This window comes from Emys orbicularis, chromosome 2 (genome assembly GCF_028017835.1).
Source record: "Emys orbicularis isolate rEmyOrb1 chromosome 2, rEmyOrb1.hap1, whole genome shotgun sequence".
Taxonomy (NCBI): domain Eukaryota; kingdom Metazoa; phylum Chordata; order Testudines; family Emydidae; genus Emys; species Emys orbicularis.
In genome coordinates this window covers 130,716,061-130,858,900 of record NC_088684.1, presented here as the reverse complement: position 1 = coordinate 130,858,900, position 142,840 = coordinate 130,716,061, and the positions used below count along the sequence as shown (strand labels likewise).

The following is a 142,840-nucleotide window of genomic DNA, read 5'->3' as shown; positions in this document are numbered from 1 at the left end:
ATGGCCAGGGGCGGCAAGCTGCGGGGGGCGGCCTGCCAGTCGCCGTGAGAGTGGCAGGCAGGCGGCTTTCGGCGGCGCGCCTGCGGGAGGTCCGCCGGTCCCGTGGCTTTGGCGGCAATTCGGCGGCGGGTACGCCGAAGGCACGGGACCGGCGGACCTCCTGCAGGCATGCCGCCGAAAGCCACCTGACTGCTGTGCTTGGGGCGGCAAAATACATAGAGCCGCCCCTGGGAGTGGCGATTTGCTGCTCTTAGACATCTTGGGCAGTTGTCCACCCCCAAACGCCCTCAGCTGGCAGTCTCAGCGGAGAGTTCCTGCAGCCTGAGCTTCCATCTCACTCCCCAAGGTGGTCCGTCAAGGTCAGGCACCGGCAGCGCGGTGGAGAAGCTGGCACCGCTCTTGCCTGGATAAATGGAGGAATTCACTCTCCGGGGCTGCCAAACCAGCGCTTTTCACTTTAAATTAAACTCACTCTGAGAAGGGAGTTCTGCGGTGATTGCAGTTGCTTTGAGCTTTCTGACTGGTGTAAATTATCCAGTTAGATAAAGGTGCTCGAAGCAGGAAATCATACACGAGTGTTGAAGCCTTTCCCCTCACACCGATTGGCTAGTGCTGGCTATACCGTAAGAGGAATAACTTGTTCCTCTCATGTACTCTGCATCCCAGACATGCCTGTAGCAATCATTATAGTGGGTGTCGGGAAGACGGGGCCAAAGTGTTAAACTCAGTCATCTTCATTTGAAAAAGCCATCCTCTGGAGCCCTCTAGTGGTTATTGCTTCTAACGTTCCCAATAGATACTTAATTTTTTAAGCTACTTTTCAGTGTATGGGGAACAAACAGGAAGAACTAGAAATACTAGTGAATAATAACAATTACAACATAATTGGCTTTACAGAAACTTGGTGCGATAATTCATATGTCTGGTGTATTGGTATAGAAGGGCATAGGTGCTGACTCCGTGGGTGCTCTGGGGTTGGAGCACCCATGGGGAATAAATGGTGGGTGCTGAGCACCCACCAGCAACCCCACTACCAGCTTCCCCCACCCCCTCAGCACCTCCTGCCCATTGGCGGGCCCCGCGGATCAGTGCTTCCACCTCCCGCCCGCCGCGAACAGGGAGGAGCAAGGATGTGGCGCTCGGGGGAGGGGGTGGAACTGGGTGGGAAGAGGCGGGGCAGGGTGGGGCGGGAAGAGGCGGGGCAGGGTGGGGCTTTGGGGGAAGGGGTGGAGTGGGGGCGAAGCCAGGGGTCAAGCACCCCCCAGCACTTTGAAAAATTGGCGCCTGTGGGGATACAGCTTGTTCAGGAAGGACAGGCAGGGAAAAAATGGAGGAGATATTGTTTTGTATATCAAAGATGTAAACTCTTGACCTGAGGTTGAGATAGGAGTGGGATGCAGACCTGCTGAAAGGGTAAAAGACAAGGGTGATATCATGGTAGATGTCTTCTATAGACCACCTAACCAGGAAGCAAAGGTGGTTGGGGCTTTTTTTTTTAAACTGTCAAAATAATCCAAAACACAGGATTTGGTGGTGATGAGGGAATTCAACTGCCCAGACCTCTGATGGGAAAATAATACAGCAGGGCCCAGATTATCCAACAAGTTTGTGCAATGTATTGGAGACAGCAGTTAAGGGAGATGCTGTTCTAGATTAGATTCTGATAAACAGGGAGGAACTGGTTGAGAATTTGAAGGCAGCAAGGGTGAAATGATCATGCAATGAGAAGAGTTCATGATTCTAAGGAATGGTAGGAGGGGAAACAATGGACTTGAAGAAGGCAGACGTTAGCAAACTCATAGAATTGGTAGGTAAGTTTCCATGGGAAGCAAGTCTAAGGTGATACGTAAAAGTCAACGTGGATTTGTCAAGAACAAATCTTGTCAAGCCAGCCTAATATCCTTCTTTGACAGGGTAACAAGCCTTGTGGCTGGAGGGGCGGGAGGAGCAGTAGATGTGGTATATCTTGACTTTAGTAAAGCTTTTGATACTGCCTCACATGACCTTCTCATAAACAAACTAGAGAAATATAGCCTAGACGAACCTACTATAAGGTTGGTACGCAACTGGTTTGAAAAGCACACTGAGAGAGTAGTCGGTTCAGAGATTCAAAATCAAGCTGGAAAGACATGTCGAGTGGGGTCCCACAGGGATCTGTCCTTGGTCTGGTTCTATTCAATATCTTCATAAATGTTTGGTTAATGGCATAGAGTACACTCAAAAGGTTTGTGGATGATACCAAGCTGGAAGGGGTTGCAAGCACTTTGTAGGACAGGATTAGAATTCAAAATGATTTGGACAAACTGGAGAACTGGTCTGAAATAAACAGGATGAAATTCAGTAAGGACAAATGCAAAGTACTACACGTAGGAAGTAATAATCAACTGCACAAAAACAAAATTGAAAATGACTGCTTAGGAAGGAGTACTGAAGAAAAGGATCTGTGGGTTATAGTGGATCACAAATTAAACACGAGTCAACAATATAATACAGTTGCTGGGATGTATTAGCAAGAACATTGTAAGCAAGACACAAGAAGTAATTCTTCCACTCTACTGAGCACTGATAAGGCCTCAAGTAGAGTATTGTGTCCAGTTCAGGAAAGAAGTGGACAAACTGAAGAATGTCCAGAGGAGAGCAACAACAATTATTAGAGCTCTAGAAAACATGATCTACGAGGAATGATGGAAAGAAATGGGTTTATTTAGTCTGGAAAGAGAAGATTGAGCAGCGGGGAAGACATGATCATAGTCTTCAAGTACATAAAAGGTTGTTACAAAGCAGAGGATGATAAATTGTTCTCCTTATCCACTGAGGATAGGACAAGAAGCAATGGGCTTAAATTGCAGCAAGGGAGGTTTAGGTTGGACATTAGGAAAAACCTCCTAACTGTCAGGGTAGTTAAGCACTGGAATAAATTGCCTAGGGAGGCTGTGGAATCTCCGTCATTGTAGATTTTTAAGAGCAGGTTAGACAAACACCTGTCAGGGATGGTCTAGATAATACTTAGTCCTGCCTCAGTGCAGGGGACTGGATTAGATGACCTCTCGAGGTCTCTTACAGTCCTACATTTCTGTGATTCCTCCATCTTTCACGACAAAGCCCATGTTACCAGTAGCTTATCCAATGTGGACTGGATTTGCAGGATGCTGGTAAGAACAACAGGACTGATGAAGCTGTTCAAGAATTATTCCCTTTCCAAGATGAACCAAAACACAGCAAAGACCTCAATCTACTCCTAGCCTGTTGGACTCTTCTAGCGCCTTCTTGCCTTCTGCCCAGCAAACAGTGGCAGAATGTTTCCATACATTACTGAATGACGTGTCACATCCCTGCTGAGCGGTATAGGAGAGATACAGAGGGGTCATTTCACCCACATCTGGGGTGGGTCACAGCAGTTGTTTAATGTCAACATCACACAGCAGCTCAGGGCAGGAAGTGAGGATTGCTGGGGGTAAATTAGCAATGCATCTGAGCTGGAATTTTTCCATGCCATTGGGACTGATATCCCTGCTCTTACACAATAGAAAATGGGATCTTCATGACAGCAGGTGGGCAGGACCTTAGTTTTACATCTCTGAAAGCACCAAGGCAGGGCACAGCCTCACAGGGCAGAGTGCTCCTTGCTGAATCACCAAAACATTGTTCTTCTTGCAGCTCCTAGGAGTTCTTTTGAGGTCTCCCATCCAAGCAGTGACCCAGCCCAACCTCATCTACCGTGTAAGAGTATCAGAACACACGGTAATTTCACTGCAGGCTATGAACCAATGGCCATCTCTCGTTTCCTGACTTTTTAGCCTTTCCCTCCCTTAAGTCATTTCTCTTTATTCCCCTGATTTTCTTTGTCTTATTCCTTCTCCCCTTTCTGCTTGCAGAATGTTTTCCATGAGATACATTTGTGGTCTTTTTTTCCATCTTTATTCCTGTTTCCTAGTAGCCTTCTGAATCTTTCCATTACTCACTCTTTCCTAGGTCCATGCTGCTTATCTAGACTAGGCAGATTGTCAGTGAAAGAACTATATTAAGCCTTTCCTTAAATTTTCTCTCTACCATCTGTAGGTGAGTGGCAGACAGGAGTTATCCAACATTCATCTCTTTGGTGTCGCAACAGAAGTCAGGAAATTTTGTTATGAAACCTTCTACGTAACTGTCTATCCAGTGCTTTCTATAGCACCTGTCACTGGAATAGCTTTTTCCTCCTGTGAATAATTCTCTTCTAAGACCATTCCCAAAGGTTTGCTTTTTTTACAATGGAGCAATAAAGACCATGTTTATTTACATGCTTTTAATAAATGATTCTACTATGATAAAGGTACCCATTTTAAAACAGAAAAAAACCCCGCCTGATGATAAATAAAGGAACATGGCACAAAATCCAGCCTTGTCCTGTTTGTTCTGTGAAGCCCCTCACCCACTGTAAAGTAAATATATCCTCACACAACTGTTTAAATGGAATGGTTTGAATGTACACCTCTACCCCGATATAACGTGACCCGATATAACACAAATTGGGATATAACGCGGTAAAGCAGTGCTCCGGGGGACGGGGCTGTGCACTCTGGCAGATCAAAGCAAGTTTGATATAACGCGCTTTCACCTATAACGCGGTAAGATTTTTTGGCTCCCGAGGACAGCGTTATATAGGGGTAGAGGTGTATTGTGCACCTTGGGTGATTTATGTAATAACCAGTTATGGACGAATATTTTTTTCATAGATTCTAGGACTGGAAGGGACCTCGAGAGGTCATCGAGTCTAGTCCCCTGCCCTCATGGCAGGACCAAATACTGTCTTGATCTAAAGCATCTCCGATCCCCTCGGTGCTATAACCTGCTGTGTCCTGAGTTTCACCTTTGGCCATATGTTGGTTCTCTGTTCTTTCGGTTCTATATCTGAAACTGGCAAGTCAGTACTATCAAAAGCCATTATCGGAGCCAAGCACTGGCCAGGGAACAGAGTCCAAATCTGGTCTGCAACTGTCTGAGAACTGAGTTTAGGAGTCTCACCCAGTGTTCCCTCTAATTTTTCCCACTCATGTGCAGAATTAATTTTCTTATGTGCACCAATAGGGAGGTGATGTGTGTCACATCACCTCCCTGTTGGTGCACATAACAAAATTCATGTGGTGGGGGTGGGGCAGAGGATTGAGGTGCGGAGGGGGGGGGGGGAGTGAGGGCTCCGGGGGGGGGGCAGGGATGGGGGGCTTAGGGATGGGGCAGAGGTTTGGGGTGCAGGGGGGTGAGGGCTCTGACTGGTGGTGCAGGGGCCGGGGTTGAGGGTTTGGGGTGCAGGCTGCCCGGGGGCTACGGCGTGGAGAGAGGACTCCCCCCAGCTCTCTCTCCCTGCAGCAGCACCTGGGCTGGGAGGGGGAGAGGTGCCTCTCCCCGGGCCGCAGCATATCCATGCCCAGGGCTGGGTTGGGGCCAGGGGAGGGGCGTCTCTTCCCCCAGCCGGGGCAAGTCCAGGGCAGGTCCGTGCTGGGGCCGGTGGGGAGAGGCGCAGCAGGTCCGTGCTGGGATCAGCAGGGAGAGGCACCTCTCCCCGCCGCAGCCCTGAGCCCCTGCGCGGAGCTTAGTAGGCAGCTGCGCAGCCGTGCAGCTTAGGGGGAACTTAGGTCTCACCTCTGCAGCTGTCATAAATCTACTGAACGCCATGGACTAGTACATTGGCACCACACTTACAATTGGCAGTCTCAGCTGTGGGGTCATCGGGGCTCAGCTAATGGGTCCTTTCAGGTCCCTACTGATCTGAATGGCAGAGCAGTTGGAGGAAGCCTGCCTGGTGAACGTGCGGCCAGTGCTGGCAGCTCCTACGCCAACAATCCTCCCAGAATCAAAGCAACCTGTCGCTGATTTCTCATGTGCTCTCCCCATTCAGCCCTGCTGCTCAGATGAAGGACTCCTTTCATCAGCATTTAAATGACAGCAGCTCAGCTCTGACCTCGTGTCAGGTCTCTGGTTTGACTGCATGGTACCCAAATCCCCTGCACCTACTGGGAAAATCAGAGACTTTTGTTCCCCATTATCCACAGATAACAGCATCACCATAGCAACAGCTGTGCTGGCATCTGGGCTGCACCAGCACCTGCAGGTGGGTGGGGTTGGGCAGAGGATCAGATGCAGTGTCCAGTATCCCTCCGGAGCTCAGAAATCCCAAGTCAGCCCCCCACAATCCTGAGATAAAATGCTGGGGGTCTGTTTGTTTACCTCCTGCTGTTGGAGCCATCAGGGGTCATGTTTTCAGGTTTCTCTCTGCAACCAGGAAGGCTAGAAACGTACTTCATTTTTTAAAGGAAGGCTGACGTTCTCGTGTTCTCCCTGTGAATTTGGGGGCTGGGGCTGCTAGGAAAATGCCTACTCTCAGGAGACTCCTGGGAGCTGGCAACACTGACATCTCAGATAAGGAAATGGGGAAAGACCCTTCTCGGGATTTTGTGAAACAACAGCGCACGTTTTGAGGCCTCTTGGCCAGGCTCCCATCTACAGAGAGCTTCACTTTGTGTGCTTGGAGCTCTCCAGGGTAAGGGACAACTCATCAGTTTAGGGCCAGGGAAATGTCACCGTACCGGACCTCCCGCCCAGGTTACTGGGCCAGTTCGGTGCACTGGAGAAGCCCCTTCCTGTTCCTGACCGAGGGGGCTGCGGTGAAAGCAATCTCTAAGCCCAACCACTTGCCCTTGAACGCTCTGGGCTCTTGATGGGCAAGCGAGGGAAGAGGCCGGCACCCCACTGTATCTGCCCTGATCTGGAGGGGCCGGCTCTAGTGTGAGAGAGGAATTCCCTCCGGCCTGGGCCTCTGCACCCAGACCACCAGCAAAAGGGCCCTGCAGTGCTGCCAGCAGCATTTCGTGAGTTGCTGACGTTTTTGTTTTGTCCTCACTAGAGCTGAACTTCTGTGAAAAGTGCAGAGTGAATCCAGGGAAACCTGGCATGGGTGAACAGCCCCTGGCTGAAGAGTGGTGAGTGTGGGGCCAGGGCTGCCACGTGAACTGTGTCTGTCCATCCTTGGCATGGAGAGGCCATAGGAAATACGCTCACACGCTGGCATCGCCCTCAGATCGGAGACTGGGCACATTGTGTGAATGGGGCCATTGACTGAGGATAAAGCCGCTGTCTGTGTGGGCAGCCTGGCTGCACATAGAGGAGGAAACATCTGAGCTCAGTAGCAGGGATTTCATTAGCAAGGCTCGGTCTCTGGGGTGTGCTGCTGCTACTGAGGCAAAACATCTTCCTGGAGAGCCAGGCTATCGTGGGGTGGAGCTGGAGCTAATGCTGGTGTAGAGCACCAAGGTAAGGTCTTTGCACCATTGAAATCCCGCTTAGGCCCTCAGCATAGGGTTTAAGTGTCACATGGCCCTTCTATACAGGAATGAGCTTCACCCGTAGTGAACTGCCCCCATGAGGTTCTGGAGTTCACCCCAGCTCTGTGCACACCCCGGTTACGCCTACGCAGTGAACTGCAGCCCACGGCAGCACGTCTCGGGGCTCGCACTGTGGCACGAAACGTAACTGTGGGGATGTTTGGACTCTGAAGCCTAGTGACAGGGCTGAGCTTCAGAGCCCAAGCCGTCACGTCTACACAGTTGATTTTAGTGCTATTGTGCAAGCCCCACAAGCCTGCGTGTGTCAGCCCAGGTTCTGGGATTCGCTGCCGCGGGCTGTGGAGACGTACCCACCCCAGTCTCCCTGCTCTGCTTAGGCACATTTTCCAGGGCAGAGCAGAGCCTTTTCAGTTGTCTAAACTGGTAATTTTCTGAACCGGACTCCTAAGAGTTAACTTTGATCATGTAACTTCTTGTGCAGGAGAAGTTCCTAAAGTTCCCTGACCCAAACCATGGGCTCTGGGATTGTTCAGCCTTTGTGCAGAAAACCAGGAGGTTTATATAGTTGTTTATTGGTAATTAAGTGTATTATATAAAGTGGAGTTTCTGCAATTGCCAGTTGGGCATTAATCACAGCTGGAGAAAATTCAGTACAATGGAACCAATTAACTGAAGGCTGCAAAGGAACAGAACTGTTAAAATGAAATTGTTCTCCGTCAGCTGAACAGCTGAAGGAGAAAAAGGAAAATCTGATGACAAGTACAAATGATGGCTATGGACCACTGGCCATGTGTGCACCAGAAACTAATCCACTGACGACTTACAGTGCATCTCCTGAAAAAGATCAAAACAAGACGTACACCTTCCTAGAGCTGGCACACCGGAACCAAAATACATATTCCAGACACGCTCCTTTCTCCAACCCAGGGCATCTCGGGTTAAACTATGACAAACACTGGTCATGCTGTGTCGGCTTTTAGACTTGCATTTCCAGCTGCCTTCCTGGAGGAAGACGACTGCAGCAATCAGGAAAATGCAGCAGTTGCTGAAGGAAATAATGTCCTGTGGCCTGACCCTTGCTCCATGAGTAACCTTATTCATTCACGCAGCCCCACTGAGCACAGCAGAGTGTCTGCTTCAATGAGGGCTACCTTTGGCCATGCAGGTTTGCAGGGCTAGATCCACAGGCTGGAAATGTGGCAAAGCGGTGTGTGCATTACACATTGCACGGTGAGGTACCTGCTCCTGACTAGGGAGCAGGGGCTGTTGAAGAAATGATATGATGATGATGATTATTTTACTGTCCTGCACAGAGTGTTCATAGGCTGCCAGCTGCGGAAGGATTTGAGGAATGCAAAGCTCTGGAGCCTGATTCTTGAGTGTGGCACTGCTGGAGGGAACTGGGAGGATCACCCCAGTGTAAGGAAGGGGGTTCCCCGGCCTGTGTTGAGTCTCTGGAGAGGCTCTTACCCATCACTATCTCTGAAGAAAGGAGTGTGGGCATAGCTTTCCTCAGATGCCAGAAAATATCATCATGCCACTATATCAACCCATGGTACGCCCTCCCCTGGAATATTGCCTGCAGTTCTGGTCGACCCAACTCAGAAAAAATGTATTAGAATTGGAAAAAGTACAGAGAAGGGCAACAAAAATTATTAGGGAATGGAACAGCTTCTGTATGAGGAGAGATGAAAAAGACTGGGGCTGTTCAACTTAGAAAAGAGATGACTAAGGGGGGGGAGGATATGATAGAGGTCCATAAAATCATAGATGGTTTGGAGAAAGAGAAGAAGGAAGTGTTATTTACCCCTTCACCTAACACAAGAACCAGGGGTCACCCAATGAAATTAACAGGCAGCAGGTTTAAAACAAACACAAGGAAGTACTACACCCAACACATAGTCAACCTGTGGAACTCATTGCCAGGGGATGTTGTGAAGGCCAAAAGTATAACTGGGTTCAAAAAAGAATTAGATACGTTCCTGGAGGATAGGTCCATCAATGGAAATAAGCCAAGAAGGTCAGGAACACAACCCCACACTCTGGGTGTCCCTAAACCTCTGACTGCAAGAAGCTGGGACTGCACAATAGGGGATGGATCACCTGATAATTGCCCTGTTCTGTTCATTCCCTCTGAAGCATCTGGCACCTGCCACTATCGGAAGACAGGACACTGGGCTAGATGGATCATCGGTCTGACCCAGTATAGCCGTTCTTTATGTCATTTTTGGCGACTGGCATCCTGCATAACCAAGAGACTATTTTAACACATGCCAGGGGACCTGTCTGGGGTGGGAGCAGTGTGAGTGTTATTCCACCTTTGCATGCAGCCCCCCAGGACCCGTTGTCTGTGCTGTGTGCTCCTTGGCAGTAGCTGGAGCTTTGGCCCCTATTTGTAACAGGCTTTATTTCGTGTTTGTAAAATTCAGCGATGGATTTGCTCCCCCAACAGTCCAGGAGCCTTAACCTGGAGCCTTGCCCACTGCCCAGGGTCCAACTGAGGGTCCTATTTGGGGTTGGGAAGGAATTTTCTTCCAGGTCAGATTGGCAGAGACCCTGGGAGTTTTTCACCTTCCTCTGCAGCACGGAGCACGAGGCACCTGTAGGTTTAAACTAGTGTAAATGATGGATTCTCTGTAACTTGACGTCTTTAAATAATGATTTGAGGTATTCAGTTACTCAGCCAGAGTTTATGGGTCTACTACAGGGGTGGGTGGACAAGGTTGTGTGGCCTGCGACATGCACGAGGTCAGACTAGATGATCATGAATGGTCCCTTGTGATCTTAGGGTCTATGAGTCTTTGAGCAGCCACCTCCAGGGAAGAGAAAAGACCCATTCTCCATGCTCCATTCCTTGGCTTCGCTGCTATCACTGTGTAGTGGAATGTTAAACTGTACTGTACTGTTCAGCCACTAGGTGGTGCTCTGTGTAAAATACCTTATTTTAGCTCACCTCAGTTTAAAAGAAAAGAGGTGGACAAATTGGAGAGAGTCCAGAGAACAGCAGCAAAAATAAGAGGTTTAGAAAACGTGACCCGTGAAGAAAGGTTGAAAGAACTGAACATGTTTAGTCTAGAGAAGAGAGAGGTTTTTCGGGGGGGGGGATGAAAATCTTCAAATGTGTAAAAAAGTTATCAAGAGGACGGTGATCAATTGTTCTCCATGTTCACTGAGGGTAGGACAAGAAATAATTGTTATAGTTTGCAGCAAAGGAGATTTAAGTTGGATATTAGGAACATCTTTCTAACTAAGGATAATTAAGCAGTGAAACAGGTTACCGAGGGAGGTTGTGGAATCCCTGTCAGATTAGACAGACACCTGTCAGGGATGGTCTAGGTTTACTTGGTCCTGCCTCAGTGCCGGGATGGCCTCTGGAGGTCCCTTCCAGCCCTACGTTTCTATGATTCTATGAAAACAGAGAAACTTTTCCTGCTAGAAAAGCCAGAGCAAGGTACAAATTTAGAGATGATTTCCGAGTCTTTTGGTATGTGCAGCTGCTGTCACAGAACAAGGGATTCATGCCCTGCATTGTGCGCTCTCCACTTCCTTCCCGAAAGCAGCTAGAATGGAGTCTGCACAAATGCTGCAAAACCAGTGATCAACAGGGACACAAAATTTGCTGGAGTAGTAAGAGGCTGGATGATCCTGCAAGCAAAAGGATTGCAGGTGCGTTGAGATGGGAAAGATAGGCTTGTGACCCTGAGCAGGTTAATAAGGTCACTAGTGACATTTCAGGGGAGACTGGCTGGCTGGTGAAGAGACATTGAGCCTTTTCACCTCCGAATTACTGGTCCCAATCCAAATTCATCACAGTCTGAATGCTGTTCGGCAGCCAGTCGGTGGATGCACTCCTGCTCCATCACCCAGCCACCACCATAACCATTGGAAAGATCAGATGGGGCCATCGTCATGGTCTCTTTTGGCCTGCAAATCTGTGCATGAAGAACTGGAACTAAGTAGTCCCACTGTTGGTAGACTTAGCAGAGGGGCTGATGGCTGAATGGGCTATGGAGACCATTTCCCTCTTGCCTGCAGAGACGGGATCCTTCTTGTTTAGGGTAGAGCGGTGTGAATGAAGCTGCTTTGCTGATGCCCATGCGGCACCTGTGTCAAGACAGAGATGCTCTCCAAGGCATTCGGGCTGTCGCCTTTCTCACTTGCAAAATACAAAAGGGAAAAATGCATTTTGCTTATTTAGTTGGAGCAGTGATGTGTTGGGTTTTTAAACATAACCCACTGTAGAACGAGGGGAGCAAGCTGAGGCTGGGAAGAGGACTGAGAGGGGCTTCCTCCCACAAGTACTGCCGTCCAGAAGTAGCATCTCAAAAGCACTTGGAAACCAGGCAGGAGCACAAAATGCAGGACAGACTCTAAAATAACCCTCCCTCTGGAGCCACTGATCTGCACAGTCATCTCTGAACATGCTCCAGATGTAGGGATTCATTTGCAATTCGTGAACGCTGCTTCTGGAGCTCACCGTGTGCTGACAGGAGTTTGCAAGGCTGCCCCTTTGGAGACTGGTGTTAACTGGTGTTGAGCACTTTAAAGAAAGGTCTCAGGAAGGGATAGGGCAGAGCCAGCCAAGTCTGGTTAAAGTACATGATAACAGGATGCAAGCTGCATGCATTGACGTTCAGTTCAGACTGACCTTTAAAACGAAACAGGTCGGTCCGTGAAATATTTATGCTTTTCTGCCTCCATTAAAGCGGACACCAAACGATAGCCTTGCAGACACTGATGTAGTAGCAGCGACGTTGTAATTACATTTTCAGTGACCAGATTGCACAGGGCACCTGGGGGGGCAATGGAGCTCTCAGTGTTCCTAATGTGGAAGGAACACATAAGAGTTGTTCTAACAGTAATTGGCGAAGCAAAGCGCCGAGTGAGGAGGCTGTGAACAGAGAGAGCCAGGGAGCTGAGCTTTAAATAGATGGATATTAAACCTCCGCAGAGCTTTGCTGCTGTGTGGAAACAGCCTCTGGTTTTTATACTTTCATTTAAAAGTAATAATAAAGCTAGCCAGGAGAGTCATTTGTTTGCGAGACCCAGCAGGGCCCAGGAACTGCTGAATCAGAGTGACTATGATCAGAATCTTCTGCCCTGCATTGCCAGGGGCTCTGGTACATCACAAAGCCGACAGGACACTTCACGGCTCATTCTCACATAAGAACAGAAGGCTCTGGCCTTGGCTACACTGGTGCTGTACAGCGCTGCAACTTGCTGCGCTCAGGGGTGTGAATAGCAGCGCTGCAAGCTATTCCCCTCGGAGAGGTGGAGTACATACAGTGCTGCAAGAGCGCTTTCGCAGCGCTGGCGGCACGACTACACTCGCGCTTCACAGCGCTGCTGCGGCAGTGCTGGGAAGTCCTGAGTGTAGCCAAGGCCTCAGGCACAGTCTGAGGACAGTGCTGACCTCTGCTTCAGTCCTGAAGATCTTCCCTTCAGAAAATAGTGAGGGACAAACTCCGGAGGGCAGGTCACCGTGGGACCTTGGATGGTGTGATGCGGGAGTGTGTCTATGAAGTGGGGAGCTCCAGATGGAGGCACTGAGTGAGCCCGGGTGCAGACTTGGGCTGCGTAATCCTAGGCTATACAGCACTACCCTCTTTCTAATGCTGCCATGTGTTTGTACAGCGCCTAGCACACTGAGGCCCTTGTCCAGGAGCTTACTGCATTACAGTGAATACAATCACTGATGCTGCTGGATGGGCAGGCCAGGCACAGGCTGCAAACTGCCTGTGCCCCCTCGGATCTCGTCATGGGCTCAGTGGCTTGTGGAAGACACCTTTTAAACCGGCAGATTCGCTCTTCTCTTTGCTCTGGGGAATCACACCTGCTGATGGTGCTGAGCAACATTCGGCAGTTGGTGATGCATGTCAAAATCCGGTTTCCTCCAAGCTGTGTGCTCTTTCACTTGGGTGTTGCTCTGTGTATGCCAGCATTATTGACAGGCTGGGTTGGTTTGGTTTTTTTTCTTAATTGTCTATCATAAATAAATGGCAAGTGGATGCTGACTCTGCTCTTAAACCATCCCTGGTATCTTCACGCCCTCAGGCACTGCATGTACAAAGCTTGTCCACCTGCCTGACGTCTCTTACAGTGCCTCTGAAGCATTACAGTTTGGTTTCACCACCCCCATCCCTGCCTGCTTCCTCTCCTGTGGATGACGAGAGACTCCTTTCTTGGCAGTACTGATTGTGCAGCCTTCACAATTGAAGGATGCTGTTAATTTCCTCCTTCTGATTGGCTCACGTGTCTCTGATCCCCGTCCAACAAGTGGAGGTTTATAGAAATTTGCTGAGCCAGATACTTCCTCTTTGCAGCAGAGATGGACTTGTGTTCCTACTGCCGACAGCCCGGCCATCTTTACTTCTTCATTGTTTGCATTGTCATTTTTCTCAGCAGAGCCACTGGCAAAATCCGAGTTGCCATGTTCTATTTTTAAATGCAGCAATGCAGTCACACTAGCTAGGTCCTTGGGTAAACAGTGATTCAGGGGAGGCAGTGTTCAGATTATAGTGTGCAGCAATACAGGACTACTAATGCAACATCATCACATCTCTCAAAATCAGCTTCTGTAAAGATCTTCCCCCAAAACCAGTTTGTACTCTGCAGCCCAGAAGTGCACACACTGCAGGGGAAAACTGATTCTGATGCCGATTACAACCAGCCAGCAGGGAGGATGGTATTGTCATTAAAGCCTAGTGCTTGGAGTCAGGATGCTTAGGTTCTATTCTTGAGTCTGCCAGTGATTTCCTGTGTGACCTTGAACAAGTCACTTAACTCCTCTGGTATGTCTACACTCAGGCAGCATGCGGAGTACAGACACTGCACGCTCAGCTAGCAAGGCTATAAATAGCTGTGTAGATGGGGAGCCACATAGGGTGACCAGACAGCAAGTGTGAAAAATCAGGACAGGGGGTGGGGGGTAATAGGAACCTATATAAGGAAAAACACCCCAAAATCGGGACTGTCCCTATAAAATTGGGACAGCTGGCCACAGCTTAGGCCAGGCGAGTGCCCTACACACCTGAACCCGCAGGGTACGTACCCTACACGGCTCTCTACACATCCAAGCAGCGCCTCCCACTCTACCCTGCAATTATTAGCAGTGGAATGTCCCACTGCCTCAGCTTTCCCTGTGGCCTGTAGTAGCACAGGTAGTGCCTGTACACTACACACCGCCCCATGTGCCGCTGGAGCATCAGTTTCCTCATCTGTGAAGAGAGGATAATTACACAGTCCTACATCACAGGAGTGTTGGGAGGGTAAATTTCGTAGGGCTCAAGTGTCCCATGGGAGGCTGTGTGGCCCAGTGGACAGGGCACTGGACTGGGAGTCAGGAGACCTGGTTCTATTTCTGGCCCTGCTGCATGACCTTGAACAAGTTCCTTCACCTCTGTTCCCCCGCCCATCCTTTGCCTGTCTTGTATATTTAGAGTATAAACTCTTCAGGGCAGGGACAGTCTTTTACTCTATATTCGCAGAGTGCCTAGCACAATGGGGCTGCATTAGGGACGTTATTTGACAGTTCTGCACAATGGGGATTCCAGCACCTTCCTTTGAACATCTGATGCTGGCCAGCGTTAGAGACAGTCACTAGACTAGACAGACCACTGGTCTGATTTGGTATCACCTATGCTGTGGTATCTGGTATTCCTATGCTCATGTGAAAGCATTCCTAACTATTGCAATTAGCTGCTAATTTACAGAATAGCTGCACGCTATCTGTGATCCTGGCCTGTCACATGCAGACTGTTCAAGGCCAGTATTACTTCTGTGCATTGCACTGAGCTGAGTTTCACAGCTTTTGTTCCAATTGTCATCCCTTTGCCCGAAATGTTTCTGGAAGTGGGGGGGGGGGGGGGGGGGGGAAGAAGGTGGATGAGTCAACTCTGAAACACAAACCTTTCCTCCAAGGTAATGCAAAGATTTCGCCCCGCAGCTTGGATCTTCATCTGCAAACATTCTGCTCTGGAAGGCTGAGATTGTCCTAGCAGCAATTGACTCAAAGCTGATAATGCCAGCATTTGTAACAAACCTGCTGCCAAATTCCTGTGCATTCCACCCTGGCACTTTGTGAATCTGGGAGGTGTCGGGAACCTGGTCCACCTCTCGCTGATGTGTGGGAAGTAATGAACTCAGGACAGTCGGTCTAAGCTCTGATGATTCTTAGAGCCCGATCCCACTTTATGGCAAGATTCCCAAGGGACTGCTTCAGAGGCATTTGTTTATGGAGAGTTATCACCTGGCTAGTGTTTACTGGCTCAGCTTATTTTCGCAAGGAATTTGGTCACATCCCAAGGCGAGGCTGAGATCTCTTTAAAAACACCTTTATTTAATAAATAAATGGTTTGCCCTGGGAAGGCTCCTCCAGGGAGGTTTTAAAAGCCTCAAATATCAACCCAAGCTAATGGAGCCAGAATTTCCCTGGAAAGTGTCTAGGGCAGGGGTTTGCCCCAGTTACTGTTCAGATACCACTGCCTAGCTCCCTGCTCTACCCACATGCTGGTGACCTTTCGGGTGGAGTGAGGACAGTCTGCTTTCTGAAGAGCTGGTACAGTGCATGCTTGTGGTTTGGATAGTAAGACCACGAGGCTGTTCCTTCTGCATGGGCAGAGCACAGAACCTTAGAAATAGCCCGTGGCCAATATACCCTTTTCTCTTTGTTTGGCCAACAGGTGCAGGCCTGGGGCTGTGCTCAGGCATATGGCTGAGGGTCAGCACCCCATGTAAGCTTGCAAGCCCAGAGACGGCTGCCAGGCTGACCTCGCCTCTACTACTATTCCCAATGACTAGGCATGCACAAGGGGGGAGACAGTATCTGTCTGGGGGCTGGCAAGAGGGCGGGGGGATTAATTCTGCTCTTCAGATATCAAAGACATCTTCACCTCTTTTAAGTGGGCCACTCTAACACTCCTGCGCAGCAGAACCGTGTTTTCTTTGGCATGTCGGAGAGACGCAGGGCCTGCTGAGGACCTACGCCCGCTGAGGATCTCTAGTTGTTATGTTGCTGTGGAAGCATATCCACAATTCAATTTCCACACTGCTCAGAGGTGGTTAAAATGCCAGTCGGGTCTCAAAAAACCAGGGAGGTCCCACATTGGAGCAGGACATGCAGCCACAGTGGCTGTACCAGGCCCAGAGGTCTGTGCTGCCTCTGGGATGGGAAACCTCATGCCCTGCAGAAGGTGGGGCGTGGGGACTCCTGTCCGGGAGAGTGGCCTCCTGAAAGTCAGGTGTGCTGTTTGTCCACAGTGTCTATGGGTCTGGGGAGAGGAGGAAACTCCCTTGCCCACGAGTGCACCGTGTTTGCTGTGTTGGCAGTTATTGGCAGGGTCTCTTGGCTCATCGAGTCCCTCCTGCTGCATCGTGGCAGGATACAGATACTGCCCGGGGCTGAGTCCCCTGACCCAGGCTGGTGTAAATGAGGCATACTTCAGCGGAGTTAGACTGGTGCGAGTGAGAGGAGAGTCCCGCTCCTTGGGACCAATCCTCCTCTGCCTCTGTGCACTCAGTCTACACACCATTGCAACATGGGTGTCAAATGCTATCAGAGCGGAACGGTCGCATTTTACACCCCACGCGTGGTGCGAGGCCAGGGGGAATTGGGCCCCTGGTGTTCAGCCAGGCTCTAGGAGCGGCGTGCGGGAGACATTCAGAAGCAGTCACATGCTTGTGGTCGGCATTACCCTATCTCTGCAGGACTGTAGCGGTCCCCCCGTGGGCAGTGCCCGTGTGAATTGCTCTGAGCAGCAGCCCCTAAGCAGCAAACATGCCGCATGGTGAAAAGAGAACCGGGAAGCCCAGCTGCTCCCCCACTCCCGTCAGAAATGCAGAGGAGCTGATGTTTAACCAGTCAGCCAGCTCACTTCAGAAACGCCCGCTCGACAAGAAGGCAAGAGAAACCCCAGTGAAAGCAGAAGGGAAAGCGGGGGGGGGGGGGCGCCGCGGGAATGAAAGTTCATCTCAACGACAGCATGAAAAAATACAAGGCAGCTCCATCGGGTGCAGCATCTTTGTGTCTGACCCCCCTGGGTACCAAGATAAATAGAGCCACTGTGAGAGGAGCCTGAGATTCCTCGAAGTGCACTGGGAGGAAGGGGGGTCTCTGTGTGCAGCTATAATTTACCTGGAAGAGCTGGGGTCCTAAGGAGATCTGTGCTATAGCGAGCGAGAGGGAGGATAAATAGTGACCGAATCCAAGGCAGTGATTACTCACTCCCAGAGCGGATGCTCTGTTGCTATGGCATGGGTGGGGGGAGTTACTTTGAATTCGCCTCTCCCCTTGGTGTTTTTAACTTAGCAAGCCTGAAGTCTGCTCGCTTCACCCCGCAAATCGGTCACAACCAGTCTCCAAGCAGCAGGGGAAATAAGCTTCCCGTGCGACAAGGATGGGAGGCGCAGAGCCAGGCGCCCTCCCTGCCAGCGAGAGTAGTACAGTCCGAGGGGGAGGCTCTTTGGAGAATGTACAGTCTGTGATCTGGCAGCCAGCTGATTCTAGCATTCAGGGGGCTTAGATGGAGCGAAGACGGCTGAGGTGGAGGAGCAGGTTCTGCTGACAAGGGTTTGTGCAGCGCCTTGGAAATCTGGGACAAATCGCTCCTTTCTGTTGCCATTGTTTGGAAGTGCAAGTCAGCACCGCTGTTTAAGTTTCGGCGACAGGAGCGTGCAGCATCTGGAAGAGTCTCCGCAGCTCTGCAGGCAGCCTGCCCCAGAGGAAGCTGCCGAGAGCGGGGATCCGATGGTTCACTTTTAACCACATCCGTGCCTCAGCTAGAAATATTTACAGGCATTTGTCACCGTTTCCCTCCATTTTGAAAAGAATCCCCTGGCAGCCGGAGCTGGGAAAACTGCTCTCATGGCGTTTAGCCCCTGGCAGATCCTCTCCCCAGTCCAGTGGGCCAAGTGGACGTGGTCTGCTGTGCGAGGGGGGGGTGCTGGAGACGGTGAGGATGGTGGGGTAGAGCGAGAGATAGAGGAGGACGACTCGCAGGCAGAGACCAAATCATTGAGTTTCAGGCAAGTATGCAGCATCCCTGCTTTGCTAGGACTCAGCCTTTGAACTTGTCACAGTCCCATTAATCTCCAGTCCCCGCTGACTTGCACGTGTAATGGCATTCAGAGCACGATGCATCCTTCCAGGGACAAAATGCTCTGCTGTGGCTCGGTGAAGTCCCATGTACTGCGTCTGCCCTGCTTGTCAGCTTCTCCCTTAAGAGCTTGTTGGCTATTCAGTGCATTGAATGTTCATCATTTGCATCTGCCTTTGCTAATTCTGCCCCTCCCTTCAGCTCCCTAGACGGTGTGTAGTGTTAGCGTTATTAATTCCCAGCCCCCTGGGACCTGCGCTCCTTTTCGGAAACGTTCAGCTTCGTGGATTTCAGGCACCCTTTTTAGTCCCACAGAGATGCAGCAATCGTAGGGGAAGGGAGTTGTGGCAGAGCAGTCCGGCAGGCCCCAGCAGCTGCTCTGACATGGTGCTCTCTGGTCTCAGTGCAAATGCTAGCAGACATGAAACACACAGGTAAAGGCTTGTTTTCTGAACTTCCCAACATCCAGAGCAGCTGAAGCTTTAGAGGAAGGGGCTCCAATCGGAGGTGCCATGTCCCAGGGGTCACTGACCCATGCTGAGATAGCCAGTGTGTGTTTTCACATAAAAACAATCTGTGCGCAAGGTACCAAAGTGTAATGGTGCTATGTGACTAATCTCTGATAGATGGGCATCTGGGGGAGGGAGGCTGGAAGGGAAGTTTCAAGGGGAATTGACTGTAACATGGTTTCACCTCCTCTACCTTTTCCATTGGTTACCATGATGTGCTGGGAATGAATCACTCCAGCCACGGGATGTCATCTGCAGATCGGTTGATTTGTTGTTCCGCCTGGGAGCTGGAATCCAGTCTGGTTGGATATTTAGGGAACATATGCGAAGCATTTCGGAGCTAGCCTTGAAAGTGGTAATTCTTCATTCTTTTCCCCTCCTTGGCAGCTCGGATTCCGAAGGCAATTTTGAGACCCCTGAAGCAGAAACCCCAATCCGGTCACCTGTAAAGGAGATCTGTGACCCATCACTGGGATTGGATGCAGCCGAGGCCAGGACCCAAGGTAAAGAGATGCCATGAATCTTCTGGTCTCATTTTATTCTGCTTTGGATGCAGAAAAGGGGTTGGGGCTGGGGAGGGGAAGTTGTTCTCTTGAATAATGCTTGCCAGGTGTTTGCAGTTCCTGGGCTGGATAGTTTAAATTCAGATGCTCCAGGCTATGCACCTGCTGCAAAGGGCCATTTTAAGTTGAGTGAAATGTTGATTTATTGAACAGGTTTGAGGGGCGAAGGGCTGCACTGACATGTGACAGAGTCAGTTCGATTTCCCAGCTCCTGCCCTCGTGGTGCGCAATTATAATCAGGCTGTTTTGCAATAGTTGGTCACACCCACCCGCTACCCCGGAGCAGAGATAAAGAGCAAGCGGGAATGTGGCAATATGGCGAAGATGTCTATAGATCCGGTTTTGTGAGTTACCCCGAGGAGCTGAGGCTTTTTCCCATGGCACAATGGAGAGCACAGCATGCAGCCAGAAGCTGTTCAGTCTAATGGAAGGGAGCAAAGGGTATTTTCAGACTCTTCTTTTTCAAAGTGCCCTCCCTAACATCTTCCTGAAAACCCCGCCTGGGTAAATATGTCTCTTGTTGGCTCGGAGAGTCACTTGATAGTCAGCTGATTGATGGGTGCCATACAGCAGGCAGGCCCTTTGCCGTTTGCAATGGCACAACTCCGCCCCCTTTCACAGTAGTTGATGCGATGTTTCATCCCTCAACCCTTCCTCATTACCGTCTGCAGCTGAGATTTTGTTGCATGGGGAAAGGGGATTTTATAATCTCAGTGACACGGTGCAGAGATGAACAGAAATTGACCTCTGGATACCCGGGACTGATTGAGTCACAAATTAAGTGGATTTGGGTGTCTCACTTTAGTTGCTCCTGGGCATTTGTCCAGGTAACAGAAGCACAGCTGGACAATCTGACATGATAGCCTGTGCATTGTAAGCCCAGATCTAGAATAACAGGTGACGGCTGAGGTGTATTGGCAGAGCTGGGGTGGGGTGTGGGGAATTAACACTGAAATAGAAGGGGCTCCGACCGACCAGCATTGAAGGGCTTTGGCAGAGCTGTACAAGGAATCTCACGCTGTGCGGATGGTATTGCGTATAAACTGTGTGCAGAAGTAGTCAGAATCCACTGCTGTGACAGGAAACTGTAGGTTGAATATACTGCAAAAGAGTAACAGCCATGTTAGTTCTGAATGCCAGGAATCCTATCTGAATTTACCTCTGTTCAAATGCTGGCCCTAAAAGGGGTTGGAATGTGCATACCTCTCATGCACTAACGGTTTTTAATAGTTTTAGTTCTCCCCAGTATGGTCGCTGTTAAAATTTTAGAAACTTAAAATCTCTGATCCTCATTGTTTAAAAAACAGCCAGTGAGAGCTGCAGAGAACCAAGGGCTTCCTTGCCCAGTCAGGTTCTCCTGTCTCTATGGCTGCTATCAACCAGGATCCCATGATACAATGGTATCATAACTGCATCTCATTCCAGTGATCTGCTCTCTCCCACACACTACCACCCTGCACTACTGGGTGCTAGCCAGCCCTTCACACTCCCGGATCGAATTTCTAAGTGGAAATCAGGGTTAATGCCTCCGTGAGACTTGGTGCTGTTGTCAAATCCCATGTCTACATCTGCTTCTTGTTGCAATGTGGTGGCTTTGTAAACCATGTGAAAGGCTATCTGTGAAAAGGATTCAGTGGGACCTTCCCCACACACCCCACTCATCCATCCAATCTGCAGAGCAGGTGATTGAATCATATCAGAACATGGTGACTTGTAGACCTCCAAGGCCATATGTAGGAGGGTAGGAACGGCCCAGTGCAGTGTCTCTGGGTGAGAGGGTAGCTGGGGACATGGTGTACATTGGGACTAGCCACTCTCACTGGGCACGTAGTGCTGGCTTGGTGACCTGATCTAGTCTCTGCCCTCCCTCACCCAACAGGGACTCATTGCCCTGGTGTTTAGCTCACAGGCGTTTGCTGATTGCTGGGTTTGTAATTCACCTTCCTTGAGCTGCAGCTGGTTACCTCTGCTCCATTAGGTGGTTGTTTCAGGCAATGGGGCGCTGTGACTGGTGGAAACATTCTAGGCTGTGACTCCGTCGAGCTCAAGAGTTGGAGCTGCTCCTTATTGTGATGTTCCCTGTACTCCGGCCCACCATCGGACCCCAGTACCCAGTGAATGCAGTCAGCGCTGGGGTCAGCAGCCAGGCCTTTTCAGTGGAGGGGCCATCCATCATTAGTGACCCTGGTCTCCTGTTATTGCTGGGGCAGAGACCCTAGTGCTAGTCCAGCTAGACTGGCAGCAGGTGCTGTTTGTTTGCCTCAGTGGAGAGGTCCGCGCATTCTTACTGCCAAGGGCTAGCAGCGCAATCCTTTGCTTTTTAGAAAAGCCGGAGGTTACTCCGTTTGTAGGCTGATGTTCTGGGGCGCAGAGGGTGGGATTTCTCAGGAGATTTTCTTTTGCAAGGTTTCTGATCATCTCTGCAAAGACTCTGGCTCAAGGAAGCACATTGCACAAGGCCTCAGGGAGACACTTAAACATTTTAAATGTCTCAGAGAACAGCATTTTGCAACTGATTTTCCTGGGAAGCACTATTCCTAAAAACCACTGCCCGGGCCAAAATTCAGTGCACAAATGAACTGGCTCCTCATGGTATCCCGGACAAAGGCTGCAGTGTTCCTGGGCTGTACTGCAGGGCATGGGGCTGGGGCTGCTGAGAAGGGAGGGTAACCAGTTGCACTGTCTAGGAAGTGTTGTATTTATGCTCCCATTCACTGACCGCTAAATGTCCAGGGCGAGCTACAGACCGGTGCTGCTGCTGGTAAACAGGAGGGGTTTTGCCACTGTCTGCTAGAGCCAGCTCCTCATGGGCATGCGCGGCAAATTGCATGAGTGGCACATGGACCGAGGTCTTGTTGGAAGGTCACCTCGTACGGATGGCTCCTGGTGAGCTTGTCCCTTTCCGATAGACCACATCCCCAGGGCAGGATGCTGGGGAACTGATTTAGGACAAATGTAGTCTCTGTTGGGTTCAGCTGCTGCCAGCTGTGTCTGCCTCAGGCTCTAGATGAAATAGATCCATTAGAAAACACGAACCACACCAGGATACACAAACCCAACTCCAACCACGTGGACTTGGGTCTCTGGAGCTCTTGGCCAGGGAGCAATTTGGAACTGCTGATGGAGTGAGGCAGGCACAGGCCTGCGGTAGTTCACGGCAGTGGTAGCAGTCACCATCTCTGTCCGGATAAGCTCTTAGTATCACATTGAACATCTCAGTTGAAAAACAGTCAGGTAGGAGGCTCAATCCATTGCCCTCCAGCCAAGTTTCTTGAAACGATGGAGTGAGGTCACTCATGATGCATATACTATGCTCGGAAGGCTTCCTGGGATATAAGGCTACTGGACCTTAGCTAATGCATACATTAAACCCTCCTCATAACAATGCATCTTGGTTCCCCGGGAGGTTGGGAGGGCAGTGTACTTAGCACAGTCTGCACGCGAGCTGCCTGGCGCTCAAGAGCTGCGGTAGCTGTCATTGATACAATAATCAGGAGTCAATCCAGTTTAATGACTGCTTATCAGTGTTTAAACAACAGAGGTATCAGGGACAGTGAGATCAGGGTGCCAGGAGTGTTTGGGAAATGGCTGCTGTCCGAAGGCTTCATGCACAGACATGCCACAGCCGTTCCCAGTGCTCAGATGGGTTAGTGGGACTAGAAACTCATTTATCCACATAAAATTGTGATATCATCAGTATGTAGAAACAAAATTAGGTTACGAAACCTGTAAGGACAAAAGCACTGAATGGGGGAGGCCTGTTGCACAGACAGTCCAACTAGGGATAGATACACTGCACCCTGCATTGTCAAAGTCAGAGATACAGAACATCCCACTCATCTGTCAGGGCAGGCCACTGGCTCATTCTCTCTTCCCACACAAAATCTTCTTAACTCTTTTCCTTTATCATCCAGGACTATAGAGACCCTAATTCTGCCCTATTCTCTCTAAAGACACTTCCTTCTTCTCTCCTACAGAGTTAGTTTTCACAAGGAATACAGCAGAAGGACTCAAAACAGATCCTGGATTGTAGCAGCTCTCACCAGCGTTTACTTCTGTTACCCGTGATTCAGGCTCATGTTATACTGTATATTAACAGCATTATCACTGGTTGGTTTGTAAAGCACCATTCACAAGTATCCTAATGCTTAACAGCAAAATTGACTTAAAACAGACCAGTGTCTGTTAAACAACAGTGAAAAACCAGCAGAGAAAAGTCTAGCTTTAAAAGTATGAGCTGAGTCTGCAGTCCAAATATCCTGGGCTTGCTCAGTGTCTGAGCCCTGCCAAAGAAGAGGGACATGTGTGACACATGGAGCACACAAAGAATGAGTCAAATGTAAAGGCTATAGATAGTAAAGGGTTGTTCTCCTAGGCACTTGGCATGCAGGGCTGTGGGGAATCATTGCTGGTTCATTTGGCTGGAATGTGTAGAATAAAAAGGGAACAAGGTCTTTGCAGCATGTTGCTGCTGCCAGTTTTTATTGACTCATTTGGAAATGTCAGAGGATGGGGGTTTTGGGGCTGTGCTTGGGTTAGTCAGTAGTTGCATTTCATTCTCTAGACTAGCGAGTACTGTTGTTATTGTACGTGTGTATAAGGTGGCCACCACTGCAGTCCCCTCTATGTACGTTCTGTTCAAGGGAGTATAAAATAGGGAACCTGCTCACCAGTTCCATCCTGCAAACCAATTACCCTGACAGGACCAGCGCTGCGGCCTTGCTAGGCATGTGCACAGCATTCATCACCCCCACAGCCGATCCTTTACATCGGCGTCTCCCAACGACCGGTCTGTGGACTGGCACCGGTCTCTCTGACACCCTTTAGGAAGGCAGCCAGCGGGTCCCTGGTATCAAAAAGCTGGGGAAACCCTGCTTTACAAAATGCTTTACAGTTCTATCTCCCCTTCCATCGGGGGGGGGGGAGAAGGGGGGCTCAAAGTGCTTTGCCAAACCCCAATGCATTAAGCCTCACTGCCCCAGTGAGCATAGGTGCTGGAAGTAGGGGTGCTGGGGGTGCAGCAGCACCCCCCAGCTTGAAGTGGTTTCCATCACACACAGGGTTTACAGTTTGGTTCAATGGCTCTGAGCACCCCCACTGTACAAACTGTTCCAGCCCTTATGCCCGTGAGCTGGGGAGTATCAGGGGCTGCGTTTTGCAGATGGTGAAGCTGAGGCTCCGAGAGTGGAAGTGAATTGCCAGAAGTCACGGAGGAAGTCAGTGGCAGAACTGGAGATAAACCGCAGTGGTTTGTACCAGTGCAATGAGGACATGGTATGGTTTCACGTCAGAATGGCAGCATTCTGCCACCAGTTTCCAAGGTGCAGGGCAGTGGAGAGTCCGGCCCCACATCTCCTGGATTTCAGCTCTGTGCCTCAATCCCAAGACTAGCCTTTCTCCCTAGCCGTGGGTCTGACTGCCGCAGGAGGGCGGGTGAAAAGCCTGAACAAAATGATTCATCTTCCCTTGCAATGTGAAAGTGACCAGGCCTGCGGTGGATTCCAGAGCCACAGAGAATGGCTCACAGACTGCATGGCCTGTTCCCACAATGGGGCTGCGGGGCATGGCCATGTCTCTGACGTGCTGTACAGAAGAGTTAGGGTGCCCTTTTCATGATCAAAGGAGCCAGTGAAGAAGTCAGTAAGAAGAGTTGCCCCAAAGGAGTCGTGATCTGGCTGCATTCAGCGGGTCAGTGTGCGCTGCCGCCTGGCTCGGGTTGGGAGCAGCCTGTCAATCGTAAAATTGTTTCCTTCCAAGTCACTTTAGAGCGTTTGGTAGAGTTTAAATACAAACCAGCACTACGCAGTCAGGCTGGTGAAGCAGCTGGGCTTTGAGGAGCATCGGCTGAGTGTGCCGCACTTGGACTCTTCTGCCATGCACACGGGAGGGAAGGGGAGCTTGGTGGTCTTTGCACAGCCTGCACGCACATTCTCCAAACATGACTCACGCAGCAGCAGCGTGGGGGTGGCTGTGTGGCAGGAGAGACTCTCTTTGGAATGTAAATGCACACACAGGCCTCTGAGTAAGGAGCAGAGCAGCACATGCCAGGGCAGTGCTGGAAAGCATTCCCAAAAGGAATAGCTTGCATTTACTGCAGCAATTGGGATGGCTCATTCCCAGGCTAGCTGGAGGGATAGATGGACTGCCAGGAACGTGCGTCTGCTGCTGCAGTGACTCTTCTCCAGAGTGCAGGGAAGGCCCTGTGGGTCACTTGCATTTTGCATCCTGTGTCATTGTTCCTGAAAAACGCGCCGCTGATGGGCGAGCACGTTGGAGTCAAAGGAAATGCAGGGAGGAGGCAGAGCAGCTGCCAGGTTGGGGGAGGAGGGCTCTCTGGCTGGGCTGTCCACTGGGTAGGCAGATTAGGCTGCAGTGCATTTGCATAGTGGCTAGTAAAGCCAGAGGGATGAATTTGGCCCAGTTTGCATAGCCGGGTATGAAGTGTTGGGAGACTTGTTTTTTATTCTTCCCTCCCAACCCAGATAAAGTCAGTGGAAGCAGAATAGAGAAATTGGCTGGTGCTGGGAGCTTAGCAGAGGGCTCTTGTACTGAGCAGTGCCTGGATCGGGTCTGCTGGGCTTTGTTGTTGTTGGAACATCTCATTTCAAAACTCTTTAGACTAAGCCTCTCCCCCGGCCTCTGACTGATTCCCTGCGGAGGGTGGGCCCTGGGGAGGGAGGAGGGTGGGCTCTGGCCATGAACTGGCTACACAGGGGAATTTGAACTATGCAGCCAACACCCTGCTGAATAGTAAGCCTGTATGCATCCTGTCCAGGGGAGCACGCCATGGAGAATGGCCTTCCCGATGGCTCATGGCAGCAAAACACCCCCACGCTTGAGATAATGTTGCCATTTGACACTTGTGGAGAGGGGCCCACTAGGCTCAAGGAGGGGCATTTTCAAACTCCCTGTCCTTACACAGTGCTTCTTTAGGGTGACCAGATGTTCCGATTTTATAGGGACAGTCCCGATATTTGGGTCTTTTTCTTATATAGGCTCCTATTACCCCCCACCCTCTGTCCCGATTTTTCACACTTGCTGTCTGGTAACCCTAGTGCTGTTTGGGTGAGCAATGTTACCCATCCTGGCCTCCTCCCAGCTACAGGTCTTTGGGGATAAGCCAGCACCCCCCTGGAGCGGTTTGGGTGGGCCTAGGATCCACCAGGGGGCTGTGTACAGCCTGGCCGTGAAGTGGGAAAACCGATGGCGTGTAAAATAATCCTATCACGTAACCAGCACGGAGCCTCACACCCCCTCAGACACACCGTGGAGAGAAGCAGTGAGAGTCAAAGCTGCTGTGAGAGTGGGCAAGTTCTGAAGGGCCAGAGCCCTACTGTGCCTTTCCAGGCCTCACACAGCTGAGGGGGGATGTACTGTGTGTACAAGGATCGTCTGCTGCCTTACCGCTGTCCCCTGCTTGGTATTAACAAGGTAGCCAGACCCCGGAGCTGGAATCCAGGATTACCTCAGAGGCGGGGTGGCATGCGCATTCGGGGAATGTGAAGAGGGGATTTCTACTGCAGAGATAAGAACGAGGAGTACTTGTGGCACCTTAGAGATTAACAAGTTTATTTGAGCATAAGCTTTCGTGGGCTAAAACCCACTTCATCGGATGCATGCAGTGGAAAATACAGTAGGAATATATATATATATATATATATATATACAGAGAACATGAAAAAATGGGTGTTGCCATACCAACTATAACGAGACTAATCAATTAAGGTGGGCTATTATCAGCAGGAGAAAAAATCTTTTGTAGTGATAATCAGGATGGCCCATTTCCAACAGTTGACAAGAAGGTGTGAGTAACAGTAGGGGGGGGGGAATAAATATGGGGAAATAGTTTTACTTGGTGTAATGACCCATCCACTCCCTGCCTTTATTCAAGCCTAATTTAATGGTGTCCAGTTTGCAAATTAATTCCAATTCAGCAGTTTCTCATTGGAGTCTGTTTTTGAAGTTTTTTTGTTGCAGTATTGCAACTTTTAGGTCTGTAATTGAGTGACCAGGGAGGTTGAAGTGTTTTCCGACTGGTTTTTGAATAAGAGATAAGGGGGCTCTTTACTGCCCCACTGGCTTTTCTCTCTTACATAGGCTGTTCCCCAGACCCAGCAGTGCATCCCCAGTTGCCCCGCAGGTGCTGGGGGCTCTGCCCCCAGCCCTGCATTTGTTTGTTTTTGCAGTTTTTAGATTTTAGTGACCGCTGTCCCTCCCATCAAGTTAAGACAGTCCTCCACCCAAATGATCAGTGCCTTGCGGTGATCATCTCTTGCCATTTGGAATTTGCTGCAAGCCCGTCAGCGTCCCGAATGCACACTTCCTGTTTCCAGTATAACCCAGCTCCCCAGGTGCTTGGGGAAAAGGTGGGCTCTGCCACAGCCTGAAGGGTTAGCAAGTCTGGGCTCTGGCGGGCATCAGGAGGGAGCAAATTACAAAATCGAAGTGCCTTCCCAGAAGAGTCAGTTCACCAGTATTTCCCATGAGGGAGCACCAGCCAATCTCAAAATCCAAGCTCAAAATGATGGTAACCAAAGTGTTGTTCATACGCAGAGCCCAAACCCGCGTGCGACTCTCACACAGGGGTGTGGGTCACAGCAGAGGTCAGAGAGCCAACCTCCATGGAGATGGAGTAGCTTGTTCTTTTATTTACCCAAGGTAGATGAATTTAGACTGATTTAAGTTTATGCCTGTCAGACGTTGGCTACAAGGAGAATGCACCGCCCCGGGGTATAAAATGTGGCTGTCCTGTGTCCCTTTAATTTTAGGGTCAGATCTTCCCTTAGGAACAGGTACCACAGCAGTAGCCTGAAACACTACATCATAGAACAGGCCTAGTAAAGTACTGTGGACTTTGTTAAGAAGGGTTAGTTTTCCTGTTAACGAGTGGGAGGAAGACCCTCTCCAGTGCTGGCTTGGAGAGCTACACAGTCACGGCTTCACAAAGGTCCTGTCGTCAGGGCCGGCTCTAGGATTTTTGCCGCCCAAGGCAAAAACAATTTTGCCCCCCCCCCCCCCCCGTTTTTTAATTACCCCACCCCCGGCCCCGCCCCAACTCCGCCCCTTCCCCAAATCCCCAGCCCTGCCTCCTCCCCCCAGGCTCTCAAGCCTAGGAGGGAGAGCAGCAGCGCGCGAAACAACTGTTTGAGAGCCTGGGAGGGAGGGGGAGACTCCGAGTGGCCGCGGCGTGCGAAACAACTGTTTCGCGCGCCGCGGCCGCTCGGGATCTCCCCCTCCCTCCCAGGTTTGAGAGCCTGGGAGGGAGGGGGAGACTCCGAGTGGCTGCGGCGCGGGCGCCGCTTCTCCCCCTCCCTCCCAGGCTCTCAGGCCTGGGAGGGAGGGGGAGCAGCGGCACGCAAAACGGCTGTTTCGCGCGCCGTGGCCGCTCGGGATCTCCCCCTCCCTCCCAGGTTTGAGAGCCTGGGAGGGAGGGGGAGACTCCGAGTGGCCACGGCGTGGGCGCCGCTTGTCCCCCTCCCTCCCAGGCTCTCAAGTCTGGGAGGGAGGGGGAGCAGCGGCGCGCGAGCGGCAGCGGAGGTGAGCCAGGGCGGCCGGGGCACATTTTTAGGGGCGGCATTCTGGTGCCGGACATGCCGCCCCTAAAAATGTGCCGCCCCAAGCACCAGCTTGTTTTGCTGGTGCCTAGAGCCGGCCCTGCCTGTTGTTGTGGTTGTGTTTGGTAATGTATTTCACAAGGGCAGGAAGGTAGTTTCTAGCGGAGGACATTCCCTCCCCAGCCTGGGGTGCAGACAGTCCTTCATGCTTCATTTCCATGGCTTTTAGCATATAGAGGATCAATTATGCAGATCAGAAGCCACCAGCTGAGTCAGGCTTGGTTCAGCATCCTGGATTAGTGCAGGAATGTGGATATTTCTCTGCTCCATGTTTACCTTCCTTTGCTGATCCATAGTGCACTCAGGAGCCAGAAAATATGGAACAGCCACAGACTCACTTTGATAGACATAAAGTCCTTACGAAGATGAGTGCTTTGGTGTTTAGCAGGCCAGATGGGCTGTCCTGCCTACCATAATTCATATTCCCCTTGTGAAGTGTATTAACATTTGCATTATTTCAGACATGATGCTGTACTGCTTACACTGGCTGGCCAGAGACAGAATCACGGACCGTGGTACTGGCTTCACAGGACTAGCACTGCGCCTTGAAGTCTCCCGTGCTATTACAGATTTTCAAACAAGCTCTGCACACCACAGCCAAGGACAGATTTTTTCAGAGGCATCCAGGGGGGTTGCCAGAGGGGTTACAATGGGAGATGAGCACTTAAAACTCTGGCTTCAATTATGGGTGCTGAGTACTGGGAAATCTGGCCAAATGCCCCTTGCCAAAATGCAAGAGGCATGCAGAAGAGTTGAGGATGGGCTTTCATTACTGCAGGCATTTCCCCCTCCCTTCCCAGCCCAGCTCACAGCTGTACCGTCCCTTCCGCATCTAGACACTTGACAGCTGTCGTTTTCAAGGTGTCTGAGCAGATGAGGATCCCCTGAAAGAGAAGAAAAGGTTAAAAAGTCAAGGATTTAGGAAGACGAACGGAGGGAGGGAACTGCAGTAGTTGTGGCCGGCAGTGATGAAGTCATGGGTCAGGATCCGGGATTAAGGCTCTCAGATAGCATAGTGTTGAGCACGATATGAACACGTAGACAGGATTTCTGCAGAGGGGGCTTGCTGCCATGAGAATGAGATTAAGCAACATTCCAGGGATGGGAAGAGAAAGAATCTTATAGAAAAACTCAGAGATATTCCTGGGTTGGTTGGTTGTGAGTAGGGTGACCAGATGTCCTGATTTTATAGGGACAGTCCTGATTTTTGGGTCTTTTTTTTTGTATAGGCTCCTATTACCCCTCACCCCCGTCCCGATTTTTCACATTTGCTGTCTGGTCACCCTATTTGTGAGCTAAATCTATCATTTTGAACACACCCTCCGTTCTTTTAACAGACCCTGATTTTTGTATTTTTTCCCCTCAAGCATATATGCTTGTCTGCTTTCACTGCACTGTGGCGTCTCACATTTATACATCTCAGTGATGTGAGCCATGCATTTTGTGTAAATGAAAGAGAACCGGTGGCATGGGGCTTCTATAGCTAGACCAGATGTTTAAAATACTAACCGGAGAACCTACTGACTGGTCATGTGTCTCCTTTGCTGATTCAGACACACAGCATTTTAATGTTTGCAAAAACTGTCTTCAGATAATCGCCTTCCCCAGTACCTGACTTGTGAGGGGACCGCTCTGTGTTTCTGAGCTTACAGCCAGTTCCCAGGGAGATGACTATCAGGAAGATAGAGAATCCTTCAAAGGGAAATGGGAACATAAAATAAATGACAGCAAGTGAAAGGTTAAGACAGTTCAGCTTGGCGTGGCTTCCTGGTTTGGATCGGCGCTGCTTCCAGAAGGGGCACAGAACCACCACACTGACGTCAGGAGCGTTATGCAACAGGAGGGCTCTTTGGTGGCTGATGAGCCCCCAAGTGGTTGCTGTGCTTGTCAGGATTAATAAGACAGTTTGTGGAGAGCAAACGCAGGGATGTCAGAAGCGAGCAGAGCCGCTGTCAAACAAACTCGTGCGCCGCGGGGCTCAGCATACGAGTCCTTAGGAAACCTTTAGACGTTTACTGTGCGCCTGATCCAGCCACCCTTACTCGAGGCGGGTGCTGCCTTACCTAAACGAGCATCCCCCTTGCTGGTGTCACTATGACAAATTCAGACCTCCTCATGCCTTTTCCGTGTGCTGGAGTGGGTGGGGGAGTTGCATAGCACCGCTCACCCTGCAGGAAGGTATGTGTCGTGGTTACACACTGGTCATTGCTGGAGATTAGAGACCTACAGACAAAGGGATTTTCCTTGGGCTGCATCATGTTCAGAGCTTCCCTGTAAGTTTGCAGGATACTTTTAAGCGTGGCCGTAGAGCCGAGAGGACTGGAATCCATGGGAGTTAAAGTTGGGCCCATCATCTCAAAGGCTCAGCCCTGTCTGCTGTGAACAGCGCCTTCGCCTGCAGGAATGCTGAAATGCAGGCAAGGTGCGGGAGGTAATATCTTTTATTGGACCAACCTCTGCTGGCGAGAGAGAGACAAGCTTTCGGGCTCGCACTGAGCTCTTCTTCAGGCCTGGGAAACTCACTCCGAATGTCGCAGCTGAATATCGTGAGACCAACCCAGCACGGACGTTACACTGTGCTTCTGTGGGCTGGGCACGCGCAGACTGCACTGCAAACACTGACTTTAGGGTGCTCTCTTTCCTCTGGCTGCTTTTTGTTTTTGTTTTATTGGGTTTGGTTTTTTGCCTAAAATCTGCATTCACCCAACAAAGGCTGCCGTAGAGGAGAGAGACCAGGTTGTGGCTTTCAAAGGGGCGTAGGGAATTGGGTACCTAACGCATTTATTGCTCGAAGTGGAACTGTACAAAGGTAAATAACTGTGTACCATACACTACCTGCAGTTAACCTCCCTCCCCTCCCCCCCAGTGAAGTATGGACACCCACATGTGCACTCGCAGTCAGATCGCCATAGCACCGTTCATCTCTGCACAGCTGCCCCTGCAACCCAAGCTGCAGCCTGTAATTTGTCCTTTAAACACTGGGACTACTTTTCTTTACACTGAAGCCACTCGACAGCTTTTTGGCAATGTAATGGGGCCTTCAAGTGGATATAATTGAACACTGGCGCGGTGTAACCAGCCTCTGTGTAAACGCAAGCGAATCCCACGGACTTGGGTGAAATGGTGCTTAGGCAGAAGGCGGTGTAGTACTATACCATACTCCTCTTCCATTGACAGGACACTTCCTCTCATTGGGATGGGAAGTAAAGAAGTGGCGAAAGGCATGGAGCTTATGAGACGGCTGCTGGCAGCATTGTTAACTGGCTGTGTCCAAATGGCAAATTACATAGCTGCTCCTACTGGTGTTCTTTTGAACAAGCCACTTCATGCGTGTCAAGCTAGGGCCATGGAATAACAGTGTGGTAGTTTGTAGCAGGACTTGAAAAAATTCCCTGTCACATATTAGCTCAATGACAAAATAGAACTAAGGTAGTTGAAAAATATCTATATTGCCACTTATCCCTAGAGACCTGCCCCTTTTGCCGCTGTCTGTGAAATAAAGTAAAATTATGTTATTTCAAATGAACTTCTAGGTTGTTTTCTCAAGTTGTGGTTGCTTTAGACTGATTTGGCTTTTTAACTTCCCATTGCAGTGGGCAATAATGCGTTTTGTTGTTTTTATTCTGCATTTGCAACCTAGATTTTATACTTGGGAGTCACAATAAACACTATGTGATCAGTCCTAGCTAGGGGTTAGGTTCTCTGCAACTCAGATTTGTTAATTTTCCAATCAAGTTGCAACACGCATCTTTCTTCTTGGGCATTAGGGTGATAGTAGGTCATAGGGAGAGGACGTTATAGGTTTGTTGGTAGGTGAGTAGCTCTGGTCTGTGTGGGCATTCTCTCTCATGGTGACCTTCAGATTCTGGATTGTGTACTTTAAATTCTACAGAACATATCTGCAGCTGGGGATAAATTATAAATCTAAATAAATACATTGATCTTTGTGTCTATGAATCTTGGAGCAGCTTTGAGAAGAGGAAAATCGTAGGGAAGCCAATCCATAACTCATTCAGTTGATGTCTAGGTGCAGAATATGCTAGAATGCTGTAGAGCAGGCATGGTTTTAATAGCTGCTTTTATCTATTTTAGAATTACGTGAAGATGATGAACACCTGGTAGCTGAAATTTCAGAGACATATGTACCCCAGAAGCACTCCGAGGATGAAGTGCAATCGCCTCTTGCAGTTCTTCAAGCCGACAAGAATTCTAAAGCAGAAACTGACTGCAAACTTGATGAAGATTCATCAGTGACACAAGTTGCACCAGAAACGGAGCCGCCTTTGGATATTTCTTCAGCACTCACAAAAGAAACCGATTCTCCATCTTCAGTAGTGTCGGCTCCAGACCAGACTTTACCATCCAATGTACCCACAGCTACCCAAGAGTGGGTGATGTCAGAAGAAGACATGGTGGTCACTCTTGAAGGGTTGGCTGATGCTGAGCCAAAGGCTGAAACTTTTGCCCTGGAGTCAGTGCCAAGCAAGAGCAAGCTCAAGAAAGTGAAACCATCTTCTCTTAGGAAGAAAACAGCTGGAGAGACCCCAGAAACGGAAGCAGCCACGGAGGGCATCCCTGTCCCCAAAGCATCTTACCAGTTCAATCCAGCTGAGTATGATGAGAAAATAAACCCCTTTGTGATGGGAGGTTCCAAAATACAGAACTCTCCTGCAGCTCAGCAAACCTTCATGGCTTCAAACAGCGACACCAATGATTCCGGGGTGGAGTTGGATGAGGAGTCCCGGAGCCATGCTCTGAAGCTGGAATTTGATTTTACGGATGGGGTGGAGAATGGAGAGGTCAAGAAAGCCGTGCCAAAGAAAATTGGCAGGAAACCTGCCAGCAAACTAACTCCTAAACGACAAAGAGAAGCTGCTAATAAACCTATGAGTGCTGATGGCCTGGAAAAGGCTCCAGCAGAGGTGCCTCTCCCCAAAGTCTTGTACCCGGTGGATCCCAGTCAGTGGGACGACCCTAACTTCAACCCTTTTGGCAGCAGCTCGAACTTGCAGAACTCCCCACCCCTCCCAAAGGCTTCCTATCATTTTGACCCCAACAACTTTGACACAGTGGATCCTTTTAAACCCACCAAGAGCTTAGCCAGCACAGCTGCTGACTCCTGCCCCACAGCTGATAACAATCTCAATGAAATTCTGGAGTCTCAGACCCTGGAGGTTCAGGGCGAGGAGCTGACGATAGGCAAAGCCTCTCCGAAGAAGGCCAAGTCGCGCTTGATAACGTGAGTGATGCCGCGTGCTGGGTTGGCTGCTCTCTGGGGGTCAGGCAGCTGGAGGTTTGCTTTGTGGGATGGCAGCCTGCTTGTTTGTTTCCCAGATGCCTTGGGAGTAATTGCAGCAATACTCCTGTTTCCTGCCCCGTTGTTCTCATCCAAGCTAGTCTTGCTGGTGAATGAGCTGCAAGACAGACAACTATGGCAGGCAGCCAGATTCTGCAGTGTCACTATATTTTGTTCCTGCCCTGCTGTATTTGCACACAGGTCGCTATATCTTTTTTTTTTTTTCTCATCCAGTGGTTCTTCATGAATTGACAGGATGAGCAAGCCAAATACACTCAGCAATGCGTGTGTTAGTCATAAGAGCCAAGTAGCCTAGTGTCTCTTAGTGGGACCTGGTTGTAAGAAATCACCTGAGATCCTGGTGTGTTAGAGAGAACAGGTGGTTGAGATTCCAGTGTATGAAGTTTAAAATCCCCTGCTGTTAAATGGTTTATTCAAAACAAATCCTTAATGTGAGGGTTGGGCAGGAGGGGGCTTTCCAACTGCTGGTGCACCGCGGGCTCTGTGGTTCTTCCACTCAACACAAATGGATGTCTCTTTCATCACATATTGCTGAAACGGTTTTCAGGTCGTCCTGGAACTTCCTCTTTCATAGCTAATGAAGAGAAGTACGGTTAAACAGTCAGGCTATTTGTTCTGTCGGCTGTATCACATCTGCCCAGACGGCATGCAGTTTGCCTTCCCCTGCAGGACTATTTTGGTACACGTACATGTGGGATTCTTTAAATACATATTTAGTTCTTAAAGCATGCTATTTAAAATGGTCATGTAAGTACTGAGGTTTCACAGTGCCAACTGGGAATGCAGGCTGATTGTATCCACTCTCTGGGAGTGCATATGTCACTGTAAGCCTTTCACCCGTTGTATCTCAGGTTTCTTCCGAGCAGGGACTGTGCCTTATTGATGTCTCCAGGTGACTTGAGTCCCAGAGTTTGAAGTTGCAACATACAAAACACCAGAAACAAAATGTCACAATACAGTTTAATCTTTTGATATAACCCCAATATGTAGTTTGTGAACAGGTAGGAAGGCAGAAAGGATTGTTATTTCGCACTAAAGATTGTTATTTCGCACTAGAGAGTCATTTCGCACTAAATATTTGGGCCTTTTTCTTGTAATTATTAACTGACATTCACCTGGCCAAAGGGGCAGGTGGAACCAGCAGAAAAAGGAGAGGCAGGAAACAGGTTAAATGGGGAAGTTTGGGAAGCACACAGTTTGTGCTTGAATTGACATTAAAAATGAAACAAGCCACCATTCTGCTCACAGGTTGTCTAGGTGAAATTTTAATGAGGGGGGAAACCTGGAGGATGGATTTTAACTGAGAGAGAATGGAGAAAACCTGGCAAACCTGAATGAACTGGTCTCTCTGACATCTTTCAGAAATATCTTGCAAGGAATCTATATGGATCTGTTTAAACCCCAGCGCTCCTCTGTGTTTGACTCTGAAGTGGTTAAGAATTAGCAGACAATGGAATATCACTTAAAGTTTTCAGGTTCCATCTCTTCTTTATTTAGGAGCAGAGTAAGCTGTTCCAGGCCCCTGGGGTTTTGGATTTTTGCATGAATGTTCATTTCTTCTCCAATAATAATAAACACTGAATTGGACTGTCTCCTATCTGCATGCTCCTCCCCAAGAAAGAGAACTGTGCAACTCGTTACATTTATTCAAATGAGAGATAATATCCAGGTCGTTTCACATGCTTTTTTTTCTCTCCATCTGTCTGTCTCTCTTTCCTGTCTATTATTTGATGCATCAGGACTACTGAACAAGTGAAATTTCTCTGTTTTCTGTTGTAAGTACTCTCTTCTGTTTTCTTTATTTGTTTCTAGTGTTTATTAGCATTCTCCAACCCCTCTTCTCTCCATGGCATGCAGGCTCCTTCCTACCTTTTGAGTTCCGTTGTCTGACTCGTGTTCACCTCTCTCAGACCTTATTTCATCAGACAGCTTAGCCTTGTGATGGACTGTGTGCAAAGAAATGAGAAAGGGAGACGGCAGTGGTACTGTAGGTGTGTGTCTGTGCTTGCTCCCATGGCATGTCAACTTCCAGTGTGTTTTGATGACATAGAAGTGTATGAAATCAATGTGTTGGTTAGGCCAGAGGTTCTCAATCTTTCCAGACAAGTGTACCCCTTTCAGGAGGCTGATTTTGCGTACCCCAAGGCTCACCTCACTTAAAAACAAAATCGTACATAAAAAACAAGTGTCACAGTGCACTATTACTGCAATGTTGCTTATTTTCTCATTTATACCATGTAATTATAAAATAGATCAATTGGAATATAAATATTGTACTTATGTTTCAGCGTATAGTATATAGAGCAGTATAAACAAGTCATTGTCTGTATGAAATTTTAATTTGTACTGACTTTTCTAGTGCTTTTTATGTAGCCTGTTGTAAAACTAGGGAAATATCTAGATGAGTTGATGTACCCCCCGAGGTATGCGTACCCCTGGTTGAGAACCACTGGGTTAGGGGGATCTTCTGGATCCATACATTGTAGAGACAAATGTTGTTTTTGTCCTTCAGGTGATTCTCTCCCCTGGGGGGATGTCTCCCCACCTGACTAGCCTTTGTAAAGTAGTGAGGCAGGCAGCGTATACTGAAGGAATGGCTCCAAGGGCAGGAGACTGAATAGGATGATGGACAGAACGTCTTGAAATAGCTTCACAGAGGCTTTGCCGAGCCCAGGGACTCAAAAACCACAGAATCATAGAATCTCAGGGTTGGAAGGGACCTCAGGAGGTCATCTAGTCCAACCCCCTGCTCAAAGCAGGACCAATCCCCAACTAAATCATCCCAGCCAGGGTTTTGTCAAGCCTAAGGCTAGGTCTACACTACCCGCCTGAATCGGCGGGTAGAAATCGACCTCTCGGGGATCGATTTATCGCGTCCCATCGGGACGCAACAATCGATCCCCGAATCGACGCTCTTACTCCACCAGCGAAGGTGGGAGTAAGCGCCGTTGACGGGAAGCCGCAGAGGTCGATTTTGCCACCGTCCCTACAGCGGGGTAAGTCGGCTGCGATACGTCGAATTCAGCTACGCTATTCGCGTAGCTGAATTTGCGTATCTTAAATCGACCCCCCCCTGTAGTGAAGACGTAGCCTAAGTTTCTTTTTCATAACTTCCTGTGGTAATGTCTTTAGGGCTTGGGGAGGGTTTACCTGGCTCAGTACAGATCTCCTGCACAATAAAATAAACCACAATCTAGTGCAAAGAATAGCAATCTTCAACAAGGGAAGTATTAGCATTATGTATTTACTACTACTGGCCCTATCCAGTGATTGGCAAGGCAGGGTGGAGACCGAATGCTCTCAGTGCACAGATTAATGTTAGTTACTTGTACTGCAGTACCACCTAGAGCCCAGACACGATCAGGGCTCTGTTGTGCTAGCTGCTGCACAGACACATTGTAAGAGACAGTCCCCGCCTCCGAGATTTTACCATCTAAATAGACGGGACAGACAAAGGGTAACAGGAGAAACAGAAAACACAAGTAACTGAAAGTCGTACAGCAGGTCGGTGGCAGAGCCAGGGATAAGGCCCAGGTTTCCTGCCTGCCAGGCCAGTGCCCTGTCTCGTTATCTTAGGGTTCGGTTAGAACATCAGGCAGCCTGTTCAGGAGCCAGCCGTGATGAATGACATCCCACACTGTCAGAGGAACGTGCCCCGAAGAGTCTGAGCGAGCTAGCTGGCATTTGGGCCCAGGCTTGCTGCGAGAGGGGAGAGAATCCTGCCTTTGATGGTCTCAAACATTGACGGCACAAAACCATTCTGCTGGTTAGTTCTGCTTAGTGACTGGTCAGGGGCAGCTGTCTGCACTCCTCGTTTTCAGCTCTCACCTTGGGGCGACACCTTTTTGATTGTCTACTTATTTGAACTGAGCCCCTAAAGCCTGCTTAGAGCAGCCGGTTAGACTGAAACATGCTGGGGTATTGTCCCTCACCTGGCTAAGCCTCATCTGGACCCATCACAAAACTTTACAATAGTAAACCAGCGTGCGCCACCCAGCATGCATCAGCCCCCTACAGTAACACACCCGTGCGCTCAGCCTGCATGTGTGATCAGCCTGACCATAACAAACTAGCCACGTACGCCACAGCACTTTGCATGAGCACCCCGGCCACAATGGACCAGTGAAATATTGCATGTTCTTGTAGGAAAGTATTTCCCCCCAGCTGTGTTTTCCCCGGTGTTGTTGCTGTGGAAGTTCTGCACTTTCCCCCGTGCTTTCCTGTAGTAAGGAGGAGAGCAGCAGAGATCGTCTGACACCAGGTTCTAGGGACCTTTTACTCTCCTGGAACAGGTGGACTCATCTTACTTGTGACTGTCTAACGCCACCCATCACCCACTCTGGAGAGCAGCAGAGGCGATAAGATTCATGTAGGTTATGCTGGTAGATTTAGGGAAATTCAGAACTAGCTGGAACGGGGGACTTACCAGTAGTTTATTTACATTATGTTACCCCATTTGTGCCTTTATTCTCTGCGTAGTTCTCAGCTGGGGATGGGTCAGTTACAGTATGTACAATACTGAACAATATTCAGCAAAACTGAATGCAAATGTTGGCATTTGCCTTCAGACTGAAAACTGACCAGCCTTTCTGTACTATTGGTGTTTTGTTTTTTAATCAGGACTAGGGATCTTCCTATTGTACATATTTTTAGGAATCCATTTACCAGGCATTTTCCTGAGCTGAATACAACCTTCTTTGCTTTAGTTTGAGTCCTAAGTACTGGCACCCAATACGCTGTAGAAAGAGGGTATTTCATGGCCTGCATTCCCTAGTTTGTGTAGTCCCATATCCCTGTTGACTCTGGTAGCCTCAGGGTTTGCTGATTGAAAGCCCTGGAGGTTACTGAAGCAGGTCACTTTATATTCATGCTCCAGGATTAGAACAATAGCAGAAGAGCACAAATGTGTCTAGCAGAGAGAAGCAAAACTCAGCTGGCTAGTGGGATGTGCGTAATAGCAACCTATGGCTGACAGCAGCTTAGCCTGGTTCTTCTCCTTCCCCCGAGCTTGTGGATAGCGTACCAGGGGATAGGGTACTCTGATCAGACTGGCTACCAGATGGTATGAGAACCCTCTCCCCAGCGAGTCGCATGGTGGCCCTCTTCTGTACCTAAGGAGAGAGCTATCTGCCAAGCCCCATTGGACCTGAGATTCAACTGTGTTAGAACCTTATGAAGAAAAGTGAAGTTGAGTGGGGTTTTGAGGCAGACACAGATGTGAATGTTAGCCTCCAAATCAGGTTCCCTCATGGGCCAGCATATGATGGATTTAATTGTGCTCTAGTGGGGCACTAGTGATCCCTGCATGGAGCGTGTGCATGATGGAAAATGGGCAGAGGCACGAAAACAGAACAGGGCGATTTGAGAGTGAACTGAGGGGAGGAGAAGGGGATTATTATGGAGTAGGGCCTCAATGCAAATCTTTTCATACTTCACCATTGCAAAATTGCTGGTAAGGAGCATTGAGAAAACAGGAGGCAATGAGCCTTCCTATAAATGTCTGTAATGGACCCTCACAAGATCTGTCTTCAGGAGCGGTGCCAGGGTTTTTGCCGCCCTAGGCGGCAGTGCTCCTCCTCAGAGCGGCGGGGGTCCTTCTGCTCTGCGTCTTCGGGGCGCTTCGGCGGCGGGTCCCAGAGCGAGTGAAGGACCCGCCACCGAAGCGCCCCGAAGACGCAGAGCAGAAGGACCCCCACCACCGAATTGCCACCGGGGACGGCGAAATGCCGCCCCCCAAATCCTGCTGCCCTAGGCGACCACCTAGGGTCACCTAGTGGAAGCACCGGCCCTGTCTGTCTTAAGCTCAGCAAATGTTTGTCCTCTGGGGAACCAAAAACCAAGGTCTGGAACAGTAGGTTGCTAACTGAGGCAGTGAGGTGGTGGTGAAACTTTGCTCCCTGCCAAGATGGTGAAACGTGACTTCCTGTGCTGTGTGAGAGAGATGAATGCACTTGTGCATGTTATCCTGTTGCAAGGCAGGTGTCTCCATTTCCTCTTGTGCCCCAGAGACTCCTGCCTCCACATCCCTTGGTGCATGCTCCGGGTCCATGGGACACGGCCAGTCTGTTTTGCCAAATGCCAGAATGAGGATAGTGCCTCTCAGCCCTGCATGCTTGACTGCGCAGTTCAGAGAGCCTGTGTTATTTTCTGCTGGATCCGGCCCTTGGAGCTGGGTGCTGTCTGCTAGATCTGTTTAGCACATTGGTTGAAATGAATCGACACGGAGTCCAAGGAAAAACAGACTCTTAACCCAAGCAAAGCTCAATACAGGGCCTAAAGCAAGGATGCAACCTGGTGGGAAAGTGAAGCCACACTCGCTGATTGTGGCTATGAGTGTAGATTGGGCAGAATGCTGCTACCCAGCTCCTCAATGGGCTGACAACTGGGAACATGTACCAAGCTACCATACCCCACCCCCGTGCTATGGTCTCTCCACTGGTTCCTGGTCTGCTTCCAGAGTTAATTCAAGGCCTGGGCCATCAGTGTGTTAGGACCCAGATATGCCTATAACCACATCTCCATCCAGGACTTACTATGGACAGTGCAGCTTGCAAAACCCAGGACTAAATGCCTGAGAGCTGGAGATGGAGCATTCTCATTTGAGGGGATCCATGTCTGGAATGAGCCACAAGAATCGCTCAGAGTCACCCTGAGCTTAGCCTTCTTTAGGGCATGCTGCAGCACGCTCCTCTTTGAGACGTCGTTTTCACCGTCACTGGATAGATCATTAAAATACAAAGGAATGAAATGAGTCTGCCCTTCAAACCAAGCAGAGTGCACTACGACCAGGGAAGGGAGAAGAGCAGAAGACCCCATAAAGTCTGTCCGGGCCTGGCTGTGAAGATCTGACTTGCTAGGAAAGGCACGGTTACTATGGAGATGAGCGCTCTGCGGAGCTGCAAGGTAGATAGAACAGAGTAACGCACGGCTTCAGGAGACATGCACTGGTGCTTGTGGAAGGCCAACATGCATGTTAAACCCCTGGATAATATCTCCAGATAAAGCTTTAGAGATTCAGGGCAATGACCTAGTAAGAGAAACCTTTCTTACCAAGCTTATTGTTGGTTGTAATCCTCTCCATCAGCAGGCAAGAGCTGACTGGAGATGCTTCCTCTGGGCTTTACCTTTGCAGAGGAATAAATATTCTGAAGAAAACAACGTTGGTTGGTTGGTGGGTTGGGTTGGGTTGTTTTTTTGTTTTGTTTTAAGAACTTGCTTTGCCATAATATTTTCCTAATGAGTGCTTGGGCCTGTCCCATCAGCAGAGTGCAGTGCTACGCTGGGGCTGCCCTTCATTTGCTTCAGTCTCTCTCTGCACATGCTTCTCCTTCCACCTGTCCTCCTCCCGGTGAGAACAGCAAAGCTGGGTCTGAATCTGTCTTTTTCTTGTTGCAGGAGTGGCTGCAAGGTGAAGAAATATGAGATGCAATCCCTGGTCCTGGATGTTTGCACTGAGGTACATTTAAGCAAATGGCACTTACCTGTGTTCTTCGGAGGCCAGCAGGTGCTTGTGTGTGGGAAGTGAGCATGTTGAGAAGGAGGAGGACTTGCAATCCTGATTCGGGGCTGTCTTTCCTGATACTGTTCTGATGTAGTGGGGACATAATCATGAGAAGAGCTTGGAGGGTTTAGCTTTAAACTGATATTTACCTGTAACAACCCAGAACCAGCCAGCAGATGTCCCGGAAAACACTAGTTTGCACTACATCCCCCTTCTCCAATGAAAATCTCCCTCTACATCGCCAAATCCTGGGTTCTGGGAGGAGATGAACAACATGAGGAGGAGCTGGAAGAATCCATGATGGAGATGTTTTATGTGCAACTATCCGATAATCCTTCCCCTCCCTTCCCTGCTAAGTTTTTCGGCCAATAAATGAACCCATGGTCTCTACATTTCTTTGTCGTTCATAGGAGGGAACCAGGGCAATGCCTTGAAAGTGTCTATAACAGGGTTTAAAAGAGAACTGAATAAATTCATGGAGGTTAAGTCCATTAATAGCTATTAGCCAGGATGGGTAAGGAAAGGTGTCCCTAGCCTCTGATTGTCAGAGGATGGAGATGGATGGCAGGAGAGAGAGCACCTGATCATTACTTGTTAGGTTCACTCCCTCTGGGGTACCTGGCATTGGCCACTGTCAGTAGACAGGATATTGGGCTGGATGGACCTTTGGTCTGACCCAGTACGGCCGTTCTTATGTTCTTATGCCCCCTGTCCATTTCTGGGGCAGTGGTGAGATGCCAAGTTTTGTGATCACACAGCTTAATGGATTTTGTCCATTCCTTTCTGCCATGTGTTTCTCTCTTCCAAAACCTTCCTGAGATGCCGTAGAAGCGGCTTGCCCACTTGATGAGTTTTCTTTTGTTTTCCATTAGCTGTTCTGATGACGCATTAGCCTGATCCCTATGGATTAGTTTAGCCCTGCTGAATTGCCTGCCTTGATCCCACAGGATGAAGGAGCATTGATCTCAAAAATCCCAGATGTTGCAAACTGTGATGGCCATGCTACTGATGAAGAGAAGCTGGCGTCTACATCCTCCAGTCAGAAACCATCCGGGCCAGAGGTGAAAGGTGAGCCAGAAGACGACCTGGAGTACTTTGAATGTTCCAATGTTCCCGTGTCTACCATAAATCATGCGTTTTCATCCTCAGAAGCAGGTATGGAAGCATATCTCTATTTATCTCTCTCTCTAACTCTATAGACATATACAGCATGTAGACTCAGAAATCCAAGTGACCTCTAAAATAACCTCTAACAGCAAACAGCCATGTGAGCAGCAGCATCCCGCATCTTATTTACATTAATTGGGCAGGAAGCTACAGTATATTCTAGTTAAAGGCTCAAATTGTTCATCTGTATTATTTACATTACGAAAAATCAGTGATTGTAGGTTGTTTTTATATAGGCCCTTTTTAATTTAGTGCTGTACAGAAGCTCACGGCATTACATTAGAAAGTTCATCTCCATCGCCACTGACTGAAACTGGCTCAGACAATGGATGTACAGAATAAATCCAGGATCACAAACTGTCCCCTCTCTCACAACGCTAGTTCTCCTGCTGCCTTGCTGCTGCTGCAAAGTCCCCATCTAAGCCATGAATCTGTTCTGTCATGTGAATCCAATGGGGTGAAGTGGGGCCAACCTTTTATCAAGCTGCAAACCGGCTTGTGCTCTTTCAGAACAATCAAATGTGAATCAAAAATCAATTCCTGTGGGTGCTCTACTGCTTTTTTGACACCTGCCCAGTGTGAGTGTGGGGAGACTGAGAGTTGGTAATGTGTGGATCTACTAGATCATGTAGATCTGCATATTAAAGAGTCGTATAAATGAAAACTGTTCTGGATACGTGCCTGTAAGGACATTTGGATTTGCTAAGCAAGGTCTGTAGAAACGTTGTGGCGGTATTTTGTCTTCTATTGAATTTGCAGCTCCAGCCAATCCATTTTGAAATAATTAAAAGTCAGCAAGGGTGATGTTAAATCAATGTCAAAGTTACAGGTGAGAACGGCAAAAACTGCCACACTGAAAATTTGCAGCCATCTCCTGGCCAGTTTTGTTTCTTACACATTAATCATTTCTCCTGAAATGTGAGAAATAGCTGTAATAGTCTCTGTGGGCATATTTCCTGGAGGAGAGAATTCTTACTTCTCTCTACATGGGAGGTCACCGTTGATAATTAACTGAGCCACAAGTTGAGTATTCCAGGGAAATAAAGGTTTCGTGGTTTAAGGAGAAAAACTTTTATTTCACATATTTGTTCCTGTAGACTCACAGGGCCTGATTCCCCAGCGCCTTGCTCCTTGGGTAGCCATGTGTCACAGTGCAAAACTTCCGTCTTTCCCATCATTCTGATTTGGTCACATTCTGCACTCACTTTCCACTGAGGGAAGAGATTGGCCACGATGCAGGGCAATGCAGAATCAGGCCTATTGAAAATCTAGACAATAAAAAATAACAATAGACCAAGTGGAGAAAATGAACCAGAATTTGTAGCAGTGGAGAGTGGGCCCTTTCACTTCCTGCTTTCCGTCATAATTGTATTCTGATGATACATATGCTTTTGCCAGTCACATTCACAGAGCACCACAGTGTAATTTAGGAACACAGGGTTCATAAATTATATACTGGAGTCATGTAGAGTTGCAGGATATCCACAGACATCAGTTATTGGAGGAGACAGCTTTTATCTACTCTCTTCTGCTGCTGGTGAGAATAGAAAGGGACACATGAACCACTCTCTTGACAGATCATCGGGGCCAGTTGGTGTGAGGCTTATATTTGTGTTATTCAGAGTGGGGGGAACAGCTGTTGCTTGTCACCACCTGCAATATCAACAGCCTTTCATCCCAAATGATCCCTCCACTTTACAGAGACTATATATGTGTGAGTCATTGCAACCATCACTGAAATGCAGACACCTCTGAGGTGGAACGCAGCACCAGTAATTAACCCTATGGAATGAGTTTACCAAGGGTAATGGTGGATTCTCTATCACTGGCATTTCTAAATCTAGACTGGATGTTTTTCTAAAAGCTGCTCTAGTTAGGAATGAATTCCGGGCCGTCCTATGGCCTGTGTTATACAGGAACTCAGATTGGAGGGGCACAATGGGCTTCTCTGGCCGTAGAATATACGAACCTGTTTGGTAACACACAGGGAATGAAGGATCTTGCGCCCAATCACTATTCAGCCTCACATTTGTTGCCGGTGGTTGTGCAAATCCAGATTGTGGAGCTGGAGAGTGGGGGAAAGATGGGGGAGGATCCTGTGCACACGCCAAACTGAGTGTGGCTCTGGAAAGGTCAGTGGCTGTGGTCAAGACTGCTCAGAGGCAGCACCCTGGAGGACTGAAATTGCCCTTCCTCCTCTTGGTGTGTGACGATGTCTCCAAGTGGCAGCAGCAGCAGGGGAGAGTATGGGGGGCAGAGGCATGGTGGGCACCTCCCGCCCTCCTCTAGGAAACCAACCAGCATTGCTACTCTAAGTGGTGATGGAGAAAAGGGGCCATCAGGGCAGCGTCTTGTCAAGGACACAGGTGGGGAAAAACCCTACCCTTAAATGCTTATTTGGACAGAGCTGGCTTTGAGGCCAAAGCACAGTGAGAGGACGTGTGCCTTGGGGCACGGGAAGTCAGAGGAAACCCATGAACACACACCAGAGGCAAAATTTGTTCACGGCCGGTCCCAACTCCCAACTGCTCTATGTCTTTTTCAAATGTCCTACAGTCTCCCTACATTTACCAACAGTATGTTGCAGATGGGGGTAAATTCGAAACTTGGGAGGTCCACTGAAAATACCTTTTCACTGCCAAGGTCAGGAGCCAACAGCCGAGGGGAGTGATGTGAATGGCACTTGTCAAGGACAAAGGCACATTGTGGCATGGCCACAAAAGCGTTGTTCCCCCCTTTGCTCTGAGTGCAGCAGAAGGGAAGCCCTGCAGGGTGGGTATCGCAGGCCCACCGCTTTGCTGCCACTCTTGTTCTTGGGTGCCCCTGTGGGGAGCGGGCCAGTGATTTTCATTTGGAGGGGAAGAGTCCTTACTCCCTTGATTGAACTTGCGTGGATCCCTTTATCCTCACGCCCATCAAGCAGATGGACACCAGCCCTATACAGAGATGCCAAGGGCTGGCTGTCCTTAAGAGCGAGGGTCAAGGCCAAAGAGAGACACTTTCCAGGAAGTGTGCTAGGTCATTGCTTAAGACAGGGACTCTTATCTTTGCTCCTTGGTGACATCCAATAGTCCAGGTGTTTAACCCAACCAGCACTTAATAGTTTTAAAATGTACACTGCTAAATATTGCATAGGAAACGCTTCATTGTCCTAAGCAACAGAGAGTCCGGTGGCACCTTTAAGACTAACAGATGTATTGGAGCATAAGCTTTCGTGGGTGAATACCCACTTCATCAATACCTTGCGTCTGACGAAGTGGGTATTCACCCACGAAAGCTTATGCTCCAATACATCTGTTAGTCTTAAAGGTGCCACAGGACTCTCTGTTGCTTTTTACAGATCCAGACTAACACGGCTACCCCTCTGATACTTCATTGTCCTAATTCACACTAAAGGCTAGGGCACGTGAGAATTTTATATGCAGTGCAAACTAGTGGATTTTAATCAAAACGATTGTTTGGAAGAAAAACTTGGGTGGTTGGAGATCACCGAGGATGTGAATTTGCTCAGTGCAGTTTAAATTTGGAACTGTATTTTGCAGAACCCGCAAACTTTTGATCAAGTCCTCCTCGTTTTTTGGGCAAATTCATATTTTTTTTGACAGTCCAATATTCACACAAACAACCCCCCCTTCCCCCGTGTAGCCTCCTCTGTCCTTTCTCACACGTATCGCACAAGGGCCTGTAGTCTCCATGGTTACTGCAGTACACAAGCTTGGGAAGCATCTTTCCAAGCTTACTGTTGTCTCTTGCAGTGCCTGAGTAAAAATAATTTAAATCTCTATATTTTTACTTAAAATGAGTGTGATAAGCTCAGGAGTGTGTGTGTGAGAGTGAGAGCGCGTGCTAGGGAGTGAGTCTCACACCCAATGAATGAGACTTGCACCACCTTGCCTCCCACAGGACCTCTCTACAGATTGGCCTGCAAAGGATGCTGAATGAGTGAAGCAGCTCATCCCTTCTAAGCTCCATCACGTGATGGGTTTCCCCTTAACTCTGATCTCCTTTGTGCCCATCCATTACTCCTGTCTTGAGCCCCGGGGCAGCAAAACCTCTGTGCCTGCCCCAGAGCTCTCAGGGTGGGCAGTTGCCACCTATGCTGCACGTCACCTTATCCTGTAGGGTCTATTAATTCTAATAATATCTTCGAACCATCCCTGACAGGAACCAGTTGGACAAACACCTTCCAGGATAGATAACACTTGGTCCTGCCTCAGTGCAGGGGACTGGACTAGATGACCTATCGAGCTCCCTTCCAGCCCTACAATTCTGTGATTCTATGTTACATTGATATGACACTTCCCAAGCCAAAGGATCCCAAAGAATACCCCAAAGTTTACAGAGTACATGGATAATGACCGTGACTGTAGACACTCAAGTAAATCCTGTTAGAAAACAGGAAAAGCTCGAGCTCTCATCTTCATGTGCATTTGTACAGCACCTAGCGCAGCTTATCTGGGGAGTTGTATGGCCCCCTCACCACAGTATCTGAGCACCTCCTGGTCATTAATGGCTTGTATCCCCACAGCTCGAATGCGGTAGGGAGGTATCATTCATCCCCATTGTACGGATGGGGAACTGAGGCACAGGATAGATTTGATTTGCCCAAGGTGAGGAGCTGGACTTGGGTCTCCTGAGTTTCAGTCCAGCAGCCTCACCCCTAGCCCATCATTCCTGCTCTGGGCTCTGATCCTCCCTGGGGTCCCTATTCAATGTCAGTATGGTTTGGCACCCCTACCTACACAGAGCTGCTGCATTGTCTTCCGCATACTTTGCCAGCTCCTTTGGAAAGCAGGTGCTGGTATCATAGAATCATAGAATATCAGGGTTGGAAGGGACCTCAGGAGTCATCTAGTCCAACCCCCTGCTCAAAGCAGGACCAATCCCCAACTAAATCACCCCAGCCAGGGCTTTGTCAAACCTGACCTTAAAAACCTAAAAAAATCTGCTCCTTTGCTGCTGTCAGGGTTCCCCCCTGGGTGGGCATGTCCCTGTGTGTGAGGAAAACAGGCCATGTGCTGACCCAAAATAAAACTGTCCATCTGTGTAAGGACAGGAACCCCACAGAGCCTGGAATCTTGAGCCTCGGGGAACTGGAAGAGATGGCCTTAAACTCTTCTATTCCAGCAAGTCTCTTTGCTGGGGTGACAGTCATGCTCTCAACGCGGCTGTAATGCCTTGTGCCCTGTGTTTTAGGGTTCGAAAAAGAGACATCCAAACAGAAGGAGAAGGATGGGCCCAGCGGCACCCTGGTAAGTGCAGCTTCACCTTTACTCTGACCTCCTGTGGCTTCTCCTGTGCCAGTGACACACACCCCACCCCCACCCCCCGTGAAACACCGTGATTCACTACGGGCCTGATTCTTCAGCCCTTACTCACATTCCTTGACTTGAACAGGGCTGTTTGCATGAGTAAGAAGTGCTCTTTGTGAGTAAGAGCTGGCCTCTGCCAGCATATTGAGACACTTGCAGGCACAGTGAAAAGGGGGAGACTATGCTGAATATACTAAGTGATCGCCCCAAATCCCTGCTCTCTGACTGCTAATATCCCACATTCCCTGATACAGGCCTGACTCCTCCAGGGCGCTGCAGAAATGGCCAAGTGGCCTCTGGATCAGCCTCACAGTGGTGGGCAGTCTTTCTGAAAGCACCTCAGGAGAAAGCTGCTTTGGGAGCTAATGTATTTAAAATTGTGAACTGGGGATTTAACCAATCCTGATTTCACAGCAGCCCCTGAAGTGCACTCTAGAGAGAGGCCTTCCTTCTGTGCGTGCAGCCCAAAGCTTTGTCCAGGCAGGCAGATGGGATGGTGCTGGAATAGGCTGATGGGCAGGGAAAGGCAGGGGCACATGAACTGTCGGCAGAGGGGACGTTACTTTGTACACCCAGGAGTCCCATGGGGAATCAGGACAGGTGGGAGTGTGTGAGCCACACGTGGTCAGGAGTGAGTGATGGACAAGTGGATGTTTGTGATCCCCAGAGTCAGATGGGCAGTGGAGACATACGCAGATGCTGTCGGAGCATTTTTAAGATGCCCAGATATGAAGCTTTACAGCCTGAATGAAGTGGAAGAGGAGAAGTTGGGGGATAGAGCCCAGACCAGTGACAAGTGTCTTGTCCCCATCACGTGGCATCCTGTGGCAGCCGCTGGTGAAAAGCAGGCAGTGCAGCCCGATAGCCGCAGTAACTCTCCCCAGAGACAGACGGTGGCTGTGAGGTGCTGGCAGTGACAGCTGCTGCGTTTGCCTGCAGACCGTCTCTGTGTCCTTGCCAGCTGCCTTCCCATTGCCATGTGCTTGGGGAAATTGGCATGTGGTATCATGCTCTTGTGGACTCTGTGTAATCCCCTTGCAACATGAATTGGATTCATGTGGCAAGAGACTCTTTTGAAAGCTGGTGGGACGCTGCCAGCCGTGCCCCTCAACGCACAGCAAGTCTGCTGTCCCCATGGGCTGCATGCACGGCTCCCTCTGCTGGGCGATGCATGGCGCTGAATGGTCGTGGGTAGCGTGCCGCTGCAGTGTCTGCTGATGGGGATGGGAGAAGAGAGAAACAGAAAACACAGACTGGTGGAGTGAATAAAAATCCGGTGCCTCTCTGGAACCAATCACAGTGAATAGCGATGGGGAAGTGAGCTCTCACACCCTATAGGAAAGGGCCCCAAATTCTGCTTCTGGAAGCCAGCTTGATCGCTCCCTCCCTACAACCAGGATGGTGTCCACTGAGGAGGAGATAAAACAGCCCTGGTGATCGAGAGAGCACTGCTGCTGCCAGTGCAACTCCGTGTACTCCCATCAGTCGCTCTGTGTCCTGCTATCTCAGCCTCGTGCACTGCTGGGAGCCAGGCAGCAGTGTCGGAGCAGCTATGACCGGTGTGTAGATAAAATCCCTTCCCTACTGTGACAGAGCTGTGGGCAAGGGGACATGCTACGCCAGCTCAGCTCCACGCGGCTGGAACAGCTAAGAGAGGAAGGTGGCAGGCAGATGACAATGAGATTAACACCAGCAGCCAGCTCAGCTTCCCTGGGACAGATTTCACTACCCTAAGCCTCCCAAGGACATTAGTAAAGCAAACCAAGGGAAAAGTACTTGCTTTCTGTGGGGATTCCCAGCTCAGGTCTCCAGAGCCCTGCAGCTGTTCTAACGGTTCAGTGTAATGCATTAGTTGCTACAGGGAGGCTCTGGGGTGGACATGGGCATGCAGGGCTCAGGGGGGTATTGGGCCACATTAGAGGGAGACCCTCTGCTCAGTCAGACAAGTCATGGTCAGTGTCCAGGGCAGTTTGTTTCTTCCTTGGAACTGGGAGCTTGGCAGGAAGTGGGAGCGGCTGATTTGGGAAGCGGGAAACATGGGGGATTGTTACTTGCCGAGTGCTCAGGAGTATGTGCCCTAGTGTAGGGTGTCATCGGGGAGTCTTCAAGCTATGCCCAGAGCTGTTACTCCCAAGGAGCTCCTCTCTTGGTGCACTGCGTGGCCATGGGCAGGGGTTGCATTAAAGAGATTTTTCCAATTGCACCAGCTTGGGGTCTCAGAGCATTTGTGCTGAGAGCAGCCGACGCTCCCATTACTTCGCTGTGTTCACTCACCTGCCGCTGTGCTGCCTAAGAAGAACTTTCACCCTCACTAACCAAACAAAATTCTGCATCTGGCTTGGGACTGAAAAACACTAGAACTCACTGCTCAGAGAAAGGGTGTTTTTCATTTACAGAACGCTGCACAAACTTTGACTAGCTCCTCGATATAATGCTTCTCTGTTTGTGGCCTGTGGCCAAGCAGATCACTGGGAAGGGAGTGTAGCTGGGATTAGTGGCATAAAATTCAGAAAGGGACATTTTAGGAGACTAGCTATCAGGAAAGATTTTCTAACAGTGAGATCTGTCAGGCTGTGGAGGAATCTCCCAGGAGAAGGGATTGGAGATATTTAAAGCTAGATTGGCTGCAACAGTGGAGAATAAACCCCTCGGGGGTGCAGTATATGAGGCCTTTTCTAAATGATTTTAGTGTTGTGATTTCCTTGCAGATTCAAGTAAGAGGAGATGGGTTCTGAGTGGAGAAGTCACAAGGTAGAGCACCTGTGACTTTGCTCATTAGTAAGAGTAGCAGGGGAAATCTGTGAAAGGTGCATTGATATCCAGATCAGGGTATTAGACTGTGAAGTTCTCCCGGGCAGGAGAGACTCTTGGTTTTCATGGGGTGTGTCCCGGATGAGGCTGCTTTGAGTAGTTGGTCAGAGAATATGCAGCAAGCGTTCCAGAGAACACAGACTGCAATGGCCCTATCTGATGACCTCCTGCTCTAAGGAAGTGTGTTAAATACCCCGCTGGACCAGTTGCTCCAAGAGGAGGTTGCTGCTGCAGCACATGCTAATACAGAGGGAAGGGGACGGTGATCTGTCTCCAATCAGGGAGGCAATGATTGGAGCCTGTCTGCACAGGGGTGTTAGCTAGATGGCTGCTCTGCGGAGACAGATAATCAACACTGCTCCCTGCATGAAGGCTGTCTGACCCTACAACCACTTGTGAAGCCCAGCAAAATAACCCAGGCTGTGCAAACCTCTATACAACTGCTTCCAGCTGTAGCAAATCCCCCATTAAATGGGAGGTGACTGGCACAGGATCCGCTGTCCCCTGCAGGCCCTGACATAGGCTGCTGCAATTAACAACACTTAGCAAAGCTCACGTGCCTGGAGCTGTTTTAAATCGGTAGCAGCACGGGGCATGTAGCAAAGGGAGTGTGATGATATTGTGGGATCTGGCTCTGGCAATATCTTCATTAGAAACTGTCTGATATAGGTCCTGGGAAATGGGTTTTCTACCATTTCTACGTTTGGTTTAAATCTAGCATCCTATTCAGGACTCAAAGTTTATTGGATTTCTAAAGGGTGGTAGCCTAGAGACAGAGGCCAGGCTGACCTGGAAGGGACTCAAATCTTTGCCCATCAGATGCATTAGCAAGAGACTTCCCTTAGGGCCTGTTTTCGCTTCACTGTGCACACATCCTGTGAGCTCCTGCTCTTCCTAGAGCATGCATCAAACCCCTCACTCTGCAATGGAAGCGTGTGCCCGTATGCCAGTCTGACAGCTGCATTTTCAAGTGACTTTGGAGGGAACCACTCATCCAGCCTCAACAGACAATGGGACCTGAAGGGGACTGGGCATGACCGGAATGATAGGGTTTGTACCTAGACCGGACACTGCACTGTTTCCTTCCCACAATGGAGACAGGCCTCTGAATTTTCAGTGTACAAATACAGGATGGGTGAAGGAAGGACTTTAGAATGTGGAGACATACCCCAAATACGGGCAGTTGGGCAGAAAAGCTGCAGATCGAATGTATCATTGAGCAGTAATTCTTGTCACCGCAGGGCGATTCTGGACTGTGCTCAAAGGACAAAGCCCCTGGGGCCATGACGACCGGAGCGAGTGGAAGTGAAAGTCCTCTGGAAAGCATTTGCCTCAGTGAATCTGACAAAACAGCCGTGCTCACTTTAATAAGAGAAGAGGTAATGGTGACTCAGCACTGTCGGGGCTGGTGCCTGCTCAGGGCAGCAAAACGTGTACACCCAGAGCAGGAATTCATCTCAGCCTGTGTGTGTGAAGCAGCCAACACCATGGGGCCCTGATCTCCATTGGGGCCTCTAGGGACTACCACACACTAATAATATAACCTCTGCTCCCCACTGGTGTCACATCACAGGTGTATCCAGGATGTGGGAACTAGCCTCCCAGAGAGGCAGAGATGCTCTGGGGGGGGTGACATTCTCAGCGGACACGGTGGGGCAGGGGATGGAGTTTAAGGCTAGAAGGTAACAGTAGATTTAGTCTGACCTCTATAGTAAAGGCCATTACAATTTCACCCCATTACTCTATATTGAGCCCAAAATCTTGTGTCTGGCTGAAGTACACTTTCCAGAAAGGCATCCAGTCTGGATTTTAAATCATCAAGTGCTGGAGAATCTTTGTAGTTTGCAATCTTTCTGTTCCTCTTGGGTACCCTCCTACTGCTTGGCCAGCAATTCTCCTAGCCTGCAGAAGGTGCCTGCAAAGAAGATAGCAGCAGATCCCCCCACTCTCACACTTCCATCGTCTTGTGGCAAAAGCGAGACTCCAAAAGGGGAGAGTATCAGATGGGTAGCCGTGTTAGTCTGGATCTGTAGAAAGCAACAAAGAGTCCTGTGGCACCTTATAGACTAACAGACATATTGGGCTCGTCTGACGAAGTGGGTATTCCCCACGAAAGCTTATGCTCCGATACGTCCCTTAGTCTATAAGGTGCCACAGGACTCTTTGTTGCTTTTTACAAAAGGGGAGAGTTTTATAGCCATGAATTTATCTAAGATCTGCACAGGTCCCTTACTGTAAAACCCCAGCTGAGCACCTGTGTTGATGTGCAGTGGCAGGCTTTGGGGCAATCATCTCCTCATGCCTCAAGCTTGCCACTTAACATTTATTTTTCAAGTGGCATAAGCATGTAATTTTCAGCAGAAATGCTTCATAAACGTTTGTAATTAGAGGCTCCGAACATTTTGAGCCAGCACTCGAATCTAGATTAAATCTTTGCCCATTGCTGGTAATCTTCTAAAGAGCTGTCTTCAGCTAATATCAAAATGTTCGGGTTTTGCATTGCTAGTGATTGGATTTAATGTCTCTGACTATCCTCTACAACATTCCCAATTCACAGTCTGAAGCTGAGCTTTGGGTGTAGGGATCCACCTCCTGGAAGACAGCCCTTGTATGCCTGGAGGTGGAGAGTTAGAGTTTGCATTTTGTTTCCTTTACCATGTAGATAATCACTAAGGAGATCGAAGCAAATGAATGGAAGAAAAAATATGAAGAGAGCCGACAAGAAGTCTTGGAAATGAGGTAAAAATCTGAGCTCTCAGGTGTTTACCCCCCAACGTTATCCGTTAGCATTTCCACACAGAGCTACAGATCAAATCATGCCTGACTCTTGGACTTTCCATGCAGCCACTGGGGTATATTGAAGCAAAGCTGTTGATTTTGGGGTGCTGAATTGCTTGGTACTGAAAAGCTACTCATGCGTCTCTTCTTTTGTGACTCTTGTGGTTTAGTTCACCCTGGTGGTAATAAGATATCATGGATAGCCATGCTCAGGATGGAACATGTTACAAGCCGTGAGCGCATCATGCTCAGACTGTAACAAGTCTGTCATGTTCTTTGTGGCAAGAGTAAAATCCTATTAACTGTGCATGCCTGAGAGCCCAGGGGAAGGCCAGGTCAGCTGGATGGCAGATATTACTGGAGAAAAGAGGAGGTGATTGAGAGGAATCAGAACTATAATCTAGACTGTTTCAGTGACTATACATATAGTTTCAGACTGTGCACACAGGCTGCCTCTGGAACTGGCTGGTGTCATTTTGTTTCCCAAAGCCTTAAGAAGTGGGCTTGGCAACAACATACCAGCTGCAGTTTGCCAGCAACAGAGCTTCACAGATACAAACAAACCCCCAGACTGTGTGTAAATGTCCCCTGTCCCCTTTCGTTCTAGGAAAATCGTGGCTGAATATGAAAAGACCATTGCCCAGATGATAGGTAAGATCTCTCTGGGTGGCAGCCGTCACTAGCGTTAGGAAGTTGGTGGCCTCGGGATGGCTTGTGGGATGCTGATCACAGTAACAACACAGAGAAAAATGGACCCAGTTTCATCTGCTTCCCCTAGTTCAGTGCCCATCTGCTGTTACAACCAGGACTGGCCTCCATAAGGAGCATGAAGCAGAATCCCTTACTCCCACTCCACCAGCTGCCCTGACCAGCTTCTCTCCGTCCTGACAAATGACCGTTAGGTTTTCTAAGTTGGAGGTTCCACGTGTTCCCATAGCCCTGAGGTTCCTCTCCGTGAGACACCTCCCTCTCCCCCCCCGCACCCCGGCTTTCCACCGTGACGATGTATCGTCCAGTCAAGGTGGGCTGACAGAGGCTCCCCTGGAAGAGCCATCAGCAACATCCAAAGTTGGCCAGGTGAGGACCACTGCAGTGACGGTAGCTGTGCTTTCATCCCTGCTTGCTCCTGAGAGCCCCTCGCGCTTGGAATCCAAGCCAGGGCTGTCATGGGGCAATTTGGAGCGATAACCCCCAGGCCGTTGCTGCAGCAGTCTCCATTTCAGAAAAAGAGAGTTTTGATGTAAATATAATTTACTTCTAATTCACAGAAGATGAACAGAGGACAAACATGGCCTCCCAGAAGAGTCTGCAGCAGCTCACGATGGAAAAGGAACAGGCCCTGGCAGACCTGAACTCCGTAGAAAGGTCCCTGTCGGATCTGTTTCGGAGATACGAGAACCTGAAGGGCATTCTGGAAGGGTTTAAGAAGGTCCATTACTCTCTTGGGAGACTTGCTTTCCTCTTCCTTGTTGTACCTCCTGTGCTGCCTGTGTGATGTCCTGTCCAATGGTTTCTGGTTAAGGGGTTATAGAAGCACACAGGCTATTATTGTTTCTTGTCCAATACTGTTCTGGTCGTCCTATGTCCCCAATGCCACTTTGAATCAATGTTCCTCGGTAGAGTTGGGCAAATAACAGATTTCTCAATACACTGGCAAGGCCAAGATTTTGGGGCAGGGGGGTGGGGTGGGGGACAGAATTGTTTTGGGTCAAACTGAAAATGAAATTTGTTGAAATTTTCAGCAAATCAGAAAGTAAAAAAAATTAATTTCAGGGTGACCAGAATGTTTTGTTTTGATATGGAGCATTTTTAATAATAAAATTAAAGGACATTTCTAAGCTAAAAGTCATTTCAAATAAAAACATCAGGATGGTTTATTTTTAAAAAGTTGAAATTAAATGTTTAATTTTTTTCAGATTTTTTTTTCATTTGAAACAATCTGGCAAAATTGATACAAATTTGCAAATTGTTTTAATGTCGCCAAATCTTCATTTTTCACCAAAAACAAGTCAAAAAATTGCCCAGCTCTACTCCTTGCCCTCGTCGAAGGATGTTTCCGGTGCTTGCGTTTATATGTCAGCATTGGGATGAATAAGCAGGGTACCTGTCTGGGTTGTAAATGTCACAGGAAGCCAGTGATAAGAGCTGCTGGAGCTGATCGCAGCAGGGAGCCTGTTCCTCTTTATAGATTTTACGGTCGCGTTCTCCCTGTACTCTGTGAACAATAGACATCAGAAGTAGCAGAGGGATCCAAGCAAAGGGCTGGAGCAAAGGCAAGGTATTATAAAAACATTATCAGAGTGGTGTAAAAAGGCCATAGCATAAATGAGCAATCTGTCGGAAGAATAAAAAATACTTCAAAAGTTGTGAACCTCAATTTCCATCTGGGTGTCAGTTTTGTAGTTCGTATCAGCACAGTGTGACATGCTCAACTCCATTTCAAATTAGTCACCATTGTTTTGCAATTTTTATCTTCCAGAATGAAGAAGCTTTGAAAAAATGTGCTCAGGATTACTTAGCCCGGGTCAAACAGGAAGAGCAGCGGTATCAAGCCCTGAAAATCCATGCAGAAGAAAAATTAGACAAGTAAGAATCCCAGATGTGGGCTCTGCGGAATGCAGGCTGAGTCTGGAACTTTGGGAGAAACAAGAATGAGCTTTGATTTCAGTCTTTCAACCAGGTTTATAAATAAAAAATTAGATTCATACCAGAGTCTTTGAAAGAATCTGTAACCTTGAGAAGGGTCCTGCTCATTGTTTAGAGGAATTTGAACTCCTGCAGGGTAAAGCAATCTGTATAACAGAGTTTGCAAAATGAAATCTACCATTCTATATCATTTGTGCTTTTATAGCGAGGTGGCTGGATGATAACTGTATAATATTTGAGATTGTGAGTTAAGAATGGTTATAAAGCTGCTGGTTATTTACAATATTATTAGCAATTCTTTTGATGAGATACCATTACTACTTAAAGTGTCATCAAGGGGCAGCACATGCTGACTGGCTTTCCCAAAGTCCTGAGGCAGAGAATATCAGGGACACTGGGGCCTCTTGTTCTAAAAGTGGAAAGGCAGAGAAACCCTACCCATCACTCAGGGCTTGGCTACATGAGAAAATTGCACTGGGTTTGACTTAAGAATCATAGACTCATAGACTTTAAGGTCAGAAGGGACCATTATAATCGTCTAGTCTGACCTCCTACACAACGCAGGCCACAGAATCTCACCCACCCAATCCTGTAAAAACCCCTAACCTATGTCTGAGCTATTGAAGTCCTCAAATCATGGTTTAAAGACTTCAAGGTGCAGAGACTCATTCAGCAAGTGACCCGTGCCCCACACTGCAGAGGAAGGCGAAAAACCCCCAGGGCCTCTGCCAATCTGCCCTGGAGGAAAATTCCTTCCCGACCCCAAATATGGCGATCAGCTAAACCCTGAGCATGTGGGCAAGACTCACCAGCCAGACACCCAGGAAAGAATTATCTGTAGTAACTCAGATCCCACCCCATCTAACATCCTATCACAGGCCATTGGGCATATTTACCGCTAATAGTCAAAGACCAATTAATTGCCAAAAGTAGGCTATTCCATCATACCATCCCCCCCCATAAACTTATCGAGCTTAGTCTTGAAGCCAGATATGTCTTTTGCCCCCACTGCTCCCCTTGGAAGGCTGTTCCAGAACTTCACCTCACTCCTCGGATGGTTAGAAACCTTTGTCTAATTTCAAGTCTAAACTTCCTGATGGCCAGTTTATATCCATTTGTTCTTGTGTCCACATTGGTACTGAGCTTAAATAATTCCTCTCCTTCCCTGGTATTTATCCCTCTGATATATTTATAGAGAGCAATCATATCTCCCCTCAGCCTTCTTTTGGTTAGGCTAAACAAGCCAAGCTCTTTGAGTCTACTTTCATAAGACAGGTTTTCCATTCCTCAGATCATCCTAGTAGCCCTTCTCTGTACCTGTTCCAGTTTGAATTCATCCTCCTTAAACATGGGAGACCAGAACTGCCCACAGTATTCCAGATGAGGTCTCACCAGTGTCTTATATAATGGTACTTACACCTCCTTATCTCTACTGGAAATACCTCACCTGAGGCATCCCAAGACTGCATTAGCTTTTTTCACGTCCATATCACATTGGCGGCTCATAGTCATCCTGTGATCAACCAATACTCCGAGGTCCTTCTCCTCCTCTGTTACTTCCAACTGATGCGTCCCCAGCTTATAACAAAAATTCTTGTTAGTAATCCCTAAATGCATGACCTTGCACTTTTCACTATTAAATTTCATCCTATTACTATTACTCCAGTTTACAAAGTCATCCAGATCTTCCTGTATGATATCCCGGTCCTTCTCTGTATTGGCAATACCTCCCAGCTTTGTGTCATCCGCAACCTTTATTAGCACATTCCCACTTTTTGTGCCAAGGTCAGTAATAAAAAGATTAAATAAAATTGGTCCCATAACCAATCCCTGAGGAACTCCACTAGTAACCTCCCTCCAGCCTGACAGTTCACCTTTCAGTATGACCCGTTGTAGTCTCCCCTTTAACCAGTTCCTTATCCACCTTTCAATTTTCATATTGATCCCCATCTTTTCCAATTTAACTAATAATTCCCCATGTGGAACCGTATCAAATGCCTTACTGAAATAGAGATAAATTAGATCCACTGCATTTCCTTTGTCTAAAAAATCTGTTACCTTCTCAAAGAAGGAGATCAGGTTGGTTTGACACGATCTACCTTTTGTAAAACCATGTTGTATTTTGTCCCAATTACCATTGACCTCAATGTTCTTAACTACTTTCTCCTTCAAAATTTTTTCCAAGACCTTGCATACTACAGATGTCAAACTAACAGGCCTGTAGTTACCCAGATCACATTTTTCCTTTCTTAAAAATAGGAACTATGTTAGCAATTCTCCAGTCATATGCTACAACCCCTGAGTTTACAGATTCATTAAAAATTCTTGCTAATGGGCTTGTGATTTCATGTGCCAGTTCCTTTAGTATTCTTGGATGAAGATTATTTGGGCCCCTCGATTTTAGTCCCATTAAGCTGTTCGAGTTTGGCTTCTACCTCGGATGTGGTAATACCTACCTCCATATCCTCATTCCCATTTGTCATCCTACCATTATCCCTAAGCTCCTCATTAGCCTCATTAAAGACTGAGGCAAAGTATTTGTTTAGATATTGGGCCATGCCTAGATTATCCTAAACCTCCACTCCATCCTCAGTGTTTAGCGGTCCCACTTCTTCTTTCTTTGTTTTCTTCTTATTTATATGGCTATAGAACCTTTTACTATTAGTTTTAATTCCCTCCCCTCTACATGGCTTTTGGCCTTTCTCACTTTATCCCTGCATGTTCTGACCTCAATAAGGTAGCTTTCCTTGCTGGTCACTCCCATCTTCCACTCCTTGTAGGCTTTCTGCTTTTTCTTAATCACCTCTCTGAGATGCTTGCTCATCCAACTTGGTCTACAATTCCTGCCTATGAATTTTTTCCCCTTTCTTGGGATGCAGGCTTCTGATAGTTTCTGCAACTTTGACTTGAAGTAATTCCAGGCCTCCTCTGCCTTTAGATTCACAAGTTCTTCAGTCCAATCCACTTCCCTAACTAATTTCCTTAATTTTTTCAAGTTAGCCCTTTTGAATCAAAAACCCTAGTCACTGATCTATTTTTGTTTATCCTTCCATTTAGTTTGAACTGAATTAGCTCATGAAGGTGTGAATTTAAACTGATGTAGTTAAACCAGTCAAACCCCTGTGTCGACAGTCTGATTTTGGTATAAGGAGCTTATTTTTGTTCATCTTAAACTTGTTGCAGTTGACTTAAGCTACCCCAAGAAAAGCTGCTCTGAAACTGAAAGCAGCGTGTCCACGCAGGTTTGCCCCATCTTAAATAAACCAGTTTAAAAGCCAGTTTAAGTTACACCATTGCAACTTCCCCATGTAGACACAGCCTCAGAATCTATTGCTCATAAACATGGAGGAGAACTGGAGCCAGCACAGCAAGTGCAGCTGTTACTGGCTGCTTTAACAGGTGACTTTATCCTTTGCTCTGTTAGGCGTTTAGATAACTGTACGCTGTGGCACTGTGTAATGTTACTGTGTTGGGCTGTGGCCCATGTGATAAATATTCTCTCTCACTCTGTGTGTCTCTCTCTCTCTCTCTCTCTAAACCCCCACGTAGAGCCAATGAAGAAATTGCACAGGTGCGCACAAAAGCAAAAGCTGAGAGTGCAGCTCTCCATGCTGGGCTGCGCAAAGAGCAGATGAAGGTGGAATCACTGGAGAGAGCCCTCCAACAGAAGGTAAAGGCCCTTCGGCCACCGCCCCCATCTGGATCCTGAAGTGGTGTTTGTTTAGCTATTGATTTCAGTGGAAACAGTTGCCATTAAAGTGTCTCCTACTGATCTTGGGATCATTTCTCAGATCACAGCTGACATGAGAGGGAGGGTCTCAGAAAAGCTAGCCTGAAGCCAGGCAGAGTGAGGAGGGGAGGAATATAAATTCTGTTCTTTAAATCTCTGCCCGTTATCCACTTACCATCACACTGAAATATTGGTGTGGCTATTGGGAACAGCTGCATTTCAAGCTGCACCGTCCACTTGGGGACATGAAATCCATGATAAATGATACCAGGGTGTCTCCATGCGGCTGTTAAACCCCCACACACCATGGAATGTGTGTCCCAGCTGATCCTCGCCTTGAGTTGTATCAGGACTGTGCTCCTAGACAGGGACCTGGGCTGGTGGGCAGTTATACGGAGCTGGAGAGCGATAGTTTGTGATTAGGATCCCCCAGGATCAGCCTAGACAGCAGATCCTGCAGGACTAGCTTGGAATGCAGATCCCTGGCATCGTTCTAGGGAGATCTCTTGGAGATCAGGGCAGATAGCGAGTCTCTTTTTCTACATGCTTCTCTGCCATTCACTCGGCTGGCACATGCCAGAGTGCCTGCATACTACAAGGATAGCTGCTTTGAAATGCAATGAATGGTGTTACAAAGGGATTAGTAGCCATAATCCTGTTTGCAGAAGTGAATGCCCTGAACTACAGTGCCAACTGCAGAGCAATCTCATTGGCCCCCGCTCGCCATGCGATAGAGCCCCAGTCCCTGCAGAGGGTCAGTAGTGGAAGCAGATTGGCTCTGCTCCCCCCCCCCCCAGGGGCCATGCCTTTCCTTTTATGATGATGATGATGATGATTTATTTGTATTACCAGTGGGGAAAGGGGCTGGAATTGGTCACTCACTGGTTACCCGTGGCCATTAGGGAACTTCATCTCTTCATCTCCATGTGACCGTTTGTCTTTCAGAACCAAGAAATTGAAGAGTTGACCAAGATCTGTGACGAGCTGATTGCAAAGATGGGAAAGACTGACTGAGCCTCGCCACCTTTTGTCCAACACTCTGCACTTGGCTGCTTTTTTTGTAACGTTGCGCACCTTGCCTTAGTCTCCAGGAATAATCTCCCCTGAGCAGAGAAAAGCACATGCGCACAGCTGCCTGCCCCACTTGACTGCAGGATCCCATCACCCCAGAGGCAAAGCTGGCGTCCCAAAGGGTTCTAGTCTGATCGTTTCAGAGGGTTTGCAGCCCCAGGTTTTTAGGGCTTCGCTCAGTTTCTCCCTAATCCAGCAGGACATGTGCATTTCTTTTGGTGTCATCAGCAGCCACATGCCCACCCCTACAGACAGCACCTCAGTCAGGCCTGCGGACACTTTCTGGGGTCCCTTCCTGGCAGCTAGAGAGCTGGTTTGAGTTGTACCCATATGAGAGCTGGGATTTTTATTGGTTACATCTATCGAGCACCTAACCAGTTGGCATTTTCCGCCTAAAAACAATGGGGAGGTCCCAGCTGTGATGCTAAGCCCACACCCAGGTGCCGAGAGCTGACAGTGCAATACTGGTACCTTGAGAAAGGAAGGCACTGTGGGGTCTCAGTAGAAGTGTCTGGGATAGGGAGGTAATGATGTTAAAATCGGGGGCATCTAACAGGAAACACCCCCCCCCCACACACACACACACGGTGTCCACAGCATGCGATTTTGATTAACTGGTTAATCCTACAGCTGAACTGGTTTGCCTGAAAGTGGTTTGATTCATTTCTGATAGGCTGATCCAAGTGTATATTCATGTAACATGTCGTAGCAAGTCCTGATCCCATGCCCTGCCAGCAGCTAGGGCGGGAAGCCGAAGTGTCTCTCTGGGTATGTCTACACTGCACTCTGAGGTGTGATTGCAGCTCAGGCTGACATACCTGCGCTAGCATGGGTAACAATAGCAATGTAGATGCAGCAGCATAGGCTTCAGCAATGCATGTAGGTACCCAGGGTCCCTGGCATTTTTGTACTGCGCATCTACATTGCTGCCTTTAGCCAGGCTAGCGCACGTGTTTCAGCCTGAGCTGCAGTCACACCTCAGATTGCAGTGCAGAGGTACCCTTGGTCAGTGCACTTTATTGTCCTTGCACTAGGGCTCTCTGTTCTCTCTCATCAGCCTTGGTGGGTCCTTCCTCACAGCTGGATCTTCCATCCAGACAGATGTGCGTGCATATTTGGTTACCTACTTTGTACATCTCCTCTTGGGGTGGTACCACTTGCCCTGTGCTGCCCTCTAGCACCATCATTTCCTGGCATTGATTAGTAGTATTTTAATAGTAATTCAAAATATGCAAAGCAAAGCTCTTTGGTATTGGTTCAAAATGCTGCTGTGAGATTAGAGGAGTGACCGCTCCCTCTGGGGACTGCAGAAAGAAGGGAGCAGGCCCTAATTTGTGCATATGGTGAATGTCCTAAAATCCTTTTCTCCAAGTCAATACAGAATGCCATTTGAAATTATGCAAAATGCTCTGGACCGTGTCTTGCTCTCAGAAATGCCTTTGCAGTTTTACAAGTACTAAAAGAACCAGAAACTAGTACAAGCAAAGTCAGCTGCAAACAGCTGTTAAATAAACTTGCAGGTACAAATGGGCAGGAAGCCGAATCATACTAGCTATGCAAGCAAACCACTCAGTGGAACTGTAGTGTGGATTTTCCCTTTATTTGGACCAAGCCAATTTCATGCAGAATTGCTGAAGCACCTTTCATACTGCAGTAGAGACCCAGAAGTTCTGCAGGGTGACATATATTTAAATGTATGTAGATTGTTTTTGTACCATACTTGGAATGCTGTTGCATGAGCCAACATTAGCAATGAGTTTTACCTGTCTGCGCATTGGCAATGCTTTCCCACCCTGCAGAGTTGCATCTGGTCTCATCCATATGGCATTCACTAGGGTGCAGTACCCCTAGCCTGACAGCAGTGATGCTCACAAGCTGTATGAACTGTTCTGTCCATGCTAATTTCTCTTGGTCAGGGACTTATGCTTTGGAACCATTTGTCTGAGGTTTTGTACAAAGCAGTCCTGCCCTTCAGACAGAGAAATGTAACTCCAGAACAAAACATGGGCTGTGCTAGGCAACAGCTGGGGTGGCAGTGGATCCGATTTTAAAGTCCTGAGTGGATAGTGGTGAAGTATCAAACCAGGGAAGGATTTGCTGTTTTGGAACTGAGCCCTAGCTAGTGGCGGATGTAAAAGTTTAGCAAGCCTTTTGGCTGCTAACGTTTCATACCAAAATCAAACTCTTCTATTTTCTGGTTCCTAACATGGACCATGCAGAGCACACGTCTGTTCTAAAATATACGTTATGAAATGTATTCTGTAGGGAGACGATTATTATACATTGAACAAGACCAAGATGGTGACACCCTGCCCCTAGCACATGACTAGCTAATGGGACTAGTTTAGCATGCCTCCTTTGAAAGTAGTGTCCTGCTGTGCACTGGAGAAGGTCCCTCCGAAATTAGCCCAGGGGTAGTTCCCTTGATGGGATATGGACCCCCAGCGTTTTTGTGACTATTGAGCTCTCTGTGGTGGCAGGAAAGGAAACCCCCCATTCCTGTACTGTTCCCCCGGGCGCAGTAGTTACACAGCCCTCAAGCATGTTGGTAAGAAAGCTTGTATCAGATGATCTACAGAGGGAGACGGGCAACCTCTGTCCAGGCAGTAAGTGAGCGAACCACAGACAAAGGAGAGCATGGGGCCACGAGGCTGCTCTTCCTGTCAACCTCAGTGATCAGGTTACACCAGAGGTAGCCAAATCCGGATGACCAGATGCTTTAGAACGGATGCCAGAATCTTTTAATTTGTTTATGATCATCATTATTGTTATTTTTTTAAATTATTTTCTCTGAAGTCTAGACCTTGACTATACCTTAACCAAGAAATTTTGGACCTTGACAAAAAATAATTGATTGCCCTGGGTTATACCATAGTTTGAGTGTGGTCAGACTGAAGTAGGAGCATTCTCTTTAGCTCACTCGTTTCCAGAACGCACCTAAACCGTGTTGTGATTCTTGAATAATAACGACTCTTTCTTGGCAGGTGTTAGCTAGATGTTACTGCAAGTGGACAATGGCAAATAGATGAATCAAAGGTGAGCCCCCGAAGGAAAGAAGCCAAACATTGAGATACAGCTCTGAACCTCTGGGGTCTGCAGATTTGGGCTAGAAACCTTGTTGAAAGCAACCATTCTGTGGGAGGAGCTCGGCATCTCCACGTCCAGCCCCAGCAGGGATGGGTAAAAAGTAGAGGGAAAAAAGTTGTGAGAGGGAGGAGAGTTATCAAGTTTTTTTCAGATCCCAGAAGAAGTTATTTGTTGTTTTGGGTTAGTTTTGAGTTGGGGGCAAATTTCAGGTTGTTTCTGATTTTATCGGGATCCATTTAACTCTCCCCTAATAACAATGGGCAAGATTCCAGCACGAGGTCCATGCACCACTCATGTCGCACATGATTTTGGTGAGACTTGAGTGGTACCTAGTCTTGGCACTAGTCCTCTGCACAGGTGTGAATTTCACCCAATGTGCTCAAAATGTTGAGTTGTAACTAAAGCCGTTCATAGATTGTAAAAGAGTAGCCAGGATCCCGGGCTGACCTGCTCTCTGCAAACAGTGTCCATGTTGTAGCAGAGTTTAGATAGTAACCAAATGGCATTGAAAACCTGCCTGGCAGCTCCAGAACCAAATCTGAGTTTTTGTAAAACATTATTCTACTGCCCCATGAGAAAAGCGTATGAATAAACAAGAGTTTGCCACAGAACTGAGAAGAGCTTTCTTAATAAAGCGTGTTTAATAAGACCCCCTTTTATGGTTGAGTCACATCACAGGTTCTCCTCATCCCCCAAAAAACCCACATAAGAAAGTGTAAATGATGTCCATTAGATCCACTCTTTCTTTGTTATGAATAGTTGTTTGATGTGATCTCTGCCCTCAGATACACTGCCCCATATTATGCCACTCATGTTCACTTCCACCTGTGTTAAGAGAAGCGAAATTAGATTTCTGAACAAACATAGTTGCATTTGCTATCTTACTGGGGCCATAAGGGACTAAAACAAAAGCAGGAAAGGTTTGCTTATTGAGGGCTAAAGTCTGGAGATCCAGCGCAGCGCATTAGGGTGCCGGGAGACTGATTCCTCAAATCTTAGCATGTTTTGAGGTAGCTGTCTCTCTGTGAGTTTTTTTTCCATTGCTCTGAGATGATGCGTCCTTGCAGAGAGGTTTTGATAAACTCCAGAGAACACAGCTCTATAAAATACAGTCATGAGTCTCAGCATCTGTACAGAACTGCAGCTTGCAAATTACAAAGTAAATCTTTAACAAACCTCCCTCTCCTCCAAAGGTAAGAGAACTGAAATGCAAGACAGTTCTGCAGAGAGCTCCTTCCTCCCCCTCAGTAGTAATCTGATTTGAGAGCATTTTCCCATTTGTATCTGTTCCCCAGAGTCCAGTGATTGCACTTTCACAGTCTGTATCATCTGAGTGTTCCATTTCTGTGCCTCTCAGCATGCCGTTAGAATTTGGGCAAATGAGATTCCTAAGGAATGATTTATTAACTATAATATGGTTATAGTTACATATATAATGGTTATAGTTATATATAATGGAAGATGTATGGAACTTTAAATCAGTGAGACTGTTTTATCTTGTATGCTGCTTTATAGTGTACAGACCCAGAAGCAAAGCTTTGGTATAGACTGGCTCATCATCTGTAGATCCTTCTATTCAGGTCTGTAAAGATGCCACTTCATCTTTTGCCATTCAGTAGCATTTTCAGGAAGATCTGAAACTTGCTGCTGTTCCTTTACAGAGAGATAATGGCAATACTCAAGCTTTGCTGAGTAATTTTTACAAGTGTCTTGTGAACACAAAACTCCTTCCCTAATGAACAAGCCAAGATGTATCGCTAATACCCGGAAACTAGCAAATGGCCATGCACCAAGTTCAAAGCATGATCTCTCTCTTTTTTCCAGTAGAATTGCACCATCCCTTTTAACTGTCAAAGTTGCCTGCCTGTAAAATTATTAATGTTGCCGTCTACAAGTGTACATTTGCAATAGATCTTGTCTGCAGTAAAGTGCCAATTAATGACCATCCTGACTGCAAATCTGTTTCCACTGCATCCCTCGTGCAGTCTCTTCCCTCCCAGAGGCAGGAAGAAGAACTCTTTGCATTGACTACTATCAGGATTGCTTTGTACAGTGTATGTAACTGCCATCTGCATAAATTTTATATGTACAATAATTTCCCTTTTATATGTCAGGTAAATATTTGTAAGAGTTATACTCACACAAATGAGATTATAATAATGATTACTAATATATTTTTTCCATGTTTCATTGCCTGAATAAAAACTGTATTTACCATTCTTGGATGCTTTTCCTGTATTAGTTTATTGTATGTGTATTGAGGACCTGATTCTGACCCATTTACACAGGGTCAGGTGTCACTCCATCGATTTCAATGCAGTTACTCCTCCGTTACACCAGTGCAAGTGTGATCAGAATCAAATCCTGAGACTGGCTTGTATGGACTCTAAAATGCACCCAAAATTAATTTTAAAAATGATTAATTTCCAGTGCCCTCAGGTCACGTGCTTTATAGTTTCATACTAATTTGAGGGGATGTTCCCTGTATTTTGTGGGTTTACATGGTGACAGACTTTGGGCGGGCTGGCTGCAGAAGGGTGAATAGAGGGTTGTGGTCATAGATCAGGAGACAGGATTCAGTTCTAATCCCAGCTCTGACACCAATTCTCTTGATGGCCTCAGGTAAAACCTCTCCTCTCTTTAGCTTCTCCATCTGTAAAAAGGCAGATATTTCCCAGCCTGACCACGGGGTCGTGAAGGACAAGGAAGCATCGCACAATGTAAATGCTCAGTGTTAATATTCATCACTGATAATCCTCAGGCTGGGAGAGTTTCGAAGTAAATGGAGGTAGAGGATTTGGGAATGGGAGAACTGTGTCCAGGCTGAGCTCCATCAAATGGGAGGAGGCGGGTTCCTTTTTTAGCACTGTCGATCAGCTTAATCAGCGTTTTAAAAATCCACTGCAACGTCAGCGTTTTCCAGCAGCTGAGAAGCATTCTATACACAAAAACGAGTGGGACATTGTGCTGTGCCCCAGCAGGTTGCTTCCACGCTGTATTTCCAGCAGCTCAGTTCACCTTGCCAGGACACAGCTCTCTAAGGGAAGAAGGACATTTCAGTACTGTGTGCAATTGCCAAACTACCCAATGCCCTGCCATTCTGAGTCGTATACCCCCGTCTCCCCCATCTGACAAATAACTGGACCCTTTGCACTAGACTTTCCCAGATTGGAAACAAGTCTGTGTAGTTGCTGGAGCTGGGTAGTAAATCTCATATGTGCAGCCAGAGCAATGGGAAGGTGCATGTTAAATGGGTTTAATGATCATTGATACTTTTCCTCTCTGTGTGAGGATCTCAGAATGCAAGAGTATGGCAGTGTCACTGTTCCCCCTTTTCTTTGAACAGGTGGGAAAATTGAGACACAGACATTATTTGAGTTTGGCCAAGGTCACAGTGGTACAGGATTAGCTTGTGAGTATTCTGTCTCAGAATTGCCTGCATGAACCACTAGACAATGCTGCGTGTCTCTGAGTGTGTTATTCCAACCCTTGATCCAGGGGTAACCCCGATAAAGTTAGGGAACCTAGATTTCAGTTCCTGCCTGTGGGATTGTTTTTCATTGTGATTATAAGAAGTGATTTGGAGAGAGACCTCGCTCATCTGAATGAGCCTGTTTTCACCCAATACCTCTTCACTCAAAGGAGAAGTATCTGAATTGTGCTTTCTAGAGATTAGAGGGGACAGGGACGGGGTACTCATCCAAGCCAGGCATACCATTATCATTTATTTTTTGTATAGTGCTACCTGTACTAGACATTCTACTGACGGGCACAAAGACAAAGTTTCTTCCCTAAGGAGCTTACGTCTAAATTGATGGAAGAATATTGTGGTCAGGTGCTTTGCTAAAACCGAGGTCCCTCCAAAGCCACCCGTGGTACATTAAGTAAGTCATTGACTGTTCCTGATTTATTCTTTCACAGGATAAAAAATCCTTGAAAACTAAGTTATGCCTTGAGATGCCCAGAGTACAGCCTACAGTCAACCCTCCCCTGTATGCAGGTCTGGCAGTGCCCTTGGATTCTGCCTCCTGTCCTATGTGGCTAAGAAGGTATTAACCACAGATTGTGCACTAAGTATGTTATCCTTGGACAGCTGAGCCCATCACTCTGGTAGATTACTTGGAAGACCTTACTACAAACCAGAAATTGTCCTGAACATTCCAGAGACTCCAGGAAATGTCTGCTATGAAGACCCTCCTGGCACTGGTCATCTTCATGTCCCTGGCAGCAGAAAGTAAGTGCCATGTAGTGGAAATTGATGGTAGAAGAAACAGCTCTTGGCATAACTCTGCACTGCTTGTTAGCTGCCAGCTTATCTGTCTGTCTTGTGCCCTGTTATTTCATCTCTATAGAGTGTAATACCTCACCTATCGGACAGTGCGTTCCTTCCCCAGCAGAGAATTCACTTTCGTTCAGAGGAAAGTGCCTTCTCTTTTGGAGAGACCTCAAAGAGAAATAACCTCCCTTCACACTTTCCTCTTCAGGATGTTTGAAATGCAAGCGTAAAATCCACTTTGCACCATATGGAAACTCCAGAACTAGCTTCTCCCAAGAGAGATGGCTAGTTCCTTGTGTTTTGGAGATCTGGATCATCCAAGTTGTTCCCTGATGAGGGTGATGTTTTCATTGCTAGGATGTTGGTTGCAAGTTTAAAACTTCGCTCTTTGGTATCGTTCCTTTGAAAAGCTACTTTGAAGCAGGGAGGCAGAGAAGCTGTTTTGCTGCTGAAGGTGCCATGCCATGGTGTACAGTGCATTGTTATATAGACTTACGGGTCCTATAGTCTAGTGCAGCGTTATGACTTGCTTCTCGGCAAAACCAAAGGCAACCGGTCTAGAAGGGTACGACGAGCTATTAGACAATCTCGCAGAACGGACTCTGGCGGTTTTTATTCATTCACTAGAGGCTGTTCTGCACCATTTCCAGGGATGTTTTCTCCTCCCAGCAGGAAAGGCCCCTGTCGAGAGTTCTCTCTTCCTGCCAGCTCCCTTCCCATTCAGGCAGTGATGGCGGGGAGTCATCTGCCCACTTCTCCGATGGAGGATTGGAAGCCTCATTCTGCTTCCCCAGACTGGGCTAGCAGTCATCTCGGTGGGCTAGGAGAACCTCTACGTTGACATCCTGGGGAGATACAATTAGATACTCAGAAACCAAGGAGCTGTTTGGTTTGCGAGCGGGTGACACCTTAAAACAATGAGGCAAGAGCCTCTGTAAACGTACCCAGATTCACACCGCAGTGTTCAGAAGGGATGGCTGGAACTACAGATGGAAACTTGTTACTGCCGTAACGGTCGTTCGTGTTGTGCACTAAGTTGTAGAGATATTGTGATTTGCAATGGCTGATATTTTAAAATGTTCTCCTCTCTCTCACAGACAGGTGAGAGTTAGATCTCTGTGCAGTATGTGGGACCAGCATAGAATGATGCCTATACCGGGGGGGCGGGAGGGGAGTATCCATCTGTTCATATACTGGGAGGTGGGGGTGAGGAGGCAGGATACAGACAGGTGCACATGCCGGGGGAGGGGAGGGCAGTGCATATACGGGGGCCAGGATACAGCCAGGTGCACTGGCCAGGGGCATATCCATGTCTATAAGGCCAAATCCTGATGTCCATACTCAATATTGACCCCGTCTTTACACAAGCCACGCTCCCACTGACTACGGAATCTCTCCCCGACAGAGAGGGTGCACATGTTGCCATTTCACAGGAGGGTGGCACCACCAATCCTCCAAGTGGTTCCATGCAGAACAGTTGGGTTTTTAGGACTCACCCACACTGCACTGGCACTACAGAGAATGAGCCAGGGCTTTATGAATTGGACTATACTGTTTCTTGGAAAGAATGGCTAGTGTTTACTGTCATTTGGCCCCATTACGGTCCCATTTCCCTTCCTTTGAGGTGAACCTCGTAACACAGCAGCAGCAGCAACAACAGAATAGGCAGCCAAGATTATTCAAACCCAGCTGCTCTCCCAGTGGTATCCAGAGCTCTTTTTCTGGCCACGAGAGGGCTCTGTTCAGCTGAGAACGTGGGTACTGACATGAGGCACAGCCGACCACATAAATGATATCTCGGTAGGGATGGTTCAATATCAAACACCCGTAGATACCAAGGTTTAGACACAAATGAGATTCTCTAGTTTTTGTTGAGGTTTTTGGTCTGCAGGTGTTGTAAACCAGTGTGGTGCTTTAAAGTCTCTTGTTGTCCTCAAGTGACACAAACATGTTAGCACCTTCTCAGCAGGTCTGTGTGAGCAGGTGATGCTCTGCAATCACACAGTTTCTCTCTCAGGGAAAGAAGTGGGTCAAATAGCTACTATTGACATTATCGGCCCAGATAAATGGAGCCCCAAGCCAGCCAATAATTGGCTATTTTCCTCATCTGTCGCCTCATCAACTCTCCAGGCCCTCTTCATAACGAAATAGAAAGACCACTGTTGTGCCTTGCCTCTTAATGTCATGTCTTCTGTTTACTTTGTATGTTAACCCTGTGTTTAATCCCTTCCTGTACAGCACACTGGGATGCAGCTTATAGGCAAGGTGCTACGTGCGACAGAGCTTCATTCATTCAAATGCACAACATATCCAATGTGCATGCCGTATGTCCTAATGCAAGCATGTCCGTGGTTGGGCCAACCCTGAGGTTATGGATTTAAGCTCCAAACACACTGCTGTGTGCACAGCTGGCAGGAGCTGAGAATACTCTGGAGGTGGAGGTTAGCGCTCCTGTGGGGGTGTGAGGTGAGAGAAGCTGCAACTGGAGCACCACCGATTGCTGGGTGAAGCACTGAGGGACTTTGTTCCTATCTCCAAAGCAGAGAGCCTCAAACCATGGCATGTCCTACTCTAGCACAAGGCTTTCTTCTCAGGTCTTTGGGGAAGGCACTATGTAAAAGCCTGAGAGTGATGCGTGGGAGGATTGTCCCAGGAGCTCATAGAGATGTGTTAGAGTAATGGACAGGTCTCCCCCGTGTCGGAGTCCATGTTGACATGCTTATATACTAACAGGCTGGATTTACCCATATCTTCAGGCTCCTGAGTAGTCTGTGTGGCATTTGGGCCTTTCCCATAGCATGCCACTTGCATTGGAAACCAGAACTGCCTTAGTGTCCCCTGCTAAGTCGTTTCTTACAGCTATTACTCTCCTATGAGAACAGCAGAGGCCACGGCAACATCACAGCAGTTCTTGTGCCGTGATTTTCCTGGTAAAACTGCTGGTTGCAAGGGTGTCTGTGCTGTTCAGGACTGTATAGTATCAGAGGGATAGCCGTGTTAGTCTGGATCTGTAAAAGCAGCAAAGAGTCCTGTGGCAACTTATAGACTAACAGACGTATTGGAGCATGAGCTTTCGTGGGTGAATACCCACTTGGTCGGATACAGGTTTGTATAGTGTGCCTGTTGCCGTGGTATCTGAAAACTCCACCATAAACAGTTGCATCAGAGCGGAATTTGGCACAAAAGGCCACAGAGCGTTATAGATGGTTATTTTAATTGGTTTTTTAATTAAAATGTTCTTTTTGGTGATTTGTAAGATTAAGGGAATAGGGGAAAGAGTAATGTCAGGAAGATTTTGCAGAACAAGAACTGGGAAGGAACGGAGGGTCCGATTTAGCTTTGGTCTCATCAGCTTGAGTCACTTCTGGAAGATTTTGAATATATTTTGCATGTGTGAGAGAGACTTGGCTCTGATCTAGAGCTGTCCACCCACAATGCTCAAAGCACTCCCCCTCGCACACACAGGGGAAAGTGAGGCACAGAGAGAGGTGAAGTGACATGCTCAAGGTCACTCACTGACAGAGCCAGGATTAAAATCCACATCTCCTGACTCCCAGGCCAGGCCCTTACCCACCGGACCACACGGCCTGTGCATTAATAGTGCTATAAATGATCTTTCGTACTTTCTCCTGTTTACTGCTTCCTGAGAGCAGCACCTTTGATAGGTTCTGCAAAGGAAAGTTACAGTTAATTAGCCCAAGCACCAGTCAGGTGTTTCTTCCCAATCAATCACTGATTGACAGAATTAAGCCCGTCACATAGCAGAGAGAATTGTCTTTACTATGGGCCCAGTTTTGTGTGATAACGAGGTTACCGCATAAATTCACTGTGGTGGGAGACAATCAAATCAAATCATAGAATTATAGGGCTGGAAGGGCCCTCACGAGGGCATCAAATCCAGCCCCAGTGCTGGGGATTCTACCACCTCCCTTGGAAGCCTGTCCCAGAAAGTAACTCCCCTGAGAGTTAGAAAGTTTTCCCTAACATCTAAACTCAGTCGCCTTTGCTGCAGAATAAGCCCATTACTTCTTGTCCTACCTTCAGTGGACATGAGAACAATTGATCACTGTCCTCTTTATAACAGCCCTTAACCTAGGCCTCATCAGTGCCAAGTAGCATGGGACAATTACCTCCCTTGTCTTACATACAACATTCCTATTAATACACTCCAGAATATTAGCTTTTTTTTCGCAGCTGCATCACATAGTTGGCTTATTTTCAATTTGTGATCCACTATAACCACCAGATTCTTTTCAGCAGTACTACTGCCTAGCCACTTACTCCCCATTCTGTAGCTGTGCATTTGATTTTTCCTTCCTAGGTGAAGTACTTTGTACTTGTATTTATTGAATTTCATCATGCTGAATTCAGACTGATTCTCCAATTTGTCAAGGTCGTTTTGAATTCTAAACCTGTCCTTCAAAGTGCTTGCAACCCCTCCTAGCTTTGAGTCATCAGCACATTTTCTAAGTGTACTTTCTACTCCACTAGCCAAGATATTTATGAAAATATTGAATAGTGCAGGACCCAGTACAGACCCCTGCAGGAGCACACTAAAGAGAAACTCCCAGTTTGGCAGTGAACACTTTGAGTCCGGGCTTTCAACCAGTTATGCATCCACCTGATAGTAAGTTAATCTAGACCACATTTCCCTAGTTTGCTCATGAAAATGTCATGTGGGACTGTGTCAAAAGCTTTACTAAAATCAAGGTATATCACATCTGCTGTTTTCCCCCATCCAAAGAAGGAAATTGGGCTGATTTAGCCTGATTTGGTCTTGACAAATCCATGCTGGCTATTCCTTATAACCCTATTATCCTCCAGGTGTTTACAGGTAAAAGGCCAAGATAATTTTATGAGCATTGCTAATTCGTGTAGATAGCAATAATGCATAATTGGCTCTCCTGAATCACGGCATAAACCAATCACCACAGGGATCGAAGAGGACCCTTGTCTGAAGCATTAGCTATTGGTCATTGGAGGCAGGCAATGAGACTTGATGGATCTATGATTTCTGTTGCTGTATGGGAACTCTTGTGTTCCTGACAAGTCATGCACAGGGACCCATGATCAAGCTTTCCTGAGGATATGCAGTGTGGTGTTACAACCCTCACACGTACTTTTGCTGTTCGATCAGAAAAGCAACACAAAGCAGGCTGGGCCTGCAGGACATGCAGCACAATTCCACTCATGCTCTTCTCTTGTCCTCTTTGCCAAGGGACGGCTCTAAAGTGCCACAGCTGCATTGCATCGAATGAGGATGATTGCAACCAGCAAGGATCCCACAGCTGTCCTCACTATGCAGATGCCTGCTCCACCATCGTTGCAACGGGTAAGTCCCTATTGACAAGTACAAAGCAATCGCTATTGAATGTATGTCTAGGGGAGCAAGCACACAATCAGGCCCAAAAGGCATGTTCCATAAAGTAGCACAAATTTTTCCTATAATGTGACCTTCATGTGGTGTATTGAAAACTCTGTTTATAATTGTAGGTTGTCACTTTAAATTGCCAAGTGTAGGGCGGGTTCTGGGCCTGCTTACAGGTTAGGGATCTTTAGGGAAGTGTGAGATCTGGGTCTACCAGCAGGAGTCTGCTGGCAGCCAGCCTAAGATAAGGTGGAGTGAGCTGTGCCTCTGTGTTTTAGGGAGCAGCCTGCTTTGTCTCTCTCTGTTTTCGGGTTCTTGGGTGTTATTGTTCTAAATTCTAAGACATAAAGTCATGTTACATTGCAACCTTCCAGCAAGAGCATTTATATTTTTATCTAACTTCTCTGTGTGCGTATACCAGGAACATAACACTTCACATGCAGCAGCATCAATTACTTCTTTAAAAAAGTCAGCTGCAAGCTAAAGAGAAAAGAGACTTTAAAAGGAGAAGACAGCACCTTGGAGGAAGAGGAGTGAGTTTTAGGGACACGAGGGAGCACTCAGGAATGTGCAGTCATCACCTGTGGAGAGCTAGCAAGGAGGGGTGATGGATCCAGGCTGGAAGAAGTGCGTTGGAAAGCTGGTGGCTATGGAGTGAGGCAGAGAGTGTTTCCAAAGCCATTAGAGCAATTCTGAATTGGATTTGGAGTAAGATGGGAGGGGCAGATGGTGCTGAGAATGAGGAGAGTAGGTAGCAGTAGATGGAGGTGGGAGAATTGGGGGGGTTGCGGTTACGAGGCCAGCAAAGGTAACTGAGAATGGGGATGACTCTGGGCAGAGAAAAAATAGTCCCCACAAAATGAGCAGAAGCTAGAATAATGGATACATGCTATAGAGGAGAAAGGGTCGCCGGCAGAACCCAAGGAGGAAGAGCTCAGAAACGGAGCAGGGGAAACCTTCCCTAGCGAGGAGTTTGTTTAAAATGTCCGTTTTAGGTTTCAATTGGTTCCAGGAAAAGAAGCAGCAATTTCCCCAAGGGGATTCTCTGCAGATGTCCAGACTCTGCTGCTGAGAGGGAAGGGGGTGCACAGAAAGGGCTTGTCAGAGGCAGTCTTAGCAGGAGGGTTCGTCCAGATTGCAAGATCAAAGAACTGAGGCTTGGCAGAGCCTGCTCCTGTGGCACCGGGAGTTCAGTGTCAGCAGCCATGCAGGAAGGACTCAGCAAAGGCTTCCAAGCTTTTGAGTAGAAGTCACAGTGAAAGCCAAATGGAAAACAGGAGTCCTGGGTCCTGGGCCATCCCAGAAGTCCATAAATCCTGTTTGAGACGTCTAAATAAATGTCTAGTTGCTGTCAATGTTCAAGCTGGAGAAACGCTACAGCAAACAAACAGCCAGTCTCCTGGGGCTAAGCAGATTTGCCAGAAACAGCACTGGAATTGGCTTGACTTTGTTTCCACTAAGAAGCAATATAGTGAGGTGTTAATGACCTAACAGCTAACATGGCTTCCTAGGCCAGTAGGGAGTAAGCAGAGTGCTCAGCAGGGGCCTTAGACTCCGTGCACTGCAGAGGGTAAGTAAGGAGAATGGTGAGCCGGCTTATAGGTAGTAAAAGTGTGTTGTGGTTAGTTCACAGCTCAGCTATAACAAGGATGAGGTTTGGTCTGCATTGAATCAGCAGGTTCGTTTACGCTGAGCCAAAACTCATAGATACAGAGATTTTTAATGCCCGAAGGGACCAGTTCTGAGCTTCTTGGCTGACTTCCTGCATAGCACAGGCCAGAGAATTGTATCCAGAGGTTCCTGTATCCAGCCCAGGCCTCCTTTAGAGAGACGTCCGTTCCTGATGTAAAGACTCCAAGTGATAAAAAATCCACCACATCCCTAGGTAAGTAGGTTTACCAATGGCCAATTAGCCTGGCTGTTTAAAAGACTTCCCGTTACTGAACTGTGCATAAAAACTGGACGCTTTTGTCAATGTGATACCATTCCACTGGGACTTGCCTTTGTCAGGAGCCATTCCAATCAAGCAACACTGTTAGCTCAACGAGCCAGTCAGAGGAAGGATGGGCTGGCTTGCAGGTAAGGAACTTGGCGGAGCTGGGCCCCATTCCAATTTCTGTCACAGATTCACTGCTGGACCTTCAGCAAGTCACCTAGGCCCAGATACTCAAAGATATTTAAGTACCTCAGTACATTGGAGGATCGGGGCCTTACCCTCGCTGTGGCTCAGTTTAATGGAGAAAGTATTTCTTGAGAGATGTGCAGAAAACTCCATTAGTGTATCTGAGGAGCTCAGAGAGTACAGCAATGAGAGCTCCAGGAAAACATAAAGGTGAATAAATAAAATACGTAAAATAGTCCAGGCTCAAGGAGATTCCTCTCCAGCTATGAAAACATTAACAGTCTGAGCAGAAGAAATGAATGTATTTATTTTTCGCTGGCTTATGCAGAAATATGTACAGTTTAATTCAAGTGGTGATGTTTCCAATACTTAGGCATGAAAGCAGCCTAAAAGCCATAGGACTTTCTAAAGGTCACCTGAGGACAGCTGGGGAAAATGATCCATCCTCACTTGGAGAATGTTTGTGTGCAGAAACTGAGATTTTAATAAGAATTTGGTCAAAAGTAAAATCTCACTATTTCCCCCCAGATTTTCTTCTGGGGAAACTAAGAATTCCATAGCTCATGCATTTTCATAATTGTATCCCAGGCAGAGATGTGCTGGTCTTGATTGTGTGCAATCACCTGTTGGTTTGTAGGAAGCAGTAAAGATCAAATTAAGGCAAAACTCCAAAACGTTTTGCTCTTTGTGCAACTGGGATTTTTCCCAGCAGTTTCCATAATTGTTGCCCACCGTCGCAGCTCTGATGCTGACTTCTGGTTTGTGGGTATTGGTGGCATTCTCTGCTTTCAGCAGTGAGTGCACAGGGAAGTGACATCCTGTAAAATAATCACATTTGGTCTGAGATATACAGCAAGAATTTTCTGCCCCAGAGAAAGTCCTTCTTTACGATGCGCTGTTCTGGTCATCCAGAAACAACAGCCTGACACCAGAAAGACCAAGTTCCCTCCATCCCAGGAACTGAAAGACAGCAGAGTGGTGTGGAGCAGAGAGCACAGGGTTGGAAGGCAGATGGGCCGGAATTCTACTGTGTAGCTTTGGCCTTTCAAACAATGTGGCTGTGAACAATACTTAGCCACCTACTGCACAGTGGGATGGTGAGAGTTGATTCTGGAGGGCTTTGAACCCATATCAATTCTGTGAGTTATTCCCCAGGCTCACTGTGCAGCACTGCATTGCTGTTCAGCTGTCTCAGCCGATGTATCTCCTGGTGGAGAGTCAGTTCTGGGGCAGGGAAGGGGGTGTTTTTACGCCACGTCTCTGGCATAAAGGAGGTCTCTAGCTCACTCAGTGATGGGACTCGACAGATCAGCGTAACCCAGGAAAAAAGGAGATGTTCAATACAGTAGCCTACTGCCATGACAATATGTAACAGCTTATACGCGTGTTTCTTTTCAGATAGCGTCATTAAGTCTTGTTCCTACAAGTCCTTCTGTGAACAGGCTTGGTACAGGAGTGTGAGTGGGGCCACCCTGGAATGCTGTTTCAGTGATGACTGCAATGGGCCCCAGAGAGGCTCCAGCGCTGGGACAAGGAACGCAGGGGACTCAACACAGTTTCACTATCCCATCTTCATTGCAGTGGCTGTTGTTAGGAAGTTGCTGTTGAGTTCCCTGTGACGTGATGCTGCGCAGTGTCATGCTTTTCATTACGAAAGCTCAGCTGTTACAACAAGAGAGGAAATGTGAAATACACCGGTAGCTGTTAAACCAGCGTACCTGCTAGCTGTAATACTGTAATGCTGGATGTTGTTAAAACTAACAGTTTAGCAGCTCATACGTTTGCCCTAATTTCTTTCTGCACTAGAGTCCGAGGGTCTCAGATTGTTTTCTGTTTAAATCTCAAGAGACCAAGCCAGACATAAGTCAAATAAACTCTGCAGTTGAAAAGCACTTCAAAGATACTGCTTTTCATTTCACAGCTAAGCTAGCAGTATAACAGGTCCTGAGTAAGTTGTTGAGTTGCTTCCCTATCCTCCCTGTCTAACTAGGAGCTCACCCAGGCCAGGTCTATATGAGGAGTGCTACACCATATACTGTGCCAGAAAAGCACCCCTAGAGTGGACACAGTTTATACCATCAGAGCTGCCCAAGGTCACACAGGGAGTGTCTGGCAGAGCAGGGAACTGGAGCCAGGTCTCCCAAGTCCTAGGTTAGTACCCTAACCACTGGACATCCTTCCTCTAGAACGAATCAATAAAAAGGACAAATGTCAGCCCGGGACAGCAAGGGCCTTGGGCATTGCTGGGGAGGTGAGTCACACTGGGGTGATGCCCCGGCCCCCAATGACTAGCCAACCCAATGCAGAACTAGATGTTCTTTCAGGTTTACTCAAGGATTTGGGGGATTGGTTTCTCTTTCCCTGACTGTATAGATGTGGGCCTGGACTAGACTATAAATATACCCAGAGCTGGGTATGAACTAATCATGGCCCCTGAGTCTGCTCTGGGCACACCCATCACAGTATGCTGCATTAGAGGATGTGACCCTGCTGTGCCCCTCACCCAGCTAGAGCCAAATGGCTCCATAGGGATGATGCTGTTCTTCTCAAGGAGCGTGAAGCATCAGTTCTTAGCACATGTTACATGGTCATATGAGCTACACAGCCCTGAACAAGTAGCACTTTGTGTGTCCACAGAGACTAAACAGATTAAACTTTCACGGTGACTAATTCAGCTTCTGCTTATTACAATCAGCCCTGCTGGGAGATCTCGCTTTTCCTCTTCCCACCACGCTGTGCCTTTGAACCCATAATGAAGGGTGTGTTCTGCACACAGCATGTGGCTATTATTATGTATTATATTGTGGTAGCACTTAATGCCCTATTGGGATCAGGGGCCCCATTGTGCTGGGTGCTGCACAAACCCATAGGCCGGTGTAGGCCCTGCCCTGAAAAGCTTACAATGTACAGAGACAAACAGCCGACCCATGGTGGAGATAAGCAGCACAATGTGCAAACAAAGTGACTGGGGGAGAATGGCAGGGGTTCCAACACATGTGATTTTGGGGATTGTATTAAAGCCCCAGATCCTGGAGTCATGTTATTATCCTAGAATCTCAGCTGCTGTTTAAAAGGGGGGGCATTTCTAGGCATCATGATTGTGGGGAAAAGATTGAAAACTTGAACCCTAAAGGGACAGCAGGCAAACAAACAGACCCCCCACATTTATTATTGTTTAAAATCCCATCATATTTAAGCCAATCTCATGGTGCTGGGCTCTGATTCATGATTTTGAAGTGAAAGCGGACTTATGATTTGTGAACATTTTGGAGTCGGCACTACTGGAATGGCCATAAGTTTTCTTAGATCCATCTATGAAATGGATGTATTTAATTAAAGTATGTATTGTCATTATTTTTATATCATGGGACTGGGATAAGGTAAACGGGCAATGAGTAGGAGCAAATTGAAAAACAAAGAAGGGAGGAGGGAGAAAAGCGAGAGGGTAAGCTGGACCACTGCCCAAGAGTGTCGCATTGTTTCCTTGTACTCCCCTGTCTGTCTGTATCCAGCTGTTGTCTCGTCTTAGACTTAGACTATAAGTTCTTTGGGGGCAGGGACTGTCTTTTTGTTCTGTGTTTGTGCAGCGCCTAGCACAGTGGGGTTCTGGTCCATGACTGGGGCTTGTAGGTGCTCTAATCATACAAATAATCAGTAATAATAATGGGGGGGGGAGCATGGAGGGCAGGGGAAGGGAGGCTGGGCGTAGAGTTTGGGGCAGAATAGCAATCTGCCAACAGAAGATCATGGCCAGAGCTCAGACTGTAGTGAAGTCTGCAGAGTCTCCCTGCCTCAGAACTCAAGACAAGGGGACATGCACTGACATTGAAAAGTGGCAAATGCAAAAGTGAGAAAAGAAAATATTTTAACACAACACAGTTAACTGTGGAACTGACTGCCACGTGATGCTACTGAGGCCAAGAACTGAGCAAGATTCAAAGAGGAACTGAACACTTATATGGCTAACAAGAATATCCAGAGTTATAACAGTTAATGCTAATAAAAAATTTGGAAGGGATATAAAATCTCTTGCTCCAAGGCTTACACCAATGTCTATCAGGAGTTTGGATGGGGACAGATTGCACATCTGCTGACTGTGGGGTTCTTGCACCTTCCTCTGGAGCATGTGGTGCTGACTAGCTGGGATTTGCCCTGCTGCTCCTCCTGGCTATTGCTGAGGAAGGTTCCAACGCCTCCACCCCCCAGTTCTGTTTCTGCTGATCCGTGGGGGGGGGGGGAGGGAATGGGGAGTTTGGACCTGGTGTCTCCAGGGGGGCAGCCACCTCTGAGAGTGCTGAGGAAGGCAGGGGGCTCTGGCTGGGCTTCTCCCTGCCTTGCTGCGGATCCCAGCTGTTGCTGAGGGAGTCCCTGCTGCTCCAGGGGGCTGGCACAACACCCTCATCAGGGAGTTCCTGTTCTGCTTCCCCCAGCCCCAGTGGCTGGAAAGGGGGGAGCTGGGGGATCTGAGCCTTGGTACAGCGATGGGATCATTGATCCTGTCCCACTCTCCAAAGGGAGTTTGTGCAAGCCGCACTGGCAACAAAATCTATCAGATATGGGCCAAAAGAGAAAAGGCTCCAGATTCTATAACTATATCGGGAGTGCCCACGTGATCTGCTCCCATGTGAGTGTGCTAGTAGAAAACAGAGCTGTTTCAGACCCAGGCCTTAGTGCAGTCACAAGGTCTGCAAAAGATGCCCTGATCTAAAAATACTCCATGGAACATTTTAATCGGTGCAAAGTAGCCAGAAAGAAAAAGGAAAAAAGAGTTGGCGGGGTAGTCTGAGCGTGCGCTGGTGAAAAATGCCATTTCTGTGCTGCATGTGGAAATATTGAAAGAGAAATCCAGCAGAAAGTGTCAGCCTGGGTGAGAACGCTGATCAGAGCTTTGCTTAGCAGGGCAGAGCACTGTGTCTGCCCCAAAGACATTCCTGCTAAGTGTAACCAGCACAGTATCTGAAATACTAACAGACATCAACCAGGACTTTCCAGGGGGGAAGCGAGCACACCGAAAGAGTGGAAAGCAGAGAATAATTAGAAGAGACAAACTCGTTGGATAGACTAATGAAAAAGCCCAGATTGGGAGGTCTAACTTTTTGTTGCATACGTTTATATGAACAAAAGTGGTGGTGTAGCTGTGTCAGTCCCAGCATATTAGAGAGACAAGGTGGGTGAGGGAATATCTTTTATTGGACCAACTTCTGTTGGTGAGAGGGACAGGCTTTCGAGCTGACACGGAGCTCTTCTTCAGGCCTGGGGAAGGTGCTCAGAGTGTCACAGCTAAACACAAGATCAAATGGATAGTTTCACATAAGTAGTTAGACTGGTCTCTTGGGGTGCATGTGTCTACAAAGCAACTAGACACCCTCAGCTGGCTCATGCTAGCCACCTTGGGCTGCAGGGCTGTTTCATCGCTGTGTAGACGTCTAGGCTTGGGCTGGTGCCCGGGTTCTAGGACCCTGCGGGGCGGGAAGGTCCCAGAGCTAGGGCTCCAGCCCAAGCCCAGACGTCTGCACAGGAATGAAACATCCCGTTAGCCTGGGCCCCACGAGCCCGAGTCATTTTAAAAGGCCTCAGGACCCAACATACTGACCCCTTCTGAAAAGCTGGCCACTTAATTTGGCACAGGCCAGCCGTGGGTTTGTCTTTGCTGTGTAGACATATGTTTAGAATATGCCCTAACTCCTTGTGCTAAACTATCTGTGTAATCTTGTGTTTAGCTGTGACACTCTGAGCACCTTTCCCAGGCCTGAAGAAGAGCTCTGTGTAGCTCGAAAGCTTGTCTCTCGCCAACAGAAGTTGGTCCAATAAAAGATATAACCTCACCCTCCTTGTCTCATTTGAATAAAAGGCATTAATTTATTTTGAGGGTGTTCACATGTTTACTTTTTGCTATCTATCCTCTGTGCAAGCACCATTTTATTCCCAGAAAGGGCAAGGATCGTAAACACTCGTGTAAATGTGCCTCTGCACAAGACCACAAGTATTCATGTCAGATGTATTCAGGCAACTGGCTTGGAATCTCCCAGGGAACTTGAGAGACAGCCAGTCAAAAAGCAGGAACAACAGCTTGGGACACATTTTCAAGTGCTTAGCACCCAGAATTAGGTTTTTAAAAGGCCTCAGGACCCAACTCTTCTGCAAAGCTGGCCACTTAATTTGGTGCCTTAATGAGAGCTGAGCTCTTGAAAATCTGGCCCCATGTAACTTAGGTGAACAATTATACAGAATGGCAAATAGCTTGCAAGCAGCCCACAGGCTGAAATACGTTAGCATAAACTAGCAATTAAATCATTCAAAATAAGAAAAATAGCTGTGAAAAAGCCAAATCCATCTGTGGATAATTCACTTAAAGAAAAAGAGGCTCCATTCACCAGATAAATTGTTACTGAGACTAGTTCACCCAACTCTTTTCCTACACAGAAAGTTTGCAAACTGCCACTGCATTATGCACACATATTTATGATTGCAGATGTGCTTATAGGTATTTACATCATAATTCTGCAGATATTTACCATATGCTCATATGTAAACACATGCATAGTTTTATGTGTAACTCACAGTTATTGTTATGTGCTTGGCCATTCCCGGGGCTCGAGGAGCTGCCCAAAAATGTTCTGGGTAAAAAGGAATTTTAAAGTGAATATAAGAGACAGAAATGATAAAAACTGCATTCACCACCATGCACCCAATCACACCTTAGTGACTGGCTGACTAGGAAACATGACCTTGTGAGCTAAAAAGGAGCCACCTAAGCAGAGGGTAACTGAAGCTGCAGCACCTTTCACCGACCTAAAAAGACATTTTAAAGGGTATAATGAAGTGCCTCTAAACCTGTCACCTGCTTGTCACTAGGCAGCATGGCTTTGGGTATTTATCCCTTTTGCAACCCGTGATGCAATACTGTCCCCTATAAACCTTGGGCCTGATTCTCCACTGCCCTGTATCTTGCACAGCCATGTGCCCCGGAGCATTGGGAGTGTAAAAGGCCGCCCAGTCACCCTGGTAGACTCTGATACCCACTTTGCGCTTGTTGTGAATGACCACACAAGGTGCATGGCAATGGAGCCCCAGACCCCTTGACTCCTGGGTAACAGTACACAGGTCTCCTGTTCTAAGGCTTGTGCTTCTGAGACTGAGGGGACACTAGATGGGGTGGGATCTGAGTTACTACAGAGAATTCTTCCCTGGGTGTCGGGCTGGTGAGTCTTGCCCATATGCTCAGGGTTTAGCTGATTGCCATATTTGGGGTTGGGAAGGAATTTCCCTCCAGGGCAGATTGGCAGAGGCCCTGGGGGTTTTTCACCTTCCTCTGCAGCATAGGGCACGGGTCACTTGCTGGAGGATTCTTTGCACCTTGAAGTCTTTAAACCACGATTTGAGGACTTCAATGGCTCAGACATAGGTTAGGGGTTTGTTACAGGAGCGGGTGGGTGAGATTCTGTGGCCTGCGTGGTGCAGGAGGTCAGACTAGATAGAAGATCCTAATGGTCCCTTCTGACCTTAAAGTCTATGAGGTCAGGGAGCACATGACAGAGGGGTCATGTGACTCCAGGTTGGAAGTGATGCCTGCTATAAATGGAGGCAGCCTACCCTCAATAGTGGGGGATGTAGCTAGGATATGGAAGGGGGGGGTCCTATAATGGCTAGGAAGGGTTTCCTACTGGGCAGGGAAGTGCCCGCCTCAGTTTTCAGAAAGTGGGGTAAGTCTCTGTTGCTAAATGTGCTGTTTTACTTACCTGGAGACTTTTGCGGCTTCTGTTATTTAAGGAAACCTGCTGTGAGGAAAAGGCCATGGAACCTGACTGGAGTATTTAGACTGTATTTGGACTGTCCCAGGTAGTGAATCTGCCCACCAATGTACATCCAGTCAGTGCATGTTCTGTATCTGTGCGTTCACACTGCTTCTTGGGGCAAGGGCTGTCTTCTGGGGGGCTACTGCAATAACAAACCCTGATGATGATTCTGAGTTTTACTGAGGGAGGAGGTAGGCGAGGGGTGGTTCGTTCTTACTGTCACCAGCAGAGATGATGTCCAGAGGCAGACATGAATCAGCCAGCTAGGGGAAGCAAGGAGAAAAAATACAGTTATTTGAATGATTTGTTGTGGCATGATTAATGCCTGATCACTGCCCCTAGTCTCAGACGCCCACCCCTCTCTAATTGCACACAGACAAACAAATCTTTCTGCCCAGATCCCAGGCTGCTGTAACAGTGCTGAAGCACACAGAAATGGTATCTAGGATCCCGCACTCCTGCAAGCAGCTCTCTGGGGTGGTTGAGAGGGACAGCTGGGGAGGGAGCGCAGCAGTTCTCTCCTGATGTAATAACACATTTTGGGTTACAATTTCCATGAGACTTTTGAGTCTGGGGCAGGGCTCTATCTCAACGGCAAAATATTTATGACAGGCTGGAAGTGTCAAGATGATAAACCAGGAAGGAAAAGCTCCCGCCCCTGGAAGGGGCATCGAGAGGAACTCACTGCTTGAAGGCTTTGCCATGCCAATAGGCAAAAGCCAGTATCAATGGCTGGGACTGTGAAACTGCCAAGGAGTTGCATGTTCCATATAATCTCATTTAATGTGTGGTTTGAAAGGAGGCTATGAAAACAATAGCTCCTTCACCCACGGCTGGGCTCCCTGGGTGCAACCTTGTGCGGAGGTGGAAGTCTTAAGTAGCACTTAGACATGTGCTGCTTGTCTGCCTGGCGGTCTATTTCACCCAGCCAGAGCTAAAGGGGGGTTATCTTGGGTCTCTGCAAAAAGAGTTTTCTTTTACAAGAGCTTGACTAGGGCATATGTTTCTGCAGGAATTTGATACCCAGTTCATCCCTATTCAACACAAGCATGTGCTTAACTTTAAGCACATGCTTGGTGCTGAGTAGGGATGGACTTATGCACATGCTTAAACGCTCTGCTGAACAGGGCCGGTGCTGCTGTGCCTGGCTCTACAGTATTCTGCAATGGGTCAGTGCCTACTCTTCATTGCAGCCAATGTGGTTTTTAGCTGCCTCTCAGAGGAAGTGCAGGCCCCGAATATGGTCAGACAACAATGAACACACACAGTTGCAGTAACAGCAGTTGGGTGATGTCTTTAGCATGGAAGGGAAAAAATTGTTCTAAAAATGACACAAACCACAGGAAATGCTTAGGGGGGAAGCAAGTATTTTAAGTAATAATAAAATTGCATCTAATGTGTTCCAGATAGTGCATAATTGTTTTTCAAAACTACTGTCCATTCTTTAAAAAAAGTAAGATGTGGGGAGTTGGAGATTGTTACTTACATTGCTTGGAAAAATACTCAAAAATCTCATCAGAATTTCTGACTTGGGTCTCTGCAAAACTGCTCCACTGAGAAAGAAAACACTTTTATCTCACAGTTTCTGTGCAAGTTCACTCTGGCAGTTACAGAACCAGGAGCCCTCTGCATGAGTAACAGATCTATTCCATTGTGTAAAGAAAGGTTATTTGCCATAGCGGAGAAGGTATCTAGGGCGAATTAGGCTTTCGCTCAATAACTGCTCTAGCCTTATACACGATGTATTGCCTTCTGCTTTACAAACCACAGGGAAGCTTTCGGGGGGGCGAGGGGGGATGCTTTGTTCAGTGAGATTCATGAAGATAGGAATGGGCCCATTACTTTATCGCTAAAGGAACATAGTGAATCAAACTGCTTTCACAGGTATGTCCACTCTAAACTGCATTTTTGCAACATTTTTATTAACTACACGAGTGACAGTAGAGGGTTGTATTAAAAGTGACGTTTGACCATGTGAATCATGGGTTAGGCATTTCACTGCTACCCAACCAGCTATATTGACATTGTTCACTCTTCCCAGCTCCATTTTCATGAGCTACAACAGTGGAGCAATCTCTTATACAATCCCAGTCATTTTTGGCTTTTAGTTGCATTTTGTCACCAAGTAAAACTTTATGGTCCTCAACTCCACACTAGGGAAATAATGGCCATCACATCACAGGCAGTTTGCTGATGTAATATGTTAGACAGCTTTTTGTTTTTGTTTTTCCTTCCAAGCAGACAGCCAATACCACAGTACTATATAATTTTTGGAGGGTCCTGATTCAAGAACCCCTTGTCTGGTTCACTGATTCCTCATAGAATTATTTTTCATCTGCAGATGCAACCTACAAATTCTGTGGTTGATATATATCTCTCTCAGTGGATTTTAAAGGGAAGTCAGGTGCAACCTTAGACCATGATTGTGCAAGGTGTAAGCACTTGATTAACTTCATGTGCATTCACTGGATGGGACTACTCATGTGCCTTACTGTTTTCTAAGGACTGGGGCCTGAATTATGTGTCAAAATGTAACTGCATCATTAAAGTAGAGATTTTAATCATGCACGAGTCAGGAAGCTGATGAGTTGAGATTCCCATAGCAACTTTTAAATCTGCCCCCTTCTGTTTATGCATCACAATAGCATCTTTCATGACATGAGCAGCACACAGCACATATGTAGTGAAGCTGTTAGAATTGGTGAAAAGTGTTTTGGAAAACAAAAAACAACCACCACCAAACAAAACTGGTTCAGGGGGTTTAGCAGCCCTGAGATTTTTATTTCAGCAGCGACCTTCCTTTGCGGAGCCACATTCATTTACACTGAAGCCCGGGACACGACACCCCCAAAAGTCACTGTTGCTGAATGAAAACCATAGGTGCAGATCCCTGGTATGTGTGTGGACTCCTGCATCTACGAGAAGGCGGGGGACGAGCAGGAAAAAAAACGTTGGTGCAAATCTACACTTTCCCCCTCAGGGGTGAGAATTTATTTGTAAAATTCACCCCCTCTCGCCCCCGCGGGCTGGCGATGCGAGCTGCAGGCAGAGGGCTCGGCTAGGACGTCTGGGTCTGCCCCCCAGAGCGGGGGCCGGTCTGTAGCACCCTCCCCAGCCGGTCCCCGCTGCACCCTGAGCGCACCCAGCCGGCTCCCTGCCCCTGCACTCACATCCGGGGTTGGGTTTGCTGCTAACGCGAAACGTAAATTAACCCGGAAAAAACGAGGCGCCGGAGCCACACGCCCCCAGCTCCCGATGTGACCGAGAAGGCGCTGGAGCAGCGCCCGGCTGGCCATGCCCCGGGGCCGCCCGCAGACGCCGCTGGGTGAGTAGGGAGCGCCCCGGGGGGCTGGGAGGGGCGCAGAAGTATCCCCCGGGGAGGGTGGGTGGAGGCGACGCGCCGGCGGGGAGCTGCCCTGGGCAGGGGTGAGGGTTTGGGGAGCACCCCGGGAAGGGGGCGGAGACGGGGGGTGCCCTGGGGTCTGGGTGTTGGGGGGTCGGAACTCAGCGCCTGCCCCTGGGGACAGAACATCCCTGGGGCGCGCGGCGCTGCCTGCCCGGAGCTGCCCGTCCGCGGCCCGGGCAGCGGGGCATTGCGGAGCCGCAGCGGTTCCCTCCCCAGGTGTTTTTATGGAGCAACGCCCGGCTCAAGTCGGAGAGAGGCTGGAATAACTCTGCGTGCCAAGAGCTCCCGCTGGGGGGATGTCTATGGCGCCCCCACAACGTCCCTTTGATACTCTGCGCAGTTTGAGCTGATTCTTAGAAGAGTTTGTCGCTGTGCACATGGGTCGCTGAAGACCACAAAGGGCTTTTTATGCCCAGGCATCCTTCAGGGAGCTTGCAAAGGGCTCCCTATGCGGCCCTGAGTTTCAATAGGGAACCGTGCCTGGGCATGTACTGGAATTCAAGAGGGGTTTAGCGTCTTAAGACATATGTTCATGCGTGGTCAGAGAAGACCATGTAAGATAATTGTGAAGGTTTTAATTCAACCATGTGATCTGTTCTGATCCCTATTCTGCACACTGTATTCTTGCCTTGGGTCGGAAGGACAGCTCATTGGTACCAATTAGTCTTCCCTTGACTTCAGAGGACTTTGGGTCCAGCGGATAGAAAGGATTTCAAGTGCTTGACTTCCATTAGCACTGATGGGAGTTACAGACAGTATGTGTCTTAGTCACCTTTCAGTATGTTGCTATCTTGTATACGTAGGAAGCCGTCAGTATTCGCATGGGGTGCTATCCCAAAAGGGAAAAGTCAGGATGGGGTTGGTTTGTCAGTCTTGGAATAGTGCAAGAACCTTTTCTTAGCAGCCCCTGGATCCGTAGCCTGAATCCATAGCGAAAGGCCTCTGCAGTTTCATGATTCATAATCAATAACACTTTGTTGTGTTTCACCCCAACCTTCCCAGCGCAGAATATTTACAGGTTGGAAAACTGACGCAGAGAGGTAAAAGCCCACATTTTCAATGGTGTCCACTGACTTTTGTATGTCTCAGATTGTTGGCACCCAAAATTTTGGGCCTAAGTGACTAATATATGGTCAGTGAGTCAGTGGGAAAGGCAGGATTAGATCTCCGGTCCAGAATCCCAGTCTCCTGGTTAGTTTCACTAGATCAAGTTCTTTTATGAACAGAACGATGCTATAATGACATAGTTTAACCTCACTACTTTCAGGCCTTCCTTTGAGCTGGTTAATTGTTTAATAAAGACAAATGTTTGGAATTAACATGAGTTTTATTGCTGAACCTAATGCACACAATATTTACATCTGTTCTCCCATTCACCTGCCCTTCCTCTGCAAACTGCCAGCATTCTATGAGTTAATGGGGAGAATTTTGTGAGCTCTCTTTAGTAAGCATAGGTAAAAGGAAGTGGAGTTTGCAGATGTGGTAATGTCACAAAAGGGCTAAACGATCATCCATCATAGCGTAGGATGTTTTAATAACTGTGTACTAGGTGGTGCCTTGGGAACTGTTGATGCTTTGTGGAAGAGTGGATATAATTTGGTGGCCCAAGACAGCAGTGGAGCTAAAGTAGCCCCGTGTCATCTCAAATTTAAACTCCTCAGAGAGGGAGACTGTGTCTCAGTTGTATTAAGAAAAGTATTGGCTATGCCGTAGATCCAGGTACCAAGGTGACAAGCCATCTCTAAGGTGGAATCTCCATCCTTAGAGGTTTTTAAGGCCCGGCTTGACAAAGCCTTGGCTGGGATGATTTAGTTGGTGTTGGTCTTGCTTTGAGCAGGGGATTGGATGATCTCCTGAGGTCTCCTCCAACCCTACTATTCTATGATTCTAAGCCCAGTACAAATAATTAGAAAGGTAGATCTATGTTGACAGTGATGCTGTTTCCTTGGAATGGATCTAATTTAAATGTATCTTGGTTCCCATTATTTTCAAGGATACCAAGTGCGGAGGCTCTCACACTGTCTGGTGCCAGCAGAATACCCATTTATTGTAACCAATTGCACCGCATATGACTCTTCCACTTACAAAATACTAAACTCTGTGGTCCCTTGCAGTGTTATCTCCTGCACTGTGCCCTAGACTGACCTAGCTGTGTCATACTGGACCATCTAAGGGCTTGTCTACATGGGGACATCCAGAAAATTAATCCAAATTAACTAACGGTGTGAATTTGAAGTGGATTAGTTATACTGAATTAAATCCCTGTGTGGATGGTGCTGTTCAGAATGAAAGTTGCTTTCATTTGGTTTAGTTTAATTCACTTAGGCAGTGAAGGCCACCTTAATTCTGAATCATGGTATTCCCACAGGGATTTAATGTGGTTTAACTAATTTACTTCAAATTCACACCTTTAATTAATTTGGATTATTTTTCCTGTATATCCACATGTATGCAGTGTTGTTGTAGCCATGCTGGTCCCAGGATATTAGAGAGAGAAGGTGTGTGTGTGGGGGGGTAATATATTTTATTGGACCAACTTCTGTTGGAGAGAGAGACAAGCTCTTGAGATTCTGAATAAGAGCTCTGTGTAAACTCAAAAGCTTGCCTTTCACTAACAAAAGTTGGTGCAATAAAAGATATTACCTCCCCCACCTTGTCTCTCTAATGTACATGTAGACACATCCTAATTTATCTAATGGCTACTTTGCACTATCATTTTAGGAAAATTGAGTTTGAAGATTTATTTTTTCTTAATATGCTTTTTGCTCTAAGAGTTGCATTGATAATGCTGCTGTTCAGTGCTGCTGAAGCAGGATGAAAAAGTGAAGGAACCCTGTAACTTTGCATCTCAGGACAAAACTAGGGAGCAGCAGCCCTCTCTTTGATAACTGAGATTTTGGAATTCAGTTCCTGGGAACTCTGCCCCCTTGCAGCATCACAGGTCAGAAAGGGAAAAAAAAGTGATCCGGGTAACTACAGGCCTGTTAGCTTGACATCTGTAGTATGCAAGGTCTTGGAAAAAATTTTGAAGGAGAAAGTAGTTAAGGACATTGAGGTCAATGGTAATTGGGACAAATACAACATGGTTTTACAAAAGGTAGATCGTGCCAAACCAACCTGATCTCCTTCTTTGAGAATGTAATAGTTTTTTTTAGGCAAAGGAAACGCAGGGGATCTAATTTACCTCGATTTCAGTAAGGCATTTGATACGGTTCCACATAGGGAATTATTAGTTAAATGGGAAAAGATGGGGAGCAATATGAAAATTGAAAGGTGGATAAGGAACTGGTTAAAGGGGAGACTATAACGGGTCATACTGAAAGGTGAACTGTCAGGCTGGAGGGAGGTTACTAGTGGAGTTCCTCAGGGATCGGTTTGGGACCAATCTTATTTAATCTTTTTATTACTGACCTTGGCACAAAAAGTGAGAGTGTGCTAATAAAGTTTGCAGATGACACAAAACTGGGAGGTATTGCCAATACAGAGAAGGACCGGGATATCATACAGGAAGATCTGGATGACCTTGTAAACTGGAGTAATAATAATAGGATCAATTTAATAGTGAAAAGTGCAAGGACATGTATTTAGGGATTAATAACAAGAATTTTTGTTATAAGCTGGGGACTCATCAGTTGGAAGTAACAGAGGAGGAGAAGGACCTCGCAGTATTGGTTGATCACAGGATGATTATGAGCCGCCAATGTGATATGGCCGTGAAAAAAGTTAATGCAGTCTTGGGATGCCTCAGGCGAGGTATTTCCAGTAGAGATAAGGAGGTGTTAGTACCATTATACAAGGCACTGGTGAGACCTCATCTGGAATATTGTGGGCAGTTCTGGTCTCCCATGTTTAAGAAGGATGAATTCAAACTGGAACAGGTACAGAGAAGGGCTACTAGGATGATCTGAGGAATGGAAAACCTGTCTTATGAAAGTAGACTCAAAGAGCTTGACTTGTTTAGCCTAACCAAAAGAAGGCTGAGGGGAGATATGATTGCTCTCTATAAATATATCAGAGGGATAAATACCAGGGAGGGAGAGGAATTCTTTAAGCTCAGTACCAGTGTGGACACAAGAACAAATGGATATAAACTGGCCATCGGGAAATTTAGACTTGAAATTAGACAAAGGTTTCTAACCATCCGAGGAGTGAGGTGAAGTTCTGGAACAGCCTTTCAAGGGGAGCAGTGGGGGCAAAAGACAAATCTGGCTTCAAGACTAAGCTTGATAAGTTTATGGGGGGGATGGTATGATGGGATAGCCTACTTTTGGCAATTAATTAATCTTTGACTATTAGCGGTAAATATGCCTAATGGCCTGTGATGGGATGTTTAAATTATGGAGATATACCTATCTCATAGAACTGGAAGGGACCTTGAAAGGTTATCGAGTCCAGCCCCCTGCCTTCATTAGCAGGACCAAGTACTGATTTTTGCCCCAGATCCCTAAGTGACCCTCTCAAGGATTGAACTCACAACCCTGGGTTTAGCAGGCCAATGCTCAAACCACTGAGCTATGTTAGATGGGGTGGGATTTGAGTTACTACAGAGAATTCTTTCCTGGGTGTCTGGCTGGTGAGTCTTGCCCACATGCTCAGGGTTTAGCTGATCCCCATATTTGGGGTCGGGAAGGAATTTTCCTCTAGGGCAGATTGGCAGAGGCCTTGGGGATTTTTTGCCTTCCTCTGCAGCGTGGGGCACGGGTCACTTGCTGGAGGATTCTCTGCACCTTGAAGTCTTTAAACCATGATTTGAGGACTTCAATGGCTCAGACATAGGTTTGATACAGGATTGGGTGGGTGAGATTCTGTGGCCTGCATTGTGCAGGAGGTCAGACTAGATGATCATAATGGTCCCTTCTGACCTTAAAGTGTATGAGTCATTGAGTTGACAGTAACTATAATTGGGTTTGAATGTGGTTTGAATGATTCCCTTTCCATTGTATAACTCCTGGTGAAGCTGTTTTATTCAGGGAGCAGTGCGATACCCTTCCACAAGGTTGGTTGTCTTGTGCTGGAAATCTTTTCGAGTAACTTCTTTGCTGGTGTGATCACATCAACACAACCCTTGCCTGGTTCAGTTATTTTTTGGTGTGTTTTTTGTTTTTGTTTTTAAGAGGGTTAATTTATGAATATTTTGCTCATCTAACTGTGTTGAAAAGGCAATAGAAGGAAAGAATCCCAGAAAGCAAGAGAACTTCATTCTGCAGTGTGTTGACATAAATTGGAACCAGTAATGAGATCCTAAGGGCCTAATTCCACTGCAAGGCTTGGGAAATGCTTTAAATCAGTGTTGGATTTCAGACTGGCTTCCAGAAATCAGATGCAAACTTCTCCCATAAACTGTGACTTCAAGTGTTCAGTATCATTATCCTGTTCATAATTTATAATGCATGTAATCTAAAGTTATAACAGGACATGCTCTTCTGATTGCTAGGCCTTCAGGGAGTCATTAGCAGTTCTAAATTATGTTAACTAGTTGTAAAGCGTAAGCACAACTGAGTTTTTTCCCCTTTTTGCAGTCATTTCTTTGTGTCTTAAATGGTACTGTCTTCCACTATTGTAGGATACAGAAAATATAAATATGTATCATCTGTTCCAGCTTGTGTGGTTGCTCCAGTGATTGTCAGCTATTTGTTCTAATAATTGATGAACAGAAATAATTGATTACTGAGTTTCAGGCAAACATTCTAGCCATGAATTAAGAAGCCGTCAAATCATCATTGACTCTGCTATCCTCATCCTGTGATTCTTCCCTCATTAGCATGTCTTGAACCTGTTTCTGGGCTGTGAGCTCATGGTGGGTAACAGTATTTCTATGCAAATATGCATGTGGTAGGAAATGCTACAGTAGAACAGGTCAATGGTATGTTCAGTCTAGTGTTCTCTCTCCAGCAATGAACAATGTCGGATGAGAAATATGAAGGTGTAAACTACCCAGAATGCATCTAACTGTACAGCCAGTTGACTAATTTGTACAGTGCTTTGACGGTGTCAGGTGCTACATAAGTGCTGAGTATTGTAACAAGACTAAACTCTGTTGGGAAAACTCTTCCTGACTCCGGCTGGATTTCTGGAGCTGGAAGATGGGAAAAACCCCACCTAGTGGAACTCCAGATGCTATTCTTATTTTGAGTTTATGGGAAAGAGAAACTGTTGATGGTTCTAAGGAGACAGATGGATCATTGCAACCTCTGTCCTGCAGCATACTGGAAAATAGATCACTGTAACCAGAGTGAGGGGTGTGCATGATGATTGCCTCCCTATAGCATGCTAAAAAAGAGTACATTCTAGAACTTAAAGCTCAGCGTGATCATTATCTCCTCTGCCCACTGATTTTTATATCTCAAAGTGCAATCTAAGGTTGGTCACTGTCACCTTTTCCTGTGCAGAAGGAGCTGAGCATCTGAGTATTCTTGATCAACCTCGTGTTAATTGAGGCAGAGCAAAACCATAAGAAGCTGCAGCATTTCTGACCAGCCTTTCACATACCACCGCAGCGAAAGGCGTTCTGCAGCCCAGAAGTGCCTGCTGCTAGAGTTTAGTTAATCTGTTATCGCCTGTTAGTACTGTGATATGGCTGCCCTTTATCTCTGTTAGCAAAGTCGGTTTCTTTACACTTTATATAAACTCTGTGGTTTAAGGGCCTTGACTAAAGACTGAGATTCATAAAATAATTTGCATCTTTATAATGGTCACTTCCAAGTAGAATCTGGCTACTGCTCACAGGTGCTGCTGAGTTGTAACTGTACCGTTCTAAGGGCCCCATGACCTATGGGAATGTCACTTGTCTGTACGCGTCAGGGAATGGCCTTACTGAACAACGTTGTACACACCTGAGAAGCAGCGTATTGCTAATATACACGCTCTGCAACTTGATAGCACCTGGCTAATCAGCTCTTTCATTTTGGGCCTAACCTGCCCCCTTGCTCAGCACCTTACTTCATGAGTGGTCACATTCATTTCAGTGGGGTGGCTTGTGGAGTCAGCATGAGTAAAGCTGGCAGAACTGGGCACTGAGCTTGTTCCTGGTGGAATAGATGGGCCAGATATCTCCCCAGCTTCCTCACCCAATTGTGTCTCTGTTCTTTTTCCTCCGCTTCTGAAACACCATCACCTGTCTTTTTATTAGCAGCAGCATTTCTGAAGCCCAGTCTACACACACAGTCACACCGGTTGAACTGAAGGTGTGGTTTTAAATTGGTTCAAACTCCTGTATGGACACTCTTATTTCTGTTGATCTAAAGTCAGTCAGGAATTGGTTTAAGCTGAACCAAATCAGTGTGCTCTGAAACAAAATAAGTGCCCACACGGGGATTTGTGCTGCTTTAACTATATCGGTTTAAAATCATACCTTTACTATGGCTAGGTCTACACTACCCGCCTGAATCGGCGGGTAGAAATCGATCTCTTGGGGATCGAATTATCGCGTCTCGTCCGGACGCGACAATCGATCCCCGAATCGACGCGCTTACTCCACCAGCGGAGGTAGGAGTAAGCGCCGTCGACGGGGAGCCGCGGAGGTCGATTTTGCGCCGTCCTCACAGCGGGGTAAGTCGGCTCCGATACGCCGAATTCAGCTACGCTATTCGCGTAGCTGAATTTGCGTATCTTAAATCGACCCCCCCCGTAGTGAAGACCTGCCCTTAAACTGGAACAGCTTCCCCGTGTCAGCAGAGCCTGGGAAAGCCAGTGCTGTCCTACTGCTTTGGCCTGGGTCCAGTGTTTGTATTTGACAGTGCTCTGGTATGATATGCATTGTCATGTGTCTAGAGGCAATGGCTTAATATATTAATAATTAACATTGATTCCAAATCTATTTCACAGTATCCTTTATTCTGTCTGGGCCAAATGGCTAATCTGATTCTAATGACATCCAAAGGTCTTCATAATTTTCTGTGTGTTGCCTTCTCTCTCTCTCTCACCCATGATGGCAAGACAGAGTACCCACACTCTGCCCTCCAGCCTTTGGTCTCCTCAGAGTAAGACGGCTCAAAATTCCCCTAAGTCAATAGGAGTTTACTAGGAGGTGACCTTTGTCAAAACAGCCCCCTGGCTCTGCTGGGTGCTGCTTCCAGGCCAGTCAAGCCTCCCTGGTCACTTCCCACCCTGCTTCCGAATGTGATACATGGCTCCAAACGCTGATGCTGAAAATATGAGCAGATGACAGCAGACATTTTATTCTCTGTCCCATCTGCCTGTTTAACTACTGGACAATACGTTTCTACAGGGGGCCCTAGGAGACCACCCATCACAATTTTTAAGGTAAAAAAATCATATTTTCTCCTTATCTGCAGAAGATCTTTATTTGTGCTGCCTGTTTTGGAGGCGCTTACATGGGCTGCCTTTCACACTCCTGCTAGCTCACAGCCAAACTCCACCTGTGGTATATTTGTAACTAGTCCTTCTACATGATATAGGTCACCTCCCATTCTATCCACCAAGAGTCACAATAATTAAGAGGCTTCTTGCCCAAGGCATTTCTGAGATATGGTGCCTTTCCAGCTACCTACGTACAGCACCTGATTCTCCACTGCTCTGCACTTTGTGTTGGGACATGGACCAGTGCAAAGTGGGTCAGAGTGTTAGTGTTTTGTGCTGACTGTGCATACGTGTAAATGACAACAGTGTGCAAGACAGTGGAGAATCAGTCCCATAGTCCACGTCTGTAGTGAGCTCCACCTTAAAGGGCCTGATTTTCCATTGCCCCAATCGTTAACATCCTGCAAATTGAGTGGGAAGCGCTGCCACTCTAGAATGGTGGGGTTTTGCACCCACTTCGCCCTTATTGTAAATGACGATGTTGCAAGGTGACCAAGAGCCAGGTCCCAAATCTTCCTCCCTTGCACTAACACCAGTTGGGGGTGCTAGTAGAGACCAGTCGCCAGGTTCTAACTATCACGCTGTCAAACCTGGTGTCTTGTTCTTCTCTCGCTGACTTTCTCAGGTGTCTGTCTCTGTGGTATCTGAGCTCTTGGCCAGCAGGGAGGGAAGTTCTTTCTCCGTAGGGCCGAATCTTCCCAGATTCTTATTGTTCTGATCGAAAAACTCTCAACTTCTCCAAAGGGACAGTTTGTTCCTGCTCAAACTGCAGCTGTTGAGGTCTCCTTGTTCAGCCAGGCTCTGTCCCTTTGCAGAACAGTGTTCCTGTAGGACACGTGAATCCCTGAGGCTAGGTGGCAGATGCTGGGCCCTGAGTAACAAGGGTAGTGTTGGAAGGTGTTTGCAGCTTGTGTACATTTAGTGACATGTTTTTACCCAGAGAGGACTGATCATTGCGGACTCTGCATCCCCACTATACATACTTTCTGCAGGAGTTGCAGTTTGTTTTCCATTCCTTGGTGGGTGTGCGTGCGTGCGTGCGAGCTCTCTCTCACTTTGATTCCAGGCTTTGCAGTTCTCAGGGGCTGAGTGACTTGGGCTTTTCCTGCCATAAAGCACTCATGGCTGTTCACCTGTTTGTAATTATTTTTTTTGGTTTGTTTTGGCCAAGGGCTGCTGGCTTTTGAGTTTGCTGTCTCCTAGATGCCTCTGGAGTGGAATGGGGGTCGGGTCCTAGGCCTCCCTGCATCACCAACTGCTGCTCTGTTGTGAGGGATGATGTCTTGCTCCGTCCTGGGGCCGTTGTTTCCCTTGGGCCTGCTGCTGCTCTGTGACCATCCAGGTGGCCCTTGTGCTGTGACAAGGCGGGGAACAGTGAAGTGTTTTGAGTCTTCTTGTGATAGTGCTGTTGGGCTAGCGAGCTATTGAGTAGCTTGTAGTGATTGAGTCCATCTGTAGTTCCTGGAAGCTCCCTGCTCTCCTAACTCCTGCAGTTCCCTAGCTGAGCTATTTTGGTCACTCTCGTCTGTTTTATTTACCCAGCTTCTGAATGTGTCCAGAATCGTAGTGCTGGGTGTCTTTGTCTCGCCGTGACCTTGAATTCCTCAGTCTGGTGGTCTGTCTGCTAGTAGCAGAAACATGCAAAGGTGGGGTGGGGTTTGGCTCTGTCCTGTCCCTAGCAGAAGCACCAGGATGTTTGGATAACAGTTTGAATACAATCCAAGGCCTCAATCCTGCAGCTGACCATGCCGCTGAAACCCTGCTGGGAGCTCCATTGAATCCAACCGCGTTCTGCGCGGGTGTGGGAGCCTGCCAGGATTGAGGCCTAAATCTTCTACTCCCTACTTCAACCATCCTGCAGTGAGAAGCTCAGTCTCTAGACCAGGGGCGGCTCTATGTTTTTTGCCACCCCAAGCACGGCAATCAGGCGGCCTTCGGCGGTACTGGTCATGCGGATTCGGCAGCGTTTCTGCGAGTGATCTGCTGGTCCCACGTTGCCGCCGAAGGTTGCCTGACTGCCGCCCTCACGGCGACCGGCACGCCGCCTGCTGCGGCTTGCCGCCCAAGGCACACGCTTGCTGCGCTGGTGCCTGGAGCCGCCCCTGCTCTAGACCAAGCTAAATACCCGGTATCTGTTGTTCAATTTCATGACGTTTGGGCTGTGAAATGATGCGCAACCTCAAGGAGGTGGAATTTGCACAAATGTTTCCATTTATGTGCAGCAGGACCAACCTGCTAATGGCCAGTTAAATGTGAAAGTGGAACAGAATGTCTGTGTGTCAAATGTGACCCAATCCAACCATCTTCTTCCTCACACTCGGCTGCTTTAGCCTGCATGCCCAAACCTGGTGACTGAGCTGTCACCCCAGCTCTAGACGGGGAAAGGGACAGTGAGGTGTGTGTGAATATGAAGTCAGCCTAGAACAGGGAAAGAACACTTCATTGCCATGGCTTAGGGTAGGGCTGGGAGTGCCCTGGCTTCACCGCAGGCATTTGTGTTTTCTAGGGTGATGCTACAAGAAGCCCGGGATGCCTTATGTGGATCGACAGAATCGTATCTGTGGGTTTCTAGACATCGAAGAAAATGAGACCTGCGGCAAGTTTCTGCGAAGATATTTCATCTTGGACACCCAGGCCAATTGTCTTCTGTGGTATATGGACAACCCCCAGGTGAGGTCCCAGAATGCACTCTGTGGAGCATTGCAGATCTGCATGGCTTTCATACTTCATAGCTAAAAGCGCTTCTGCTTCCTGATTTGTGCTGCATCTGCCCCTCCCACTCTTAAGATGCATTTGTTACAAGAGTTCAGTGCTGGGGTTTCACAGCTAGAGCTGGCTTTTGATCACGCGTATCTTTTTTTCCAGTTACCTTGGACACCTTAGCAGTGCTGCTTGTGTTCGGACTCTAATGCTTGGAGTAAACAGGCTTTATTTAGACAGATATGCTATTGAAATCCCAGAAACGGAGATCACATTTTTTAATTGGCTTCACATTTTTCTCTCCCCCTATTTTTATTACACCAGCTTCGCTCACTAGTTAAGACGAGCAGAAACAGCAACTTCAGTGCTGGAAAAAGTTGTTTCCTTGTGCCTGGAACCCTGTCCTTCTTAGCAATCTGGAATGATTTATTTCCCGTTCTGATGTTAAAACTGCCATGTAACAGTCTACCAGGATCCTAGAGAGACAAGGTGGGTGAAGTAATATCTTTTATTGGAACAACTTCTGTTGGTGAGAGAGACAAGCTTTCAAGCTATACAGTTCTTCAGCTCTGTGTAACTCTTGTCTCTTTTACCAAGAGAAGTGAGTCCAGTAAAAGACACTGCCTCACCCACCTTGTGTCTCTAGGATCCTGGGACCAGCGTGGCTACAACAACACTGCAAATATCGGGATCTTGGCGAGGTGAAATCCTCTCTGCAGTTCAATCATTGGGTTGTTTTGGCACAAAACATCCCATCATTAATCTCGCGGGTATCATAATGGAAAGTCGCCATTTGGATGTCCATTTGTGTCAGATTGTGTGATGCCTGTTTCTGGGGAAGCTGTGTCCCGTAACGTTATCTCGCACCACTAATTTTCCTTGATGCTTTAAGTTGCATAGAAGAGATGCCTTTATCGGATGGAGAGAGTGTCTAAGGAAGGATCTGGTGGTAGGGATAGCAGATTCTATTGTGCTTTTTCATATTCTATCTTGCCACAACATGAGGTGAATATATTGTACCGTGCTCAGTAAGAAATACAGAGGGTGGTCTCTCTCTTTTTTTCTTTTTTTTTTTTAAGTCTGGTGCTCACTCATATCCTTTTCCTGCTCTGAGGTTGAATTTCCCACTTCTGGGGCCTGATCCAAAGCCCGTTGAAATCTGTGAAAAGACTCCCATTGGCTTCAGAGTGTTGGATCAGGCCTCTGTTGGGAAGCTGGTGCTGGGTCACTTCATTGAAGCAGCATTCAGCCTGAGTGCAGCTGGAAGCAGCCCTTCATTTCCAAGTGGGATGGGTCACTGTCTAGGCCATGCTTTCTTGCTGAGGGAAGCTGGAATGTGCTGGATGGTATCTGTTATCAGTACGTATGAGCGTGTGTCAGAAATGTTCCTGAATTCCCCCTCCACACCCTTTTAGACTTTGAATCCAAGACAAATAAAACGAGAATGTCTTCTGGTCTCAGCCAGTGACCCGTTCGGCTCCATGGTGGTGAACCAGCCGCAGGTCCAAAGCTGGGGGTGGAATGTGGGGTAGCAGTTTCTTTTCAAGGTTGGCTCTGACCCATAGCGGTGCAGTGATTGGTCACTCTCCCAGATGTTACTCCTAGGGCAGTTCATAGCTGTGGTTAGAATGCAGAGCTATTCTGATGAGTCAGTATCAGCCAGCAATGTCTGCTGTATCGAATGGGGGTGGGGTGTGGGGAGCAGTTGTTATCTTCCTCTTTCTCATTTTGCTAAATAGTATAATCTGCATAATGTTTTGTATGAGCTGCATCTACTTTCAGGCCCCAATCCAGCAGAGCACTTAAGCACACGCCTCGAGTCCCTCTAACTTCAATGAGACGTGTGTGCTCAAAGTTAAGCCCCTGCTTAAGTGTTTTGCTGAATAGGAGTGGGCTTAAGCACATACGTAAAGTTAAGCATCTGCTTTGCTGAACTGGGGCTTCAGAAATGAAATGATGCAGGATGCTTTCTGCCATGTATGTCGTTAGACTTTCCTATGGCTGAGTCTTTGCAAGAGGAAACTGCAACAAATCAGTTTCTCTGTGTATACTATGTTCTCTTACACCACACCAATGATATTTTATACAATTTAAGCCCTGAAGAGATGATAAAGCACTATGTCAGTGTGAGACATTATTAGGTCCCCATTCCAGTTCATATCTCAGTGTAAAGACAGTAACAAAAATGATTAAAATATCTGTCATCCTAGAAATGGGGTCATGCAGAATATGCTCACCCAGTAGCCAGGTGTCTGGAGTTTTGTATCTGTTGTGGCTGGCAGCTCCGGGAGTGGTCGTGGCATTTACTACAGTGTTTAAAATAGTAAGAATAAAAGGTGAGCTGTAGGAATCTCTTCTGTGTGCACTAGCATAAGTCACCGTCTGGACTAGCATTCATTGCGTGGCTTTTGTAAACGCAGCTCAGAGCAAATTTTATTTTATTTTCATTTATAATCTATGCCCAGTGCCATGATCTCTGGCCTCTTGACTAATGTTAAAGAACAGAACAACTTTCCCCATGCAATAAACTACACACCAACTAGTGCACCCTTTACTGCCTTGCTGAGGCATAGTGATGGGTCTCACAGCATGGTAAAATGCTGACGTATAGAGACCATTGGTGAGGACAGAACTATTAAGGTGCCCCTCCGTAAACAAAGTGTTAAGTGATAGTCTAGCTCACCTGGTTTGTGACTGTTTATCGTTTAACTCTTAACATTCTTGACTGTTTTGCAGAATCTGGCTCTCGGGTCAGGAGCTGTCGGATCTTTGCAGCTGACCTATATATCCAAGGTAATACGAGGGTGGTGTCTCAGAACTGTTCTGCTGTGGGAGGAGGTGAAATAGACCTAGAAATAAGCTAATGGCCTGCCCAGTACAGCAATTTGTAGGAGTCCAGAGTTATCTGCTCTATACTACTGCTGGGTAGAACTGGTGAGGATATTGTTCTTCAAAATGTTTGTCAACCAAAAATGTCCTTTTTGTTGAAATCAAAACATTCTGAAAAACCTATAGATTTTGATGAAATTTTGTTTAGAAAAAACCCAGAACTAAACATTGCAATAATGTCAGAATCTCCCTTCTTGGCATTTTGGGGAATAGAACATTTCAGGTTTTTGTTTTGTTTTTTAATTTTGAAACTTTTCAAAATTAAACTCATTGGTTTTTTTTTTTAATAGTATTTTTAAAAAGTCGACGTTTTAAAAAGTTGGAAATCGGAACAAAATGACCTGAAATGAATTATTTTTTTCAGAAATTTGTTTCCTGGGAAATGTTGGATTTTTTGTTTGTTTGTTTTGTTTCGAAAATTTGAAGTTGTGGAATTGCCCGCCAAATGGATCCTCTGATTCCTGCCAGCTCTACTGTGACAGGTCTCTCAGTGTAGCAAAGAGGTCTGCATTTCCTTTGTACAATGACATCACATAGGCCAGCAGGGTTGCTAGGCAGAAAGGAGGATATTTCAATAATGAGGAAGAATGCAAAGCCACAGAACCCGGAAGCTTTTAGTAAGGGCAACCAGTACGCAGTCCAGATCGGGCCTTATGCCCCAGCCATGAGCTATTTGCAGATGAAGCTTCCCGGCTGGAAGACAGCTTTTTAAATCTGTTTCATTGCTCAGAGTGCCAGTCTTGTTCAGCGTCCGATTGAACCTGGTTCACATGCATAACGATGTGTTTTATCAACTTTGTAATCAGTTTAAGTAAATAATAATCAGCAACAAGGTGTCATGTAAACATCGCCCACTGCGCAACACGGCTCTCGCTGAGACTCGGGAGTTGTGTTGTGGTTCTTTAATGTGCAGTACAGGAGTGCCTAGAGGGCCCCAGATGAGGTCAGGCCCCATTGTGCTGGATGCCCACAGCTAGTGAGAGACAGTCCTGGTCCCAAAGAGCTTCAGTAGAGGGTGCCTTTTTTCCTACCCATCTCTCCTGTGACGTTTCCATGGGGACTTGAATGAGCTGCTGATTCAAAGCCGTGCCCAACTGAGTGGGACTCTCCTGGATAAACGTGGGTCTGTCTGTGTTTGGCGCTAGGGGAGTGGTACCAGCTCCCGCCCTCTCATCGAGCTAGCGCAGTGAAGCTAGGATAGCGTGGGCAGTGGTGGCCCGGGCTACTAGCTGTGCTGAGAATGTACCCACCGGGTTCTGCTGGGTTTGTCCTTGGCACTAGCCCATGTTGCCACTTGCTGCGACTCGGGTCGCCAGTTCTGGCTGGATGAATTCCTGGAGGTTTCATCACATGACATATAATCTTTAATTAAAGATTATATTTTTAATTCCTGGAGACTCCAGAACAATCCTGGAGGGTTGGCAGCCGTCGCTGCTTCCCTGGCTACGCTGCTGTTTTTAGTGGGCTAGCTTGAGAGCTAACGCCCGTCCGTCCGCGTGAGCTGGGAATCACACCCCCAGCGCCGATGTAGACGTAGCCTCGGGTCTGTCTGTGCTTCAAACCGGAGCCATCAATTCCAGCTCCAGGACACCTACCTGCAGCAGCGCCGGTTGAGCTGGTGCACTAACTATAACTGTGTAGCCCCGGTGGTATGAGCCCCGGGACAGGCTGGCCATCCCCTGTATGTTCCTGTGGTCTCGGGCTTTTCCCCGGGGAAGCTGGCCCCTCCCACTGCTTGCATCACAGCAGCTAGACTTCGGTTTTTAGCCCATTAACTTGATTAAAGCTAGCATGGGTGTGTCTCCTCCAGGTGGAATGGACACCTCCCTTAGAGGGCAGGGTCTCCAAGTGCAAAGTCCGTAGGCTGCTCCTCTTCCTGTGGGGCTGGCTGCAGGGTTGTTGTTTCAAGGCCTGATATCTCCGCTTCTTTGCCCGCTGGGAGTCCTTTGCCCCATATCGACTCCACCCTGGAGGTTTGGTAGTGCTGCACACCCATTCTGCACGGGTGTAACTGACTGTCCAGAGAGCAAGGGGGTAGAGACTCAGATCCCCCATGTCTGTCTTCAGTGTCTGTTCCCTTCAGTTGTATTCACCCGCCTCTAGGACGTAAGGTTGTGGGTTCAAGTCCTCATGCCAGAACTTTGGCTCACGCCCAGTGCTGTCCCTGCTGTGCAGTGCCAGGAGCAGTCACTGTCCAACCAAGGTCCCTTCTGCTAATTTCCATGGGCTGCCAAATGAATGTTAAATATACTAGGGGACTTTTAGAAAAGAGTGGAGGGGAACTCTAGTATCCTGGCCAGTATCCCTACTCCCCACCTTAATATAGCAGGTACTAGTGTCCAAGGGTGGGTGTGAACTAGTGCTGAGCACAAGGTGGCCACCGTGTTTGCCAGCAGGCAGCCCCGGTTCGGAAACATTGAGACTCTCTTCCCAGAGGCAGACTGCCTTGTGGTTAAGGCACTAGCTGAGGTGTGGGAGTCCTGGGTTCAAATCCTACCTCTGCCCTGGTCCAGATTCTTTGTTGCCTTGGGTGAGTCACTTAGTCTTTCTGTGCATCTTTTCTTACAACTTCATTAGTGCTTGTGCAGTGTTCGTGTGGTACAGGGCCAAGGCAGATTAGCTGGAACAGCATCCACCAGAAAGACTGTAAGGTGGGCCGTGTAGGTGAAAACAGCACAGGGAACAATAAACGGTAGGAAATGTTGCTTGCTTAAATCCCTTGACAGAGAGTCATGTGGCTAATATCGTGGCTCTGTTGACCAGGCAAGTTGGGATTGTATGTAACACCTTTATTTGCTTGGAAGTTCGACCGTCTGGATCTTGGGGTGGGGTGGGATATGAATTGACAGCCGTGGAATCAGCTTTGGTTACTGTAGTTGGAAAAAGACCCAGCAGATCTCTGCTCCTGCTGATTCATGATTTATAAATTAAACTCAGATGAAGCAATGCTGAGGGATGCAGTCTTCCCCATTTCAGAAGGAACTTCACATAAATTATATATATTTTAGACTAAATGAAAATTGCTACAGCGCTCGATTCAGTCGTAAACTGCAGGGTTGGGTTATACCAATGGTTTTAACTACCAATTATAAACATGCCAGAGAAATGGAGGTTTGCTTGAGAAAGCATATTTAAAGTATTATAGACTGGTTCAGAAGTAAGAAGCCTGTCAAAATAAATATACTCTATAAAGGCCATGCCTGGAGCCCCCAGGAATATTACTCTTACATAAATGATTCCTACTCTTTAGGGAGCAACCACTGTTATTTTCCTTCAGTTTTCTTAATTACCACACAGTGTGTGTTTGGTCCAACAGAAATTCATACTGCCAGGGCCCCTGAAAGAATTTGCATCCTTGTTGTGCAGCGTGGCTGGCACTGGAGTTGAGGGAGAGCAGCAGATGAGAGACTGCTCTCTGAAGTGACCTTCTTTTGGGGCTGCTGAGTTCGTTACTACACGTGGTCTCTATTAAATCTGATATGAATGAGTTCCTGAGAGCTCACTCAGCTGTGGGGCACCTCATCGTGAGTAGCAGCGCTGGTGAACTTGCATCGTAAATTTCATTCTGATATGCACAGGATATATCAGCCTCTAAAGGCCAACTGTCGCTTTGCCTGTTAACATATCTGTGGTGGTTTTGTAACACAGAGGCTTGCCTGGCTTGCTGCAAGGCAGTACTTTTCATGCTCGGCGATTGGTCTGTTTCCAGCAAAAGAAAACGTCTGCACCAAAGAAAATGTTGTAGTAAAACAGTAGCACTGCAGTGTATCAGCATCAGAGATTTGGTGTGGAAGTAAGAGAAATTACACCACTATAGGGCATGTGTACCCTGTGCTGAGATAGCCGTTCTAGGTGATCTGCATCTGTTAGCATGTCCACGTGTGAACATGCACATATTATCTTAACTCCATTTGGCAGAACCATGTTAAAGCACAGTTTTTGCTAGCTAGGTGCTAGTACTTTTTGCATCTTCAGCAGAGGCTTAGATCTTGTATGCAAGGTTTTAGCCACATCCATTAACTAAATCTGCAGTTACCGGAGCCATATAGCGGTGTAGAAATGCATATACATCTCTCCCCCAAAGAAATGCAACTGCAATCTAGAGCTAGCCATGAGATGTTTGCGCAGGACAAAGGTACATTTGGGCCCATGATGAGGGGCACAGTATCTTCTAGTGAGACACAACTGAGACTAAGGAGGTTTGTGAGAAAGGCTCATCAGCACATCCTTTCTCACTTGTCATGTTAATTTTGCTTTGACTCAGGCTTGCTTGAGCTCCTCATGATTTATAAATGGCCTTAATTACAGTGCTGAAGAATGGAAGACAATGTGTCCTTTCTAACGGAAGCAGATGCTGCCCCATCTCACTGCCGCTAATGTGCTTTATTTTAAAAATCTATTTCTCTTCAGGTCAGCGTCGCCACCCCGAAACAAAAACCGAAAGTCCCGTTCTGCTTTGGTGAGTGTAACACATGGGGGAGGGGGGACACCAAAATGCCCAGAGTTCACATCATGACAGGTCTCTGACGGGAGGACTGCAGGGTTAGGTGGCTGTTATAAACCACGAGAATTCATACACAGCAATTATCCATGGGCCTTCTTTGTTCATTAGTATAAGGTGTTCCAGAAGTGTGAGATGCTGTGTGTTGCTGGGAAGAATGTTTTCAGAGAGGGTGAAATTCACACTTGTACACAGCAGTCAGCACAAAGGACTATATGCACCACTTAAGTCCCTCTGAAATCCATAGGGCTAAATGGTGCCTTGATCCTTTTGCTGGCTGCTTCTGCACAGGGGTGGATTTCGCCCAGAATCCTTTGGATGGGAGGGGACCTCAGTTTTTCCCTGAACACCCCAGCAGCATGGATGCTCTGGGTGGTTGTCTGGCCTGAGCAACCTTGTCCTAGTGCGTCACTGCACTAATGGAGCTTTCCCCCATATTCACCCTCATGCTGCAATGCATTATGCAATGTAGTTTTCTGCATTCCTGTCATTGCAAAGAAGAGGTGGTCTGGGATTGATTTCCCTTCCCGGTGGCCCTCGGCTTTACCCAAGCCACAAAAGTTCCTCACTTTCATGAGCACTAAGCTCACCTCAGAGTTCAAGCAGCAGGAACAACAGCACCAGCACATACCTGTCTCAAAGGGCTGGGGTGGGGGGCAGGGGCGGCTCCAGGCACCAGCTTAACAAGCAGCTGCTTGGGGCGGCCAAGGGAGAGGGGCGGCACCTGCGGCAATTCGGGGGCGGCAGGTCCCTCACTCCCTCTAGGAGCGAAGGACCTGCCGCTGAACTGCCACCACCGATCGCGGCTTTTTTTTTTTTTTCCAATTGCTGCCGCCGATCGCGACCGCGGCTTTTTTTTTTTTTTTGCTTGGGGCAGCAGAAATGCTGGAGCTGGCCCTGGTGTGGGGGGGGGGGGCACAATTTTCTATACTTACATGCAGGGGACATGAATCAGCACCAAACCAGAGCAGGTAGCATATTCCCACGCCATGACTGAGCTTGCTGCTCTGCTGTGCTGTGCTACAGAATCCCATGAGCCTACGAAGGTAAAATATGGGGAGTGCTACGGTTTAACTCCTTGGTACTCCAGAGCTGGGACACCCCAGCATAGAGTGGATTGGCAGCAGTCCACATGCAGGGAACTGCAAGTGCAGATGGCTAACGTGAGGAGGCCTGGGTTTCAACAAAACCTTGTGCAGTTCAGAATGTCTCAAGGTTTTCAATGCAGAAATCCTATGAGAATGTTTCCTTTGACCCAGCTGCTGCAAGCCAGAAGGCCATACGAGCTGAGAAGTCAGGGGATGGAAAGGAGGGGCTGCGTGTCCCAAGAGAGTTTTCCAGTCTCCCATGGGACTCCTGTTGAGGAGGTGATCTGCCTTTGATCATTGCAGATGAAACTTAAAACTGTGGTTCTGACCGCTGGTGGTCATAACAGCTCCCAGGGCACTTGTAAGCATGTTACTACAAGTGCCCTAGTTAAATTCTAATTCAGATTGTTTCAGTTGGATTGTGGTATTCTTCATGCCCAGTCCTGAACCGTTGTGTAGTGTGGCAACATGCAGTTAAACAACTGCCATACTCCACCCCAGAGGTGGCTGCAGCTCAGTGGTGGTTCCTTGCATATTTTCCTGTCAAGTGGTTGCAAGGCTGAAATAGGTAATGCTTGCAGGGTACTGGGGGGTTGGAAGTTGAGAGGTGCTGCTGATGTGCAAGGTATTATTATTGGATTAGTTTAAGCCGGCTGAGCACTGACTAGAGTTCCCTTCTCTCTCTTTTTTTTTATTCCTCTCTTTGATAGTTATCAATGCTTTATCTCAGCGCTATTTCTTACAAGCCAGCGATCAAAAGGACCTACAGGACTGGGTGGAGGCTCTGAACCGTGCCAGCAAGATTACGGTATGTTACGCTACTATCACTGCTGTCTCCACTTCCCACTTGGGCAGTGGGGCTGTCCGAGAAATGTTTGGAAAGCCATATTTAACTTCTTGCTCTACCTCATCCCCTTTCTGCAACCTGCTCAAAGGTAATGGCTGAGTCTGGCCAGAAAGCGGGCTGCTCCTGGAGCCAGCTGTGCGCGGAGTCTGAGCCGCGCTTGATGTGGAGTTAGCACTGCTAGCTCCGCAGGAAATTCCTAGTCAGATTGTTGAGTCTGTCATGTTTTAATTAATGCTGAGGTTGTGATTCACAACCACAAAACCAAGGAAGGAGTTGAAACCCTATTCTCAGCTAGCTGCCGCGCTGTCCTTCAGTCCCCTTGGGAGCTGCTCCAATCCATCCACGTGCAGCATCGTGCTGCTCTGTGGTATAAAGCAATCGCGCTACCATCAGCATTACTGTCCCAGAGCGCCTGAGTCCCCTCAGCTCCCATTGGAAGGAATGGGACTGCTGCAGCTTCCTGGAGAGTACAGAGAAGTTATTTAAACACGGCATGCTTAGCTGCTGCTTTGTAAGTTTGAATGACTTGCATGATTTTAATTTAAGAAAGAAAATACTCCAAGAAAAGGGGCTGAGCTTTTGGTTATGAAACTTCCTAAAGAGATTTTAGAGCTGGAAAAAGACACAGGGCCGGATTTCTAAGTGCTTAGCACCCACAATGTGGGCCAGAATTTCAAAAGTCCTTAGGACCAGTAGCTACCATTGAAAACTATAGTAAGTGAGCTGTTCTGAAAATCTGGCCTCAGATGACTGATCTCTGTGGCGTCTTTTCCTTCTCCGGTAACTTAAATCTGGAGAGACTTTTATATTTATAAACAAAGATAAGATAAATGCACTTCCCGTATTCCCAGGCACAGCTGCTGCGTGTGACAATGATTAAGCCCTTGAAAAGAGAAGCTTCTCCGGGAGATAGACACACCCTTATGTGTTCTGGTGCCACTGTGTCAATGTAATTATTGAAGGCTGGGATCTGTGTGTAACTGATTTCTTGCTGCTGCTATCAAAGGGTTTCTTTCTTGTGCTAAAGTAATTTGCTTATTCAGTTTTTCTCCTTCCTGGTACAATTGGTCTCATGAGATTTGATACAGCAAACACTTTATATTGTGGGACGCAGTACGGGAGGAAATGTGACTGGACATGTCTCTGTCTTCCCCTCTCATATACCAGTGTATTTATATAGCCTTAAGTTAACAGTGGCCCAGTGACTTCTGGTTTGCCTTCTCCTTGGCTGTTTAATGCTCCTTACAATGAGAGATGCTGCCTGTCCCTGTTGTTGATGGTAATTTAAGAATAAAAGCGAACCGGAATGATAGAGCTGTCCATATACAGTATATTTAGTGTTCACTTTGTAGAAATGGGCTGGTGGAATGTCTGTTCTGATTAAGGTTCTTGAAGCTTGACTCATCATGGGACATCCCAGAACCTAACAGATCCATTGAAGGAGTCATATGATTTTAAAAGGATGAATTGAAGGACTCTATATACCTAATGGTCACAGTGCTAGATGGATTTTACTGCATCATATACTGATGTATATTGGCTAGTTTTTTATAAATCATGTATCAAGATGAATGATGTTGAACAAGTTAAGCAGTGATCTTTAGCAAAGAACTCTCTTCCCCAAGCATCAGTTGATCATGTGGTGTGCTATACATCTACAATATTGCAATATAATAAAATACACAGGATTTCATTTTCCAAAGGGCTGGGACCTGGCCTGCCTTTTGCTGGTGCGCGTTGCACTTGCCTTTTTGTATCTGCAAGTGAACTGAGGATGCAAATCTGGGTCCCTGCAGCTGCCTGATGGAGGGTGAGCTGCTTGGCTGCACCTGCTCTGATTTGCACCTTCCATTCACTTCTGGGTGCAGGTTACACTTGCAAAAACCCCAATCCAGCCCCAGAGGCATGGCAACTGCCCTGGTGGCAATTTCCTCCAAAGTGTGACTAGCCGAATATGAACTCTAGACTTGAAGGACACTGATCTGTTCCTCCTCATGCCTTACACCTTGTGTTGTCATTTGCACCTGTGGAAAGTTAATGTAAAATGCTACTGTTCTGATCTGAGCGAGCTTTACCTCCACTCTGCACTCATTCTGCAGAGGCGTCAGTGAGGATACAAGGTGCTGGGCATTGGCGAATCGGGCCCCTAGTATGCAGCTTTTAGAAATAATTGCATCTGTTTATTGCTGAAAGGAGCCTGTTTGATTTTTAAACCCCTAAACCCCAAACTATTAAACTTTGGCTGGGCCTTCTTGGATCCTCTGGCTTGTCTAGATTGGCTAGCTGGCCTGCATCACTCACTGGTCACTAGCTCAGCACATCAGACAAATCCAGCAGGGGAGTCTCCTGCCTTCTACAGGGCAGTTAGAAAGGACAGTGCCACGAAAAACATTTGCAAGACTTCTGGGTGTGAGATTTGACCCACCTGCTCCCTGTGAACTTCCTTTCTCCCGTATGCCTGTTCACACAGTCTGGCTTCTCTGTGCCATTCCTGTTACCAAGCTGCAGTGTGGCCGGGTGCTGAGTAGAAACCCATAGTCGCTGAAAGACCAAATACAGTGAAAATGGGCAAGGGAATTAATGTGCTGCCTTTACTAAGACCAGCAAATAAATTGACCAAGACAGTGTATTGGGCTAGCGGGGCCCTTCATCTGGCATCGGAGCTGGTGGACTGAAACGCTAGCTCATCTGTTGTGCCAACAACAAACAGCATATGCCGCTCCTGCTTTCGTTTCCGGGATCAATATGGATACAAACCCACTTAGACATGAGACCAGAAAGAGATCCCCGGATTCTGGTGGTCCCAACCAGTGTGCTGTGTAGCATTTTTGTCCTGGCTCTGTGTTACATACACTCAGGGTGATGCACGTGGTTTAGCTGCCTTAAGTGGCAGAGGAATTCTGAAGTGCAGGAAACAGAATTAATCAGAGAGGGTCAATAGTTTATTGAACATGCCAGAATAACAAGTTAAAGCACATGTCTAGATTCAGAAGTTCTAAGAAAGGCTGTTTCCATATTAAACCTCCGGTGGCACTTCAGGCCGGGGCTAGTATTTCCTTATTTCATAGTCTCTTGGAAGAGCGAGGGGTTTGTCTGTCCCAGTGAGCATCTGTTGCTAGGGTGTGGGGTGTAAAATCGCAAGCACGGTAGCGGCATCTAGAGAGAGCCAGCTTGCGAAGAGGCACCATTCAGAAGGACAGTTATTAAGTAGGACAGGCTGTTCTCCTCTTTAATTGCAGTAGGCGTCTGTTTGCCAGAAGCCGGGAATGGGTGATGGGGGATGGATCACTTGATGATTCCCTGCTCTGTTCATTCCCTCGGGGGCACCTGGCATTGGCCACTGTCGGGCTACTGGGCTAGAGGGACCATTGTTCTGACCCAGTGTGGCCATTCTTATGTTATCAGACAAGTGAGGAGCCCTAGCCAGGAGGCGCCGGGCTCCCCTGTGGGCTGAAGCCTAAGATTCCAGTCCACGCTCCTCCCACTGCGAGGCCATTGTTTTTCTGCATTTGTCGTGGTCTCAGCTGACTATCCTCAAAGCTGCTTGGGCCACGGTAGCCTGGAACGGCTCAGTCACTTATGGGGAAGTTCTGAAAGGCACAACTGGGGTTTTGGGGGGAGATCCTGACTTTCAGTGGGACCTGGGCCCCTAACTGCCCTTTGCCATTGAAAATCTACCTCTTGATGTGTATTGTGCAAGTCTTGATTTGTTACTTGCCAAAATATTTCTTCAGCACTCTACATGGGCAGCACTAAGCTAAACCTCACAGCAGGGAAGGAAGGATAGTCCAGCTCCTAGGGAGGGTCCTCTTGGATTGAGAGACAGGTTCAATTCCCTGCTCTCACACAGACTTTGTATGTGACCTTTATCAAATCACTCGGTTTCTCTCTGCCCTGTCTGTACAGTGGAGATCATAGCACTGCCCTGCCTGGTGGGGAGGGTGAGAATACGTACATTAAAGACTCTGAGGGGCATAAATACTGTAGTAGTTGGGGCAGTTAGCTGCAACAGATACCCTGGAGAGGTAGCTCGTTATTTTTTCCATTTTGCAGATGAAAACTGAGTCACAGGCCGATTGCTGTGAGCTGGATTCCAACGGGCACCCCCTAGCAGTAGTGCATTCAGAGATTCAGACCCCTACTGTACAATCTCTTTATGTATGCATTGTGAAACCATTTCCGTTGGTTTGGCCATGTGTGCCAGCTCCTCCAGCATTGACGTGCACAGACCTCCTTGTCTGCACTCCCTTCCGTGATGCTTGAGAAGATGCAGACAGATGAAAGACGGCGTGTTGCGCAAGAGGTTCTGATCTGGCCAGTTGCTCGTCACGCCAGCGTGTTTGGCAGCCTGGTGCGCTAGGTGACAACCGCATAAAGTTCCGCCGGACCATGCTGCACAGGTGTAGGTTGCTGAGGCAAAGTGCGCAGTGCTGGGCTCCCGCGGGTGTGGGAACCATCTGGCTCGTTGCTTTCTGTCACAGCAGCTGTGCTGTTTCTGAAACAGGAAGCGATGGTGTGTTAAGATGCTCATGTTTCCTGTTCCCTACCACTGAAGGCTGGCTACTTCACTTGGTTAGCGGAGCCTGGCTTTTGAGAACTGCCTGGAGTTTACTGCTTGGGTTATTGCTCCAAAGATTAACTAGAGAAAATGCTTTCTGTTGAGCCTTTTCATGCTGCAGATAGATGTATGACCAGTGGGTTGATTAGTTCAGCACTGAATCACTTTCTGTAGGAGACAGTAGCTGTCTGTTCGGGTCCGGCCAGGAAAGTCTTGGACTACTCACTCCTCTTCTCAGTCCTTATCTACACACAAACTTGAGTCAGCTCAGTTAAACTGGTTCAGTTAGACTAGACTCTTGTGTGGAGACTCTCTCATTTCTGTCTGAGTGCTTTATTTTGGGCTAGCTTCTATCTGTTCCTAATTCTCTTAAGCTAAACCAAAATAAGCCTGCTCTCAAACAAAAGAAGAGCGTCCACACAGCCTTTTACGCTAGTTTAACTAACCTGGTTTTAAATCGCTCCTTAAGTAAAAATGATGTAACCCTGTGTGTAGATAAGCCCTTACTTTCAGGAGTGCAAATTTACTTCTTGTTAAAAAAAAATTCTTTACCACACTGGTCCAGTCTGTTTGTTAAGAGGCCAATCACTGAATGCAAACTACATGGTGAGTCTAACTTGGGGAATAGTAGGAACATTCCCTGAGACTCCGTGTTTCTCAGCTCCGTGAGCTCGCTTCTGACATGAAAGCAATCCAGATAATTGTACCTAGCCCACACACAGCAACTGACGTGTTCAGAGCAGTGCACAGACCTTATCCTCCCAACATCCCTGCAAAGGTATGTTCATATTATCCACTTTCTACAGAAAGGGAAAATGAGGCAGAGAGAAGTTAAGCAACTCGCCCCAGGTCATCGAGCAAGTCAGTGTCAGAGCAATGGTTATAACTCAGGAGTGCCTGTCTTCTCCCTGCCTGGAGCTCTTTCCTCTAGCCTATGCTAGCAATCAAGAAACCTTTAAATCACATGGGGGGGAACCATTCCAGGACACCTGCACTGTCCCATGTCATTTTCCAATAGCAACATCTTCTCCTCTGGGCTTACAGTGTGGAGTGCAGTGTCTTTGTCCCGTGCCCTTGCTGTTGAGTGGGATGTTCTGCTCAGTCTGGGGGATGCTGAAGGCAAGGAATAATCGTGCATGAGAATCAGGGGCTCCCTGGAGCCAAAAGGCCTTGAGGAGACCTGTGCCTGCGAAGGCACTTGACAAACCAGATACCAATATTGCAGCTCAGGGACCTGGATGCATTCCCTTCTCTCTCTGCAGTTTCTCTGCTGCCGGTGCTAGACCAGCTCTGCAGAGGAGAGAGGTTGTTGACACAGGTAACAAAACTGTTGCTGTAGAAATGGAGCTGTCTTGGGTTTGAGCTTCTTTCCTTTGGCACTATACTTAGCACAGTTGGGTTAGTTCCACCCGCTTCCCACCCCCGAACGTACTGCCGAAGTTAACAATGTGGGTAAACGGAGCAAAGCGCAGGGCCAAAGGGCTGGATCCCTAGTGACTGAAAAGTCTCTGAGTAAGGCAGGTAACCCTGACTCTCCCCCAATTCTGGATATGTCTACACTGCAAAGAAAAACCCGCAGCACCACCACGTCTCAGAGTCTGGGTCAATTGACTCGGGCTTGTGGGGCTAAAAATAGCCGTGTAGACATTCCTGCTCGGAGTGGAGCCTGGGCTCTGAAACCCGGCGGAGGGGGAGAGTCTTGCAGCCCAAGCAAGAATGTCTACATGGCTATTTTTAGCCCTACAGTCTGAGCGCTGTGTGCCAGCGTCAATTGACTCAGGCTCTGAGTCTCAGTTCTGCAGGCTTTTCTTCGCAGTATAGACATACCCCATGTGAACTGGTTGGCAATTTCCTTTGGCCTGCACAGAGTTACCGCAGCCTGGTTCTCCCCTGCCCTGCTGCTTGTGGTGTGACTCAGCCTGTGTAAAGTATGTGTAAAACACAACCAAACTGGAAAGGGTGCCTTTGACATGTGCTTGACACAGGTGGGAAGGACTGCAGAGAGTGCAGGACAGTGAGGAAGCACACCCATTAGCTTCCATCCCAGTTAAGATGGATGAGCTCCTGGTGACCCATTCTGACCAGACCTGCTGCAGAGAGAGCCCCTTCCGGCATGTGGGGGTCATGCTCTGTTCAGAGAATCCATCCTGAGTTTACACCAGCTTGTGGCGAGGAGCCTCTGATTTTAGCCAGAGAAATCCAAGGTTTCAGCTTCAGCCAGAGGGCTGTGGGCTGCGTCCAGCCAGGCCCAGGAGGATCCGTGAGCATTTGTGGCTGATTATGCCACACCCATTGGCAGAGTGACAGAGCAGCCAGATTTGCAGTGTCATCTGCATACAAAGGAAGAAGAAGTAACTTTACATAGGAACATCCCTGAGTCTCAGGAGCCGGTTTGGGAAAGACCAATGTCAACAGCAAGAGAACAGGCCACATACACGCAGGGAAATGCGTGAGGGGGTGTGTGATTCCTGCACAGATCCGTGCCCTTTCCCCAGGACACGGAGAGGGCTGTTCCCCAAACTGCAGTGGGATTAGAGCGGCCTTGTCCTACTGTTACCTCTTGCTGGTTAATGGTATATCAGCATTTGGAAGGGAATGATTCAGCGTGCTCGGAATACAAAGCCGGGTCCCAGCAGCTTGCACACTGCTGGGTCACACTGCTGTAGATGTGCTGTCGTCTAGCCTGGTTAGACTTGCAAAAGCTAATCATTAAGTCTGGCAGTAACTAGAGCAAGACAATTAAAGGAGCACAAATGCACGGGGCTCCAGAGGCAGGTCGTAGACTCATGTCAGGTGATGTTTAATTACCCACCTCCTCTCTTCTTTCCTCATATCATAGGGTTCTTCTGCAAACAGCTTGGGATAGAGCCACACCCTCATTAACCTTGATGTGGGGTGTCTTGGTGGTGGTGTTTTTTTTTTTTTAAAGGGGCACTGCTGTATTTGTACAGGAGAATGGACAGGCCAATGTCCCAGATGCAGACCCTAAGCCTAAACCTGCTAAGTCTTCATTTCTACCAGGATGGGTGGTTTGGGGCTAGATTTGACTCACCCATTTCTGTCTTTCACAGGTGCCAAAGAGTGGTAGTTTGCCCCCAGCCACAGAGATTACAAAGCCCCCCATTGCACCCCAAACCCAGGAGAAGAAACCACAGGTGGCCTACAAAACTGAGATCATTGGAGGGGTGGTTGTGCACACACCTATCTCTGTCAATCAGGTAAGCTGGGCGTGTCTGCGTTGCATTGCCTTAGCGGAGTATGCCTGTGGCTTTGCAGATCTGCAGCTTGTGCTAGCAGAGAATGTTCTGAAATGTGCATTCAATTGGGAGGAACCAGAATGTGCCATGTGAGGATGGCAGCATGGGCAACCTCTGGGATAAAAATCCAGATCAGTCAGGCAGCCCCCCAAAAATCATGAGCTTAAAAATCATCAAAGTTTAAAAACAAATTTTAGGTGCCTATTCTTTGCCCCCTGGTTTCTGAGCCTTAGGGTTCTGTTGGTTCTCATTTTGCAGCTTTTTCTCTGCAACCAGGAGGGCTAGCAACTTTTTTCTTTACTTTTTATAAAAGAAAGCTGAGATTCTCGTGAGTCCAGGAATCTGGGGCTATAAGAAAAGCGCCAAGTACTGCAAGTCTCATGATAATATCACAAGAGTTGGCAATTCGGGGATGGTGAATAGAAACGATCTGTAGTTTAACTTTCGCTCCTTGCCTTTCTGTCTCCAAGCACTGGAAATGAAATACTCTTGGTACCAGCACAATGCTCTGGGACTCTAGCCTCTCACTGGCTCGAAGGAGCAATTCTTGAGGGATGTAAGGGGGAAAAGCTGGCAGTTCTCTGCACACTTAGCAGGGTGATGAAATTTATACCACATTCTGCTCTTTGATTTTCCTGTATTTAACTGTTGGGGAGTCTTCCAGCCGTGTGCTTGACCCATGTCTGTGCCATTGAATGGGTCTCTGCTTCATCGTTTTTATGTCCTAGGTTCAGCCTCTAATCATTTCTCTACCAGACATAACCGAGATCTATGGAACAACTGTGTGTGATTAACATGGTATGAGGGATAAACAGTCTTTGGATGAAATGCAGGGTCCATGCTGCTTAGCTAGCATATGTTTGAGCAGGAAATACAATATGCCTGCTTATTTCCTCTGTCCAATTCCTTACTAATACAATCAGCAAAGCTCTGCGGTAAACCAGGCCAACAAACATTGCATCAGTTTTCTTCTACAAGCTGTTCCCATCCTGCCTTTTGCATTCTGAAACAGTTAAACAGAACAAACGCTACTCAGGTGTGTAGTTAACTGCAACAAATTATACCTGGATCCCTACTTTTTAAGTGAAGAATATTACCCGTCATCTACCAGAGGTGGGAAACCCGCATTTATTATTGTTGTTCGTTTTTGTTTAAGTGCCCGTCTGAGCCCCTGAACTATGAAGCCATACAGCGAGTGGAGGAATATCTTTTAATACAGAGAGACAACCGACTCTGCGAGCTAGGCCGCTCTGCATAGTAACTCATAAGTTACAACAGTAAAGCTTGTGCGTGAGGCCTGCAACAAATAACCCCCCACTAGAACCCCAACTGCCCCCACTCCGTCGCAGCGTTTCTCCCAGGAAATGGGTGGATCTTGCAGCAAGTCCTAAGGCTAATAAATCTGGTTTCCGGGGTCCGGGTTCCTTCACAAAAAACACCTTCCCTCTTAAACCAGGGGACTGTCAGCTCAAGCGCCTCGCCACATTGCAGCTGCTCTGAGCCCAAACCATTTAGGTCTTTATAGGCCAAGAACACCTTAAATCCCACCTGGAAACTGATAGGCAGCTGGGGCAGATTCTGAAGCAACCGTGTCACGTGAGCTGCATGTAGTGCGGCTAGGCAGGCAGGCATATGTCAGGGGATGTAATCTGGTCATTGGCAGATACCCAGAGCCTTCCCGGGGTGTGGTAAAACCTCTTGCTTTCCTTGGACGGGGGCACACAGAGCAGACTGTCACACAGGAAATTGGTGGCAGGGCTGATGTCTCAACACCTAGATACTATGGTGACCGTTGTTCCAGAAACGCCTCAGGGAGATGGGTTTAGCTGAAAGGTGTGACCAGAAAGTCCCTTATTGGCTACGTGTCTAAGCAGCCTCAGTAACACAGCCGAGATCAGCAGTTCTTCACACTGAGCTTGAATGGCAGGTGCTTCAGACAGTACCCAACTGGGGACTTTGGGCTGCATGGGCCTAAATCACACCCCTTTGGTCTGCTTGCCATCTCTCTCGCACACGTGTGTCTGGGGAGCTGCACGCTCTGGTGCAAGCCAGTAACTCTTTCACCCAGAATTTCAGCGATGAGGCAGAACTTGGTGCTAAATTGGAGGCATTTCCAGTGACTGAACTTCAGTGTGATTGTTGGGGGAGGATCTTGAATGCAGTTGCTTTGGTTTACCCCATTATGTGACATCTGCTGCCTGGGGAATCTGTCTGGAACCTACCTCTGAGGTTTAGGCTCTGAGCAGTCTGGGTGAGAGGCAGGAGGCTGTCTGACCTTCTCTGAAGTAACACAGTCTGATTACACACTTCTCCTATTGGTGGAATTGATTTGCACTTTCAGTTCAGGAAACCAGGTCTGTGCCTGTGAAACCTTCCCACTCAGGGTTTATAAATAGCTGCACACAGCACTTCTCTCTGGCTCCAAAGTGCAGTGAGCCAAAAGGGGTTTATGGAGCCACATGCAAAGCTGCAAACTGCCTCAGCTTTCATGCCCCTTAGCTGTGGCCTGATCTCTGTCTCAATTCCCCATGGCCCACGGAAGGTCTGAGCCAGTTCCACTAGCCCCAGTGGCTGCTCCCCGGAACAGCAGCTGGGAGATGCCACAGGAGAAGGTGGAGACCTCCCTTTCTCCAGTAGTCCGAGTCTCCCTTTCCCTGGACGCACGGGAGGGGCATGTGCATGACCATCGGCAACTTCCACCTTTTGGTGTTTTGACAGCCTAATTTCAGCTCTTATCGGTCACAGGCCTAAAAATAGAATGGAGAATTAGGTCACTGCGGTGTTCTCCTTGGCAGGCGTTTTTAACTCTTCCCTGGCCATACAGATGTGCACATGTGCAGAATTGGGCCTGACTGGAGCATAGGCATTGCCAGGGCTGGATCAGACCCATGATTCATCTAGACCAGTAGCCTGTCTCTGATAGTGGCCAGCACCAGCTCCTTCAGCAGGAGGTGCAAGAGACCTGACGGGGTGATCATGGGATAATCTCCTTGTGGGAGGAGTTTCGTCCTGACCCCTGTCACTGAGAGATTGGGTCGTTCCCTGAAGCGGGGTTTAATAGCCATCTTTTTAATCCTAATTCAGTGTGTATGTTCTCATTATCAGGGCCGCCCAGAGGATTCAGGGGGCCTAGGGCAAAGCAATTTCGGGGGGCCCTTCCATAAAAAAAAGTTGCAATACTATAGTAACATGTATTTGGAAATGTAAAAAATAACCAGTGAAATACATTCAAAAATTAATTTTTAATAATTTGAAAATACACGAAATACATTATTTAAAAACATTAAATGCTTTAATGGTATGTATACATTTGCAATTACATAATGGGCTGTCACTGGGTAATGGTGATGGTTGGTGCCAATGGGCTGTCGCTGCCTGGGGGTGGCGCTACTGTTGCCCAGGGCTGGGTGGGGAGCTGGGCTCTGGGTCAGGGGGTGCCCAGCTCAGAGGGGCTGGGCTCGGAGCTGGGCGTCAGGACTGGGGGGGGGGTCGGGGGAGTGTCCGGTTCAGAGGGGCTGGGCTTGGAGCTGGGGGTCAGGGTGGTGGGGGATGGGGTCGGGGGGTGCCCGGCTCAGAGGGGCTGGGCTCGGAGCTGGGGGTCAGGGCTGTGGGGGGGATTGGGTCGGGGGGGTGCCCGGCTCAGAGGGGCTGGGCTCGGAGCTGGGGGTCAGGGCTGGGGCGGGGGGGGGATGGGGTTGGGGGAGTGTCCAGTTCAGAGGGGCTGGGCTTGGAGCTGGGGGTCAGGGCGGTGGGGGATGGGGTCGGGGGGTGCCCGGCTCAGAGAGGCTGGGCTCGGAGCTGGGGGTCAGGGCTGTGGGGGGGATTGGGTCGGGGGGGTGCCCGGCTCAGAGGGGCTGGGCTCGGAGCTGGGGGACAGGGCTGGGGTGGGGGGGGATGGGGTTGGGGGAGTGTCCGGTTCAGAGGAGCTGGGCTCAGAGCTGGGGGTCAGGGCTGGGGGCGGGGGGTGTCCGGCTCAGAGGGGCTGGGCTCAGAGCTAGGGGTCAGGGCTGTGGGGGGGGATGGGGTCGGGCAGGTGTCCGGTTCAGAGGGGCTAGGCTCGGAGCTGGGGGTCAGAGCTGGGGGGGGGATGGAGTCGGGGGGGTGTCTGGTTCAGAGGGGCTGGGCTCGGAGCTGGGGGTCAGGGCGGCGGGGGATGGGGTCGGGGGGCGCCCGTCTCAGAGGGGCTGGGCTCGGAGCTGGGGGTCAGGGGGGCCGGGGATGGGGTTGGGGGGTGCCCGTCTCAGAGGGGCTGGGCTTGGAGCTGGGGGTCAGGGTGGTGGGGGATTGGGTCGGGGGGTGCCCGTCTCAGAGGGGCTGGGCTCGGAGCTGGGGGTCAGGGCTGTGGGGGGGATTGGGTCGGGGGGGGTGCCCGGCTCAGAGGGGCTGGGCTCGGAGCTGGGGGTCAGGGCTGGGGCGGGGGGGGGATGGGGTTGGGGGAGTGTCCAGTTCAGAGGGGCTGAGCTGGGGGTCAGGGTGGTGGGGGATGGGGTCGGGGGGTGCCCGCCTCAGAGGGGCTGGGCTCGGAGCTGGGGGTCAGGGCTGTGGGGGGGATTGGGTCGGGGGGGTGCCCGGCTCAGAGGGGCTGGGCTCGGAGCTGGGGGACAGGGCTGGGGTGCGGGGGGATGGGGTTGGGGGAGTGTCCGGTTCAGAGGAGCTGGGCTCGGAGCTGGGGGTCAGGGCTGGGGGCGGGGGGTGTCCGGCTCAGAGGGGCTGGGCTCAGAGCTAGGGGTCAGGGCTGTGGGGGGGGATGGGGTCGGGCAGGTGTCCGGTTCAGAGGGGCTAGGCTCGGAGCTGGGGGTCAGAGCTGGGGGGGGATGGAGTCGGGGGGGGGTGTCTGGCTCAGAGGGGCTGGGCTCGGAGCTGGGGGTCAGGGGGGCCGGGGATGGGGTCGGGGGGTGCCCGTCTCAGAGGGGCTGGGCTCGGAGCTGGGGGTCAGGGCGGCGGGGGATGGGGTCGGGGGGGGTCCGGCTCAGAGTGGGCTCGGAGCTGGGGGTCAGGGATGAGGGTGGGGGATGGGGTCGGGGGGTGCCCGTCTCAGAGGGGCTGGGCTCGGAGCTGGGGGTCAGGGCTGGGGGGGGGGGTGCCCGGCTCAGAGGACTGGGCTGGGCTCAGAGCTGGGGGTCAGGGCTGTGGGGGGGATGGGGTCGGGGGGTGCCCAGCTCAGAGGGGCTGGGCTCGAAGCTGGGGGTCAGGGCTGGGGGCGGGGGTGCCCGGCTCAGAGGGGCTGGGCTCAGAGCTGGGGGTCAGGGGGTGCCCGGCTCAGAGGGGCTTACCATGCCGCTTACTCCCTCTCTCAGAGCCTCAGCGAGCCGCGTCCAGGAGCTCCTGCCGCTCGGCCCACCGGAGCTCGCAGCCCCGCCCCCTTACTACGCGGTTCCGAGCGGGAGGACCTCAGGCACCGCCCGAGCCAAGCCACTGCAGCACTGTCCAGGGCCGCTCCTGGATGCGGCGTGCTGAGGCGCCGGGGGATGGGGAAAGGTGAAGGCGGAGGTGGGGGGGAGCCTCCAACATTCTCGTGGGGGCCCCTGTGGGGCCTGGGGCAAATTGCCCCACTTGCCCCCCCCGGGCGGCCCTGCTCATTATCCATGTACATGTCTAAGGGAGACTGCTGGCAGGAAGTAGCAGAGCGAAACAATTGTACAGCTCCATCCTGTGTGAATAGGAGCTCAAACTATTTAGCTGATCAGAGAGAAGGTTAAGATGTGACTTGATTGTGGTCTAGTACCTACAAGGAGAGAAGATTTGTGATCGTGAAGGGATCTTTAATTTAGCAGACAAAGGCAGGAAAAGATCCAGTGGCTGGAAACTGAAACTAGCAAATTCAGACCAGAAATAAGGTGCACATTTTTAACAGGGAGGGTAAATGACCATGGGGGCAGCTCACTCAGGATGCGGTGGATTCTCCATCCCTTTAAGTCCAAGTTGCTTGGTTCTCTAAGAGAGATGCTCTGGCTCAAAGTAGGAATCCCTGGGTGAGGGTCTCTGGCCTGTGTTCTGCAGGAGGTCAGACCAGATGATTTACTGGTCCCTTCTAGCCTTAAATTCTATGACTCTATATGGTTTCCAGGGCGTGTTTCACTTCCCATTTTGAAGCAGTTCCTCCTATCCCAGTCCCTGGTTGTGTGTGGGGCTCGCTACCTGAGTGGAGCAGTTCTATCGGGAGACACATTTCACCATTTCTGGGAACGTAGGAGAGTGTTCAGTTTGAAGGACCACTTTCATCCTTCCTACCGTGTCTTTAAGACTGCTGCTGGGATGAGGCCTGGCCTGCTGGTTAGAGCACCAGCCCGGTACACAAAAGACATGGGTGATGTTCCTGGCTGCACCATTGATCTTCGGTGCTGTGACCTTGGTTGTGTCACTTCCTATCTCTGTGTCAGTTTCCCAGCCTGTAAAATGGGGATAATGCTATTGAGCAGCCTGGGTGCTGATACTCGCTGCAGGGGCACGCACTGGGAGGCAGTCCCATTTGGTAAGTGCTTTGAGACCTGGGGATGGAAGGCGCTAGAGAACTGCTGAAGGTTATGGTAGATTTCCTCTGGAATGTGGAGTATTAGCCTGGGTGTCTCCTCTGCCTCCACCAGGGCACCAGGAAACAGGCACAGAAACGAAACTGACCCCACCCTCGCTCGTCATGTCTGGTACCACTTTCCGTGCAAAACCCCTGTGCTAGTTTGGTGTGACTGGCTGCTCTGTGCTTAAACTGAGAACAAGCCTTTCCCTTTCCCTAGACACAGTGGCATTTGCCTCCCTGAGGGTGGCAGCTCCCTTTGACTCCCACTCCCTGGGAATGTTTGTAGGCGGGTGCAGATGAAGCCCCAGGTCTGGCACCTTGTGCTGTGCTCCTTGGGCACCGAGTCCTTGGCAGGAAGCCCAGAGCCTCCCCACGCTATTTCTGTTTGGCTGCAATCCAGGCTGAGAATCCAAGGGGAGGTTTCCAGGCCCAGCTGCAACAACGTTTACGTCCTGCCTGGGTTTCTAACTCTGCTTCACGTCCTTGCCCAAGCCTAATTTTTCATCCCTGTTTTGGGAAGTTCTTGTTTGTTTCTGCGGGTTTCTCTGCAAGGCTCCGGCTGGCCCCAGCCGTGTGCATCAGGGTGGGGGAACCAAGCCTTCTTTCTGACTCTGTGTTTTTCCTGGCTCCTCACTGGGGCCCGGTGGCTGCTAGCCAGTGGTTTCCCCTCTGCCTGGCACTGACACTAAGCTGCTTTGTGGAGTGCAGAGGGAGCCTGTAGCCTGAGTGAGCAGGGCAGCAGCAGCTGGGCACACAATGGTGCTGTGTATTCTGGCCTTTTGTCACTTGGGAGCCAAGCTTATTGTCTATTAAAAACAAATAAGCAGCAGTTAAGTGGGCACCCTGCCATGTGATTTATGTAGCAAGTGAATGCTGGTCTGTTCTCCCATGTGAGGGGCTGGGGGTTTGCTTTTGGGTTAGTTTGTTCTCTAAAAAAGCCTAAAGCTCCATCCACAGCCCCTGTTTGCTTTAGAGTCGCTTTCGCACTGCAGAGGGTGTTGAGGGAAGGACGCCAGCTGCTGAGTTATTTTCTGCAATTCCGATGCTGCCCTTGGTGAAATGGCCTTTCCTCCCAGCCAGGCTTCGCCTGCGGCAGCCTCCTGAGCCTGCATTCATGGCCTCTCTGCCTTGCCTCAGGAAGGAATATGCTGCCTCAGGTGCAGCTTTGTGACTCCAGGCAGGACGAAAGGAGAGTCCTGGCCTCATTGATAGGAGGGATGGAAAAGCCTTGCTCCTGTCTAGCGCATTTCTCTGGGAGTCAGTGTAGGATTGCTCCTTACAGCCTAACCTCTGGGGAAATGTCTTCACTAACGATGCACCTTCCCTCCTTCGCGCTGGGAGACTAATCCCTCAACTCTCCTCCGTCCTTCTCCAAACATCAAGTGCTGCAACAAATGGAAAAGGGCTTGTGCGAATCCAGGTGACAGGGGAGTGGCTGGTTCCCACCTGCTGCGAACGCGTCTCTCCCGCCCAGCAGCCAGGTGGGCTGCAGAGCGCACTGCCTGGCGCAGAGGGGCACGGAAGGGAGTGAAGGGCTGGCTTGGGCCCAAGTTGCTTTATTTTGATTGATTCATTTTGGTCCTGGAAAAATCAAAGTCCTGTCGTGGAGGGAGGGGGAAAGTGCACAGCTGAGGGTGAGAGATCGGGGCATGTTGTCTGGTTAACCGCAACAGGCCTCTTCACCAGCGTGAATGCCATATAAGGACAGCTCGAGCCCTGCAAGCCAACGGGTACGAGCCAGGAGCCTCTGCTCGAACAATTCACTAACCTCAAACTTGTGCTGAAAGGAGAGGGGGAGAGAGAGACGTGCACAGTGATTACATTTTATCTTTTCCCCCCCCTCGCCCCCCAAGTTCTGCCTTATAAAGGAGGCGGGAGGGGCTGGGCTGGGCGCCTGTTTCTTAGGGGTTATAGAATGAGGGCAGAGTAGCAATGGCTCAGCAGCAGCAAGCAGTGGAAAATGTGTCTGCCTGCTGACTTCTACCATGTTTCCCTCCCCTTTGAGTCTCAGGAAGTACCTAGCCGCCCCCCCCCCCCTCCACCCGGACAAGCAGGGTGAAGGGGGGCAGCTGGAGGCTGCTGGAGCTGGGCTCCCTCCCCTCCCGCTGTGCGATTGCCCTGGTGTTGCTGTTGTGTGAACAACGACGTGCTGCAGGCAAACCACAGAGCACAGAAACACTATAGCCGGTCTGACTGGGTGTCCTGACACTGCTCTGAGGACCAGCAAGAGCCCACGTGGGCTGGGCTGACGTGCCCCATCAGTCTCTTCTGAGTGGGGCCCACGACCTTGTCAGATTCCCAGCCTGGCAGCTGCAACGGGACGTGCGCGCTCTGCTCCAGGCCCCTTCGGGTCTGCTTCTGTGAGCTGTCTGGCAGCGTGATTCCCGTGGGTCTGGTGAGCAGGGCACCTGCTGCCAACAGGCAGGGACGGAGCGAGCTGGGGTGCTGCAGGACGAGCGTGTGTATGTGCAGCTTTGTGATCCCAGCGCACCCGGTGCCTGGGCCAGTGGCTGGTCCAGATAAGGAGCTGGGGTTGGAATGGGCCTGCGGTCCCTGTGTGCCAGGGGCTGAGGAGGGCTCTTTAGGAAAGGAACAACATCCAGTGCAGGACAGCAAATTCCAGTCCTCTGAATCCCCACAGTGTTACTTTCTGGTGGCTGGGAGAGGCCCAGGGTGCTGCAAGTTTGCTTCCAGAGATGAGCTGGGGCCTGACAGAGACTGTGGCCTGCTGAGACTGAGCTCTGTGTGAGAGAGATTTGGTTTGGTGCAGCAGGATGGGTGTCCCATATTGCGCCAATGACCTTGCAATGTGCAGACTGCAGCATCTGTCCCTGGGCAGCCCCTGCTCTGAGTGACATTGCTGGGCACAAATAAACCACTTCACAACCCCGTGCACGGTGCTGGCTGCATTGTACGGAGTTTCACAGATTCAGAATTTAAGGCCAGGAAGGACCATTAGATCATCTAGGATGACTCTCCTGTATAACACAGGTCATAGAATTTCATCCGGTTATCCCTGTACTGAGCCCGATAACGTGTTTGGCTAAAGCAAACATGGCCTGGATGCTCTTCTGCAAGACATCGAGAGGTGGAGAATGCACCACTTCTCTCAGTGGTTTGTCCCTCACTTAACAATGTGTGCCTGATTTCTAATTTGAATTTGTCTCACTCCAGCTTCTGGCCATTGGTTCTTGTTTTGCCTTTCTCTGCAGTACTGGTCTCACCAACACTGTATGCAGGGGTCAAATCAGCTTCCTGCTCCTACTCCTTACCACTCAAGAAAGAGATCTTGGAGTCCGTGTGGATAGTTCTCTGAAAACATCCACTCAATGTGCAGCAGCAGTCAAAAAGCGAACAGAATGTTAGGAACCATTAGGAAAGGGGTAGATAATAAGACAGTTAATATCGTAATGCCACTATATAAATCATTGGTACGCCCACACCTGGAATAATGTGTGCAGTTCTGGTCGCCCTGTTTCAAAAAAGATATATTAGAATTGGAAAAGGTACAGAAAAGGGCAACAAAAATGATTAGGGGTGTGGAACAGCTTCCATTTGAGGAGAGATTTAAAAGACTGTGACTGTTCAGCTTAGAAAAGGGATGATTAAGGGTGGGTATGATAGAGGTCTATAAAATCATGAATGAGGTGGAGAAAATGAATAAGGAAGTGTTATTTACCCCTCCACATAACACAAGAATAAGAGGTCACCCAATGAAATTAATAGACGTCAGCTTTAAAACAAACAAAAGGTTCCCACAAAACACACAGTTAACCTCTGGAACTCATTGCCAGGGGATGTTGCCAAAATTATAGCAGGGTTCAAAAAAGAATTAGATAAGTTCATGGAGGATAGGTCCATCAAGGGCTATTCGCCAAGATGGTCAAGGATACAACCCACTGCGCTGGGTGTCCCTAGATTCTGGCAGCCAGAAGCTGGGAATGGGCGACAGGGGATGGATCAGTTGATGATTCCCTGTTCTGTTCATTCTCTCTGGGGCACCTGGCATTGGCCACTGTCGGAAGACAGGCTACTGGGCTAGGTGGACCATTGGTCTGACCCAGTATGGCCGTTCTTATGTTCAATCTTTGTGTCATCCACAGATTTTATTAGCAGTGACTTTTTTTTTACTTTCAGATCACTAGTAAAAAGGTGAAATAGCTTTGGGCCTAGTACTGGCCCCTGCAGAGCCTCACTAGAAATGCCCCCATTCAAAGCTGATTAATTGACAACTACGTTTTGAGATCTGTCAGTTAGCTAGTTCGTCCATTTAAAGTGCGCGTCATATTAGTGTGTCGTGCTAATGTTTGAATCCGCATGTTCTGTGGCACGAAGTCCAGCTCCTTGGTGTAGCATTGTGTCTGACTTTCCAAGGTGCGGCGTCCCCACCCGCTGAGGCCCAGGTTTGCTGAGGTTGTGCCTTTGTTTTTTCACTTGCACTGCAAGTGCTCAGCACCTCTGAAAATCCGGGCATGTGCAAACGTTGCTCTCGTGCTTGCATGGGGCAGGTGTGTTGTTCGGCTGGGCTAATAAAATATCATTTGTTCGTGGCAAGGGGCAGGAGTAGATTAGAGGCTGGGCTACTAAATTCCTTCGGCTGTTCTGCCAGGCTCAACCATGCACGTGCTGTCTGCTCTCCCATCCCCAGGCTGTTTGCAGGTTTCCAATTGTTCTCCTTTTGTTTCAGAATGGAGGGGAAGGAGCAGACGGAGGCGACGTGGTCACTCACCCTCTTCTGAGACGCTCCCAGAGCTACATACCCACCTCTACCTCCAAGCCGTCCACAGGGCCACCTGTCCTCAAGAGCGGCTACTGCGTGAAGCAGGGGAATGTGGTGAGCGCCTGTTGCAGAGTTGCACTGAGTCCTTCATGGACCAGAGCACTGGGGGTGGGGGAGGGCTTGAAGGGGGCTTGATTTTATTGCTTCTGAGCCTCCTCTTGCTTCCCCCACACCGCTGCGCCCGAAAGGGGAGCTTTTCACTTCTCGAGGTCCATGGATCATGTTGGCGTGAACAGTTGCTCTGTGTAGGAGGAGGGAGTGGGGCAGTGTTGGTGCAGAATAGGTCCTGGTGTCAGAGCAGTGGTAGATGGTTCAGCACCCTCAGTTATGAGCTGCTAGCTCTGAGCTTTCTGTTCCCCAGTGGAGCAGGCTCAGGGCTTTCACCAATGCCCCTTCTTTGGAAGATGTGACCCCTAGGTTCTCAGGATCCATTTGTTTTTTCCGAGGGGCTGGGGAGGCTGGAACTCAACCCTGGAAGCATTAGGGACTGTTCTCTCTGTTTTTCAGAGGAAGAGCTGGAAACGCCGGTACTTTGCTCTTGACGACTTTACCATCAGTTATTTCAAATGCGAGCAGGTAAGCAGCCCCCTCTGGCTCACTGTTCTCTGGGTGACCTTGTCCACTTGTCCCTTCCCTCGTGGGTGTATTGGGCTTGGCATTTGCAAGGCTGCGTTTTTGGCTTCTGTTAAAATCAATCAAAATTTTGAGCACAGAAAATATGTGGGAGAAAACCCCCACGTTTGGGGCTAAAGCTGAGAACAGATCCCACGTACTGCAGGGGTGCAGGGAGCAGGTGCAGTGGCTGGGCTTAAGGACAGGCAGGGGAGCTGTGACTTTGGCACAAATGCAGCTCAAAGCTGTGCTGTCGCAGAGGCTGTTCCACTGCCTGAACCACTATGGAGTTCTGAGTCCTGTTTCTGCAAGCAAGAAACCTCACGCACATGCCTGCATGCTCACCTCCCAATATATGCATACCCCCCAACACACCCACCACAGCACACGTGCTGGCATGCACCATCACAACTGTAATTGGCCATGGATGCATTTAGAGGACAAACTAGAAGAAGGCTTCTAACCATCAGCGAGGGGAGTGAGGCTCTGGAACAGCCTCCCAATAGCACTGAGGGCAAGTAATCAGTCTAGTTTTAAAACGGAGCTTGATAAATTTACAGGTGGGATTATGTGACGGGGGTTGCTTGCGGCCGTGCCCCCCTCATGCCCGTGAGATGCCAATTTGACTTCCCAAGACTGGAGACAGACAGGAGAGGAAGGTGCAGAGCAAAGAATGGAAAGGGGGCGAATTGAATGTGATCCAATAGATTAAAAAAACCCCCGCAAAACCTTGCCGTGCTCATCTGCCTTCCCCTTCTCAGTCACTGTTCACTGGGTGCTGCTTCTGGGTTAGGGATTGGAGGGCGGGGGTGAGAGACGCTGTATGGAGTCGCCATTTGGGAATGCTCCCGCCCAGTGACATCTCTCCTTATTCCAGCCGGGGCCAAGGAACCTGTCACCCCAGGACTCCGTCCATGGAGGCTTTGCTGAAGGTTGCTCTTGGGTCTCACAATTCAAAGTTCCTGGGCGCTAGAGTGGGCTCCCAGTGGCACCAGAGCAGCCCGCTAGGTTGATACAGAACCACTGACTCTGTTTTGTCTTGTCTCCCCAGGACAAGGAGCCCTTGCGTTCGATCCTCCTGAAGGACGTCCTCAAGACCCACGAATGTCTAGTCAAATCTGGGTAATGCCTTTTCCTGCACTTCTGTTGGATTCGGTCCCGTTAGACGTGAGGTGGCAGTGGCTATGAAAGGACTTTATCCTCCGAGGAGCTAGCCCGGGTGTCCCAGCCAAGTTCCAGTGGGGTGGCTGCATCCTGCCTGGCCAAGGATACCCCTGTGGTTTTGTGGATGGTTCTTTGCTTCCTGTGCGAACCTGCCCTGTAGCACTGCCGCTAAACAGGGTACATCCGCACAGCGAGCGGCTGTCCATGGCATCGAGCCTCAGAGCCGGGGCCAACAGCCACGGCGCTAACAGTAGCTGTGTAGACATCGCGGGACAGAGCCTGAGCTCCAGCCCGAGCTGCCATGTCTACAAGGCTGTTTGTGGTGCAAGCCTGAGTCTGTCGACCCAGGTCTGAGACTGACTGCTGCAGGCTGTGTAGACATGCCCACAGTGCTGTGTTACAACCCAGCAGTGGATGGATCGGCAGGATGGGCTAGTGGCTAGAGCCCTGTATGGGCACTTGGGACACGAGAGTCCATTTTCTGGCTCTGCCACAGGCTTCCTGAGTGATTTTGGGCAAGTCATGTAATCCCTCTGTGCCTCAGTTTCCCATCTGTAAGTGGAGGTGCTAGCAGTGCCCTGCTGCATAAAGTGGCTATGAGGGTATGTGCTCAGGTACTGCAGTGAAGAAGAGACCCAGTGTTAGGAGGAGGGGGAGGGTGACATGGGGACTCTCTGACTGGAGCAAGTATGCAAGGAAAGAAGGGGAGAATTACGGAACGTTAAGGAACAATGAGAGAGTCTGACCAATCCACAGTGGCCCGTAGGGCTCCTTTGGGGGGACAGTACTAGGGCAAGAGTGAGGACTGGTAGGTCCTAATCCCAGCCCTGGCACTGACTCTCTGTGTGAGCGTCAGGAAATCACCTCACCTCTACATGCCTCAGTCCCCCACCTGGAAAAGGGATGTGATGAAGAGGGGCACGTAAGGGATGCAAAGGGCAGATTGTAGTTTAAGTTGCCACAGCTGAGTTCCCAGCCAGGGCTGTCACTACCTGCTTCTCCTCAAATCATGTGTTCTCTGGTGCCACTCAGAGTCATCCTTCCTTGTTTGAGTTACGCTGTGTCTCACTGGAATTCCCCAGTGGTCACATTTCACAGCCTCCCCCGTGTCACAGGTTTGCTGCTGATCTCAGGCAGTTTTTCAGGGTTGGTTTGTGGCTGGGACCCATGCCTTTCATTGAGAGCATCTTTCCAGTGTGTAGCACCTTTAATTTTCCCTTTATTTTGTTTTCCTGTTATCCGTCTGGAGTTGGGACCCAGCTCCCTGTCCTGGCCAAGTTATGCTGCGTCTAGACATCCCATTTCAATTAGCACCTTTGATCTGAGGAATCCCATATATTTACCTGGATGCTGAGACTCCCTTTTTCAGAAGGAGTGAATTTACGGAGAGTAGAGCCGCTCGGAGTCCCCAGAAGGAGCTGGCAAGGGAATGCATTCCACAGCCAATTGCAGGTGGACAGCCTGAGCAAGAACGCTTAACCCCTGTTAAACAGAGTGCAGAGAGACCCCCTCCCAAGCAGAGCATCCACCCACCCAGACTGCAATGGTGGAATAAACAGCTGTTATGTTCAGGGAAGAAAGGTGGGGTGCCCTTGTGGGGATCTGGAGTGGGGCTGCAGCTTCCCATATACATCCAGGGGGAGTCAGCTGCTGGCCAGAATTCATCCCCTCCCCCCCCCCGCCCTTGGCGCACTGAATTAGATGTGTACCTGAGGACAGCAAGTGGGTGGCTAGTTAGAACTCTGCTAAATGGAGGATCACAGTCTGTATCGCAATGAGGAGGGGCTCTGCAGACATGCAGTTACTGTTTGCGAGTGAACTCCAAGCTTGGGTTTGACATGTATTAGCCAATTGGCTAATTCTTGCCCCATCTTATGCTGGCACGACCCTAGATCTTCACCAGTATAGATGTTGCCACAGTTAAAATTGTGAGAGGGAAGCACAGTGCACTGAATAACAGTATCTGTGTCCTTAATGAACTGAAGAAACTACTCAGGAAACGAAGACCTCTGTGCTGCTGGCAGGGACAAAGGCAGCTAGGGTTACATGCAGTCCAGGTACTCACCGGGTGAGTGTCCTCTCCATCCAGACCTATCAAACATGGTTTGGTTTTCTTCGTTCTCTTCTCCCTCACTTGTGCATCCCTGCCCCCCAGGGTCCTGTGATGGGCACCACTTTTGAGTCATGTTCCTGGTTTACTGGGTTTTGATGCACTGGTTTTGAATGGACCCATGTTATCAGATATGATGAAAACCAGATGAAGAATTGATTGACAGTGATTTCATAGGCAGGCTGCACAACATCTTTAGTGTAATTTACTGCTCGTGATATTTGTGCTTGCGCTGAGCCTTAGGAGAGCCATGAATAAGACCAGGCCTTTATGAATGCTGTTTTATTACCCAAATTAGCAGTGGAGATGCTGAACATATCCAAGTTGATTTAAAGGTGTGCAAGTGAAAACATGAGCTAGAGCTTTAATGAAACAAACTCTTCTTACCCTATGCAAAAACCATTTGACTGACAGAATTAGGTCACACTTTATAGTAAGGATCCACTTATAAAGGCTAAATAAACAGTTAATAAATCAAATAGGAATAGTATGTGTTATAAGCACATCAGTAGAAGGTGTTGTAGATGATTATAATCTATGGTTATAAGCAGTCCCTTGACCTGCTGGACTTTAACAATTGACTACCCATTTATTTAAAACCTCTATTAATCATTTATTATCCTTTATCAACTATTTATAAATGGAACTTTTGTGTAAAGTGTGACTGAGAATCATTTGGCTTGCAGACTGCAGTGTGCGTGTGTAAACAAGGTATATGATAAGAAACACAGACCTCAATTCTATATAACTTAAGTTCAATACTGAATACATCCAAGGTCTGCATTGAATATTCTGTTAATGTTTTCTCGATATGAGCATAAAGAAGAAATAGTCTATCCTGCATATGATGAATTCAGGGTAACCTCTCTCTTTCTCTTGTTTCTAGTGACCTTCTCATGCGGGACAATCTGTTTGAAATCATAACGAGCTCCAGGACATTCTACATCCAGGTAAAATCATTCCTAGTTTAAGAGGACTTTGAAATGGTTAGATAACCTGTACTGCACATGAGCTCATAATGGGGACCGGTGTTTTGCTTTGAGTTTACTGTTTTAGGCAGTAAATTTAGCTCTTGACAGTTGCTCTGAGTCACATTCATCTAAACAGGATGCTCCCTGATGGGCTTTCAACCAGAAAACACAAGTAGGTGAGTTTGTATACAACTCAGCTCAACTTCGAGGCTCCAGTTGGGGGGGAGGGAGAAAAGAAAACTGCCTGGTGGTTTCAGTTCTCCAATTCAGTATATTTATAATTGCAGCTATTTGTATGGGCAGGAAGAAACATGTAGACACAAAAGTACCAACACTTAGATGAAAATCCAGATGGAGAAAGTCATGACTGAAAAACTTTTTCACTAGGAGGGTGGTGAAGCACTGGAATGGGTTACCTAGGGAGATGGTGGAATCTCCATCCTTAGAGGTTTTTAAGGTCAGGCTTGACAAAGCCCTGGCTGGGATGATTTAGTTGGGGATTGATCCTGCTTTGTGCAGGGGGTTGGACTAGATGACCTCCTGAGATCTCTTACAACCCTGAGATTCTATGAGTCTATGACTGTCCTTGTCCTGAAGTTTGCTGTCCATCAGGCCAGCCCTCTTTCACTTCCTCAGGGCTGTTGATCATTCCCAGCTCCTGGTGCCACGTGGAGGATGGAAAGTGAACTGAAGGCTGGCTTGCAGCAGTGCAGGCTGCTTCCTGCTTTTTAGGGCAAATACTGATCCTAACACAATGATAATGCTCAGATATTTCCCTTTCCCTCTCCGGGGCACTGTGCAAACATTAGTGAATAGCAGCCGGTTATCCTCTACTTCTAGCCCCTCTTAACTCTTTCTTTCCACGCCAGTCACAATGAATGCTTGTGAGGCTGTCGGCTTGATTCTCCATTACGTTGTTTTTTGAACAGTCATTTACACCAGTGCAGAGTGCTACCATCCCGATTTGGGAGCATTTTACATCTGCTTTGCAATGGCGTTAATGATCACATGAAGTAAACGGCAAGGAAGAGTCTGGCCCTGTACGTACAGAGCTATATACGTTTCAGAGTGGTAGCCGTTTTAGTCTGTATCAGCAAAAAGAACGAGGAGTCCTTGTGGCACCTTAGGGACTAAGTGGGATGAAGTGGGTTTTAGCCCACGGAAGCTTATGCCCAAATAAATTTGTTAGTCTCTAAGGTGCCACAGAGCTATATAAATATCTCCTGAGTCTCCAGGGGGTGAAAGTAAAGAAAGGGCTGACAGGTAGGGAGCTGTAGTGTGTCTACACTGGGTAGTAGTTACACATTGCGTCAATCTGCCAGAGAAATTTCAAAATGAATATCAGTTTAAAGACAATACTTCACTCCCCCAAACCCTTAGACTAATTCATCTCTCTCACACACAGACACACACACACACCCCCCTCCTCCAACTTCAGATGGGTGTTTTTTTTCAGCAGAGACCATGCAAAGCAGTGAGTACTGCACACCCACCAAGCAGTTACAGCCAGCTGTCTTCTTTCACTGCAACAGTTCCAAGAGATGCAGCAGCCCTTGGGGACACATGCTCTGCAGCCCCCATCTGTGCACCTCTGAGAGCTTCTGCCCCAGCTTGTCTCCTGCCCCTGACTCAGGCCTCTGAGGCTTTGGGTGTATTTAGTCTATTCGCTGAGCTGCTCCCCAAAACAAAATAATTCAAACTGAGCAGTATCTGGCCTGAGCATTGCAAATGCCTGTGTAAGACAGGCGGGTCTGAGCCAGCTGCAGCTGCCTCTTGGACAAAATCCAGATCACTCGCCCCTGCAAAAGGCAGGAAATCCCACGCTACGCCTGGCCAGTTTGGGAGCCCAGTGTCTGCTCAGCACTTCACTGCTGGGCTGGTAAGGGGTCAGTGGGCTGCTCTCAGCTTGTGGGGAGAGGAAGTGCCCCATGTTGCTATCTAGTGCCCCCTCTGGCTGGCTGAAGGAGGGGCACTGAGGCGAGAGCTGAGTCCCCAGAGGGAAAGATACTGCATGGTGAGGTCCTGGGGCAGTGGGAGAAGAGGCGACGGAGGGAAGCTCTCCATGCCCCAAGGAAGCTTGCTGCCTGGAACGACTCATGTGAGAAGCTGCTCAGGGCCCTGCCAATAGACGCCCTGTGGTCTTTGCTCCATTCAGAGCTGGGCGTCCTGTGGAGCTTCTGACTCACCCTAGAGGTGCCCACCAGCTTCTCCTTGCCTCGTACAGCCCAGAGCTAAATGTCCATCACCCTGAAATCTCTGCGCGGGGGCCTCTGTGTGAGGCGAGTCAGGGTGTGTCTCAGCCCCATTTCTGGTCAGACAGGCAACTCCATCACAGAAATCACCACCTCCACTCAGCCCCCACGTGGGACATCTTGGCAGAGAGACCAAGGGCTGGAGCGACTCCATTCCCCTCTGACCCCAGGGACGATTGGTTCATGCTCCCTATAGGCCAAGGCTGGGGTGCTGAGGCAGAGTGTGGGGTGGTGATGTCAGGGTTTAGGGCAGCAGATAAGTTTGTGTGTTTGCTCTGCCACGCCAAGCGAGTGACATCTTTAAAGGAAAATATCCTGGGGGCTCCCTGGAGACCCCTTGGTGTTGCCTTCTTGATGCATGAATGTGTTTAGCTACATGTGAGAAGCAAACAGGCAGCCAACTCCTTGTAGGAAAGCACCACCCCCGACTTGTTTTCACTGGCCAGCCTCCCTCTGCAGTACCAGTGGTAGGGATTATGAAGTGGCCTGGAAGTCAAGAGGGGAATCATCCCTAGTGCTTGTCGGAGAAGGGCACATCTTTATCCTCGGTGTGTTTCCTCCTGGCGTGAACCCTTCTGCAGGGAACGCTTACTTGTGGAGAGCAGGCTGCCATGGTGAACAGAGCGTCAAACCCTCTCTCTGGCCTTGTCTACATTGGGAAATTGACTTGCATAGCTATTGCAAATAAGCTGTTTTGCAATAGCTATTCTGCAATGGCTCCCAGTGTGGATACTATATTCTGGAATAAATGTCACTTTTATTCCAGAATTATTACTCTGCTTTGGAAGTAAGTGCTTTGGAAGCAGACTGATTACTCTGGAATAAAAATCACTGTTGCTCCAGAATAGTCTCCACTTGGGAGCTATAGCTGTGCCGATCAGTTTCCTCCCATAGACAAGATCATGGACTCATCTAACAAGCTGCCTGATGTTGCTCTGCAGACTGGTTATTGCTTCAGCTTGTAAAGCCAGATGCCAGAGGACTGGCAGTTGTATCATCTCCGTTTTTGAAGCATAAAGTGCAGGCTCCAGAATCCAAATATGAGCCTTTGCAAAGCAGGAGCTCTGCAGGGCCCAGCAAAGGCTATTGCTCAGCCTCTCCAATTCACATCACCCTCCTTTTCCACCTCGGGCTTCTGTGTGCACATCAGTATCCAAAATGCCCTTCCAGATCCCACCTGGTTCATAGCTGGGCTAGCATCCAGGGAACCCAGAAGGTCTGAGCATGCAAAGCTCTTGCCTGTGGCTGCTCTGCAGGATTTTGTTCTGTGGGAGCCTGGCTATGGTTTGTGTATGTGGGAGAAAGGAGTTTACCTGGCAGAGAGAGAACCACTGTAATCAGGAGAGTGCCTGGTCTTGGGGGGGCCCCCCCGAAAGGTCCTCTGCCTGTGCAGAGCCATGGGGGAGGTTCTTATTATCACAGAATTTTATTATCATAGAATATCAGGGTTGGAAGGGACCTCAGGAGGTCATCTAGTCCAACCCCTTGCTCAAAGTAGGACCAATCCCTAGACAGATTTTTGCCCCAGATCCCTAAATGGCCCCCTCAAGGATTGAACTCACAGCCCTGGGTTTAGCAAGCCAATGCTCAAACCACTGAGCTATCCCTCTGCAGCACAGAAGCACAGCATTCAGTTTGGCCTGGAAAATCACTGGACTTGATCAGCTTCTGCTTCAGCTGACAGGCCCAGCCTTAGTTTATATGTGGGTGCATCTTGGCTCCAGTATGGTCTCCAGCTGCTCCCCGAAAGCAACATAAGGTGCCTCCTGCCATGCCGGGACTGAATAAACTACATCTGCAAAGCCCCAAACCCCTGCTGACATGGGAGCGTGGGACCTGAATGCCAGTCTCCTGCAAGACAGCAAAATACAGCACTGTGCCGCTTGTCCTCTGGCCCAGATCGGGACTGCAGTGGGACCGCAACAATCGGAGATAGAAAAGCCTGTTTGGTCTCCTCATATCCCTCCTTCAGGGGGTGGTGCAGGATGGTTCCCTACAGTCTATTTTCTAATGCTTTGCCCAGCCTTGACTGCGCTTCCTCCCCTGGGCGGACGGGGGAGGGGGAGATCTCATGTTTTTTAAAGACTGTTTCCCTATGTTGGTGTGGGGGCGGTGAGGAGGCCATGCTTACTGAAATGTCTCTGCTCACCGCATTCTTTGTATAGCTCTTGCCCCCTGGTGGAGTTGGTTTGTAACTTACAATACATTTTGTTTCAGAGTAGCAGCCGTGTTAGTCTGTATCCGCAAAAAGAACAGGAGTACTTGTGGCACCTTAGAGACTAACAAATTTATTAGAGCATAAGCTTTCGTGGGCTACAACCCACTTCTTCGGATGCGTGGGTTGTAGCCCACGAAAGCTTATGCTCTAATAAATTTGTTAGTCTCTAAGGTGCCACAAATACATTTTGTGTTTTTTGGGGGGGGAAATAGCCCCTTTTTGTTTTGTTATTTTTTAAAGAGGTTGGCCATATGGTGTTGTCTCATCAGACAAAAATCACCCTGTAGGAGAATTACAGCAGCGAGCTGCTATTAATGGATCTGATCCTGCAGAGTGTTGAGTGCCTCCTGAGGGCCCAATATGTGCTGATTTCCTAAGCTGTTGGGTTTGGATACCTTAGAAGTCAGGCTAAGCATGGTTTGCTCACCCCGAAGATTGTCTCATAAATGTAATCAAAAGTCAAGCCTTTTTGGTACATTTCTTGACTTTCCGAGTGGGGTGAAATCCTAATGACACATGAAGCAATTGCACAGAAATTGAGCAGGGTTTTTATTTATAAAATAGAACTGGGCTGAATTAGGTCATAAGATATACGACCTAAGGAAAGCTTGTGACATGCTCTATATGTGGTACTTGTTAACATCAGAGATGCACTGGCCAGACCCCCTGAATAGCGTAGTTGAACTGTTGCTGCTCCAAGTGACTTGTAAAATGCAGGCAGAAATCTCATTTTTGGCTGGTATGTTTTGCAGGCAGACAGCCCTGAGGATATGCACAGCTGGATCAAAGCAATCACAGAGGCGATGCAGGCCCTGAAAAGCCGCCCAAGGGTAGGTCATATCCTTTCCTCTTCACATTTAGCATCAATTAAAGATCCATTATTTTTAAGCTAAAGTGATTTATTTAGCGGCTTGTGCAAATGTTCAGTGAATTAGTCAGTTTCCAGGATGAGACTCTGCTGTCTCTGGATTTGTCTACCACTCATCCAAAAAAAGTTTAAAAAACAACAACTAGAACTTAGGAGAAATCATTCAGTCCAGCTTGGCTATGAAATCAGCAATGCTCCCTGAAGCCTGGGCAAAAGATTCAGCAACAGCAAAAGCTAATTGAATTCAGATTTGCATAGTTCACTTAATTCTCTTGTCCTTGCCTTGAAGCCTGAAGCATATACAGTGCTAAAGTCCTGATCTCTAGAATCGTCCTCCAGGATGCTTAGAGCAATTTCTACAGGAACTAACTCCCACCTTTCCCCCTCTGCTCTGCCTGTCTTTTTGCAGGAAATGTCCTTTGCGAGATCCATTTCTTCTATGAGCAGGCCTGGGTGCTCCAATCTTTCAAGCTCCTTGATCCCCTCCTTGCCCCGAATGAGACAGCCCGGGGACGAGAGGAAAGCACTCTGCAAAACCCCTTCCACCCCATCCTGGCAGCCTTGGACACCAGTGCCGCAGCCAGGAGGGAAGCAGCCCATGATAGAGGAGATGACCGGGCATATGAGAGACTCAGTGTTTGTGCCCTCATTCACAGAGTGTGATGCTGGAGCCATGCAGCAGAGGCGTGTACGGCACAGATCTGAACCCCAGCACATTAAAGAGAAGCCATTTGCGTTTAACCTGGATGATGAGAACATCCGGACCTCTGATGTGTAACCAAACCCAGGCTCTTTTCGCCTTCAGTTGTTTTTTTTAAATGATGAACTCTGTTGATAGCAGTTTAATGCAAAGGTACCTTGATTCTACCCCAGACACATGCAGTGGTATCAGCTAGCCTGAGCCAGCATAGCGCGCCACTTGTGTAATAACTATTGCAATGTGATGTACTCTGTCTGCTGAAACAGAGCAGATTTTGGACTGAAAGAGCTGGTCTCCTCAGTACAAGTGTGGATACATGTGCTAAGTGCATTGGGACAGATTAATCTCTGGTGAAACTCCATTTAATTACCCGGGATGAATTTGTCCTGTTTTTGCCAACTCTCTCCAGTGACATGAGCTTTAGGTAGAACCACTTCCCTTGATAGTGTTGCTTTCCCAGAAAAGGAAGTGGAGATCACATATTTCTAACAGTTCCCCTTTCCCTACCCCCCACCGAAAGCCCACCTTTAACAGCCCAGTTTCTTTCTGTACCACCAGGCTGCCAGTGGTGAGCATGAGAACTGAAGCAGCACTGGAGGAAGGCAATGAGAACTGTCAGTAGCCAAGGCAGCCCTTTGTTTTATTAGGAGGACACCACTGTGACTTGGTGATCTTAAACCCATTTTGTGCTCACTTTGTGCAGGCATAAATGATGACCGCACAGGGTGTAAGTTGGGAAGCATCAGCCCCCGGTGCCTAACCTGACAAAACAGCACTACCTTTAGCAAATACTGTGGTTCTGAATTCTTGGGAATCATGCAGGAAATCTAGGACAAGATATTGTCAAAGGCACAGAGGGCAGTTAGGTGCCCAGTTCTCATTGACTTTCAGTAGGAGATGGGTGCTTAACTCCCCCATACAGGCCAAAAAGGAATGAGTGAGTCACACTAGGAAATCTGCTGTGTTTATAAAAAGAAAGAACACTGCAACTTTAAAACTGGTTTTCTAGGAGACCAGCTCTTCACAGTGGCCAACTAACAATGTATTAACAAATCTATTTTCTTTGTAGTAACTCCTTTTCTATCCACGGCCTTTACATGATGTCAGACTCTGGAAAAAGCTCCTTGTTCAGACCTATGTAACACTTCATGCATTGATGATAACAAACATGTTTCTTGGTATATTTATATTTTTTTTTAAATGTGAGTCAAGGATAACACCACTTCTTTGCAGACTAGGTGTAACTTAATATCTGTGGCAAGAATATTCTCAGGTATGTATCCAATCTTGTATTGCATACACTTGGGCACAAAGATTTAATTAAAATGCCTGAATCTTGAAGTATTAAATAATATGTAGTGAAAGCAGAATATTTACAATGAAATTTGGATGATTTGGCCATCCAACCAGCATGCACTCTCGACCTTTATATGTAAATAAGCAGAACTCTTTTTTTTTTTAAGCAATGCAAACGTGGCATTAACCCATAACAAAACAAACTGATGCACAAAGGGTATAAAGCAATTTACAGCAGAGAGAGTGTTTGATCTTTTTCACCTAAGAAGTGGGTAAGTAATCACTCTCAGCTAGACACCACACAACTCTCTTTCCTGTCTCTTTATTTCCTGTGGGGGCTTTTAATAGTGGCTCAGGTTGTTCTGTGATTTTTCGAAGACTTTGTAAAGCCTGTACAAGGCAGGTGCACCTCTTACATCGCTATTTACAGGGCTTCAGTGGTTCATAGGCCTTTTGCCAGCCCTCTGCGTAGGGGGGAGTTTCACCCAGAACGAAAAGCTATCCATTCTTTCCATTTGTGTGTCCAGCTGCTTCTGCACCAAGCCTTCTCCCCTCCCACCCTTACTCAGACAAAACCACCAGTGACTTCCTTGGGAATTTTGCCTGATTAAGCACAAAGGATGAGGTGCTGTTTATCTAAAAAGCAGCACATCTAGCTAGAAACCCTTATCCAAGGCTAAAGCAAGTTCACACCATCGTAAGTAATTAAAAGCATCCCTTGCTTTATTATTAAGACATTGCTGAATGGGTTGCAAGTTCCAGCTATTTGTAGTTTCAGTGCTACCTACACTCGTAGAAACTGACCTTCGTGAACAGAAGGCAGCGGCTGTAGATAATGGCCCCCAGTGAAGCCATGCTAGCGTTTTTACCACAGACTGTAGACTTGCTCTGAAGAGGGTTAGATGAGATGGTTAAAAGCTGGTGGGGACCTAGAAGTCTGCCTATGCTAGCTGCTGCCTGTTAGCAAGCGTGAGAGATCTTTAAGGGGAAAAGAGGCTAGTGTAAACCCTGCTGAAGACTCCAAATGGAATTTCATGTCCTAAACCAGATATGTGCATGCTCTTGCCATCTCTAATAAATTGAAGTTGATACCTCAGTCTTAAATGTTCCAATCATACTGCAGCAGCTGTAGGTTTGGGATCTCTTGGAGTGGTCTTGAGATAGCAAAGATTTCTACTTCTTTTTATTGTCTGACAGTTGTCATTGGCTGTATGAAGCAATGCCATGTGCCCTACAAACTCTGCTTAATATTACTCCACTGGAGAAAATCCCTTTGTTTTGTCCTGGCCTGCACAGGATTTAACTGTTTTAAGAACTATATGTAAGCCTGGTCCAAACTCAGTTTTGGGCCAAATGGGGCTTTATCATGGTTTGGCCCATGAGTATGGATGGAGCCAAATCACGTTATAACTAAACTGAAAGTTCTTGCTTCCATTTCTACCTGTACCAAAGGGTTTTTTGTAACCCACACAGCCAGCCAAAATCCATTCCAACCCTGGCCAAAACCACGTTCAAACTGTACTTGAGCACAGCTGTTAAATAAGACTGAAAACCCTTGTGTAGAACAACAGTATCTGTCAATCTCAGGTTTCCATAGGGCTCCCGTCGCTGTGGTGTTTATGCTCTGATCGCTGTTACGCTGAGAGCTAGGATTGGAGGTGAGGACTCAAAGATTAACTTGGAACCTTTGCCACTGGGTCAGACCAAAGGTCCATCTAGCCCAGTGTCCTGTCTTCCGACAGTGGCCAATGCCAGGTGCCCCGGAGGGAATGAACAGAACAGGGAATCATCAAGTGATCCATCCCCTGTCACCCATTCCCAGCTTCTAGCAAACAGAGGCTAGGGACACCATCCCTGCCCCTACTGGCTAATAGCCATTGATAGACCTATCCTCCATGAATTTATCTAGTTCTTTTTTGAACCCTGTTATAGACTTGGCCTTCACAACATCCTCTGGCGGCAAGGAGTTCCACAGGTTGACTGTGCATTGTGTGAAGAAATACTTCCTTTTGTTTGCTTTAAACCTGCTGCCTATTAATTTCATTGGGTGACCCCTAGTCCTTGTGTTATGAGTAAACAACACTTCCTTATTTACTTTCTCCACACCAGTCATGATTTTATAGACGTCAATCATATCCCCCCTTTACCCTGATGGTTCAGAATCAGGTGTGTGCATAATGTGTGCTACTGTAATGGGAACAGCAATACCAACAAAAGTGACTACTAGAAGCATGGACTACAATTTTTATGACTGGGGGAGGGGAGGGGAATTCTCTTTCTAAACAATGGACTTCAGACACATATCCCTGGCTCCGTCAATGTACATTTAAAAGACAAATGAGGGTTTGCCTAATAAGAAGGGAGGATAGCTTGAAAATCTGTACATACTGACTCACCACAGAATGAAATTAAAGTAGCGCTTACATGCATTGCTTAAGCCCCATATTTTCAGATTCTCGTAGTGTTGAGGATGCACTGCTTTTGGAGAGAGAGGCCAGTTTTAGAATTTTTAAAGTACTATCTGGTGAATTCAAATAGGTCAACATGACTGTAATACAGCCTGAATGTAGTTGCACCTTTTGTCTTCGTGGACACAGCTGGCCAGAGCACGATTTAATAATCTTACATGCTTGGATCCATGTAAATGGTACAGCAAAAGTTATATTACTGAACTGTAGGAGTCTACATTTGGATTGTTTTTTTTCCCTTTGGCTTTATTTGCACTAGATTTTCTCTTTTATACTGTTGTGGGTTTTGTTTTGTTTTTTCAGCTGACCTGCTGTTTAGCTAATAAAACATCCGGTTTTGACTATATGTAACCATTTGATGTGATTGTGAATATAAAGCCCTGAGTGGCATCACTCAGACTTACTGCCATGAGGGAGCCCTGTGTCTGAGAACATTAATTACAGGGGGACCATAGTTAAGGTTATGCAAAGCTCTGAAGATGTAAAGTGCCATAAAGATGCTAAGTATTTCTAATGAATTATTGTTGAAAGGGGTCCAAGGGCCTGGAATGGCAAAGTCTGAGTTTATTGCACAGATATGATTGATTATCCAAGGGAGAAGCTACCAGTGGCTTTAGTACTATTGTTACGTCCCCTTTTCTCTGTCTTCTCCCCCACCCATAACCTCGAAATGGCATTGAGACTGGTTCCAAGGCCACAGGATAGTGGCAGATAAAGATGTGTCTTGGAAACTAATTCATGTTCACTGTGCTAAAATAATGCCACCCACCATTCATGTTATTCACCCCAGATCTGGTATCCGTCCCTTGTATACATTGAATTCTCACAAAATGGAATGAACAACATGGTAGAGGCCAAACAGCTTGATCAATGTGAAGCTTTGCAGCAGTTTTTATTAACTAATATATTTTAAAATGTGTGTTTGCCCCCTTTGCGGAGTCTTGCTTTTGTACAGATGCATAGTTGTGCTATTTACCACCGGGGTCTTGCAAGGACCACCTTGAAAATGAAGTGTGGACCACAAAGATTAATTTCTCCAGATTTAGTAGACAAATGGGTGCAGACTTAAGGTAACTTGAATGGAAAGAATGGTCTGAGAAAATGTTCGTCATTTTTCTTCTGTTTGTATTTTATATGAAGGCACCAAAATGGCATCAGCCATTTTTGTAAATATTTGCCGTGTATTTCAAGTGCCCTTAGACTGGGGTGCCTCTACTTAGAGGTACTCACACCTAACCCGTA

General features: G+C 48.2%; 2 protein-coding genes across 2 annotated transcripts; both read left to right on the top strand.

Moving 5' to 3' along the window:
* Positions 1-18,162: 18,162 nt before the first annotated feature.
* TACC1 (transforming acidic coiled-coil containing protein 1) lies at positions 18,163-61,374 on the top strand. Its single transcript, XM_065398759.1, has 14 exons — positions 18,163-18,341; positions 19,309-19,424; positions 33,191-34,337; positions 36,155-36,190; positions 41,811-41,871; positions 42,864-43,071; positions 48,280-48,335; positions 52,448-52,585; positions 53,869-53,945; positions 54,592-54,635; positions 55,253-55,413; positions 56,464-56,570; positions 60,180-60,300; positions 61,306-61,374. The coding sequence occupies exons 1-14, from the start codon at positions 18,181-18,183 to the stop codon at positions 61,372-61,374; spliced, it is 2,502 nt and encodes an 833-aa protein (XP_065254831.1). The 5' UTR covers positions 18,163-18,180.
* A 26,012-nt stretch (positions 61,375-87,386) lies between these two features.
* Positions 87,387-137,912, top strand: PLEKHA2 (pleckstrin homology domain containing A2). Its single transcript, XM_065399493.1, has 12 exons — positions 87,387-87,405; positions 98,312-98,475; positions 101,242-101,298; positions 105,805-105,853; positions 107,694-107,791; positions 115,460-115,606; positions 126,847-126,993; positions 127,447-127,515; positions 128,603-128,673; positions 131,712-131,775; positions 137,019-137,096; positions 137,544-137,912. The coding sequence occupies exons 2-12, from the start codon at positions 98,335-98,337 to the stop codon at positions 137,910-137,912; spliced, it is 1,290 nt and encodes a 429-aa protein (XP_065255565.1). The 5' UTR covers positions 87,387-87,405; positions 98,312-98,334.
* The last annotated feature ends 4,928 nt before the right edge of the window (positions 137,913-142,840 follow it).

Excerpts from the sequence above, each read along its gene's own strand:
- TACC1 (XM_065398759.1), top strand. The coding sequence starts at position 18,181 with ATGGCGTTTAGCCCCTGGCAGATCCTCTCCCCAGTCCAGTGGGCCAAG. Across the intron at positions 19,425-33,190 it reads AGCCGAGGCCAGGACCCAAG|AATTACGTGAAGATGATGAA; the intron begins GTAAAGAGATGC and ends TATCTATTTTAG. Across the intron at positions 43,072-48,279 it reads GTTTTCATCCTCAGAAGCAG|GGTTCGAAAAAGAGACATCC; the intron begins GTATGGAAGCAT and ends CCTGTGTTTTAG.
- PLEKHA2 (XM_065399493.1), top strand. The coding sequence starts at position 98,335 with ATGCCTTATGTGGATCGACAGAATCGTATCTGTGGGTTTCTAGACATC. Across the intron at positions 98,476-101,241 it reads GGTATATGGACAACCCCCAG|AATCTGGCTCTCGGGTCAGG; the intron begins GTGAGGTCCCAG and ends ACTGTTTTGCAG. Across the intron at positions 107,792-115,459 it reads ACCGTGCCAGCAAGATTACG|GTGCCAAAGAGTGGTAGTTT; the intron begins GTATGTTACGCT and ends TGTCTTTCACAG.